At 42.7% G+C, this 144,179-nt stretch overlaps 1 protein-coding gene across 9 annotated transcripts; it reads left to right on the top strand.

The window, feature by feature from the left end:
- Nucleotides 1-34,910: 34,910 nt before the first annotated feature.
- Nucleotides 34,911-121,781, top strand: wars2 (tryptophanyl tRNA synthetase 2, mitochondrial). Of its 9 annotated transcripts, XM_041211769.1 has the most exons (8): nt 35,356-35,474; nt 49,413-49,511; nt 51,221-51,335; nt 104,834-105,085; nt 114,200-114,280; nt 115,422-115,507; nt 117,091-117,209; nt 120,176-121,781. In XM_041211769.1, exons 4-8 carry the CDS (start codon nt 105,020-105,022, stop codon nt 120,622-120,624), a joined length of 801 nt encoding a protein of 266 aa, XP_041067703.1. In that variant the 5' UTR covers nt 35,356-35,474; nt 49,413-49,511; nt 51,221-51,335; nt 104,834-105,019; the 3' UTR covers nt 120,625-121,781. The 9 variants fall into 9 exon arrangements, with proteins under 9 accessions (XP_041067697.1, XP_041067704.1, XP_041067700.1 ...); XM_041211770.1 differs by lacking the exons at nt 35,356-35,474; nt 49,413-49,511 and adding an exon at nt 34,956-35,031; XM_041211766.1 differs by lacking the exon at nt 49,413-49,511 and having other exon boundaries at nt 35,173-35,474.
- Nucleotides 121,782-144,179: the final 22,398 nt, after the last annotated feature.

The raw sequence follows: 144,179 nt of genomic DNA, 5'->3' as shown, positions 1-144,179 counted from the left end.
ATCTGACATGATAGAGGGTTATACTTGGACCTCTGCTTGGGACATGCACTCTGTGTGTAGATTCAGCTCCCATCCAAAAGTGGGCTTAAGGGAATTTCCAAGACTGGTTTCTTGCTGGCTTCGTTACATATACTCACTATCTAGCATAGCCAGTTTTTCTGATAATTTTGTTTCGCTGTTTGATACAATAATTGCATACTTCCTTTGTTGATGGTAGAGTACAGAATAACAACACATGCACTTTGTAAACTACGTAGTACTTTCAGATACATATTCTAAGGAACCGATACAACAATGCAGTTCACATTTGGGTGGGCTGACTAATTGGCAAGGTTTTCCTTTCAGAACATGCATGTTATGCATGAGGAAAAATGATGAAAGATTTGTTGGGTGCTGTGATGGGGGAACACTTATCTGTGAAAGGCAAGTAATTTGTTTGGTGTGATTAATATCGCATTCTGAGGCGGTGCAGATTTGGATGACTGTTATAGACCTTCGGGAAAATCTTGTGATGTTTTACTTGCTCATAAGGTGTAATTAATACATCATCCATTCAGTTTGACAGATGCCCCACACTTTGCTTGTCCTAGTTGTGGAGTTTGGGGCTGTTGGTTTGTGCCAGAGCTGAGGGATGCACTTCCTTGCTGCCGAGAGTTAAAACAGAATGAGCCTTTGAGTGGCAGTTCCTCTGCTCTGCTTGCTGTAGGCTGATTAGACATAGGGTTAGGTCTGGAGGGATAGCGAGGCTTGTCATTCCCTTGTTGACGTCCAAGACCTTCATCTAGAAGGTCACAGATGCTAGCAATCACCTGCCAAGAAATTCTGATCCTCCTGAGGCACTGGGGCTCAGTCATGTCCAGAAAGCTGATCCCCTGTCTGTCCAGCCTGCATTGGGGATATCAATATGTGCAAGCTGGAGCTCTGTGTCCACCACCTCTGTCCTATGGTGAGGCAGGTGGTTGAGGCGAAGGCAGCTGCTGCTCCTGCTGGTATTGCTGCTGCTGATGTTGCAGGTGCTGCTCCTCTTGTTCCTCATTAGAGGTCAAAGGTATAAGCTGATCCCATGCTGATCTGAAAGTTGATGGCTGGGACGTACAGATAAAGGCAAAAATTTCCAAAGTAGCAGAAATGATCTCCAATACCTTGCAAATCACACCAAAGCAATGAAAGCATACTTCAAAACAAGCCCTGTGAGATAAAGCCTTTCACTTAGGCAAAGAAGCAGCTGTCATCGTTCATTGTTTAAAGGCTTCCCAGCCTGTCAATTCCCACTGTTCTCTCGCCTTGTTAAACTTGGGGAGTTTCAGACAGCTTGGGAAATCCACGTGCTGACTGTTAATGCCAGAATGCAAATGTAAATCGCAGATCTACCTGTCCCACAGGGGTTTTGCCTGCACTTGGTAACATGCACTGAATGTAGAAGTTGACGGGTTGCTGGCTGCCTTTCAACATTGTCATTTTTTGTTGTTTTAAGCCCCAGTTAACACTAACACCTGTCCTACCAACCCCCTACCCACCGCCCCCACCCCTTACAAGTTAAAGGTACCCTGCAAAGGTCTCTCTATGGTCAGTGGTCCCTCTGAGCGATAGAGACAATTTAGTATTTGGATTGGACAGACCGGAGTGAACTTTATTTTGGATTTGGCTGTTCTTCTGAATTGTACTAAATGCTGTGATACTGCTGACACTCACTGTCCTAGTCACTTTCTACCACTATCATTATGTTTCTCTTCTTTGGCCATATCACTGCCTAACTGAATGGAGAAGTGCACCCCCTAACTTCTTGGTGCTCCTGAGGTCAGTTAAAGTCTTTTTTTAAGAAGAGAAACTGTCAAAGATCTCTAGACGGATGTTCTTTATTGATTGGAACCTTGGATAACGGAGGATATTGTGAGATTAGTCAAAAAGAAAAGGGAAGCATTTGTAAGGGCTAGAAGGCTGGGAACAGATGAAGCCTGTGGAGAATATAAAGAAAATAGGAAGAAACTTAAGCAAGGAGTCAGGAGGGCTAAAAGGGGTCATGTAAAGTCATTGGCAACCAGGATAAAGGAAAATCTCAAGGCCTTTTATACATATGTAAGATGCAAGAGGGTAGCCAGGGAAAGGGTAGGCCCACTCAGAGACAGAGGTGGGAATCAGTGTGTGGAGCCAGAGAAATGGGAGAGATACTAAATGAGTACTTCTCATCAGTATTCACCAAAGAGAAGGACTTAGCGGTCCATTTGTCTAGAGAAGATTGTGTAGATAGCCTGGATCATATTAAGATCAAAAAAAAGGAGGTATTAGGCGTCTTGAAGAATATTAGGGTGGATAAGTTCCCATGGCCAGATGGGATCTACCCCAGAGTACTGAGGGAGGCAAGGGAGGAGATTGCTGGGCCCTTGACGGAAATCTTTGTATCTTCACTGGCTACGGGTGAGGACTGGAGAATGGCCAATGTTGTTCCATTGTTTAAGAAGGGTAGCAGGGATAATCCAGGAAATTACAGACCAGTAAGCCTTATATCAGTGGTAGGGAAATTATTGAAGAAGATTCTTCATGACAGGATTTACTACCATTTGGAAGCAAATGGGTGTATTAGTGAGAGGCAGCATGGTTTTGTGAAGGGGAGGTCGTGTCTCACTAACTTGATCGAGTTTTTCGAGGAAGTGACAAAGATGATCGATGATGGAAGGGCAGTGGATGTTATCTACATGGATTTCAGTAAGGCCTTTGACAAGGTGCAGAAGGTAAAGTCACAAGGGATCAGAGGTGAGCTGGCAAGATGGATACAGGTTTTCCACCCACGATGGTTGACAGGGCCCTCAACCATGTCCGGCCCATCTCCCGCGCATCTGCCCTCACACCTTCCTCTCCCTCCCAAAACCATGATAGGGTCCCCCTTGTCCTCACTTATTACCCCACCAGCCTCCGCATTCAAAGGATCATCCTCCACCATTTCCGCCAACTCCAGCATGATGCCACCACCAAACACATCTTCCCTTTTCACCAACCCCCCCCAACCACCACCACAGCCAGCATTCTGCAGGGATCGTTCCCTCCGGGTCACCCTGGTCCACTCCTCCATTACCCCGTACACCTCAAACCCATCCCATGGCATCTTCCCACGCAACCGCAGATGGTGCAACACCTGACCCATTACTTCCCCCCTCCTCACCGTCCAAGGGCCCAAACACTCCTTTCAAGTGAAGCAGCATTTCACTTGCACTTCCCTCAATTTAGTCTACTGCATTCACTGCTCCCAGTGCGGTTTCCTCTTTGGAGAGACCAAACGCAGACTGGGTGACCGCTTTGCAGAACACCTTCGGTCTGTCCACAAGCATGACCCAGACCTCCCTGTCGCTTGCCGTTTCAACACATCACCCTGCTCTCATGCCCACATGTCTGTCCTTGGCCTGCTGCATTTTTCCAGTGAAGCTCAACGCAAACTGGAGGAACAGCACCTCATCTTCTGACTAGGCACTTTACAGCCTTCCGAACTGAATATTGAGTTCATTAATTTTAGATCATGAACTCTCTCCTCCATTCCCACCCCCTTTCCGATCCCCCTTTTTTCCAATAATTTATGTAGATTTTTCTTTTCCCACCTATTTCCATTATTTTTAAATATATTTCCATCCGTTGTTTTATCTCTACCTTTTAGCCGATTTCGATCCCTTCCCCCCAGCCCACCCCCGTTAGGGCTATCTGTACCTTGCTTGTACTGCTTTTTACCCTTAATGTCACCTATTAGCACATTTCTTAGCTAATATCACCACCATCAACACCTCTTTGTCCTTTTGTCTATGACATCTTTTGGCAATCACCACCTGTCACTAGCCCTCTATCCAGCTCTACCTGTCCCACCCCCCCCTTAAACCAGTTTATATTTCACCTCTCTTCTATTTTTCCTAGTTCTGTTGAAGAGTCATACGGACTCGAAATGTTAACTGTATTCCTCTCCCGCAGATGCTGTCAGACCTGCTGAGTTTTTCCAGGTATTTTTATTTTCGTTTTTGTTTTGGATTTCCAGCATCCACAGTTTTTTTGCTTTTATCTTAAGATGGATACAGAATTGGTTTAGTCATAGAAGACAGAGGTTAGCAGTGGAAGGGTGCTTTTCTGAATGGAGAGCTGTGACTAGTGGTGTTCCGCAGGGATCAGTGTTGGGAACTTTGCTGTTTGTAGTATACGTAAATGATTTGGAGGAGAATGTAACTGGGCTAATTAGTAAGTTTGCAGATGACACTAAGGTTGGGGGAGTTGCAGATAGTGAAGAAGATTGTCAAAGGATACAACGGGATATAGTTGGAGACTTGGGCGGAGAAATAGCAGATGGAGTTTAATCCGGACAAATACGAGGTAATGCATTTTGAAAGGTCTAATACAGGTAGGAATTATACAGTAAATGGCAGAACCCTTAAGTGCATCGACGGGCAGAGGGATCTGGATGTACAGGTCCACAGGGCACTGAAAGTTGCAGCGCAGGTGGATAAGGTAGTCAGGAAGGCATATGGCATGCTTGCCTTCATCGGCAGGGGTATTGAGTATAAAAGTGGGGAAGTCATGCTGCAGCTGTATAGAACCTTGGTTAGGCCACACTTGGAATATTGTGTGCAATTCTGGTCACCACATTACCAGAAGGATATGGAGGTGTTGGAAAGGGTGCAGAGGAGGTTTACCAGGATGCTGCCTGGTCTGGAGATTATTAGCTATGAGGAGAGGTTGAAGAAACTCGGATTGTTCTCACTAGAGCGACGGAGGTTGAGGGGCAACTTGATAGAAGTTTACAAAATTATGAGTGGCATGGACACTTTGATTCAGAAGCAAATGATCAATTTCCAAATTTAATCCAAGTATGCATTCTCTTTATCAAAAGTAATGCTTGACGAAGCGTCTACTGGCTCAGCGAGATTGTTGCCCCTATCTGGCATGTAAGTCTTACCTTAGAGAGCTGCTAGCCAATCAGATTGCCTAGAAGCGCTGCAGTCCCAGCAGCATCAGGTTCAAGCAGTGGCCACTGCTGGGACTACAGGCAGCTCCTGAAGACGAGGAGGTTATGGAGGCCAGGCTGAAGGTGAGTCCAGCAGTCAGAAGCTTTTTCCCAGGGTGGAAGAGTCAATTACTAGGGGACATAGATTTAAGGTGAGAGGAGAAAACTTTAGAGGAGATGTGCGGGGCAAGTTTTTTACACAGAGGGTAGTGAGTGTCTGGAATTCGCTGCCAGAGGAGATGGTGGAGGCAGGTACGATAGTGGTGTTTAAGAGGCAGCTTGACAAATACATGAATAGGATGGGAATAGAGGGATATGGACCCCAGAAGTGCAAAATGTTTTAGTTTGACAGGCAAAACGATCGGAGCAGGTTTGGAGTGCCGAAGGGCCTGTTCCTATGCTGTACTTTTCTTTGTTCTTTGTTCTTTGATTCTTTGATTCAGAAACAAATGATCAATTTCCAAATTTAATCCAAGTATGCATTCTCTTTATCAAAAGTAATGCTTGACGAAGCGTCTACTGGCTCAGCGAGATTGTTGCCCCTATCTGGCACGTAAGTCTTACCTTAGAGAGCTGCTAGCCAATCAGAATGCCTAGAAGCGCTGCAGTCCCAGCAGCATCAGGTTCAAGCAGTGGCCACTGCTGGGACTACAGGCAGCTCCTGAAGACGAGGAGGTTATGGAGGCCAGGCTGAAGGTGAGTCCAGCAGATCGCCGGTTCCAGGCTCGCAGGCCCCAGAGAAGGGTGAGTGGGGTGAGGAGGCTGGGTTTCAGAGGCCAGGGTTAGAGACGGGCACAGGGGAGTTAGGCCCTTTGAGGAACGGCTGCCTCTGATGGGCACAGGGAACACCGAAAGGAGGTTCTCTCTCCTTGCCCGACACTAGCCCATACAGTTAAAGCTATGGGGCTACCCACTTGGCATGGGCCTCCCTGGCTGCAGATAAAATTGTGGCAAGGGCAGGATGAGGCCCTCAAGTGGCCATTAATTGGCCATTTAGGGGCCTCAATAGGCCCAAGGACAGATGGGCCACCCAATGCCTCCACTACCCCACCCCCTGTAAAATTGGAGACAGATTGGGAGCAGGCAGTTAGATGATGGGCTGGCCATATGCTGCATTTTACAAGCACCCACCTCACCTTCAATTTCACCAGCAGTGACTGTAAAATCCAGCCCAATGTTTCTGAGCACTGAATCTTCAATTCTAAAACATTGGCAAGGTCTCTTATAAATTTCTACAGGCCATTAAGTACTGCTGCATCATGCAATGTCCTGCCCCTCAATCGTTAACTTTCAGGCATGGGCGGTTCTGAGATTGGGAGCCCAACTTGATATTAAAAATAGAAGCATCCCAGAAAATCTAGCAGGTCATTGACTTTACTTCCTCAGTTGTTGAATTGCAATATACCATTTTTTTAGACTGAGCTTTCATTCAAGTGAACACCAATCTGGGTGTTCATAAAGAGAAAAATAAATACCCCGTTTGACATGAATCATGAACTCAGCTCGATGAGCAGATGAAAAACATAAATTTAAAATGATTCAAACTATGTAGCAAGACTCCATGGGTTATTAAAAGCAAAGAACTGCGGATGCTGGAAATCCAAAACAAAAACAGAAACAGAATACCTGGAAAAACTAGTTCTGTTGAAGGGTCATGAGGACTCGAAACGTCATCTGTGCTTTTCTCCGCCGATACTGCCAGACCTGCTGAGTTTTTCCAGGTATTTCTGTTTCTGTTTCTCCACGAGTTATTGCTGAACTTTGAGACAACATGGGCTGAACTCTCAATTGCAGGGTTGCGGGCGCATATTGAAAATTGCATTCCCAGGGGATGTCACTGGATCTCAATGTTTCCGAAAAATGATGCAATTTTCAAAGGGAAGGTATGGGGAACTGGGAACCCGCTTGCCTCCAATTAATTTCTAATTCCCTCCTGGAGGAGCTGGTTAATGGACTGAAGAGGAGCTCCAGGAAATTATTCTTTAATCAGAAATTGCCAAACTCCCATGCATGTTAGTGCACAGCCAATGTGGCGGGGGCTGCAAAGTCTTTTTTTAAAACCAAAAATTTTGTTTGGCTCCAGAGCTTTCTCTGCAAGATCAGGTGCAGTACCATTTGGCTGGCTGTATGTCAAAATCTCTGAGCGCTAAGGCTTCTGGCCCTCTAAATTCCTGCCTCTTCTTTTGTAAAATAGAGTGGCAGTCCCCACCCGCTGGTGGCGGGTCTAGATTGTGATATAGTGCTGCAGCGCAAATATCTATGGCTTCCTTAAGTGGAACATTGAATAGGCTAGCAATGTCAAATGAGCACATGGATGCAACATTGCTATTGGTATGCAATATGGTCTTCGCAAATATGAAGGAATCTTATACCGTGTATCTGGAAAACTTGTTCAAAACTGGTTGTAACAATTTGCCCAATTCATGCTGTACAGACTGATCATAGATAAGATAGTGCATAAAGGGGCATTACTATTGTGTGTCTTGGGCAACTCATACATATGTGGACACAGCGAGATGTGAGGATGAACTTTGTCATATAAATCACACAGCAGCTCATCGCTCTAACACAAGTTCAGAAAGCATTTTTTTTTTAGCTTATTTTCGAGCAGGGCATGTTGAGCGGCAGGTCCAATGGATATGAATTTGAACCTATCATTAAGAATGACACGCATTTTATTGATGTAGTCATGCTTGTTAAGGATAATTATTCCTGTCCCTTTGTCAGGTTTACTGATGTGTATGTCCGGGTTGGTCTTAAGACCTCGCAACGCTGTAAGACATTCATGTTGCAGGATAATGGCTACCCTGACCCAATCATTTCATGCTGTATATCATGTAAACTCAAGAATGGGCCTAAGGCCATCACTTTCAGCCCTCAAAAGTGCTTAGTCTAGCTCAGATTACCCTCGAAGGGCATGGTATCTCAAAACTTTAAGCAACAGGTGAAGCTCGCTTTTTCATGCTGCTACTGTGCAGTAACAATATGAGTGTTTCTCGCCCCTAACAGGATGCTGCCATCAAGCCAAAAAGACGTTTTGCCTATCACACAAATGAGTAATGTGATGTATGAATTTCAGTTCCAGTGTGATGCCATACGTCTCAAAGACTGGCAGATCATATCAAACAGCATGTCCCCTCCACTGTTCGCAATGGGCAAGGTACAGACCATACCCAATCAGCCAGTCTTGCAAAACTCAAAACACAGAGTCCAAAATTAGATGTGATTCCGCAATTGAACAACATTTGCTAATTAATCCTGTGTGCTAAAAATTACGCTGACAACCAATTTAAGATTGTCAGTAGGGCTCGCAGTGTGGTGCATCTGTGTGCATATATATTACTACACAGGGCCCTGTTCTTTGCAGACAGAAAGAACATGTACACACACTGTGCCTGTTCCAGCTAAACAAATTAAGTGATAGCCATTCATTGGTTCATTCCTCAGGATAATGCCTTGACCAATCAGAGCCAAGCCGCCTGGTTTAAATTTTGAACAGTCCTTGGCAGTTAACTGTCAGTCACCATTAACTGTTCATTCTCCATGGTAGCGCCTCTACTAATCAGAATCCACTTTCCAACCAATCAACACTCTTCTTATCAGTATAAAGTTGTTGTTTCCCCTAACATTAGTATTCTTGCAATTGTCCTGATGAGCGCAAGACGATAAACTTTGATAAAATGTCTTTTTTCAGCAATACTCAAGTTCCGAATGACCAAACAAGTCCTTCTATTGTGTTATGAGTTGTAACAATATTAAAACTACATAAAGTATAGGATAAGACTGATCATGTTGGTGCACTGTAAAAGGTACTCAGCAGAAAATATGCTTTTGAGCCACAATAGAATACTGTACTCGGTTTCAAAGATTCTACATAAATATGGAAATAGTAGCCTGCACTTTCTGAGCTGGCACCATTGCAAAGTGGCTCATAGGTCTATTTGCAGTGATTGTCCATTTAATGGATGGAAAACTTGTTGGCAGTGCACCCATGAGGTTCTGATGAGTGCCAGTTGGGTTGAGGAATCTTATTGCCAGCATCAACTCTGAACATTTACCTTTATATATACAGCAGGCATACCTTCTTGCATCTTAATCTATGATATGCTCTGTAAACATTCATTCCTCAACAATTTTTTACTCATTCATCTCATTGCTGTTCGCATCTACAAACAATTATTGTCTGGAAGCACTTTGGGACATACTCAGGATGTGAAATATGCTATAAAATTATAAGCTCTCCTTTATTAATAGTACAAGTGACATCTACTGGCAGAACATGAATTTGGCACATGAATTATTATGACAGCTGCTCAGCGTATACAGTTTCAAACCTCTCTATAGGTCATGAATTTCCTTAGATCTTCTCCTGCTTAGCTGCCACCACTTTCCCAGAAGAATGGAAGCAACCCCACTTACATGCACAAACAGGGTCTTCAATGAACTTCTTATATAGTTGTGACAGCAGAATGAGAATGCCCTTGGGAAAATTCATGGGCCTGAATTTTTCGCTCGTCGGGTGCGCACGATCGGCAGGCCCGAGAGCAGATGGGAAACGGGACCCGACCACGATTTCACACTGGCTGGCTAATTAATGGCGTGAAATGCACGCTGAGAAAGGCTCAGCACTACCGGTGGGGGTGGAAAGAGCGTGGGCACCAATGTCACCGCGGGTGCTGGTGAGCACTTCCAGTGAGTCCCTGAAGGCAGACAGCTGCCTCAGGGATCTGCAGACCTCCACTAAATAAACAAAATAACAAAAATACTGCAAAATACGTCCATGCAGCACAGTCGAGCACCTGAAAGCATACCTCATAAAAAAGCAGTCCCCAGATATCTCTCCTTATTTCATTCCCCCACGGAGATTTCATCCTGCCCTTGATCGAGGTTTGAGCAAACATGTAAAGGCCACCTGGCCGATTGGCCCGTCTGCTAACTGTAAAAGTGGATGAGTCACGAAAAATCGCTTTCAATTAACTCCTTAATGGACTTAATTGCCTGCTTAATTGTCAGCGGGTGCATTTTCAGCTGCTGCATGCGCCCGCTGAGCGAGATATCGCTCAAGTGCGTGATGATGTCAGAATGCTCACCCGACGTCATCTTGTGCTATTTCGCGGCCAGACAGGTCGGGCATGCGTCCGCCTGCAGGACATAAAATTCTGGCCCATGGCCTTAAATGTTAACAGTCCTAGCTGGATGCTGACTGAACCGAACTATAACTAATTAATTCCCTTAGGTAGATTAGTGACATATCTGGATAACAAAAATAGAATCTACTTCCACATAAAATCACACATATTCTTTTTGAAACAGCACACATGCAGGAAAAACTATTACCTTTGAACAAACCATCCCAAAACAAATATGAACAAAAAACAAGGTGCAGCTAGAATGGGTTGTCTTCTATTTTCATTACTATAGCATGAACATTTTACTATTGTAAATGACATGTACATGTGCTATTCTACAAATCCTGAAACATTACAACTTAAGGAAAACTGGTGCCCCATTTTTTAAAAATTCAAATATTGAAATAAAATGTCTAGTCGAGTCAACCCAAATATTAGTAAAGTGCTCTGAAAATATTACAGCTAAGTAAAGGTAGTTAAACGAAATATAGGTATCTCATTAAAATTGAGCAAAAATTTAGCAACAACGCAATATTAAAATGCCTTTCTGAGTGTACTTTCTAAGTATTATATTAAGTTATTAATTTCATTGTTTTTGAATCTTGCAGTGAAGTTTTCCAGCCAATTAGAAACTACTTTTAACTATGTTGAGTTTATGAGCATTTATGAGTGGAGGGAGAATCTCTAGAGAAAATAGAGAAACTTCATAAATGTATGGACAGAATTATTTTTAAATTTGGAGGTCAAACTCCTGGGTTTAGAATTCAACAGCTCAAGTACAGCAAAGGATGAAAAACAATAATTGCTGGAAAAACTCAGCAGGTCTGACAGCATCTGTGAAGAGGAAGACAGAGTTAACGTTTCGAGTCCGTATGTCTCAGTAAAGGAGGACTTAGGGCTACAGAAATCTGACCTAGTTGAATTATAACATGGAAAAATAAAATAACTTTCCCCCACAATACCATTAAACTTATCTGTAATTATACTCAAGATGCAAGACCACTTTTATCGTCCTTCCCTAATTGGCCTGAGGAGCCAGTGAACCCTTCTTGAACCCTTGCAGCCCTTGTGCTGATGGAATGCCTAAGATAGCATTAAGTAGGGGATTCCAGGATTTTGGGCCAGCGTTAGTGTTATGTGATGCAAGTGTTACCTGCCATTTATTAGATCCAAGAGTGAATGTTATTCAGTTGTTGCTGAACCTAGCATGAGTTGTTTCATTCGTATCACACCAGGTCCCACTCACCCATTACCCCAGCGCTTACTGACTTACATTGGCTCCCAATCTGGTCTCAAGTTTAACATTCTAATCTATGCTTTCAAATTGTTCCATGGCCTCACAATTCCCCATCTCTGTAAACTCTAGCAGCCCTACAACCCTTTGAGAACTCTATCCTCCTCCAAGTCTGCTCTTTTGCAGCTCCCTGATTTTCTTTGTCCATGCTTTTCTCCTTCAAGATGCTCCTTAAAACTTACCTCTTTAACCAAGCTTCTGGTCACCTGTGCCTATTTCTCCTTTTGCTGCTCAGTGTCAAATTCTGTTTGTTTAAAGCACTTTATAAATACAAGTTTGTGTCCATTATTAGAAGAACTATGAATGGAGTTGAACCCAGTAAAATCAACAAACAGCCCCAGTTCTCTTCTTACGATGGAGGGGAACCAATTAATGAACTTCATTGGGCCAAGGTTACAGTCCTGAGGAATTCTAGCAGGGATGCCATGGGGCTAACATGATTCGTCTCCATCAAATACAATATACTATTCTATCAGGTATTATTCCCGGTACTTTGTCCTCAGTTTTGCTGGAACTCCTTTATGCTATTCTCCATCAAAAAGGAGGTGCCTTAATAATGAGGGCAACTTATTTTGCCCACCCCCACCATTCAACTCTTATGTCTTTTTGAATCAAGGCAGTGACCAGCTCTGGAGCCAACTGGTTCTGAAGAACAAGCACATTATTCCCAAACTATTGGCTCTTTCTAGAGGCCAATAGTTGTCTCAAGGGCCTGACACTCATTTTAATCTTGCCTGAAGCTTGATTTCTTCACCTGGATTTTGTTATTTGTTTCTTTACCCTTCAGTCACCCCCAATTGTGCATGCCTTTGGCTCTAGTCTTTGCACACGCATGATCTTTGACAGATCTATTTCTTTAAATATTTTCTCATCCCTAATCGATTGTATGTCTTAATATTCTCTGTAATTTTATTGCAATTTTTCATGTGTGATTGAGCCAGACTTTCCACACGTTCCATTCATGTGCATTCTCCTTATTCAAAGACAGTCAGGAAACAAAACTCACAAAGATAAATGTAAGGCTTTATATTCCAAAGCTCCCTCTGCCAGGGTATTAAACAGGAGTGCACTCATAGAGCCTTGTCCCCTCTAGCCGTTGATCACTCCTGCTTCAGGGCAACTCTAATTTCCAGTAGGATTGCCTGCTGGTGGAAATCTGCCCAGCCCAAAGTCTTGCATGTATGCAAATGATAGGATAGTAAGGGTAAAAGCTACTGTAGCAGAAATTCTGCACTTTACACCAGAATTACACTAAAGCTTGTTGAAAAGAGGAATATGTTGCCTGCATGACTTCAAACCAGGAATTGCTTGAGTTCACAAATTTTGAATAGGTGCAGTGTTTGCCCGGAATATGAGCTTTGACTGAACTGATTAGAAAAAATACTTTTCCTGCTAAAAAAGGGATTCTGAAAACTGTCAAGCAGGCAGCTTCAATCTTTTCTCTTCCCCTCCTTCCATACTCATCCTGAGACCTTGCCATGGCCTTCACCTATGACCATTCCCATTTATGCCTTTTTGAGGGAGGCAGGGCAGGAGAGAATGTAAAAGGAAATCATGGAGGCATGTAGAATAAAGCTACACCAAAGGAGAAGACAAGCAGCTGAAGTTGCCCTTTCATCAGTCTCTACAAACCACAGCACTCCCTTGATAATTTCTTTCAAGAAGTCTGCTTTAGGTGGCTTGGAAGAAACTCTGTGCCTACTGTTCTTAAACCTATGCTGCACTGGGCTGTGGAGAGGCAGGGATGTCACTGATACTTGACTGAGCTGTGGTTCAAAATCTCTCTTGGGAACAAGGTGGCCCTCAATGCAAGGGAGACATTTTAGCAGTACACATTGCTACTTCAGCTGTACGGTTGGTTGGGGCCTGCAACCTGCAACATACATGAGCAGGTATCGGGGGGAGCTGGCTAGAAATGTCACATGAGGTGTAATCAGGAGAAAGGATAGCATCATGAAGATAGGTTTGAGCCACACAACTTGTGCTGTGATTTGTAACTGAGCTCTCAATGATCAGCAGTGAGCAGAGCTGATGGTATCAATTGCACGCTGCAGTCCCTAAAAGATGGAGCCAGAAAGGACCTTGGGAACCAGTTAGCACTATTAAGTGTTCCCCACAGCCCAAATGTTAATGGTCAAAGCATACATTTTGAATGTGCTGGTGAGTCTAAGGGTCTCTCTGTCAAGTAGGTCAGATTCAGATGTTAATTTTTTATTTATATTCTTTCATGGGATGTAGGCATTGCTGGCTGGGCCAGTATTTATTGCCCGATCCTAATGGCCTTGAGAAGGTGATGGTGAACTGCCTTCGAGGACCGCTGCAGTCCATGTGGTGTAGGTACATCCACAGTGCTGTTAGGGAGGGAGTTCCAAGATTTTGACCCAGTGAGAGTGAAGGAACGGCGATATATTTCCAAGTCAGAATGGTGAGTGGCTTGGAGGGGAACTTGCAGGTGGTGGTGTTCCCTTGTCCTTTGAGGTAATAGAGGTCACACATTTGGAAGGTGCTGTCGAAGGAGCCTTGGTGAGCTACTATATTGCATCTTGGAGATGGCAAACACTGCTGCCACTGTGTATTGGTGATGGAGGAATGAATGTTTAAGGTGGCAGATGCCAAGTCAAGTGGGCTGCTTTGTCCTGGATGATATTGAGTTTCTTGAGTGTTGTTGGAGCTGTACATATCTAGGTAAGTGGAGAGTTTTCTATCACACTCCTGACTTGAGCCTTGTAAATGACGGACAGGCTTTGGGAAGTCAGGAGGTGAGTTATTTGCCACAAGATTCCCAGCTTCTGACCTTCTTTTGTAGCCACAATATTTATATGGCTGGTCCAGTTCAGTTTCTGGTCAATGGTAACCCCAGGATGTTGATAGTGGGGATTCAGTAATGGTAATGCCATTGAATGTCAATGGGAGATGGTTAGGTTCTCTCTTTTTGGAGGTGGTCATTTCCTGGCACTTGCGCAGCACAACTGTTGCTTGCTACTTATCAGCCCAGGTCTGAATGTTGTCCAGGTCTCGCTGCATATGGACACAGAAGAGTTGCGAATAGTGCTGAACGTTGTGCAATCATCAGCGAACATCCCCACTTCTGACCTTCTGATGGAAGAAAGGTCATTGATGAGTAGTGTGTAGAATTGTACTCCGGATGACTCCTATGATCTGTCTCTCAGATCCCTCAAGGTGTTCTTCACCACTTCCATGAGTGATGCTCATCCAGCAATCATCTAATCTAGCAAGAATCCTGAGACCTGAGTTCACAGGCTTGGAAGCCAGGAAATGATTTCTGTGGAGCCTTTGATCAGTAACGTCAGAAACATTTACATCTTTGTCTCCTTTTTACCTTAGGAGTAATGAATGAAGGAGTGCCACATACATGGAGAAACTGCAAAGAAGAGGCATGGGATGCAGTAGCTTACCATGGTTGGTTTGTTAGTCTGGTTGCAAAGTTCCTACGTGCACTGTAAAGAATTCCTGCTGCTCAAGTAGGTAACAATCGGTGCTACCACTCCATGTATTGCACATCACACTCATGGAGCATCTCTGTCTCCCAACCTATCCCTCTTGCTGTTTATCATTTTTAGATGCACATCCAGAAAAGAGTTCCTGACATTCACTGCTTTTTTCTAGCATCTCACTGCCCAGGTTACCTCTTTCTCCAGTGCTGCCGTAACTCCTTTAACTAGCAGTAGATTTTACATCCTGTTGCTGCAGCAGGTTTCTGTAGGCCCATCAATTATTATCCTCCTTCAGCTAGCAAATATTGAGGCCTATTTCTGGCCGACTTCTTGCCTGGATTTCTGCCAACATGCACCAACCACCCCATGTGATGGCTTCACTGTGTCTTAAAATGAATAGATGGAAATTCCTGTGCTCAACACCAGAATTCCTAAAGCTCACTTGTGATTCGTGACTCTCACTTGTGACGCAAAGGACCGAATTTTCCATCTTTCAAACTAAATGCAGCGGCAGGTGGTTTTCACAGCATGTATCCCGCCGCTCGGAATGGCACGAAATCGCACCCAATTCTGTGCCTGGAAGCTCATTAATTATGCACATGCAAGTATCTCTCTGAATCGCCTGGCAGGTCAGGAGCTGATTCATCCGCCTCGCCACTTTCTAGAGCAGTTGAAGGGCCATGCGACATATTTAAACGCCACTGCAGCATACACATCTCCAGCCCAGCTGTCTCCAGGACACCGTTGGAGATGTCATTGAGCCAAAAAAACAAGGCAGCTCCCTACTTCACCCAACAGGCCCTCAAGACCTTGATCAGAGGGGATTGGGCGCATAAGGATGTCCTGTATCCCGGGGACAGTTCCAGGAGGTATGCTAACCTCATCTCTCCCGCCTGGGAGGCAATCACAAATGAAGTCAGTGAGGCTGGCAACAGTGTCCGAAACAAAGTCCAGCGCAGGAAGAGGATGGATGATCTCAGCTGCTCCGCCAGGGTGAGATGTCATTCAGCTCCCTCCAATATCAAACCCTCATCGTGGCATCATGCACACAAAGGACTACTCTTGTCAGGGATCTCACACAACCCTTAGCAGAGGACAGCATATCACCACTGATTGACTAGCTTTCACATAGTCACCTACCATGGTGTGCGCCTTCCATCCTCAGACCTGCTGGGGAGGGCTCACCACACACAGGGACAAGCATCTTTCCCAATCTATGATCCATCTCTTCTCATCACATGCCTTTCTTTTGTCTTCACCAGGGCAAGCTTGCCCACATCAACTGGGAAAGAGCACAAGTCTAGTTGGAGGTGCTGGTGGGGCAGAGCTGACACCATTGGCCTCAGTGAATTTGAGGAAGCTGTAGCCGAGATCGCAGGGGAGGACAGGGATCACTGCTACGGGGAGGGGGAGATCTGATGGTCTCAGCAACCTAGTACGGATCACACCTCCTTCAGTTCAACACATCCTGACATGCAGTCTTACGTTCCTCATGCTCATCAATTAAAACTCAATTCTCTATCTTACAGGCACCAGCAGATTGAAGCCTACAAGCGTGCCCACTGTAAGTCCCAGGCCCCAGGCCACATCTGAAGAGAAAGCTGAGCAAGAACTATTACAGCACTCACCCGTATCATCCACCAGCACAGAGACACACACCTCAGTGGGGCATAACTCCAGATTAGGCTTGGGCTCAACTACTGGAGAACACCTCCCTGACACGTCCCCGCAGCAGTCAGAGCCAGGGACAGCACAGGTCTCCGGCACTCGGAGGGCTGCTGTAGACCAGCCACCCACCTAGTCCAAGTTAGCAGATGAGCCTCTACATGCAGCCGTCAACTCAATGCTGGAGATGCAACAACAGGCAGAGATTTGGCAATCCCTTCAGCAGTCACTAGAGCAAAAGGTGGAGGAGTCAGTCCATGTTTTGTCTGATGTCGTGGCTCCGATATGCCAGCACCTTGAGGTCATGATGGGAAAGTTGGCAGCCACCATGGATGGCTGGATCCAGCACGTTTTCCCAGATTTGCACTTGGCCCCGGACTCCATTGCCACACACCCTGGTGGGCACCATCAAGATGTAGGCAACAGAGGGACAAGGCAAATTGACCCTCCTCCAGGTTCACCATTTCCTCAAGGATTCAGGGTGGGGCCCTCGGGCATCCATAGGGAAGATGAGAGTTCAGCTGGACACCCTGGGGGCTTCCTCTCAGGTCATTCCAAGGATGTGCAGTCACTTACAATCCCCTCTGCCCAGGACCTCATCCGCTCCAGTTGCCTGGACTGCCAAGGGTGCATCTGCCCATGAGCAGGTGACCCTTAGCAGGCCGAGGCCCTCTAGGCCTTGGGCCACCAGAGATGTCCGCCAAGGTCATTGCAGACATCTGGACGTAGCAGTCAGCAGGCTGCCTCCACCTCTGCTGCGGATGTTGGGGTTGCACCCAGGTGTAGTGGTAGGGTTAAGAAAATTAAGAAATATTGAATTCACTTTTGGGTCATGGGTGTGCTGCCACTGTGAAAACATTGCACTTTTGTAAATACATTTGATATTTCTGTGAATGGTTTGGTCAACTGAAGATGTGATTATGTACATTTGAAAGCTCTTATTTCATAGTTTATCCATCCTCCCACTCAGTGATAGTCTCCCTCTGTGAGGTTCACGTTCATATGATGTTAACCTCACTGGAGATAGTTTCCGCATCCTTGTGTAATGTCAGGGAGATATGTTAAACTCTTTATTTATGCACTTCTAACCCTTATTCCTCATGGAAGACCATTGTGTGAGGGCAGCATACCTGCCTTGGTCGATTAGCGGTAGTTGTGTCTCCTCAATGTTAGTAACAAAAGACAAGACATTGATGGGAGGAGGAGATCTCTAACTAGCCATGTCCTCATCTCACTGTCCACTGTAGTTCATAATTATGTAGTGTAGACTGTTTCAAGTCACTTCATGCATTGCTCATGTTGTTGAGTGGACTCTCATTTCCCAGAGTGAGTACATACAGAGGGCACCGAAACCTTTGTGGAGATCATGGTCTGGTGAATCATGAGGCCAGAAGGTGCAAATATCAAAACTGGACTCGTTCTGGTTGGAAATCCTTTGAGATGAAAGGGAATGGCATTAAGGCCCAGGAGGACTGTGGCCATCTCCCCTTGACCTCTACCTTCCCCATCTAAAGGCTGTGTGCACAGTTACCAACCGAGGTGAACCCCCAACCCCTCCAGGAAAGCTTCCCCCTTTATTATGTGTTCCCAAATACTGGCTGCAGATGCCTCCCATTACAATCACCTTACCATCTGCAGCCCAGTACAGAGACAGACAAGCCCATGGACAGTGACTCTGAGATAGCCCTGCACACCAAGCTGTGCATTATTCCTACTGAGCATACAGCCCTTGCCCCTCCCTGGAATGGGAGTACATTGTGCTCCCAATGATTAGTCCTGCAGCATGCCCGCTGCACCCCATGATAGTCTTCACTCTCTGACTGTTGACTGTGAGGTCTACGGAGCCCCAGGAATGTCTCCACACTCTGACTGCTTTCCATAGAACCCTAGGAGAGCCTCTACTCTCTGACTCCTGACTGCAAGTCCCGGACCAAAGACTTTGACTTTTACAGAGTTTTCCATTGCCCTGATGACTGAAGACTACGCTTCCTTCCTTCCCAACAGCCCCCCACCCCACTTATGAGTCTGCATGTAACCCAGCCCTCTTGTGGTACACAAACAACCCCAAGCCTTTCCTATTCGAGAGTCTGCATGCATCCCCTCCCATTCATACATGTGGTATTCCTTTCAACCCGTTGTTTATCAGCATTTCATGTACCCTTGTCAGCTTCAGATTCTCAACCCTCGACCTACTCTTTGCCTCCCATTGTTCGCCCTCCTCCTCCATCTCTTTGCAAAGTCTTCCTGCCCCTCTGCCTTCCATCGTGTCCCCTTCCTCCCCAACCCCTTACAAAGCCTTCCTTCCCCATTGCCCCTCCCCCCCACCCCGTGTCGCCCTTCCCCACCCCACAACCCCCCACCGCACTCAACCTCTTCCCCAGTCAAAATGCTGGATTCTGAATGCTCAGCCCTGTATGAGTACCACTGCACAATGCTGTCCTTCTGGACAATGGTGGCACTCACTGGAAGCAGACCAGCCCTACATCCCCAGCAGTGTGGCATTCCACTGGCCTCACAACAAGATCGGTGCAGCACTGTGGAAGGTCGGCTATTTGTGTTGCACTCACCTTGAAGCCTCGAGTGAAGTGAGGTCCAACCAGTACACACAAACTTTTTCCAAACAAGATTCAGACTGGTGTGATTTCCCGTTGGTGTGATGCAAGATTGGAAGGCAGCACATGATTCCGGTGAGAAGCTAATTTAATGAGCATTCATGATAAGGTAATGAATGCAAACAGCATTCATACTACTGCTCGGCAGGATAGCCAACCTGCCATTAACCCACCATCGGGAGAATCAAATGCTACTTTTACTCCGGCAGGTTTCCAATTTTTGGCCTCCTGCTAAATTTTTCATTCCTGCCCACCACAAAACCCAAAGACTGTGAATTTGTAACATTTACTCCATAATGAATACTGAAGACACAGAATAAACAAAACAGGCAGCAATGATGAAAACAGAAACTATTGGGTGGGAGCCTTCTCCCCTTGCTGCCCAGTGGCAGGAAATAAGGGAATATTCACAGAAGGCAAGACGCTTTAGCATCCATAAAACAAGCCAAGAGACTATTAACTCTATATAAGAGATTGTTTTAATAAAAGTGTCAGTCCTATAGTTTTTCTCCTACTTCCGATAGGGAAGTGATTGGCCTCCACCCAGCAATTGCTTGGGGTGGTACATTTAAATTCAGGAGCTCACTCTGTGGGAAACCCTGGGCACTGACCCATACTCCATCACTTTGTCATGTAGTGTGTTGAAACATTCCTGAGATAGACCCTCGAGCAAGACACTGCTCAGTACTGCAGATCTTTATACAAACACTGCTGTATGCTCTGTATTATTATGGGACATTTGAGAACTATATGGAATCACTTCTCAATCCACTATATTCTTCTAATATTTTTTAAAGAACTGCAACCTTGACATATTTTTACATTTTGTCTGAAAACACTGCTGCAGACACCCTCTAGAAATGTCACCATGGCTGAATCCATTATGGAAAACCATTGCAATAGAGAAAATAACATTCTTTGTGAGATTTAATCAGACCCTCTTTTATGGCAATCATTACTTAGCTATTATAATCACCCTACTGTAGCAAAGATATTGCACAATACAGTACTCATTATATATAGTTGCTTTATTAGGTAATATATATTTATATGCATTTGGTAATTAGTTTATTGGCTCAAATGCGAATTTTTTTAATGACACTTGCATTTCAACTATGTAAAAGCTACAACTTTTTTTAATCAATGGTTGCCTGTGAGTTTTATATATTTATTTAATGTGTTGAGGTGTCAGCCCTGGCACAGTGGTAGCATTTGTGATTCTGAATCAGAGGGTTGTATGTACCACTCCAAAGATTTGAAAACGTAATTGAGGTTGACAATCCAGTGCAGTGTTGAAAGAATGCTGCTGCACTGTTGGAGTTGCCATCTTTCCATTTCGATGGTAAGTCAAAGCCCTGTGTGTTCAGTTTGGTGGATGTAAAAGATTCAATACCACTATGTGAAGAACAATTGTGAATTATCCCTGGTATCCTGACAAACATTTATCCCTCACCCAACATCACCAATTATCTAGCCCTATCATACTGCTGTTTTTGGGATCTGTTGTCTGCAAAATGCAGCCATGTTTCCTGCAGTAACTACACTTCAGAAGTTCTTCATTGGCTGGAAAGCATTTAGGGATGCCGTGAAATTGCTAAAGGCACTACATAAATGCAAGTCTTTCTTTCTTTCTGTTAGTGACTTATATTTTCCTGTTGCTGGCTGTGATATAATTGAAAGCCCATGTTCAAGTATTGCATCACATTCCTGGCTTATTGTTATTTGCAATAAGATTCCATTGCATTTTTTCCCACTAGCTTAAACCTGTTCTACATGTTCCTCAGGATTCTGTGTTTATAGCTTTTGGTTAACTTAATTTCTTCAGCTCCAGTGCTCCTTAAAGGTTTACAGTAAATTCAGAACCAATAACTTTCTGACTTGGTGTTGCTGACAGGGACCATTGTCCACTGGTACTACATATTGGAAATTTTGGCACATGCTGTGTATAATTTTCCAATCAGTCAAATTAAGGGCCTCTATTTCTATAGTGCCGTTCATGGCCGATTCGCACCCTGCTGAAGTTCAATTGCAACCTCCCCAACTACTGCAACTTGCCTAGCAATGTTTAACATACAGGTAATAAAGGCAACTCCAAAACTCCAAACCCCTTTATGTCGCCATTAGCAATCCACCATGAGATGCAGTAGTAGTAAATTATATGGCAAAGATTTTCATTTGTTTTGTTCCCTTATTGATACCACTCCACAATTAGGTATTATAATGCAACATTGCAAAGGCTGAGTGATTAAAGCAATCTTTATGTAATTTCTTAACTCTTATTGCGCAATAGTTAGGATAAGAATTATTAAAACTTACTCCTGAGTGAGCGCTGAGTTTGATTGGCTGAAATCCGGGGATTGAGAAATTGAGAAGATCCAATTCAAACTCCAGGACTTGGGCATAAAATCTAGGCTGACACTCCAGTGTTGTGCTGAAAGAGTGTTGCACTGTCAGTGGTGATGTCCTTTGGATGAGACGTTAAAGACCCCATGGCACCATTTTGAGTAAAAGTAGGGGTAGCTACCCCAATGTTCTGGCTAATAATAATCCTGCAACCAACATCACTGAAACAGAATATCATTGCTGTATGTGGGATCTTAGTGTACGCAAATTGGTTATTGCATTTCTTATATTACAACAGTGACAGCATTTCTAAAGTACTTAGTTGGCTGTAAGGAACTTTGGGATGCTCTTTGTCCTATGCTGTCTACTCAGAACAATGGTATGAAGAAAAGCAGCTGACATCATAGATAGAATCTTACAGATAGCTATTAAAAATGGTGGAGTGAAGAGGAAGATTTCATGGATTAAATTATTAAATTGGATTTTCATTTAGTAAAAACAAATCACTTAGTGATATTTGGTATAGATGTTTTTGTCAATTTGAAAATCTGTGGGCGGAATTTTCCAGCCCCTCCATGGTGGGCTTAATGGCAGGCAAGAGGGCAGAATGCAGCGGGAGGTGAAAAATTGGTTTCCCGCCAACGTAGAATGAGTTCCCCTCCAGGTCACTCACCATCCTGACTTGGAAATATATTGCTGTTCCTTCACTGTCGCTGGGAAAAATCCTGGAACTCCCTCCCTAACAGCACTGTTCTACATCACATGGACTGTAACAGTTTAAGAAGGCAGCTCACCACCACCTTCTCAAGGGCAACTAGGGATGGGCAATAAATGCTGGCCCAGCCAGCGAAGCCCACATCCTGTGAATGAATATTTTTTTTAAATGATGGTAGAACTTGCTCTCCCACATGCCACAGAGGGTCGCAATTCCTGCCAGAGGCCAGCCTGAAACCATTTTGAATCCCTTTAATGGGATGTAGATGAAGGCCTGAATGGAATTGTCCCCCGCTATCCAATTATCCACACCGTCAGCAGGATATCACGCCGGTCCAAAAGATGTCTGGACCAACACAGAATGGACATGTTAAGACTCACCTGAAGAAGGTCTGGGGCAGCCTCTGAAGTTCAGGATGGAAGATAGATGCCTCCAACAACTGTATCCTGGAACACTACATGCAGCTGTAAGTGGGTGGAGTATCAAATATGTGGATCTTTGAGCTGCAGCAGATTCCAGGAGGTCAATCTTTTCACAGCAGCTTCTTCCAGGAGGTGCATCTTCAAGCAGCAGGTGGACAGCTGTGTGAAGTATTGTTGGGCAGCGATAATCTGTGCTGGTCGGGGGGGATTAGATGGGGAGGAGAGGAATGAAGAAGTGGGGCAGGTTTAGAGGCCTGGGGGGTTGGGGGAGGCAGGGGAAAGAGAGATGCTGCAGGGGTCATGAAATGGGTGAGGTGGTATGGAGCGGGAGGGTGGGAAGGGCCATGCTGGAGTGCTGGTGATGGGGGTGGGGTGCATGGGCATGGGCATAGGGTGGTAAGAGGGGAAAGGGTTTAGAGATAGGGGTCTGTGCTGTCAATAGATGTATCCTGCGGGGGTAAACTCAGGAACTCGGTGATGTGTAAGGATGGTGAGGGTTAAAGGGGGCAGTGGGAGCCGGTAGGGTAGGAGTGTGAGGGTTTTACGATTTCAGGTGAAGGGGCATTGAGGGTTGTTGGAGGGGATATGGAAGAAGAAGTGGATTATGGTAGTTGGCAGAATTCTGGTAGTTGGCGGGGGGGTGGGGGAGGCAATCAACTGAGAAGGTAGGGGACTCCCACATTCACCTGCACGGGATGGAGGGTGATGGGGGAGAGTTGAAGGGTAACCGTGGGGAAGTCAAAAGTGATTCATGGGGTGATGAATGGTTATGGGGAGAGGGTGTGGGTGATGGGAGGGAGGGGAAAAGGTATTAGACTCTACTTCGAAGGTGACGGACACCATGACTGCAAGCAACTATACAGACCTTGTGGTGGAGATCTCCAGATGCTTGCATGGGAGTTGGGTCATCGTGGTTGGGCAGAGCGGCAGTTCAGCTCAACTGGACAACTGAAGGGGAACCACAGTATGTAGCACTGACAATGTTTGGGCCTTGGGACAGATGAGAGCATGAAGAGCAAAGGCTCAGTGTGCGCAGGAGGCTTCTTGCACACAGTTCACAAGGACCCTGGCAAATACCTTTGCCTCCCTGCACATGCATGATCCAGTGGGACATAGACCCAGCTTGGGCTGTCTCTCAGAAGATGGTGGGGGCGGGAGGGAGGACATGGGGGTGGCAGGTGGATTGAGCGGTGTGGGGCACATGGGCTTAGGAGGCTACATCGCAAAGAAACCACATCGGATCTCATTAAAGTGCAAGAGTGCTACATTTACAGAAGATTAACAGTGCACTCGTGAAACCACATGTAAAATCAAAACTTCTTAATTTTTTGTTCCCTACCACGTCTTCTAGGTTCTCCCCGACATCAGCAGCAGGGGTGGAGGCAGCCTACTGACCAGCTTGCCCTGTTGTCTTGGATGAACTTGGCAACCGCCCTCTGGAGACCCAAGGCCTGGAGGATCCCAGTTTACTTTGGCTGTCCTGTTGTGGGGCAGCTGCTCCCTCTGCGGTCACAGAGGATGAGGATAAAGGGCGATTTCGAAGGGGGCCGGACACCCTCCTCCCTTTTGGTGCCTGGGAGCTTCTGCCTGACTCCTTCATGGAATGCAGGTCTGCAAGCATCCCTGGCAAAATCTGCCGGACCAGGTTCTCTATGGCGTTTGCCATCCTCCCCATGGAGACCTCCATGTGTGCACAGGTCAGAATCACTTCATCAGAGGGCAGGCAGATGGACTTCTCTGCCTCATGTGCCACTCTGTGGGAAAAGGCCAGGGACCCTCAGTTTCCGCACTGCCTGCATAGTAAATAGACTGCAGTGGGCTATGCGGCATCACCTTATCACATTGCCACTGAGGCCTTTGTCCCCTCTGCCATTCAGTGAGGTGAGTGTGAGTAGTTGAGGGTTCACTTACCCTAATGGAGTGGATGAGGTCATTCATCCATTTCCTGCACAGCAGGTCAGTCCTCTAGCGGATGCCGTGGGCACTGACTACCCTGGAGACTTCCTTCCATGCTGGGTTCATCTGTCGACTTGGCCTCCTCCTCCCATCTTCTGGATAGAGGACACCTCTCCCGACCTCCACTTTGTTCAGCAGGACTCCCAGGGAGCATTACTGAACTTGGGGTTTGGAGCTCCCTGTGATCTGTGAGCCATCTCCTCCTTTAACTGTGGGCAGGTTGCTGTCCAAGGACCTTTTAGATATGATGCCCGGATATGACGGTGAAGCGTGTGCCATCCAACCCGCCCAGCTGTGCAATATGTCAGGAAACCACCCCCCCCCCGCCACTGCATAATTAATGAGGCCAGCAGGACACGATACGGCATGAATTCCCACCAGCCTCCCCAGTGGGAAACACTCCCCGTTCCCACCCCTGCCATGGGACTTAGTCCCGGAATGGAAAATTCCATCCTAAGTGTCTGTCTGTTGAAGAGTCATACAGACTCGAAACATTAACTGTGTTCCTCTCTGCAGATGCTGTCAGACCTGCAGAGTTTTTCCAGGTATTTTTGTTTTTGTTTTGGATTTCCAGCATCCGCAGTTTTTTGCTTTTATCTTAGATTCCTGTGAGGTTGCTTTTCCTGGTACTTGTACTTTCTTGTGTACATCAATGTGCTGACATAAGAATTAACAGCCACAACATTGTAAAGATAAATAATTGCATAAAACAGTGAAGATGTTTCCATGGAATAAGGTAGTATATAAATGTCAATATAAATAAATACTATTATTTATAACAAAATTAGATGTATGGTATAATATTCCAACACATTTTATTCAGTATATTTTACATTTATTGAACTTTGCACCATTTACAGAACCGCCTCAAGGGTTATGTATTTAACTGGGACTCTACTGTATCAGATCTGTAACAAAGGCTCTCACAAAGTATTTCAAACCACTGATGAGCTCCCAGGGTGGCTTCAGCCTCCCAGTTCCAGCCAGATGTCTGTCAATCAGGCCCACCCTGTCAACCCAACTGCAAAGCTGAAGCTTTTGACGTTGCCTAGCACAAGATGGTGTCGGGTCTGTTGTGCATTAAGCGCATGCACAAGGGTATCAGATGCCTCTATTGGAGTGTCTGACTCTGTTGAATGGTTATGTTTGTGCAGGTGGTCGCTCCCCACCAGATTCTGAATAATTCAGATGGCGAAGAAAGCAAAGTTGAAAAACTGTGCACCAAAGAAGGTCAGATTGGTGAGTGACATGTTTATTTAGATACTAATCCTCTTATCCAGAATTAACCCTTTGGAAACCAAATAACTTCTACAAAACTATCTCTCAAAGCCTTATATCAAATAACATGTGAAAGAAGTGGAAATAGAATTTTTTTTATAAATTAAATTCAATAAATGCATATTCATGCGATTTAAAAATAAATTTGCTGTACCCATCACAATATGTGTAATGTATCGGGGTTGGTGACAAGGGATGAGTGGAACAAAATTATCACTTTTGTATTTTCTGGGCTTTGTATAGTTGAGTACTGCACAGCTGATTTGAACAAGGTGGATATTACATCTTTTGCCTTATTACTAGCTGATTCAAACAAGATGTGCATTGTACAGTGCCATACAAGATCATCTGTCTTAGTAATAGCTTTCATGTCAGCCTCAAGCAGAGACACAGATGGAGGGCAGTGTACCTCCCGACAAAGAGATACATATAAAGGTAAAAATTTGTTTTTTCTTTCTCTCCTTCATGTCCCTCCCCTTTAGAGATTATAAGGAGAGGAATAATAACAATGGATTCAGTTGTAGAATCTTTGTAAAGATACATAAAGCATTAACATGTATTTGTGCTGTAATTTTGAAGCACTAACCTGTAATTTTGTATTTGTGCTGTAATTTTGTTGTACACGATAATATCTTGGTAATATTTTTATTTTCTTTTGCTTCTTCCAATTTTCTACCAAGTAGAGATCCATGAGTACAAGAACCTTGAGTATATCACTAATGTAGTCGTTCAACATGGGGTATCGATAATAAACACTGATTAAATCACCATTGAATTCGATCCTGCTCTCATCAGATGTTCACAAAGATACATTTTCCTGAAGAGATAACCTGGATAGTGATCAGAAATCATGCCAGACTTTATCCCTCTTTAGTCTAGGGATATTGTGGTCTAGTACAGGGCAGTACTAAAAACAACGGACTCAGCACACTCCATAATTGTACCTGAATATTCCTGATTCCACTTGGCTTAGTTAGCACAGCAATTCTGAAAACCTAGTCAAGGAACTTGCTCTCAGATTTCTGTAATTAAAAAAAGAAAATGCTGGAAAAAGATAGAAATGTAATAGGTTTTTAAGCAAGTGAAAACGGCACAGATGAAAAAAAACAAAAGGGAAGGCCTGTGATAAGGTGAAGGACGGGAGAGATTAATTGACAAAAGATTTGGTGTTGCAGAGCCAAAGGAATTGATAATGGCACAAGTGAAGAAACAAAAGAAATGTGTAAGTGAGGTGTGAATGGCAGAATTCCCTAACCCTAATTTCTGTAATTGGTTTAAAAGAACACTGTGTCTCCTGCCAACCCAAGTTGGCTGCCAATAGCAGTCTGCAAAATCTTTGAGTGACCTATAATGATTCACATTTCTATGGAAATCCTGATCTTCACCAACTGTTCTGCTCCTCCAATGGCACAGCTGTAATTAGGAACTCAACCATGTGGAGACTAGAAGCCCTGAACTACAACAACATGTTGGAGTTTCAGGTTATCCCTACCCTGGCACTCTATTATTTTCAAAATAAACATGGAGCTCCTCAACTATCTGCAGAATTGCACAACTAATTTAATTACATGGAAAAAAAATCATTGTAAGATAAGATGCACAACATCACTTTTTTTCCCCTATTTTTGACTTTGGGCACAAAGATTCCTTCCACATGTTTAATTTTGTTCATAATAACTTCCCGTTTGTACTCTAATTTGATTTGACCACCACCTAGTAGGGTTAACCAATTAACTTATTCCAAATCTTCTGCCATTTTAGTATAGTTCACCCTTCTGAAATCTGGCAAGATTTGTAGATTTTCAGTCCTTTTGTTCTATCGGCCACTTGAAACCAGAAAATATTGTGGCCACTTTCGCCCAGGTTTTCTCCCACATGAGGCATGATGCCAGCTTAGCCCTCAAGAGGCAACTGCATGCTTCCAGTGGGCACTTCATCAATCTAAATGAAGTGAGCAGTTAAAACAGAAACCAGGTAGGAAGGTACTGATCAGTTGAGTTGATCAAGTTGGGTTAAAATCAATTCACAAGAGTTTTTACCAAGGCATATATAAAACTTTGTTTTCCTTTTCTCAATGGAAAATTGGTTAGTTCCACATCCCATCAGTTAACAGACAAATCCTTGTGAATGTGGAAATAGCTGAAACCGTATAATGTGTGCAGGCGTTGTGAGTTTGTAAATGTGAGTTAATAGTTGTTAATGACTTAAGAAAGTCTGTATTTTAACAAAGGGCCAGGGAGTATAGAGGACCACAACAGAGCCAACATAAATCACATGGAGCAGAGGAGGAATTTTATTTATTCACTTCCTCTTTGGATCCCCAGGACCATATATCATTCCCTGCCACATAGGGTGGGTAGGTGACCTATTTTACAGGCCTTTGTCAGTCCCATTCTGTAGGCAAGTTTCCAGATGTCTGGAATTTTGCTGACAGTCTAAAGACACCCAACAGTGTTATTGCTATGCAGTTCAACATGGTCATTCACTTAATTAGGGTGAACATTTTGTAATTGCAGTTTCCACTGTTGGTAAGAAGTTAAGGAATCTCTTTCAAAAATCTCAATCCTATTAATTGGGGAGGAATTCCAATTAAAGCTTATGGAGTTTCCATGTTCTTAAGAGCCCTGTAAATCTGTGGCCTATTTCTAACAGTTCACAATTGGCATTGAATGAACCAAGTTGGTGGCAAACGTAGAAAACACAAATCTTTGGGCTGCCATCAAGCTTTCAGATGAGGAGTTGTATGTGTAGAAGGGGTGGGCATACAGCCACCAATGTAAGGAGAGAGAAATGATTGATGAAAGAAGACAAGCTATACAACAAAATATTGATTAGAACCTTTGGAATGGCACTGGAAATTCAAAATGGCTAATCCAACCTGTCCCACATAGGACCATAGCACTGACTGCCATGGTGCTCTGAAAAGCTCCACTTAGTTTGGTCTCAGAACTTAAGCAAAATTAGCATTAATTGGTACTTGTATGGAAGACTGCATGCCTCGGCATGCATGACACTGTAGGTTTATACTGCCCAATAGATTTTCATGTAACGTCATGGACTTCCTGTGCAAACTGTCAGTGACTTTTGCTGCCTGGGTGAGTCCCTATTTCACATTTTTTTTTTCACTGTGGGATGTTGCATCCCCTCTTCCGTTATTAATTGAGGGAGCCATGTCTCAACTTCTGGCCTCATTTCAGTCTCATGCTCCTTAATGTATTCATATGTTATGAACATGTGCAGTGCACAATGATGTCATTAAAGTCGTGAACTGGACGTCTTGGTGTCTTGTCTTTCTTTGTAAGTGTCTCCCAATATGCAACAAGTTTTGACGATGAGATGGAATAAAAGTACACAAATACAGGGCCGTGGTGAAGAAGACCAGCTGGTTCCCAGTGACCTACCTGCTCAGTTGGTGGATTTCCACTGGATTGTTCTGAGCATCATTGTTTCTGACATTGTGTGGCTTCTCTCAGTCGAATGCGCTGCTGCGGGGTCTACAATATTCACCTACCAACTAAACCGACTGTTTTTGGATGACTTTGTTTTGCCTAGGCTAACTTCGATCCTGTATCACTGTTTAAGGCAGTCAGTGTGGGTACAGTGTCACTGTTAGATTTGAAACAAGACAATATGGTTGCTGCGTGAGTTGGAAGGCTAAGGACATAAGAAAGAGCTCAAGAACCATTCAGTTCATATGTTGAAGGTATGGACATGTTTTTCAGAGCTATTAATATTTTAAAACTTGAAGGTGAAAGTGAAGAAGTCCAGACTCAGAATAAGGCACAATTAAAGCAATTTTGCTGATGGAGATTGGCCTGAAAGTGTACGCTAACAAACCTCCATGTTCTTAATAAGGCAAAATATATGGCATTTAAAACAATCATCATCAAGTTGGAGGAATATTTCAACTTTAAGCCACTGGAGAAAGCAGAATGTTACAAATTTGGAAGCAGAAACCACAAAAATAGCAAAACAGTTGGTGAGTACATTGTGGCACTGAACAATTAATCATTGCTTTGCAACTTTGCCACATTCTTAGACCATGTACTACGTGACAGATTTGTGTGTGGATTGGTGGATGAAAGAATCCAATTCAAGTTATGAAACACAAGATCTTACATTGAGCGAGAGTGAGAATTTAAAAACTCCTTTATTACAAACCCCTGAATTCCCTTGCATGAATTGCTATTGTCTGCCCTTAATTAAGCTAAGTCTTTCTAAGTGCTAAGTTCATCGTAACATGGGCTTGATAAGCTTACTTATTGTTGACCTTAGACTAGCTCGTCTATAGTTAATTTACCTCTTCCACCCTCCTTGGGTGGAGGTATAATATTGGCAACCCTCCAATTCTTCAGCAAAAATTCCATATTCAAGGATATTTGAAAAATTACCTTCCATTCCTTCCCTACTCCAGCTGCTGAAACCCTCATCGATGCTGTTGTCACCTCCAGCCTCCCCACTGTTCACCCAAGCTCCAGTCTATGTAAATTCAAAGTCGTTCAGAATTCTGACCGCATCCTATCATACATTGCCTCACTCACATATGTCCTCATTCTTGCCAGTTTACATTGGATATCCATCCATCAGCACATAGATTCAGAGACCTTTTTTTAATGAATCCATCTGTGGTCTTGCTGACCTTGTCTCTGCAGTTGCTTCCAGTCCTATGTTCTTACGTGTGTTCTCCATTCTTCTATCTCTGGTCTACTGCATTTTCCTTCTGCTGTATGGTTAATGATAGTGTTTTGTAAACAGGATCAAAAATCAATAAAAAAAGTCTAATGGAATGTTGGCCTTTATCTCAAAGGATGAAAATTATGCTTCAGTTATCTAGAGTCTTAGTCAGGTCCCATCTGGAGCAGTGTGTTCAGTTTTGGACAGCACACCTCAGGAAAGATATATTGACCTTGGAGGGTTGCAACACGCATTCATCAAAATGATGCTGGCCTTAGAGTGTTTAATCATGGGGACAGATTGCAAAAATGCTTGTATTCCCTCAAGTATAGGAGCTTGAGGAGTCATCTGATCAAAATGTTTAAAATATTCATTTGAAAGATGAAATATAAAGAAACTATTTCCTTTCCTGTGGGAGTTAAGAACACGAGGGCATAATTTTAAAATTAGAGTTAGGAGTGAAATGAGCAAATATTTTTTCCACATGCGCAATAGTACAAATTTAGAACTCTTTCTCTTCTCGCTCCCTGTCCCAACTCACCATTGCCACCCCCAAAAGCTGTGGATGCTCAGGCTCAATTGGAGGTTTTGAGACTGAGATCGATAGCTTTTTGTTAAGTAAAGCTATCAAGGGAAGTGGAGCGAAGATGGGAAAATGGAATCGAGGTGCAGATCAGTCAAGATCTAATTTAGGTGCAGAAATGGCCGAAATGCTGAATTGCCTGTTGCTGATCCTAATTATCCTATGTTTAGTTGTCTCACTGAAATTTCTTCCCTTGCTACATCTCTGAGCTTTCAGAAGCCTCCTTAAAATCTACTTGTTGCCAGCACTTTTGGCCACCTCCTTTAGCCTTTTCACTGCTCAGATCTGAACCATGCCATGATGTAGATTGAGATGTTTTGATGTGTTCAAGATGTGTAATTTGAGCACATTTTGCACCAACCTCAGTAAATTCCAGTATAACTTCCTGATGGTTGATTGATTAAAAGTGTTGAATAACTGAAATATAAAAAATAAGGAGGTCCCAGATCATTTTAGTTAGCTAATCAGAGGTGGAATAGTTGGGCAAATCAAGGAAACCCTGGAGAGCAATGACCTCTGCTGGACTGCACTTTTGTGCAGAAGATTTGGTTTGTCAGTGATACCCATGATTGAAGAACTTGCTCACGCTTGCTAATATATGAAAGATGTTACCCAGATGGCAACCTGGAGTACCACAGGGATCAATGCTGGGACCAAAATTATTTACAATTTATATTAATGACTTGGATGAGGGAAGTGAATGTACTATCGCCAAGTTTGCAGATGACACAAAAATAGGCAGGAAGGCAAGTGATGAGATGGCACCAAGCGTCTACAGAGGGGTATAGACATGTTAAGTGTGTGGGCAAAAACTTGGAACATAATGTGGGAAAATGTGAGGTTATGCACTTTGGCAGGAGGAATCGAAGAGATGAACATTAATTAAATGGAGAAAGACTGCAGAAAGCTGCAGCACAGAGGGATTTGGGGGCCCTCGTGCATGAATCCCAAAAAGCTAACATACAAGTTCGGCTGGTAATAGGGAAGGCAAATGGAATGTTGGCCATTATTTCAAAGGGAATGGAGTATAAAAATAGGGAAGTCTTCCTAAAACTGTACAAGGCACTAGTTAGACCACACCAAGAATACTGTGAACAGTTTTGGTCCCCTTATCTAAGGAAAGATATATCGGCATTGCAGGCAGTCCACAGAAGGTTCACTAGGTTGATCCCAGGTATGGAGGGATTTTCTTCTGAGGAGAGGTTGAGTAGGTTGGGCCTGTACTCATTGGAGTTAAGAAGAATGAGAGGCAACCTTTTTGAGACATATATGATTCTTAGGGGCCTTGACAATGTAGATGCTGAGAGGTTGTTTCCCCTTGTGGGAGAGTCTAGGACCAGAGGGCATAATCCCAGAATAAGGTGTCGCGCATTTAAGACAGAAATGAGGAGGAATTTCTTCTCTGAGGGTGGTGAATCTGTGGAATTCTTTACCGCAGAGAGTTGTTGAGGGTGGGTCATTAAGCATATTCAAGGCGGAGATAGACAGATCTTTAATCAGTAAGGGATTCGAGGATTATAGGGAAAAGGCAGGACAGTGGAGTTGAGGATGATCAGCTCAGCCATGATATTATTGAATGGTGGAGCAGACTCGACAGGCCGAATATCCTACTTCTGCTCCTACATCTTACGGTCTTATGGTCTATAACAGTGATCTTTCTATGGAGATGGCGTCAAATAATGCTCAGGGATTTCATCCTAAACAAGTGAATCAGCTTCTGTCCACAGTCAGAAGATTCTCATCAAGTGTAAAGTGGGGAGACCAGATCAGAATAGTGATAATGATAGCAGCTTAGTGACTTGTTATGACTGTAATAGCCACTATATGGCATGTCAGTACAGAAATGTCAAAGGTTTTAATTGCCAAAAGATAAACCATGTTGCAACTGCTTGGGACAGCCAAAGAAGGAAAAAGAACTCACTCCAGTGGTAATGGAAAACAGCGACGTCATAAAGATTGAGTTCAGAATCTTGAAATGAATCCAGAGTGCCTAAGCAAAGAGGAGCTAAGACTGTACAGCATTTATGCCATTCACAATCACTCAAATGACAGAGACTTTTGTACAAAGGTGTTGGTTAGTCAAAAGCACATCAACATGCACATCGATACAGCTGCAGATTGTTCCATTATGAGTAGAGGCATGAACGATAACAAATTCAGTGATGTACCTCTAATTGAGAGGACAGTTCAATTGAAAACTTACTCTGGTGAGGTGTTATAAATGTGTGGACAAATGGATTGCAATGTCCTATATAAAGGTAAGTTCCGAAAGTTGCCCATTTTTGTGAGATATATCAATAAACCAACATTAATGGATAAGGATTAGCGTTGTAAGCTGAAGAACTGGAAGAATATTTTTCAAGTTGAAATGATCTAGACCCTTAATCAGCTTTTGAACAGATACAGCAGTACTTTTGAGGACAGCTTGAAAGTTATAATCGGTGTGAAAATGGACCTCCAAATCAGGTCTGATGCAGGACCTGTAAATTGCAGGTCTAGGCCAGTTCCTTATGCTCCCAAAACCCAGGTTGAAAAGGAACTAAAGATTCAAATTGTGGGCTGGTGAAAACTGACTACAGTGATTGGGTAACCCCAATCATAGTAGTGCCCAAGTCAGATAAAACTGTGAGATTATGCAGTGATTACAAAGTCACAGTCAACCAGTTAGTGGATGATAAGCAGTATCCATTAATGATCTCCCAAAGTTTGTATGCAAAGTTAACGGGATCCAAGATATTCACAAGATTGGATTTGTCCCATGTTTATATACAGCTCAATGTAGATCAAGAGAATCAACAGCATATCATGATAAACACAAACATGGGGTTATACTCTTACATAAAGTTGCCATATTGTGTGAAGTCTTCTCCAAAAATCTTAGAAGCTACAATTCAATCTTCCAAGGTAATATTTTGCAAGGAGTGCTGCAAGTGTTGGATGAAGTGGTAAAAAGGCAATCACAATATGAAGTTGAAAAGGAGAAAGTGTGCCTTTGTGCAGTCTGAAGTAGTGAATCTTGGCCTGAAAGTCAATGAAAAGCAGCTTTAGACAGTGAAAGAGAAAATAAAGGTTAGTAGTTAATGCCCCAAAACCAAATGATGTGTCTAAGCTTGACCTTTTCTAACTCTAGTCCAATTCTACTCATGATTTCTGCTGAACTTGCCATGGTGTTAGCTCCACTACCTGAGTTGTTGAAGAAAGATGTGAAACGGGAATGGTCTAAAGTAACACCAGATGCTTATGATGCATAAGAGAAGCAAGTGCTGGAACTCACAAAGACTCGGTGTTGAAAAGAATTTACGAATATATATTGAATACGGTTGGACAGAGTTTGACAAGTGTACAGACATTGAGCTGAAACCATTTCACAATTGTCGCAATGAGTAGTCATGTAAGCAGGGTGCCATATCAAGTGGAGTCACAGAGTGGTGGTACCTAGGGTTCTTTGAGAGAGAGGATTCTGACAGAACTTCATGCTGAACACACATGAATACTCAGTATTCTATAGCAAGATAATTTGTTTATTCAAAAAAGTCATATTCAACTTGAAACATTAACTGTGTTTCCACAGATGATGACAGATCTGCTGAGTATTTCCAGCAATTTCTGTTTTTATTTCAGATTTCCAGTATCCATAGTATTTTGATTTTATTTTAACCCCTAATGACCAATAACATTTGCTGGGAGAATTACAATCATTCACTCCTTAAATCAGACATCGGCCCTACTTCAGCTATAACCTGATGCCCAGAACAATTTTTAAACCAATTTAGAACGCAGTGGGAGCCTACGTAATGACTTCAGACGCTCTCACTGCGAACCTTCACCTTTAACCTCAAGATGGCGGCGCCCAGTCTGAGGAGGATTTTAAGATTTCCAGTTTTTAAACTCGGGATGAAACCCTTCAGCGGCGAAGCAAGTCAGGCACCAAAGGTATTTGCACCATCCGAAGCTTCTCGGTGTGAAATAGCGGCGACTCCCACCCAGCCGACCCCGGGGCCGCTGTCCCCAGCTCCTTCTCCCAGAAACCGCGCGGCCTGCGTTGACAGAGCCGGAGAGCTGATGGTTCACTTCATGAGCTGAGGCGTTGCTTTGGGTTCAGCAACTGGCTATTTTCATGTAAAAGTCGCGGGTAGCTGGACCCTTTTTGCCGATGCACGATTATATGTGTTAAGCAAAGCCGGAATGTTGCAGCTACAGTAGTTTATTTTCTCCCTCTGGTCCCCAGCTACAACCACAGGCACAATATAAGTGTTTGCAAAGGGAATGAATACATCTGCTCTATAATCTATCATCTAGTGACAGTTTGGGTGCAGGAAGGAAGATGCATCGCTCCTTTTGTGGTCTCCTGTACCAATGTGGTGTGATTTGGCTTTGTGAGTACTTAATTTTAATATTTAATTCAATATATGCATCGATACTATTAGGTGAAACTGACGCCTGCGCTATTAAAGTGATGGTCTGTTGGGTCCATGTAAATAAAAACCAAGTTGAGGAGATTCCCTTATAACATTGGATCACTATGGTAAGGAATGCTCCAAGAAGGTACGAAGAGGTACTACTTTTTTTAAAAGGAAATGAGCTATCATTAACTCTGTGATGCCGCTATTTTGTGTAACAGCTAAGGCTAATGAATATTTTAAAGAGGAAGTATTACAACCAGTGTGACAAAACGCTGAATTAGTAATCCACAGTGACTTTCATTTGGACTGAATCTGCTAATTCAACTCTAATGGGATCAAGCCAATAATACCTGGTTGTTGTTCTCATCAGTTGTGGAGAAACAGCAATCATTCCCATTTATTTAGCATCTTCCTGTTTCTTTGAGCTATGTCTCAAAGAAATCAGATATAAACTATTGTGTTGAAATGTACGCCCTGCAACGCTTTCCGTTTGTATTGCACCCAAGGCACCTCCTGTACTGGGGAGTGAAGTATAAAGGGGAGAGGGAAAAAGAGAAAAAGATAATAGGTAGAGGGCTGGATGTTGAGCCATGGTGTGACCTTTAGAAGAAATGAAGAAAAACTTAATTGAAAAGGCAGGTTGTGAGATATCTCAAAGCTCTTTACAGCCAACGAAGCACTTTTGAAGTATAGTCACTATTATAATGAGAGAAGTACTGCAGCAAATTTTCACACAGCAAACTCCCATAAACAGCAATGAGATAATGACCAGATGATCTGTTTTTGCGATGTTGATTGAGGGATAAGTACTGGCCAGGAGTATAGGGATAACTCCCATGCTTTTCTTCAAAATAGTGCCGTGGGATCTTTTACATCCACCTGAGAGGGTAGGCGTGATCTTGGTTTTAATTGCATCTGAAAGATGGCACCTCCAGTGATGAAGCACTTCCTAAGTACTGCAATGGAATGTCAGTCTAGATTTTTGTGTTCAATTGCTGGAGTGGGACTTGAATCCAAAACCTTGTGACTCAGTGAAAGTGCTACCAATTGAGCCAAGGCAAGAAGAGGCAGCCAGTGGTTCTACCAACAATAATGGGATGAAAGGTGTTATTACATAACCTTGGCTAATTGCTGTGGTACATATTATAGGGTAATACTTCTAAGGCCACAATTACATCGTCGTGCCTGAATAAGATTGGAACAGTTTTAGATTCAGGACTTAGTCTGTTATGACATCAACATTATAGCATTAATACAAGTTAGTGAGTTGTAGTTTCACCCATGGTCAGCCCAGCCAGTGCATAGCCTGTCTCCCTTTCCTAATAGAACCTGCTTGATCATGGCACCTATAATTAAATTTACTTTTGCATCTCTCCCCTCCTTGGTTCTGAGGAGGAGCCATAATGGCAAATTTCCACACTTCAGTCTCTGGGGTCATAACAACAATAACTTGCATTATGTAGCACTTCTAACAAATTAAAACATGCAAGGGCACTTCACAAGAGCATTATTAAACAAGATTAACGCTAACCCACATAAGAAGGTTTTAGGGAAGATGAACAAAAACAAAGCTTTTGTCATCAAAAGTCATAAGTTTTAAGAAGTATCAGCAGACCTCTGATAAATGGAAGTTTACGGAGGGTAAATACTGTCATTTTTTTTTAATGTGCAACTGGGTCATTTGTTACTGAATGAAGATGTCTGTGTTTATCAAAAAATAGATTCTCTTTTGAGGCAAAATAATTTAAAGATCATCATTTATAAAATGGTTGTAGGATGATATAATTTGTGGCATTTAAATGTTTGTTGCAAACCACCTAATCTTTCAGACCTCAGTAAGATCACTGTCTTATAATCAGACTAAGGCGTTGGTTATTCCTTGCGTTATAGTACTGCTATAATCTTTCAGCATTAATACTGTTAAAACTGTAGCATTTTATCTGACTACTCTCATTCTACACAGAGTAATGCATTTATTGTTTAAAATTGTGTGTGTCAACTTGGCTTAGTGATAGAATGCTCACAGCTGAGTCCGAAAGCTTGCTTTCAAGCCCCACTATAAAGCCTTCAGCAACACAGTCCGGAGAGTGTAGTGCACTGTTGGAGGTGCAGTCTTTCAGATTAGATACAAAACCGTGGCCCTGTATTCTTGTTTAGGTGGACATAATAACTCCCATAGAACTATTCAAAGAAAGCAACACTTATCCCTGAACCAACATCTCCGACACAAGATTAACTCAATTTAAATCACTGCTCTAAATCCTATGTGTATTTTGAATGCTGTGTTTGCCTTCATAACAATGGTTGCACTTCAAAATTGTGAAACATTTTGAAATGCTATTGAAGGTATGAAAGGTGCTATCTGAATGTAAGTTTATTCTTTTCTAATAGTGTACAGCCATTATTTTAAAAAATATTGCTAGGTGAGGCTACATAATTGCATTACTGTCAAATATTTATGTAACCGCTGAAATTTACTAATTTTTAAATAAAAGTACTCAAAGTAATGCAAAGTTTGGTTGTCATCTCCCCTTGAAAGGATAGGCTTTGTTGTATTTTTGAGGCTGGATTGCTGAATCATGACAGTTGTTTCCTTACCCTTTCTCAGTGCAGAAGGCCAACATATGATGGGAGTGAAGGATAAAGAAAAGAATGAGATTTCATTGGCTGCATATGAAAATACTTTTCAGGACGACTGTGCCAGTTGGCAAGACAACCAGCACAATAGTCAAAGTATAATAGAAGATTCACATTTGGCACAAGTTCATGCTATCCATATAATGTGAACAGTGCTGATTGGCTCAAATTCACTTTTTATTAAAGCAACCAAACAAAAATAAGTGGAATTAAAAGATTGGGAATAGGATTTTTTTTAAATGGAACCAGTTGAATCCTTAAATGTCCCTTGAGAGACCATAATGGATCCCCATATATTGCACTGTATACCAATAAAAGTGAACTCACAAATGTGTAAATTGTAAATTTCGGAGGGGGTTGGAAATAATCACAAAATTTATCTGTTATCCTATCCCATTATCTATAAAATGTGAAGAGTGCTGATTGTCTGAAACTCATTTTGCATTAAGTCAATCAAACAATAATTATCCATTATCTCATATGTCCAATGACTCTTCTACCACCCCCCCCCCCACCCCCCCACCAATCCCCAACCACAATCTCAGGCTTATCTTCCTTTTTAATCTTGAACTCAGCTTTTGGTCAGAATATTTTCACCTGATGGGTAAGAACTGAGCTATGGACTGCTTCTTTTCCCTCAATGAAACTATGATATTGTAATGTTTTTCCAGTCCAGTTCTTTGGCCAGATAGGCCAAAAATTAAAGGGACAATAAGAAAAAAGTGAAAAGAGGAAGAAAGAAGGAAACGAGGGATTTAACTACAAAATAAAGCTGAAGGAAAGCATGGTTTTGGGGCGGGCTTGGGGTGGTGTATGGCCATGTGGGTAGTTAGGAAAAAAGCAGAGCGAAGGAAGAGAAGGAGAACCGAGTTAACCTTTTGAAGAGAGATATTTGTACTACCATAAGTATGAGGCAATAGCAACTCTGGCCTTACCCTCTTGATCTTTGATTAGGTCCTCCTCAATCACTGCTTCCCATATTTGTTTACGCTATCACCTTCCCCTTTATTTATGACTTCAATTTGCATGTTTAAAAAATTTATTCTGTAAGTGACAGTATTGCCTGGATGAGCACTGCTCAACAAGATTTGAGAAGCTTGACAGCACCCAGGACAAAGCAGCCTTTGATTGCCAACCCATCTGCAAACACCGACGCACAGTAGCAGCAGTGTGTACCATCTACAAGATGCACTGCAGGAACTCACCAAGGCTCCTTAGATGGCACCTTCCAAACCCACAACCACTACCATCTAGAAGGACAAAGGCAGCAGACACATGGAAACACCACCATCAGCAAGTTCCCCTCCAAGGCACTCACCATCCTGACTTGGAAATATATAGCCGTTCCTTCATTGTCGTTGGGTCAAAATCCTGGAACTCCCTCCTTAACTGCAGAGTGGGTGTACCTACACCATGTGGACTGCAGCGGTTTAAGAAGGCAGCTCACCACCACCACCTCAAGGGAATTGGGGATGGGCAATAAATGCTGGCCATGGATGAATTTTAAAAAATAATAATGCAACACCTACTTTCCCCACAACTGTTGAGACAAAAATATGTTCTGGAGTATTGCTTAATCTCAGGCTGGGAAGATCTCTATGACTCAAAACACTTGAGCTCCACCATTGTAAGCCTACATAGAACTTGCCACAATCTCCTGGCTCTGCGCATTTGAGTTTTATATAAAGTCAGATTTTACAAATTTTGTTTCTGTGTAAATCAAAGTCAGTCAGCACGAGCTTTAATCGGGCAACTTTACAGAAACATTACCAACAATTTAAATTAAATTTGCTACTTAGTCATCTTCCCTTAAATCTAAATGATGAAATTGGCTGTCCTTAGTTGTTTAACTCCATTGTTGGAATCTGTACAAAGTAAACTGATTTGATCCCAACTTTAATACAAAAGCAAAATAGTTGGAAAGCTGGAAATCTGAAAGAAAAACAAAAAGTGCTGGAAATACTCAGCAAGTCAGGCAGCAACTTTGGAGAGAAACATAGTTAATGTTTCAGATCGATGACCTTTCACCAGTTCTGATGAAATGTCATCGACCTGAAACATTAACTCTTCCCTTCTCTACAGATGCTGCCTGACCTGCTGAGTATTTCCAACATTTTTTTTGATTTTGTCCCAGCTCTTGTCTTCGCAAGACTGTGGATAAAAAGCTACAATAACAGATTGAATAAATACTGGAACCAGATTGAATAAACCTTCTCATCTGCCTTGTATTAAGAGGGAAAAAAAAGCTTTATCTTTCCCACCTGTGATTGGAATGAATTGCTTTCCACTGTAAAACAATATTTATTGTTATATGTATTGCTTATAAAAATTGACTAGATGTCTTAAGGGGACATATAGTTAATGCTAATAATTGGGATGAATATGGATAACATGTTATTTTAAACATTTTAACTTTTTTAAGTATTGGAAAATATATATTTTCATTATATATTTTTATATATACTTTGTGTATTGGACTCTGGCTAAACACTGTAATTAGATCAGAGCAGCTCATACTTTGTGCCTGTGGTATTTCCAGCCATATCCTGTGTATGTTTTTCTGGGCCTTTTGTTACTTTTGACTCTGTCTGTAATGTCTTTATTTTCTTTTGTTTTTATTCTCTTCCTGCTCTCTTGGTTGCAAAATAATTCCAAAGTGGCTCTTTCCCCCTCCATCCCTTCCTTTCCCAGGACTATTTTTGTGAACGGTTTAATTACAACTAGAGCTCCAGATAAAAGAGGAAAAGCAGTTGGTTCTCTCCAGTACCTTAACACACTGAATAAAACATTAACTGTAAAATTATCATGCTACAAAGTTGAAAAGCAAATTACTGGTAAATTTGACTTAAGGTTGAAAGAATGTATTTGTTTACTTGTAAGACATAACTGTGCTAGTCACTTAAGCTTTCAGAAACAATATGTGGAACAGATTCTGTTTTTTTTTTGAGGGCACATTCTAGGAGAACCACTGACTATAGTATATCCCACAAACTAGGAACCCCTCACAAGTTACCAGCTATAATGGAGTGAGGATTTTCCTTATGAATTGCAGAAATTGTACATCCAGGATCATGAACTTTGATCAGACATATTGTAAGCTATCTTTTTATTTAAAGCAGGCAATTTTATTTCTAATTCTGTGAGCTGACAAAACACATGCCATTGCTGCAGAGTAGGTGTGTCCCTGTGTCCAAGTTCTCCTGCATTACTTCACATAGCAAAAGCAAGGTTCTTAATGTGATTTCGCTCCCTCCCAATCCAAAAGAGAGGTGAGAGTAAGTATGCAAAATTTAAAATACTTGTATCTAGCATTTTGCTTTCCTTCTGTTAAATTGTTTTGTCTGTGAAAAGTACTGAATTCGCCATGCTTTAGTATCAGTGACCTCCATAAAGTTGTTGCCTCTTACAGTTCAGAGTGTAATAACTATGCAGCTAACAATTATTTTAGTCTTGAGAAAATAATTGATATTTTACTTAAAAAATAATTTTTCCTTAAGCAAATGGCGACTCTCTTTCTTCTGGTAAACCACAACTTATTTGTGACTAGTGTGGAATAATGGAGCAGATATAAATGTATTAAAAATAAACTGGGATTTGGTAAACTGTGTGTGGCAATTGCACAGTGAGGATCTGCAGGATAACTCTGATGGGTGGGAACATGGGATCGCGAAATAATTTGTGTCGCAGATATTAAATCGGAGGACAATGGGAGATGGAACAGTGGCACAGGAGGAGAGAGCATTCAAAGTGGTAAAGTGGCTATGTTGGGAATGAGAGGGTTGGAAACAAGGCAGATTATATCACCATTAAAGATGACAGAAGAGAGGCCATGGAGAAGACATGAGTAAGTGACAGTATGCTAACTGCAGTAATTCAAGACACCACTGGTAATGTTTTCCAGGGCTGTTTCAGTGCAATGGGTGGATTGGAAACCAGATTAGAGTGCTTTGAACAGGGAGTGATCGATGAATTAAGTACAGAGTTGAGTGGTTAACTTGACAAGAAAGGCCATGTAAGAAGAAGTAAAGGAGTCTGGGGTAATTGTTTGAGGGAAGATGTACTGTTGGCCATCTTCTAAACGATACAGACAGTACCAATGGATGGCAAGAGTTTAGTTTTTGAGCGTAGACCTATGAAGGAGAAGTTGGATAGTCATAACAGACAAAATGGGATTGAGGAATCTTGTAGTTGACCACATGAAGGAGATAGGTTTTCCAAAGTCATAATAGGAATTATGTGGGAAAGGACAGTGGGATAGTATACTTGAGGGGTGGGAGGGGGAATGGATTGAGGATTTAGAAGCTGTTAAACTTATGCCTCTTCTTGGAGTTCATGAACTGCACACATTGTCAGTGTATGGATTGAAGGTAGAGGTGGAGGAGATCCAGGAAGTGGATTGTGATGAAGAGAAGAATAAAAGCAAAATACTGCGGATGATGGAAATCTGAAAGAAAAACTGAAAATGCTGGAAATACTCAGCAGGTCTGTGGAGAGAGAAACAATTAATGTTTGAAGAAGGACATTAAAGAAAAATCAAGGATATTCAGAAGTAAATTGATGGAGGTATCAGTGGTGCTGGTAAGTCAGACCAAGTGGATCACAATGTCCTTTTTTGTGTAAGAGGGAATTGGAGAAGGCTTTTTTGTTGTTCTAGTGTGGATTGATGGTTGCAGCATTTGGAACCAGGTCATTGTGGAAAGAAGTTGGCTTTTGTCAAAAACAGAAAGCTGGGAGATAGGCCTCATGCACAATAGAGGAGTTCGGCAGCGCTCATGAATGGAGGCGTTTATATATGAAGGATCAGGCCGAGGGAGAACAGGATAATAGCAGGATGTGTTCTTGTGGAAGTTAAGTGTCAAGGATAAAAAGACACAGCACAGAGTTTGAGTGATGATAGAAAGGAGGAGATTTTGGTCAGGAAAGAGCACTGAGGTTTAGCAGTGGTTCTTCAGAGGTGAAATGGTGTCATTGATGTGGACAAAATCTAGTAAATTCATTTGATACCAAAATAGGATTTCAGCCAATTCTGATTTCACTTAAATTAAGGGTTTCGTTATATAGAATAGTATCATAGAAAGTTTATGGCACAGAAAGAGGCCACTTGGCCGATCGTGTCTGTGCCAACTGAAAAACGAGCCGCTCAGCCTATTCCCACTTTCCAGCATTTGGTCCGGAAGCTCTGCAGGTTACGGCACTTGAGGTGCATCTCTAGACACCTTTTAAGTGAGTTGAGGGTTTCTGCAGTGAGTTCCAGATACCCACAACCCTCTGGGTGAAAAATAACTTAATCTCCCCTTTAATCTTTCTACCAGTGACTTTAAATGTAAGCCCCCTAGTCATTGACCTCTCTGCTAAAGTAAATAGGCCCTTCCCATTCACTCTATCCAGGCCACTCACAATTTTGTACATCTTAATCAAATGTCCCCTCAGCCCCCTCACTTCCAAGGAGAACAACCCCAGCCTATCCAATCTTTCCTCATAGCTGTAACTTTCCAGTCCTTGTAAATCTCCTCTGTATCCTCTCTAATGCAATTATATCCTTTCTGCAACGTGGTGACCAGAACTGCAAACAGACTCAAGTTATGTTTTATATAGTTCTAGCATAACCTACCAGCTCTTATATCCTATGCCTCGACTAATAAATGAAAGGATTCCACATGCTTTCTTAACCACCTTATCAACCTGTCCTGCTACCTTCAGGGATCTGTGGACATTCACTCCAAGGTTGCTCACTTCCTCTACACCTCTCAATATCCTCCAATTTATTGTGTAAACCTTTTGTGTTGTTTGACCTCCCCAAAGGCATCACCTCACACTTCAGTGGATTGAATTCCATTTGCCACTTTTCTGCCCACCTGACCAGTCCATTGATAACTTCCTGCAGTTGACAGTCCTCCTTGCTATCAACTAAGTAGCTAATTTGTGTTGTCTGCAAACTTCTTGATCATCTCCCCCACATTTATGTCCAAATCATTAATATATATCACAAAAAGGAGGGGACCAAGTACTGAGCCCTGTGCAACCACGCTGGAAATAGCCTTCCAGTCACAAAAACATCCTGTCACTGAGCCAGTTTTGTGTCCAGCTTGCTACAGTCACCTGGATCCCATGAGCTTTTATTTTTTAATAACCAGTCTGCCATGTGGGGCCTTGTCAAAAAACTTGCTAAGATCCATGTTGATCACATCAACTGCAGTACCCTCATCAATCCTCCTTGTTACTTCCTCAAAAAAGTCAATCAAGTTAATCAGACATGACCTTCCCTTAACAAATCTGTGCTGACTGTTCTTGATTAATCTGCGCCTTTCTAGGTGACACTTTATCCTGTCCCTCAGAATTGATTCCTATAACTTGCCCAATACCAAGGTCAGACTGACTGGCCTGTAATTATTTGATCTATCCCTCGCTCTCTTTTTAAACAAAGGTACAACGTTGGCAGACCTCCAAACCTCCGGCGCCTCACCTGTATCCAGTTAAGATTGGAAAATGATGGTCAGACCCTCTGCAATTTCTTCCCTGGCTTCATTTAACAGGCTGGGGTACATTTCATCCAGCCCTTGTGATTTATCTACTTTCAAGGATGCTAATCCCCTTAATACTCCATCTTCCTATGTTTATCACATCCAATACTTCACACTCCTCCTCCTTAATTACAACGTCTGCATCGTCCCCTCTTAATGAAGACAGACGCAAAGCGTTCATTATGAACTATACCCACATCCTCTGCCTCCACATGCAGATTACCTTTTTGGTCTTCTATGAGCCTACTCTTTCTTTAGTTATCCTCTTACCCTTAATGTATTGACAAAACATCTTTGGGTTTTCCTTGATTTTGTTTGCATATACACATTTTTTCAATTATGTAAATTTCATATCTATTTTTATGAACTGTGAATGCAGTCAGCCAGAAGGGCCCCTGCAAAGACGTCTTCTGGCACCATGTGTGCTGAATGAAGAGGGAATTCTCAGCAGTCACTCTCGGGTTGCTGTGACAGGACCATAGATTGACTCCTAATTCTTTCTGACATGACTTAGTTGGCCACTCAGCACCAGCAAAGGCCAGGCCAATACTACTTTCTTATGCGAAGATGCAAGGTAGCGGTTATAAATGTGATGTTGGCAGTATTGCCCAAATTCCAAGAACAAATGGCCAAAAATGCCACCTGTGGAAAGGACAGTAATATTACTTTTAGTCGTTTGGTAGTACAGAACTTGAGCATTGCTGAAAAAAAGAGACATCTTTTGTCAAGTCTGGTCCCTTGTGCCATATTGAGTACATCCCAATAGGTACAGACAGTGGTGAAGGGAGAGTCAGTTGATCATCTGGTAATAGGAGATTCACCACCGCCTAGAGAATGAATTACTTTGTTTTTTAAGTATTATGTATGGAATAATTTGAAGACGTATGATGCACCACACCAAGTACTTTGCTGTATTTGACCGTGCGTACACATACAATACAATCTTTACTGCAATAACAACTAACGTTATTAACATGCTCTTCATGAACATGAGACATGCAAAAGTGCTTTACTGCCATGTATAGATTTCATAAAGGCCCAACCCTTGCATTAGCTCATTATTGGATTGCTTAGAAATGGCAGAAATTCATAATTTCCAATCACATCTGTTTTCCCTCCTGTATTTTTCTCTGCGCACCCTAAATGTTACGGACACTTCTTTTGTACCCTATTTGTTTTCTTGCCCATAAAAAAAAAATTCTAGAAGCTTGAATCATGAAGCAATACAGGATCAAACCATGAACTGTAGCTCTATGTAATATTAGAAACACCAGGAGGGCTGTCCCAAGTGTCCTCTCATAATAATGGAAGAAAGTCTTGCAATATGTATCAAATTGTAAGCGCAATAATTGCACCACTTTATCCTTCACAAATCACACAAAATTCACTTTGAAAGGGGAAAAATGTGCTCTGGACTAAGACTTAGAAAAAAGTTACAAATAAATGAGAAACTGATGCAGAGGTATGTTGATTCAATAATGAGAATGGAACTGATGTGGCAGCTTCCAATGGAGGCTTTTAACACTTGGACTATTGATTCCTATTATAAGAACATAAGAACTAGGAGCAGGAGTAGGCAATTCAGTCCCTCGAGCCTGCCCTGCCATTCAATACGATCATGGCTGATATCATTTCGGCTTCAACCCATTACTAATTTAAAATCTGTCTATCTCCTCCTTAAATTTATTCAGCATCCCAGCATCAACTGCACTCTGAGGTAGTGAATTCCACAGATTTACGACCCTTTGAGAAAAATAATTCCTCCTCGTCTCTGATTTAAATCTACCACCCCTTAACCTAAAATTATGGCCTCACATTCTAGAATGCCCCACAAGAGGAAACATCTGCTCCACGTATATTTTGCCTATCCCCTTTAACGTCTTATATACCTCAATTAGATCTCCTCTCGTCCTTCTAAACTCTAGCCAGTGTAGGCCTATACTGCTCAATCTCTCCTCAGTACAAGCCCTGCATCTCTGGGATCAATCTAGTGAACCTCCTCTGAACTGCCTCCAATGCAACTACATCCTTCCTCAAGTAAAGGCACCAAAACTGTGCACAGTACTCCAGGTGCGATCTCACCAATGCCTTGTATGATTGTAACAACACTTCCCAATTTTAATACTCTAATAAGCCTCTTTTATAAGCCTCTTATAATTTAAATTTAATTTTATAATTTAAAAGATGCTTTTGGCTGCTCAGGACCTGGCTTCAGGATTAGCAGAAAAATGAATTAATTGATTCAATTAAATGTAATCTGTTCTCTGGCACTGGACTATTAGGCGAATTTCTGTTCCAGTCCTTAATTATAGTGTGTCCGATGCTTGTGTCCTATACTTAGAAATGTGCCTTAAGCAAAATAGGTGATCCTTCAACAAGTTTCCCGTGGCCTATTAATGTCCAGTCTTAGCAGCTTATAATTTTAAAAAAAAATTCATTTATGGGATGTGGGTGTCGCTGACTAGGCCAGCATTTATTGCTCATCCCCAATCGCATTGCTGTGGGTCTGGAGTCACATGTAGGCCAGACCAGGTAGGGATGGCAGATTTCCTTCTGTAAAGGACATTAGTGAACCAGATGGGTTTTTACAACAATCGACAATGGTTTCATGGTCCTTATTAGACTTTTAATTCCATATTTCTTTTTCATTGAATTCAAATTCCACCATCTGCTATGGCAGGATTTGAACCTGGGTCCCCAGGGCATTGAGTCTGGGTCCCCAGGCATTAACCCTGGGTCTCTGGATTACTAGACCAGTGACAATACCACTCTGCCATTGCCTCCCCCAGACAATGTACAATTTATTTCAATAGCAAACCATTTGCTACATTTATAAAACTTTTCACAACTGGTTTTGGATAAATTGAATATCTTGTTCATTCAATTGAACCATTAGGAACAATGTATGACTTTAAGTTTAATTTATATTTACTTTTGTGCATTAAGATAGGTAGAACATGGTTTCTGTTTCATTTAGGTTTTTTGTGAGCTTGGTACCGGGAAGTCTGGAGGGCCTCATAGCGAAAAGATCAGGTTTTCTGGATTTGTTTGTATATATACATTTTTAATGAGGTTTTACAGCCCTTGAAGTGAAGAGATGGCTTACAAAGGGGTTGTAGTTTAGTGATTTGGGGAAAAAAACACAAAGTAGAAAAAAACTGCTGTGCTGCTTAATGACAGGGGTCCAGTGACACAGAGAAAGTCAAAAGAAATTCAGAGTCTGTATGTCAGTGTGAAGACAGGAGTTCTAAGCTCTCTGATTAAAAAATACTGGAAGGGACTGAGTTTAGGGAACTTGTGTTTGCCCTGTGATTGAAGCAATAGTGAGTTTAGGGTGTGGTGTTGGGTTTCTTAGGGGGAGATATCAGCTGGGGAAAAAGCATCTAGTGAAGGCTCAGAAATCCACCAGAAGACACTAAGATTGGAGGTGTTGTGGACAGTGAAGAAGGCTTTCAGAGCTTGCAGAGAGATCTGGACCAATTGGAAAAATGGGCCAGAAAATGGCAGATGGAACTTAATGTGGAAAACTGTGAGGTGTTACATTTTGGAAGGACAAACCAAGGTAGGACATACACAGTAAACGGTAGGGCACTGAGGAGTGCGGAGGAACAAAGGGATCTGGGAGTTCAGATACATAATTCCCTGAAATTGGCATCACAGGTAGACAAGGTTGTAAAGAAAGCTTTTGGCATACTGGCCTTCATAAATCAAAGTATTGTGCATAGGAGTTGGGATGTTATGGTGAGGTTGTATAGGACATTGGTGAGGCCAACTTTGGAGAATTGTGTGCAGTTCTGGTTGCCTAACTACAAGAAGGATATCAGTAAGATTGAGAGAGTGCAGAGAAGATTTACTAGGATGTTGCCGGGTCTTCAGGAGTTGAGGTACAGGGAAAGATTAAATAGGTTAGGACTTTATTCCTTGGAGCGTAGAAGAATGAGGGGAGATTTGATAGAAGTTTACAAAATTATGAGGGGTATAGACAGAGTAAATGTGAGTAGGCTCTTTCCACTTAGATTAGGAGAGATAAACACGAGAGGACATGGCTTTAGGGTGAAAGGGGAAAGGTTTAGGGGGAACTTCTTCACTTAGAGAGTGATGAGAGTGTGGAACGAGCTGCCATCTGACGTGGTAAATGCGGGCTCACTCTTAAGTTTTAAGAATAAATTGGATAGATACATGGATGGGAGAGGACTGGAGGGTTATGGACTAGGTGCAGGTTAATGGGACTAGCGGAATAATATTTCAGCACAGACTAGAAGGGCCGAATGGCCTGTTTTCTGTGCTGTAGTGTTCTATGGTTCTAAGAAAACCATTTGCAACTGGGCCAGCCCAAGCAAGGTGTTAAGATAGTGGTAAATCTTCATTGGGTTTTGTGTCTGTAAGGATAAAAGGAATTGTATGAGGCTGAATCATTTTCTCGTGTTTGTATTGAGATCTTTACAACCTTTTTTTGCCTGGTGTAACATAGTTCATTTCTCTTTGTTTAATAAACATTTTATTCTTTATGTTAAAAGTTCATGAGTAAACTCCCTGTAAATTTGTTCAGTAGCTTTCCTCCACGGTTTCTAAAAAAAAGGAAGTTAGGATCTATCAAGCCAGGTTTCACTCTGGTAATTGACTTGTCCAATGTTAACATCAGCTGGGTTGGTAACATGAACCAACAGTGGCAACAAGCACAACGTGAATAAAAATAAAGATAATTTGCCTTTCTAATTTTTGAAAATTTGATTTTTTAAAAACTTGAATTCAGGTTAAAAACGCCTTCAAGCTAGTATGTTCAAGGAAGTACGATGTTCATAGTCGGAAAATTAACCAGTGAATTCATTTTGGAAGGAGCAAGTGAAATATTGTAAGTAAATAATTGGCCCAGAATTTGCTTGAGTGGGGCATTGTGTAATATGTCCTGTTAGATGAACCTTTTACCCTCACCTTCAGTTAAAAAACTTTGCCCTGGAAATTGCTGTGTGAGGTGATAAAGGCCTGGTGTGAATCTGTGAGGGGAACGGGATATCTAGGACTTTGGTGAACAATGGGACCAACAGTATCCTTAACCAACTAAATTAAGGATAGAGAGAAAATTAACTTAATGACTGAGAAGGAATGTGGCGAATTAGAGTCATATCAGGTACAGAGGAAAGAAAAAGACAGAACTTAAAGAGAAATAAAATTTTAAAAATCCATAGAGGAATTTGATACTTGCAGGAATGGGGATCCTGTTTCAGTTGCTCCTTTTCTGGGATGGAGATGTTGATCAGAGTTGCAGGAACATAAATCTCATCATTAAAACAGTCCTTTTACTGTTAAGTATCTGTCCTAACTTTCTGCTTATTTACTGCAGGAAAGCAGCATTATCTTGAAAAATTCAGTCATTTGCACCTGTTTTCATGAGGCGAATGGCAGACCAGTGCAAATGTTGCAACAATTTGTGGTAGTTTGCAACTCATAGGGTATCTCTTCCTCCCCACAAATTGATAGATTATTTCATAGGGATAATAACATGTGCAATAAACTCGCCTTTATTTTCCCAGCAATTTTGGGGCCAGTAATTGATTATAACCATTCACTAAGTGAAGATGGGAAGACGGTGGTGCAGTGGTAATGTCACTCAACAAGTAATCCAGAGACCCAGGCTAATGCTGTGGGGACATGGGTTCAAACTCCATCATGGAATGAAATCAATGAATAAATCTGGACTATAAAGCTATGGAACTGTTATTGATTGTCATAAAAAAACTCAGCTGGTTGATTATGTCCTTTAGGGAAGGAAACCTGCCATCCTTACCTGGTCAGGCCTACATGTGACTCCAGGCCGCCCTTTGAAATGACGTGGAAAGGTCAGTTCAGGGGCAATTAGGGTAAGGCAACATCCCATGAAAGAGTAAAGAAAAAAAACTAAGTATAATGCTAAAAGGAGTTTACGTTTATTAATGGCAGCATCTTCAATTTCACTCAGCTGATTGAAGGTCAGTGTCAGTGATGCCATGCCATGGGCCGCATGGAGCAGAATGTGGAACAGTAGCTACAACAAGCTAGGAAATGCGTGTAGTTCTGGTGTAATGTGGACAGACAATGTTGTTATTGACTTTTCCAAGTTTTACCCTAATTTGGAATTCATTTGTGGGATCTTAATTTATCAGGTTTAATTGTAAAATTAGGCTTATTAATAAGTACATGTTCATGTTAATCTATCTCTGCCATATAGTAAATAATATCTTTAATCAGCAAACTTTAAGGATAGAGAAAGAAACAGAGATGATTGAGAAGGAATACCGCAAATTGGGTACAGAAAGAGAAATAGATGAAGTAAAATTGGATTGAGAGAAAAAAATTAAGGTTATTGAGGTGGTTGTAGTTGTCCACTGGCAAATCTATTAGGCATGACCTTGGTTTAGCAAACTTATGTCGGATTAAACTTGATTCCAGTTTCCTTACTGCTTCCCTTATAACCATTGGAGTGAAGCTAGCAGGGGTGTCATTTTCTGGGTCACACTTCAAGCCTTTTTTTAAAAAATAAGATTAGAGCAACATTAATTATTTTCAAATATTTGTGTATTTTAGCCACACATCATAGATACCTACTTTGGTTTCCTCAAAGCAGAAAGGTCGTTTGCACGCAGAACTTAGTGTCAAGTAATTCCCACCACCACTCCATCAATATCATGACAAAAATGAGGTAAGTATTTCTTGCCTTTCAGAAACTGCATTTGTTGCGCTTCAACTGAATTGATCTGCCATTTCAAGTCTCATCTTCCACCAGTAAGCTCTCTTCATTGATATACATTGTCCAATTGATGCATCAGGATTAACATCAGAGAGTATTCCAGAAATGGGACAGGTCAGAAACCTGATCTGGTGAGATGCCCAAGCTGAAATTTAAAAAAGCAGAAAATTCTGGAAGTACATTGCAGGTCTGTCAGCATTTGGAAAGAAAAGGATAGGTTAGTGTTTTTTGATGCGGCTTTTTTCTCCAAATTCTGGGCCAAAATGTTAACCTGTCTTTTCAGACAAACTTGCTGTACACGTAGAGCATTTCTTGTTTTTATTACAAGTTAGTATTGTTTGGTTACCAATGTTGTGACATTGTATGGGAGCGAAATGGGTGTAGGGAAGAAGGCAATAACACTCTATTAAATTTCTTCCTTTCCCCTGTTCTCCTTTCAGTACTTGCACATTTTGTATGGTTGAGAATTTTTAAGTGCCCTTTTTTAATGATCACATTTTTTCTATGTTTTACAGATCATTTTTATATTGTCTGCTCTCCTTAGGGTTAAAAGCTTGTTCTTCAAGGCCTTGGGCCATATTGAAAAAGCTGCAGATACCCAAAAGTAAATCTTGTCAAATACTATTTCTGTTTGATGTGTGTCCAACAACTCAGGAGCAATTACAGTCCTGTAAAATTTGTTCCTCACTAATGACAGTGCCGATAATGTCCTGCAGAGAAACAAGATTGTCTTTGAAGATCTCTGATTCTGGAGGAAATATACCAGTAACTGCCATCTCGGAGCAGTTTTTTTGTCCATTGTTTTATATTTTCCTTGCTCCCTTCACTGCCCAAAAAAGGGTTGGAAGATAAATGAGGAGTTGAATTTGTAGCAGGGTCCATTGGTCAGGTTAGTGGGGGTGCTAACAAACAACAGGTTTAATGCATGCTTAACTTAATGCATGCTGCAGCAGCAACTGACATTTGAATTTATGTTTAAGGTTTTATCCAATATTGCCTGGTTGCTCAAAGGAACATAGTTCTGCAGGAAAGATGTTGCTATGGAGTTGCTGTATTATATCACTTATAAGCACACACCGGAGCAGCAATAAATCCATTTTAGAAAGGTTTGTCTTGGCGCATCCACAGCTACTTCAATGGCACAAAGCCTTGATCAGGAAGCTTGAAACACTGAGGAGAGAAGACAATTTTCATAATCGTAATGGTGTCTCTAACATTGCTCATGTTTATTTACGTGCAATTGCTGCATGCAGTTAGGATAGATGCATGGAAGAACATGGCAATCCAAAATTTTCTGTCAGAATCATGCTATTCTGCCATTAACTTTGTGAAAATATTATTCAGTTGCCTGTTTCACCATTGAATGGTATGAAGTTATTGTACTTGCACAGTAGATACAAACTAAACTCACCACAGAAAAGTCCATTTCAACCCGAGTATTCTTAATGACGTGATAAGTTTGGCACTAGTTCACCATCTGACCGACACTGAAAATTAACAGTTACAAGTGTAGGGTCTCATTACAAATGTAGAGTCTCATTTCTTCAAGTTTCAATTATTGTTAGAAATTTTTTAAAATGTTGAACTTTAAATTAAAAAGTTGTCTCCTTTTTTGTCTCAGTGCAATCTATCTTTCTATTTATTTCTTTTTCTGCACCTGATTTGAAGTTGAATTCACCCACTCAAATTTACACTTCCCTTTCAGTCTTTATGCTTTTAATTTCACAATCTTTCAATCTGGTTAAGGAGGTGTGCAGTTGATAGTCCTGTTCACTCAGGTCCCAGATGCTTGCTTTTTCTCAATGCGACATTATCAGTTTGTGCACTCATCAACTTGCAACACAAAACAGCATCACAATTAAGCAGGCAGGAGCAAGTTTAACTAACAACTGATCTGAGTCATTGCCCTGCTATAGCAAATTATGGCTCATATGAAAATGTCTCAAAGATTATTGTTTAAATTACTGCAAATACATACACTGTTCTGGCCATTGGTTCTCCAATCTCTTAATTTGTGTGTGTAATTTTAGATTGTTATAAAATATTGAGAATATGAATTATTGAGGAACAAGCCCTATGTTCTTAACATGGAGACATCCTACACTGGAAACAAATCATTGTCATTTGAGGAATAATAGTCCAGCCATATCTCTTCAATATTGAGGTGGGAAGAGTGAAAATCCTGGCATGAAATAGGTCTGTGCTGTCCAAATAAATTGCTGACTAACAACAGGTGTAGCTACAGCAACGTCATTTTAGCTACCTGCACTAAATATAGTAGAATTTGCTTCATAATACATTCATGCTATTTTACCAGTGCATGCATCATGTGACAGTAATGAGATCACCTGTCCAACAGGATTATCAATTCATTTTCAATTTTTAATTAGTGATGCAATTAGTCATATCTGGATTCCAAATCAGCCACTTGTGGCTAAAGTTTTAGACAGTGCTGAAAATAGGCCACAGTTGCATTAAATCCAGACTTTTCAGAAGATTCCCACTCCTGATGTCCGCTCTGCAGAACGATAGTTTGATCTTTCCAGAACTGTTGGTAAGTATGCACCATTTCTGCCACATTGAGAAGCTTATTTCTGGCCCCAATAAGTATGATCAAAAATGATGGCCTTCCATTGGCTGATGACTTACACCCCATCTGAAAAGCAGATATGCAAGATATGAATAGGTCTCCCCACACTCCAACTATTAGTGTTCAGCTCATTGGGTGGTAAATGGATCTGATTTACACAGGAGATGTTTTAAATTGGTTAATTTGGGTTTTGTGTATGATTGATGTGGCAGCAAACTTGCTAGTGGGATGCTGGTTGTTTGGCATGTGATTCTTTTTTTCTCTTGGCACGAGATTGACAATTTATCATAATAATACTGGCCAGTAATATGGGAAAAATAAGCTCATTGTTTTATTTCTCAAAGTTCAGGCTTTTGTTTTCCATGCCAAAGTACAGAGACAAGATTAGTGTCAAGCTGGGACAGGACTGCTTAGTAAATATTTTCATTACTTCGGCAACAACTCAGTATTACAACCTGGATTGCTACCCTAATTAGCCTCATTTCAGGGGCTTCCATCCAAGGAGACCTGTCAGCTTTGACACCCTCTCCAACATTGGTATTCATTTTGTAGCAATTAAAAATCTGCAAGAACCTTTAATCTAAGGATTGAAGTGGTATAAAATCCACATTTTAATATTGTACTATTATATATAAGCAATTAAATAGACTAATTCAGATGCTATGGATGTACATTAATGAACCCTGTTATGTATAAAAAAGCACTGAGGCACCATTTTTTCAGAAGAGATGTTAAACTGAGGCCCTGTTTACCCTCTCAAGTAGATGTAAAAGCTCCTGTAGCACTACTTGAAGAAAAGCAGCAGAGTTTTCCTTGGTGTTTCAGGCAATGTTTATTCCTCAACCAACATGATAAAAAGAAACAAATTAACCGACCATCATGACATTGCTGTTTGTGAGGCCTTGCTGTGCACAAATTGGCAGCCATGTTTCCTACATTACAATAAAGACTACACCTCAGAAGTACTTTATTCGCTTTAAAGTACCTGGGAAATCCTGCTCTCATGAAATAAGATTTATAAATGTAAGATTTTGTTTTTTGCAAAAACATTCAAATATTACTTCAGTTTACTGTAATTGTTTTTGTTTAGAATGTTTGTCCGAAATTGTGTTTGTAATGATCCTTTTGACGTGCAAAGTGCAGCAATTGTTATTGTGAAGTTGGATTAGCCAACAATGTCCCTCAAGCTGCCATTTGATGAATCACCAGTTAAGCTGTTTTTCTGTGGTATTAACTTAAAAGAGGAATGTTGGCCAGAAAACCAGGAAAATTCTCTGCATTACCTAAAGCACTAGAACAGAAAGAGGAACCCTGAGTTTAACGTCTCATACAAAGCATGTTGTATCCCATAATGTAGACCCATTGGGAGCCTGGTTTAGAAAGTGGAAATGCATGGGCCCCAGTTATGTCTGTCTCTTTATGGGGTATGTGGAACATTCCTTGTTCCAGTCCTACTCCAGCCCCCTCCCACAACTCTTTCTCCGGTACATCGATGACTGCTTCGGTGCTGCTTCATGCTCTCGTCTGGACCTAGAAAATTTTATTAATTTTGCTTCCAATTTCCACCCGTCCATCATTTTCACATTGTTCATCTCTGACACTTCCCTTCCCTTCCTTGACCTTTGTCTCAATTTCTGGTGATAGACTGTCCACCAATATTCATTACAAGCCTACCGACTCCCACAGTTACCTTGACTACATCTCCTCACACCCCGCTTCCTGTAAGGACTCCATCCCATTCTCAGTTCTTTCGCCTTCGTCACATCTGTTCTGATGATGCCACTTTCGAAAACAGTTCCTCTGACATGTCTTCCTTCTTCCTTAACCAAGGTTTTCCATCCACAGTGGTTGACAGGGCCCTCAACTGTGTTCGGCCCATCTCCCGCGCATCTGCCCTCACACCTTCCTCTCCCTCCCAGAACCATGGTAGGGTCCCCCTTGTCCTCACTTATCACCCCACCAGCCTCTGCATTCAAAGGATCATCCTCTGCCATTTCCGCCAACTCCAGCGTGATACCACCAACAAACACATCTTCCATTCGCCCCCCTGGTGGCATTCCCCAGGGATCGTTCCCTCCGGGACGCCCTGGTCCACTCCTCCATCAGCCCCTACACCTCAACCCCCTCCCACGGCACCTTCCCATGCAACGGCAGAAGGTGCAACACCTGCCCCTTTACTTCCCCCTTCCTCACCGTCCAAGGGCCTAAACACTCCTTTCAAGTGAAGCAGCATTTCATTTGCACTTCCCTCAATTTAGTCTACTCCATTCGTCGCTCCCAATGCGGTTTCCTATACATTGGAGAGACCAAACGCAGACTGGGTGACCGCTTTGCGGAACACCTCAGTCTGTCCGCAAGCATGACCCAGACCTCCCTGTTGCTTGCCATTTCAACACTCCACCCTGCTCTCATGCCCACATGTCCGTCTTTGGCCTGCTGCAGTGTTCCAGTGAAGCTCAACGCAAACTGGAGGAACAGCACCTCATCTTCCGACTAGGCACTTTACAGCCTTCCGGCCTGAATATTGAGTTCAACAACTTTAGATCAAGAACCCTCTCCTCCATCCCCACCCTCTTTCCAATCCCCATTTTTCTAATAATTTTTATACAATTTTCTTTTCCCACCTATTTCCATTAGTTTTAAATGTATTTCAATCCATTGTTTTATCTCTACCTTTTAGCCTATTTCGATCCCTTCCCCCCCCCCCACCCCACCCCCACTAGGGCTATCTACCTTTCTCGTCCTGCTTTCTACCCTTAATGTCACCATTAGCACATTTCTTAGCTAATGTCACCATCTTCAACACCTCTTTGTCCTTTTGTCTTTGACATCTTTTGGCAATTTCCACCTATCACTGGCCCTCTATCCAGTTCTACCTATCCCAAACCCCCCTTAAACCAGCTTATATTTGACCTCTTTTCTATTTTTCCTTAGTTCTGATGAAGAGTCATACGGACTCGAAATGTTAACTGTATTCCTCTCTGCAGATGCTGTCAGACCTGCTGAGTTTTTCCAGGTATTTTTGTTTTTGTTTTAGAAAGTGGAAAACTGGGCGTGTGTTTGTGCAGGTAATATAAATGATGATTCTTCTAGCTGAAACAAAAACATGCTTGTGAGCAAAGGCTGTGTCATTCCGTTGTGCCTGGACTGCTTACATAGTAAATTCGAGTTAAGACTGCAGCACAGTAATGCTGACTATTTGAACCAGTGCACCGGATGTAGCAACCAAAGCACAGATTGATAATTCTGACAGCACTTCTGGCACCCCACAAAAACAGGAATCCGTACTACCGTCAGTTGTACTGAGGGCGGGGAGCTTATATATGGAGGTGCCTTTGATTGCACAAGGCTCGTATGTCAGCAAGCGATAACATTAGAATGTGTTCAGAACACCTTGGGGTCAAATACTGATTGTTAGAAGACTACGACTAATGGTGGGAACAATTTAAGATGATGAGTTTAGAATATTTCACAAGAGATATATCGCACATCATTGAAGTGTATTGGCACACTTGTGATTTTGTTTGCCCTATAACATTGTTAACAATGCACTAAATAAACTGACAACAGTAGTTCATCTTTTGAGTATCTTAAACAGATGGAAGTAACCATTTCTACTAAAGCAGGAAGTTTACTCCTGGCACTAATTACAAAGTAGTTAACATTGTTGATCCCAGCTCATAAGCAGCCTTGATGAAAAAGTATGGGACAGCTCCAGATGTTTTATGTGATTTATTGTTGGCAACATTCCGATGTACCTTTTATCACCCTTTGATTTTTGTAATGTATGCATAATACTTCTGCTTTCCTTTGCTTCCCCCTATTACAGAGATCTGTGTGGCTCTGACTTTAAAGCATTTGACCTCGTGTGATGGCCCCACACATTTTTCCTGTAGTGTTTTTTCACACTTGGCAAATGCAGATGAACAGAAGCGTTCTCCTAAACAGACTTTCTTCAGTAAGAATATACAAGGAATTGAGATAAGAAAAACCCCAACTGACCTGTGTCAGCATCTGAAACAGAACAGTAGGTAAATGTTTTGTCTAGGAGTCTTCATCACATGAAGGATCTCTCCCAAACTACCCAACTATTCTTATGATTTCAGATGCTGATGAACCTGTACAATTCCAACAGTTTTTGAGTAATGTGCAAGTTATTGATCTGCCAATCCTGTCTTTTAGCATTCTTTGCAACAGATTGGAAGTTTCAAAGCTTGTTTTGCTTTTGTTATTCTGGGTTTACAAATGTTGCCCTGTATTTCTCTGAAGGTTAATGCATTCCAGTGACTCTGCCAGATGAGGCATGTGACTCCAGAAATTTATGGAGTGCTAACTCAAATCACAGGTCCCTAGGTATTTATAAAAATGAATGATTTCATTTAAAAAAGCAACATTGCTAATTGTGAATCAGTCTGCTTGTCATAATGTAATTGGGGGTTTCTTCAGTGCACAATGCAGAGTTTCAAGCCATTGTCAGAAATAAGAGAAATTGCAGGTAATGATGGTGTTATTCAGGATTTATTACAGAAACTTAACCATGGGGCTCTTAAACCTCATTAGGAGCTGGTTTGTGAAAATTTTGGGGAAAGTTGTTCTTGTTGGCAGCAGGGTCCCTGGATTGTTGCCAAGCATACACACAGCAGCACTTCATTATCAACGCGAATGACAAACTCCAATTTGTGACTCTTGTTCTAATCTAAAGTATGAATCAAATCTCCGGTTAAGGGTGCCGATTAATTGAAAACTTTACACATAGTAAAACCTCTTTCTCTGCAATTTGGATCAGTGTAAGGTTTTTTGTTTGGGTTGATTATCATGCTATTGATGTCAATGTTCTATTTGAATGCAAGGCTCTGTGCAGATGTAAGATTAATATTTAACCACCAGGTGTTGTTCCTTTTTATGGGCAGGTCAAATGGTTTCAACGAACCCTAAGAGTCAAGTTCAGTTCTGAAATTCACAACAGCAAATTTCAGTATTCTTGACTTTTTATAGAGATAAAAGGACAACTCTCTTAATATTGAATATCTGAAGTAAAAATAAAACATTATATCCTGGAAATTTGCACCAAACAAGATTAACTGATCATTTGCCTCATTGCTCCCTGAGACTTTATGTGCAGATTAGCTGGCACATTGCCCCCAACACATTGAATTTGAAGATAAAAACTGCGGATGCTGGAAATCCAAAACAATTTCAGAATTACCTGGAAAAACTCAGCAGGTCTGGCAGCATCGGCGGAGAAGAAAAGAGTTGACGCTTCGAGTCCGCATGACCCTTCAACAGAACTAGGTGAATCCAAAGAAGGGGTGAAATATAAGTTGGTTTAAGGTGTGGGGTGGGGGAGAGAAGTGGAGGGGGGTGGTGTGGTTGTAGGGACAAGCAAGCAGTGATAGAAGCAGATCATCAAAAGATGTCACAGAAAGGGGGTGGGGATGGAGGCCCCCTTTCTGTTTCTTCCCCCTTCCTTTTGTTTTTTCCAATAAATTATATAGATTTTTCTTTTCCCACCTATTTCCATTATTTTAAAATATTTTTAAATCTTTTATGCTCCCCCCACCCCCACTAGAGCAGTACCTTGAGTGCCCTACCATCCATTCTTAATTAGCACATTCGTTTAGATAATATCACCAACTTCAACACCTATGTGTTCTTTTGTCTGTGACATCTTTTGATGATCTGCTTCTATCACTGCTTGCTTGTCCCTACAACCACACCACCCCCCTCCACTTCTCTCCCCCACCCCACACCTTAAACCAGCTTATATTTCACCCCTTCCTTGGATTCACCTAGTTCTGTTGAAGGGTCATGAGGACTCGAAACGTCAATTCTTTTCTTCTCCGCTGATGCTGCCAGACCTGCTGAGTTTTTCCAGGTAATTCTGTTTTACATTGAATTTGAACTTCTTGTCCCTGTTTTCAAATGCCTCCACAACCTCGTCCCAAACTACCACTGCAACTTCATCAATCTAGATTTCCATACCTGCATCCGTCCATCCTTCAACTTTGTCCTACTGTGCAATGCCCCCTTCCTTCACTGGCAGCACAACCTTAACTGAAGCTCCTCTTCTAAATTCTCCCGTCTTTAAAAGCCTTTTCAAAATCCAAAACAAAAACAGAATTACCTGGAAAAACTCAGCAGGTCTGGCAGCATCGCCAACTGGCAACTGAAAGGAGGTCCGATCTCCTACGTACCACCAGGAGAGACAGAGAAATACCTGGGTGCCAGAATCGACCCATAGGCAGGAGTGACCGAGGAGCAATGGGGATCCAGAATCCATGTTTTCAAAATCCATGTTAACTCTCTCTGCCTATATCTCCGTTTCTCACTTTGTGCTAAGCACTTTGGGATACTTTTGAAGTTAACTAGATGGTAAACTAGTTTGAGCAGAAACTCTATTTAAGACTTATTTAAATGAACACTTAATATAGTAAAACAATAAGGTTGACATTGTTGGAAAGTAATTTTCGTTTGCAACGTATTGCGGAATTAAGGGCTCTGAACTGAATTGGAATGGCATTCCTTCACTCCAGTGTGACAAGATGCTTTGAATACAAGTTCAGGTTTTATTTACACTATAACTGTAGGGTCAATGCCTAGCTAAATTCTGTTTTATCACCATCTCATTTACAGTGTAAATGCTCTTTACAAGAATTTTTAAACATTTAGATAAAAATGCATGAACTGATGACTTACTGAAAAAAAGCGCATATTTTTATCACTAAGAACTGGATTTAAATTATTGCTAAATAGAAGAAAAGTTTTCCTGTTGTTAATGAAGGGCTATTGTCCTTTCCCTATGAAACCTGGATTCAGTTTCAGCCTTGATAGTTATAGTAAAATCAGAAAATGCTGGAAATACTCATCACTTCTAGGAGCATCTGTGGAGAGAGATACGGAGGTAATGGTCAGAATTTTCTGGCTGACGTGTGGACTGACGCCAGCGCGTGCTATCGCGATATTTCGGTGGGCAGGCGCACTCAGTTCACCTGCCATTAATTGGGCTCGTTAAGCCCCTTAACTTGCCAATTGTGTATGATTTTGAGGAGCCCATGCGAACTTCAGGTCGACGCATGAGCCCAATGGGAAGGCGGGTAGGAGATTATTTAAGAAAACCTTTGCAATGTTGGGATATGTGGACTCGGAGGGGTTGTTCATGTTTTTCACGAAGTTATAATTGATGAAAGTGTTTAAAACATACTTGTGTGATTGTTAGTAGTTCTCATCGATGTTCAAGAGGTTTTTGTGTAAAGTGAAAGCATTCTGCAGACAGCCTTCTTTTTCGGCCTTGCAGCTTTCCAGAGGCCTCCATTTAGCCTGGGGCTATGTGTTCTGACCTCTCCAGTAGAGGCAGCTCCCCTGAGGAGGCCAGGACTGGACAATCAGCCTCCAAGGGAGGCACCTATAGATGTCCAGGCGCAGGCACAAGGGATGCAGGGCCAAGAGGTTGTCCAAGGTGCAAATGGCCGCAGACGATGCCACTCTCCTGCTGCCAGGGTATACAGGTGGCGAAGCGGCTACCTCAATATGACTGAGGTGCAGTGCCGAAGGAGGCTCCGACACTCAAGGGAGACAGTCAACTATATCTGTCAGATGTTTGGCCCTGAGATATCCCCTAACTGTGTGAGAGGACACCCCATGCCAGCGGCTCTGAAGCTCACAGTTTCCCTCCACTTCTATGCCTGTGGTTCCTTCCAGGGCTCGGTGGGTGATCTTTTTGGTGTCTCCCAATCACTGTCCACACATGTGTCAAGCAGGTTACAGACGCTCTGTTCAGATGGGTATCTATCTTTATCCACTTTCGCTGTGAACACACAAGTCAGGCACAGCGAACCAGTGGCCATTGCTGGATTCCCCCGCATCCAGGGTGCAATACACTGTACACATGTGGCTATCAAGATGCCAGCAGGTGAGCCCGGTGCCTTTGTCAACAGGAAGGGCTTCCACTCCATGAACGTGCAGATAGTGTGTGATCACAGGATGCTGATTCTGCAAGTCTGTGCAAGGTACCCAGGCAGCTCCCACGACCCCTACATCCTCAGAAACTCTCAGGTGCCGGGGCTCTTCAGTGCTCCAGCTCAGCTGGATGGTTGGCTGCTGGGTGATAAGGGCTATCCCCACTGAAGATGGCTCATGACGCCAGTACACCGTCCAAGAACAGAAGCTGAGCATCGGTACAATAGGAGCCAGGGCACCACAAGGTGGAGAGCGCCATCGGTCTTCTCAAGATGCGCTTCCGTTGCCTGGACCACTTGGGGCGCACTCCAGTACCCCCAGATCGCATCTCTCTGATAGTGGTAGTCTGCTGCGCTCTGCACAATCTTGTGCTGGAAAGGGGGGATACAGTTGATGATGAAGACCTTGATGCCCTGGATGAGGCTGCACATGATGAATCCAGCAGTGCCTCAGAGGATGAGGAAGCACAGGGCGATGATCAGGGGCAGAACGATGACCCGCATTTACACCAAGGAGGCAGGGACACCCGCGACAATTTAATCCAAAGAACCTTCAGCTAGCTCCACACACATGGATCAGCAGGAGCAGCATTGCCTGGGACTTCCACACGTGGCGCTTAGGTGCCACATCTTCCATCTGTTCAGCTGCAAATGAGGCCTTAGTACAGAAAAGTCAATCTCCACTCCAATACTCATGATAATTATGTGAAAATGAAAAAAGCACCACAATGAAAAGACGCTCAGCCATGGTGGACTTTATTCTGTCCACAATTAAAGCCCACATGATTATTCGACAATCTTACAAAAAGGGGTCCCTATTCTAAGGCCAACACAAAATTACCAGTGACATACCCGGGGAGTGCCTAAGGTGCCTTATGTTTTCATTTTCGGATGCTACGTCCAGGTGCTGCCCCATCACTCAGAGTGGCTTGAGAGACAGCCTGCTGACTCTGGTGTCCAATTAGACTCAATGACCTTGACGGGCGTCCTCTGGCCCATGGAGCCTGTGATGGCCCCACCTAGGAGGGAGTGGCCAGCTCCTGAACTGGCACCTTCCCAGTTGTTGCAGCCTCAACGGAAGAAATGTTGACTGGCAGAGGGGCGGAGGAGCTGCTGCCCACATCCGGAGCACCATGAGAGGAGCTCGCAGCGATGTCAGGCAGCTGCTGCACCGACATGAGGTTCAAATCTACCTCCCTGCACACCGCAGATGCATAGGCACTGAGTGCTGGCGCTTAGTGTCCACTACATCTCCCACAATGGAATACACCACCTGTGGCTGGAACTGCTGTGAGGGCTTGCAGGTCAGAGCGTAACCCAATCATATTTGATCCATTTGGTGGAAACCCCTCTCTATGAGAGTTGCCAATCTCTCATTGAAGGAATCCTGATGCTCTGCCCTGAGGGCGGGTTCTTCACGTGCACTCTGCCTAGACTCCTCCGTCACAGAGAGCAACTGAACCATTCCCTCATGCAACCCTGCCAGATGCAAACGCACTTCCTGCTGCCTGTCCTGCAGCTGCTGCAATGGGGACAACTCCAGAGGCTCGTCATCAGTGCCGGACTCAGCACGTGCCTTGTCCCCTGCAGCCCTCCGGCAGCTGGAGCCATCAGCACTCTCTGCCCCTACCATTTCCTCCAGCAATCATGATGTGCCCTCTGCACTGTGACCTGGGACACTAGCCGAACATAAAGTACCCACCAAGGTGTGTGTGTGTCTGCGCTGGTGCCTAGCTGGCTGAAATGATGTGCCGCAAGTTGCACATGTTGGCCCTCAGGTGTGGAGGGGTCGGTGGAGTTGAGGTGCAGGTCGCTCTGGTGGTGATGCTAAAATTAACAGCAAGGACAGTGCATCAGTTAGTGGACAGTCAGTTCAACCTTTCATCCCTTTCCCCCCCAACCTCATAAGTTGCTCACCCTTCAAGACCCCGAGGAGAAGAACATTGGTGAGTTGAAAAAGAGTCAAGACGAGCCCCAAACATTAAACGCAATGCAGACAGGCTGGTCAGATGCCCTCAGGAATGCCACATGGAATGTTATGTACCATTGGAGTGTGGAGAGTGCAGAGGTCCCTAACCTGGATGCATTGTGTCCTGGATAGTTGCGGGGTTGAGGAAACATCACAAACAGTAGCGACATTTGCCGTCAATCACAGGAGATTGAGAGGTCACATTATTGGCCTTCGTTCTGTAAGGAGGGGCATAGACCGGGTGGGCAGAAGGCAGCATTTCCCCTTGGCTCAGGGATGAGTAACATGGTGGCATTCTTCTAAGTTGAGTGCCATGAGGTTCACAGCTGAGGTGCGGAGAACCTTTTGGACAAAGTAATGTGGGACGCACTGGCTGAAAGGGTGGTGGAGGTTCCAACCCCCCTAAGATGCAATAAGTCTTTGGGTATGCAGCGGCAATCTAATGGCATGTGAGACCATGGTGATAGTGGTCACAAATGGGATAAGATGACTTTGGAAGGTGGTGGAGACGCGATTCCTCAAGGGGACGAGGGTCCCTTCTGTATGACCCACACGTCAGAGTTTCTCAGTCAGTGAATAAGCATTGTTTCAACATTAACGGTTGCAGCAACCATCAGTGGTTTGGATGGTGGGCAGACAGAGTGGATGGGACTGTGGACCTCAAATACCTGCCCGCTGGACCTCAGCCTTACCACCCCCAGCCACCTTGGCCTCCTGACTCCTGCCCAGCTCAAAGGCATGCACTTCAAAAGGCATGAGGCGCTGCAGGAGAGCATGCCCACCTCCAGTCCTCTGGCGCTCCTGGGCATTGTGGTGCATTTTTGCCTGCAAAACAGAGAAGAGGATTTATTGGGGCTGCTTGCTCATGTAGTCTGCACGCGCACGCTGCACCCCAACCACCATCTGAGGCCTCCAGTGGCTCCTGTCCACACTACTGGTGATCAGTGCCCAGAAGATAGTACGGCTGCTCCCAACTCCCTCCCCCAGCGGCCACCTTGGACACATTCAGCGTCCATCACTTTGAATAGCACATGGCTCTTAGCGTCCATGGCAAGGAGGCGCAACTAGGTGCGGCACCGAAGCCAGCAGATGGCACTTGCCCAAAATACCTTGGGGCTCCCTTTGGACCATCTCATTACCATCAATATGACGTGTTGGAGTTCTGAGTATGTATCATATGGCTTCCCCTGCAGGTTGCCCCCAGACTACTCAAATGCCACAAAGACCAACATATGCTGCGGGGAGAACCCTTCTTCTCCTCAACCAATAAGGCTGGTATAAGCATGGTCAGTACCCATTTGCCCACCCAGCGTGCGACAGATGCCCTATGCAGTAACAACAGCAAGACATGGGGGAGGGGGTGGGGGGGGGTCAAAGGCTTATGCTGCCTTCTGGGTCAAATGGCCAAGACAGACATGGTACTCACCCTTCCAGAGTGCAGCAAATCATTGAATCGTTTCCTGCACTGGGTGCCAGTGCCCCACACATCATCATGGGCACTTACAGCATAACCCACCTCCTCCCATAGCTGGCTGGTAACTTGAGGAGCCCTCCTCCTCCGGATACAGAAGTTGCTGATGGATGCCCACCTCTTGCAGGAGGACAGCAAGGCATGCATCTGAAAACTGGGGGGCACGGTGACCCCCCCCACTGGCATCTCCTGCAGCCTGCCCCCCACCTCCCTCCAATCCTGCTCATGCTGCTGTCCACTCGGACCTACCTCCCTCTCTCCACAAGTGGCCATGGTGCACTGCCTCAAGCAGGCTGCCTGGCCACTCTTTATGCAGGCTGCTGGCTCCCCATTGGAACCGGCAGTCTGAGGCCACCTGCCCCGCAACTATTTTCCCGTTCTCCACAGGAGTTGCTTACCCACGGGGCGGGCATTAATTTGCCTGCCCGCGGAAAATGGCAACGTGGCTTGTTTCTTCAACAGCAATCGGCCTCCCGCCTGACGCTGAGTTGGTCGGGCTTGCCCGACCAATGAACATAAAATTCTGCCCAATGTTTCAGTGCTGTGACCTTTCATCAGAACTTGGAAAATGGACAAATCTAATAGCTTTAAGTAGGTCAAATGGGGAAGGGTTGAAAAAGAACTAGAGGACAGGTTGTTATAGAATGGATACAGGAAAATTAAATGACAAGAGTTGGTAGGACAAAGCCAAAAGGAGTGGTAACGGAACAAGTAAAGGAACAAAAGATGTGTCTACAGGAGTTGTGAATAGCAGAATAATGAACAGCTGCCACCCGAAAGCAAGAGGAAGACGTGATTAAGACAAATAGGCAAAGAAAAATAAACAAAATGAGATTAGAGATTATAGTCTAAATTCTTAATTCTTGAAATACATCCAGGAGAGCTTTTTAAGCCAGTACTTAGAAGGTCCTACAAGAGACGGGGTGGTCCTGGTCTTAATTTTAGAGAATGAAGCCTGGCAAGTGGTAGAGGTATCCGTGAGGGAGCATTTTGCAGATAGTGATCATAACTCCGATAGATTCAAGGTTGTTATGGAAAAGGACAAGGATGGGCCAGAAATCAAGAGTCCTAAATTGGGGGAAGGCCGATTTTAATAAGATCAGACATGATTTGGCCAGAGTGGACTGGGAGCAGCTACTTTTAGGTAAATCTGCGTCAGAGCAGTGGGACTCATTCAAGAAGGAAATAGGGAGAGTACAGGGCCAACATATTCCAGTAACGACAAAGGGTGGGACCAACAAATCCAGGAAACCCCGAATTTCGAGGGATGTACAGGATTGGGTAAAGGGAAAAAGGGAGGCTTATGGCAGATACCAAGGGCTCAAAACAGCGGAAGCCCTCGAGGAGGGATCTTAAAAAGGAAATTAAGAGAGCAAAAAGGAGACATGAAAAAACAATGGCAGGTAAAATAAAGGAACATCCAAAGTTATTTTACAAGTACTTTAAGGGTAAGAGGATAATTAGGGAAAGAGTAGGGCCCATTAAGGAACATAGTGGTAATTTGTGTGTGGAGCCAGAAGATGTAGGTAGGGTTCTGAATGAATACTTTGTGTCGGTGTTCACAAGTGAGAGGGACGACATGGGTATGGAAATCAGGCAGAAGAACTGTGATATAATTAAGTAAATTAGCATGGAAAGGGAGGAGGTTCTAAGTGGCCTGGCAGGCTTAAAAGTAGATAAATCTCCAGGCCGGGATGAAATGTAACCCAGGCTGTTGAGTGAGGCAAGGGAGGAGATAGCAGGAGTGCTGGCGATAATTTTCAATAACTCTCTGGCCACAGGAAAGGTGCCAGAGGACTGGAGGACAGGCAGAAGGACTGATATAATTAAAGAAATTAGCATAGAAAGGGAGGAGGTTCTGAGTGGCCTGGCAGGCTTAAAAGTAGATAAATCTCCAGGCCCGGATGAAATGTATCTTTTATATAGGCTTTCCGAGTGAAGACAAGATGGCAGGAGCCACCAGGAAACTGCTCTGACGTTGGACGACCCCCTGGGGCTGCTGACTGAGCTGGAGCTAGGGGAGAAAGTGGAACCCCACATTGGAGAAATTGTGAAAAAAATCAAGACCTTAATTGAAGAAAAAAGGGTGAACGATGAGGAACTGAAGAAGTTGCAGGCACACCGAGGAGCAATGGAAAAGGAGCTTGATGAGTTAAATCAGGAAATCTTTCACCTGGAGGGGAACTGCAACACCAGGGAAGCAAATCTGAAGCAGCTGCATTTCCAGTATGAACAGAGTCAAGCTCGACTAAAAGACAGCTGAAAGTGAGCAGAGAGAGCAAGCAAAGAATAGAAGCATTACTACTCAGATAGAGGAAGAGAAGCTGAAGACGAGGAGAGAAAGGAAGGTGTTTGAGCAGCAACTTGAAGAACTCATTGGAAAGCACAAATGGATGGCTGAATTTTATACTCGAGATGCGTAACATCGAAAATTCTAAGCAGCAGCTTCTGACTGAAGAGCACATAATGACAGAGAAATTGAGCACCCTGGATAAGGAACTGGACACACTCCAGCGGCAAGGAACTGCCTCCGACAAAGTTATCTTCCTGCACAGCAAAGAGGCTAAACTCACCCATCAACTGTTTGAGGATGGGAACAAAGCAGCAAAAGAATTGCTCAGAGAGGCATCAGAGTGTCACTTAGATCTTCAGCAGAACCCAAAATTAAACAGGTTTCAGAAGGAATGGGAATCCAGGAGGAATATTGTTGCCCAAGGCAGGGACAATGACGTGGATGAAAGTGAAGACGGAGTGTGCCAAGAAGGTCATTCAAAACGGACCCCAAAAATAAGGAGCAGCAATATCTGAGGCAGGGAAAAGAGGCACACAGACGGATCTGCTCCATTCCGAGTGCCTCGCGGCAAGAAATTGGCTCAACAGAACTGGATCTTAAGCCTTCAAGAGGAGAAGGAGAACAGAGAATGACGGAGGGGAGCTTTCCCACTAATGCAGAAGTGAGGGGACATCACCTCGGTAAGACACAGATGCTCAGCTAATGACAGGATTGATGCTGAAAGGATGTTTCCCCCTGTGGGACAGACTGGAACTAGGGGACGGAGTTTAAAAATAAGGGGTCACCCATTTAAGATGGAGACGAGGAGAAATTTTTCCTCCCAGAGACAGTGTTGTGAGTCTTTGGAACTCTCTTCCCCAGGGGACAGTGGAGGCAGAGACATTGAATATTTTTAAGGCAGAGGTAGATAGATTCTTGACTAACAAGGGAGTCGAAGGTTAACGGTAGGCAGGAATGTGGAGTTGAAGCCACAATCAGATCAGACAGAATTAATCTACGCTTGGAGAGGCAGGGATTAATCAAGAACAGTCAGCATAGTTTTGTTAAGGGGAGGTCATGTCTGACCAATTTGACTGCATTTTTCAAAGAGCTAACCAGGTGTGTAGATGAGGGCAATGCATTTGACGTAGTCTATTTGGACTTCAGCAAGGCTTTTGATAAGGTCCCGCATGGGAGACTGATAACAATTGGGATCCAAGACAATTTGGCAAATTGGATCCAGAATTGGCTGAGTGGCAGGAAGCAGAGGGTGATGGTTATGGGGTGTTTTTGTTACTGGATGTCTGTGTCCAGTGGGGTTCCACAGGGATCAGTGTTGGGACCCTTGCGTTTGTGGTATACATTAACGATTTAGACTTGAATGTAGGAGGGTTGATCAGTAAGTTTGCAGATGACACGAAAATTGGTGGGTGGTAAATAGTGAGGAGGATAGCCTTAGATTACAGGAGGATATAGACAGTCTGGTCAGATGAGCTGATCAGTGGCAAATGGAATTTAATTAGGATAAGTGCGAGGTGATGCACTTGGGCAGGACAAACAAGGCATGGGAATACACGATGAATGGTAGGACTCTGGGAAGTACTGAGGATCAGTGGGACCTTGGTGTACATGTCCACCGGTCCCTTAAGGTAGCAGGACAGGAAGATAAGGTGGTTGAGGAGACATATGGGATACTTGCCTTTATTAGCTGAGGCATAGAATATAAGAGCAGGGAGGTTATGCTGGAACTGTATAAAACGCTGGTTAGGCCACAGCTAGAGCATTGTGTGCAGTTCTGGAATCCGCATTATAGGAAGGATGTGATTGCACTAGAGAGAGTGCAGAGGAGATTTACCAGGATGTTGCCTGGGCTGGAGAGTTTTAGTTATGAGGAGAGATTGGGTAGACTGGGGTTATTTTCCCTGGAGCAGAGGAGATTGAGGGGGTACATGATTGAGGTGTATAAAATTAAGGGGCATAGATAGGGTAGACAGGAAGGAACTTTTCCCCTTGGTGGAGGGATCAATAACCAGGGGGCATAGATTTAAGGTAAGGGGCAAGAGCTTTAGAGGAGATGTGAGGAAGAATGATGGCGTAGGCTTGGAGGGCCGAAGGGCCTGTTCCTGTGCCGTACTTTTCTTTGTTCACCCAGAGGGTGGTGGGAATCTGGAACTCACTGCCTGAAAAGGTGGTAGAGGCAGAAACCCTCATAACATTTAAGAAGCATTTGGATGTGCACTTGCGATGCCATGGCATACAAGGCCATGGGCCGAGTGCTGGAAATTGGTATTAGAATAGTTCAGTACTTGTTTGACTGGCGTGGACTCGATGGGCCAAAGGGTCTTTTTCTGTGCTGTAGACCCTATGACTCTAAATTTTTTAAGTCCGTGTTGAATCCAAAAGGCTGTAATGTGCCTAATTGTAATATAAGGTACAAAACAAAAACAGAATTACCTGGAAAAACTCAGCAGGTCTGGCAGCATCGGCGGAGAAGAAAAGAGTTGACGTTTCGAGTCCTCATGACCCTTCGACAGAACTTGAGTTCGAGTCCAAGAAGAGTTGAAATATAAGCTAGTTTAAGGTGTGTGTGTGGGGGGCAGAGAGATAGAGAGACAGAGAGGTGGAGGGGGGCGCGGGTGTGGTTGTAAGGACAAACAAGCAGTGAAAGAAGCAGATCATCAAAAGATGTCAATGACAATAGTACAATAGAACACATAGGTGTTAGAGTTAAAGTTGGTGATATTATCTAAACGAATGTGCTAATTAAGAATGGATGGTAGGGCACTCAAGGTATAGCTCTAGTGGGGTTTTTTTTTTATTATATAATGGAAATAGGTGGGAAAAGGAAAATCTTTATAATTTATTGGAAAAAAAAAGGGAAGGGGGAAACAGAAAGGGGGTGGGGATGGGGGAGGGAGCTCACGACCTAAAGTTGTTGAATTCAATATTCAATGTTGAATATTGAATTCAACAACTTTAGGTCGTGAGCTCCCTCCCCCATCCCCACCCCCTTTCTGTTTCCCCCTTCCCTTTTTTTTTCTAATAAATTATAAAGATTTTCCTTTTCCCACCTATTTCCATTATATAATAAAAAAAACCCCACTAGAGCTATACCTTGAGTGCCCTACCATCCATTCTTAATTAGCACATTCGTTTAGATAATATCACCAACTTTAACTCTAACACCTATGTGTTCTATTGTACTATTGTCGTTGACATCTTTTGATGATCTGCTTCTATCACTGCTTGTTTGTCCTTACAACCACACCCCCCCCCACCCCCACCTCTCTGTCTCTCTATCTCTCCGCCCCCCACACACACACCTTAAACCAGCTTATATTTCAACTCTTTCTTGGACTCGAACTCAAGTTCTGTCGAAGGGTCATGAGGACTCGAAACGTCAACTCTTTTCTTCTCCGCCGATGCTGCCAGACCTGCTGAGTTTTTCCAGGTAATTCTGTTTTTGTTTTGGATTTCCAGCATCCGCAGTTTTTTTGTTTTTATTTTTGTAATATAAGGTGTTGTTCCTCAAGCTTGTATTGAACTTCATTGGAACACTGCAGTAGGTCAAGGGCAGAGATTTCAGTGTGAGAGCAAAGTGGAGAATTAAAATGACAGGACACCAGAAGTTCGAGGTCATTCTTCCAGACTGAATGGAAGTGTCCCACAAAGCTATCACCCAACCTGTGTTAGGTATTGTTAGATTTAATACTGGTCTTCAGCTTCAGATAATTACAAGGAAAGTGAAATGAAAACTGAAAGTGCTGGAACTTTGAGTTCAGACGAAGTCATTCTGGACTTGAAACGTTAACTCTGTTTCCTTCTGCACAGATGCTGCCAGATCTGCTGAATTTTTCCATCATTTTCTGTTTTTATTTCAGATCTCCAGTATCTGCAGGACTTTGCTTTATCCAAGGAAAGTGAATTTGGTTTGTTGTTGGAAGGTATTGTTACCAGTGTCTACTGAGGAATCCTGCAGCTCATCGAAAATGCTTTTAGTCTGATTGACTGGAATGTTTTTCAATTAACGTTAAAGTGTGAAAGAATGTATTTGTATAGTGCCTTTCACTTCCCTCAAGGCACCTCAAAATGATTTTCACGCAATTAAATAATTGTGAGCCTTGCCTCCATCAGGTGACTAGACAGTTGCTGCAGGAAAAAATGAGAATCGGAGGGAAGGTTGTCCTTTCCAACTCTGTCAGGTCATAATGGGCAAAAGCTTGTACTGGTCTATCATTTGGGAAGAATAGTAAAAGGTTAAAACATAAAATGCTCATTTGTCAACTCATCGCCCCAATAATTTGTATGGCAGTAAATACAATAATAAATTTAAATATCAGTTTTTATACAGATGGTAGAGCACTGCTTGTCCACTGAAGGTGATGTGCACTCAGCCTAAATTGTTCTATGAAGACTTTTCTTTGTAGAAACTTTTACACAACAATTGCAGCATAAGCACTAAACAGTTTTGTTGCAGAAGTCCCGAAGTTCCATTAAGAAAGCGTATCAGTAATTTTAGCTCTGGAGCATTTGATTTCCATTCACTGAGGGTAAGAGTTTGGTTTGGGTAGTTCCCAGTTGCACTGCTATCTCAGAGTGAAAACTGCCTCATTCAGCAAAGCAATCCTTGATTTAGCTGATCCTGGAATTGTATCACAGGCAGCCGCAGAATCCTTGTGACTCACACAGCCACAACCTCTTCGCTACCAAGGAGGACAGCAGCAAAGTGCTGAAGAAGAAAATTTGGGAACTTTTTTTAACAGTTGTCATTGATTTGGATGGTAGTTATAAAATTCTATTGAGCCAAAACTCCAGAATAGTAATGTGTAGGCACAAGATTAACCAGCTCATCTTCTCTTTAAAAAATGATTCAGTCATCAAGAGAAATATCCAGACATTCTGTGAAGTGTCTGTAAGTCATATTGAAGTTTGGTCTGAAGTAAATTTGTGTAGGCTCATTGTGTACTGTTCCATTCCTAATCCTGATTGCCTGTTTTTATGTGTCTCCATATAAAAAAATATAGAAATAGACCAATTTAAAGCTTGTTAAAACTTTGTTAGTAAGAATTGTTGAAGAGTTGTCCATTAATATTTAATGAGGCACCTTGCTCATTCTATTGTCAAATTGAATAATTTACCTTCATAAAACAATTTAGGTAATTTAATGTAACTACTCTGGGTCAACACAGAAAAATAAGTAGAAAATATTCATATTGATTCCCATTATTTTGATGGAGCTCATAAGTAGTTAATGGGTATTTTGCACCCAATATCTTTTCTGCATTTTTAAAAAGAAAAATCACACACTTTATGCTTTTTGTGCTGAATACGGAGAAAATGTGTATTTAAAAGTTAAATTATCTTATTGTCACTTGTATGATGAAATATATAGTCTGGATTTCGGCTGGACACAGGAAAGATTTTATCTGAAAACAGTTTATCTCAGTCAATCCATAATTGCCATTTGGATTGGTTCATTTCTTGAATTGTGCATTTCTTCAGCATTGCAATTTAGAGAGCATTGCACTGTACAGGTGTTATATGAAGAAAACTTTATATCTGTTGAAATCTAAAAAGATCTTCCAATGCTCCTCAGGTCAAGTCCAAGCAGGCAGTTTAAGTGTTAATGCTTTCTATACTAGAACCCCATGGTGTCTAGTTCCCCAAAACACTCTAGCTCTTACAAGAGGTCTCTGTGTTTGTTCCGCCCTTCTCAGTGGGAACTTTGGAGGAAAGCATCAATCTTACCTGTCTTGACCACGGACCGCAAATTTAATGAACAGATCCTTTCTTTTGCCACATGAGCATTACTCAAACCAACAGCTTGTTTGTGAAGGACAAAAAAATTATGGCATGTAACTTAATGTGCTTCATAACAATGCCACTGCTCACCATTTACTAGGATTTTCCTCCTATAAATTTACTAAAATGTGGTTTTACCATGTAGTACATTTTAAAAAGTCATGTAAGTGCCTCCTTGCAATCGGTTGAATGACATTTATTGAATATGAGGAGTTTCCTGAAGCCCTGAAATGGCGCAATTGAGAGTTACAATAGCATGTGCATGTTTCCAACATCCAGCTCTGTCGGGGTCTGCTTAGCTTTCAGACAAGTGAGTACCTGTCTGAGGGGTGGAAAAGTTTTTTTAAAATGTCCCAATTGTTCTGTTGTCAGTGGGTTGTAAGGGCATAAATGGAATGCAGGGCAAGCCACCCTGTAATGCATAGAATATACCAGAATGAAGCAGCAATCGCTTTTCCCGGTTGAATATTTTTTGGAATATCAAAAATATACTCATTTATCTCCTGTAGCATTACACATGGAGTGAAGTTGAAGCGTGGTCTTCGGATAAATTGGGATGCAAAGGTAGGGAATAATAAGGCATATACTTTCTGATGAAGAGTCATTCGGACCCGAAACTTTAACTGTATCCCTTTCCTCAGATGCTGTCAGACCTGCTGAGTTTTTCCAGTTATTTTTGTTTTTGTATACGTTCTGCCCTTAGTTTTATATTTTCGTTAGTTAATCTCCCCTGGAGTTAAAGAGAAAATCTAGCTCTCAGGCCAAGAAGGTTTGGAAGTATTGGGATTAATGAACCTGGATCTGAGCTGGGGAGTGGGGGCTAAGGGAAGGTATGTTATGAAACCATCCGAAAACACTTTAGGTTCAGAAGTGCACTGATGACACCCAGCTTTACCTCACCAATACCTCTCACTGCCCAACCACTCTCTAAATTGATTAAGGAAAAGAGATTTGCATTTATATTTCACAATTTTACAACGTCTAACAGGGTTTAATGGCCAACAAAATACTTTCAAAGTATAGTCACTGTTGCACTAAATGTGGTAGTCAATCTGTGCACAGCAAGCTCCCTTAAGCAGCAATGTGATAATGACCAGATGTGTTTATTTTAATGATATTGATACAGGGATGTGTAGAGATGTACTACCGAGAGACTACTTTAGCTGAACAATGAACTTTATTTACAGAGCTGTTGAATTAGCTGCAGCCTCCAGCAAGACTACAGTACACTCCCCCAGGCTAGAAAACTCCACCCCTTATAAGCTTCCCCGCTCTTGGTGCTGATTGGCTGTTCTGACCACACAGTAAGTCTGGCCTTAAAGCAACAATCACCACACCCCTCCACCTTTAATTCTTTGTTTTACATTGTTTAGTTACACTAATTACTTTATACAGGTGAATAGAAAACAATATCAAAAATCATAGAAATAATCACATTGACACTTTGTCATGAATTCAGATTATACACTTATATACATAGGTCCGGTAATGACAAATCAAGTCGTTGAGGGGTTTTTCTGTTCCAGGTAGAACAGCGTAATTCTGTAGTCTGAGGCTCTCCTACAGGATCGACATTAACTGGAACTGCGAGAACTGGTACCTCTTTTGGCACAGGCAGTTCATTATTATTTGATTCAATGGAGACATCAGTTATGTCTATGACAGGTTGATCAGGTACCTCGGTGCTTATGGGTTTGATAACATTGCTTGGTGGCAACACAGACTGCGGAAGCATCTCCATGTTCCTCAGGTGATCCACGTGTTTTTGAATGATCCAGCCTTTCACGTCTACTTGGTATGGAAGGGGTCCAGTCTCGCAGACAATAATCCCTGGCATCCAACTTGGACCACTAACGACGTTTCTTATATATACGGCTTCATCTACCATAAATTTCCAGGCTCTACTATGTAAATCGTGGCTTGTTTTCTGATTACCTTGGTTCTTCTCTACCCTCCCTGGCAAATTTGGAAATACGAGGCTCAGTCTCATTCTGAGACGATACTTCATAGCAGTTCTGTTGGTGGAACTCCCGTTGTCGCACATGGAGTCGTGCGGTAGCTAAGAAGGAAGCGTGAGATTTTTGTTTCCAAGGTTCCTCCCAACAATTTTTTTAGTACTGACTTAAAAGTTTGGATGGCCCTCTCGGCTAGTCGTTTGATGCTGGATGGTAAGGCACAGTTGGGATGTGTTTAATGCCATTTAGACTGGTGAAGTTCTGAAATTTGACACATGTAAATACTGCTCCATTGTCTGGTACAATGACTTCGGGCAATGAGCTGGAAAGTATTGACATAACCTTTCGATGGTAGCATGTGACATAGGTGATTCCACCTCAACAATCTCTACCCACTTTGCACATCAGTTATGAGCACAAGCATTATGCCAAGGAATGGACCCACTGAGTCTATATGGATCCCTATATGGCCAACCCGTGGCTGGCCAGGCCATTCCCAAGGGTCCTGTAGGGCTGTGGCTGGCAATTTTTGTTGCAGTTGGCACTGTTGACTTCTCAATATCTGCATCTATACCAGGCCACCACATGTAAGTTCTGGCGAGCAGTTTCATTTTAGAAATGGCAGGATGAGTGCTGTGTAATTCGGTTAGGAGCAGTACCCTGCCGGGTACAGGAGTGACTACTCGTGTTCCCTAGAGTATGATGCCATCCTGGCAACTCAATTTGTATTTGCGGGTAAAAAATTGTCTCATTTTCTCGAGACTGGCTCATTTAAACATCCTGTAAGTATCTGGTCTCTAACTTTGGACAAAAGCAGACCTCAATTGATCCTGTTCCTGATCAGCTTTGCGCAGATGGGTGATGTGTCTAAAAGAATTAATTGCAGGGATGATTTCTTGGGGTACAGGAGTACGTGAGATGCTTTCTTGCGAGGGTAGGTGGCTAAACTGTGTTTGCTATGTGTATCCCAGGTCGGTGCTTGAAAGTGTATTTGTAGGCGGACAGAATTAATGTCCATTGCTGAATTCTTGCCGAGGCTATGGGAGGATAACAGTGGCTAAAATGAGCATGAGACCCTTGGAGGGTGCGACTGGAGAATTGATAAGGAGGAACAGGGAAGTGGCAGATAATTTAAACCAATATTTTGTATTTGTCTTCACGGTGGAGGGCACTATAAACATCCCAAAGTTATCAGATAAGCAAGGAGCTAATGGGAGGAAAGATCTTGTAACAAGTCTCTATCACGAGGAACAAAGTATTTGACAAACTAATGGGACTAAAGGCAGACAAGTTGCCAGGACCTGATGGCCTGCATCCAAGGGTTTTAAAGGAAGTGACTATAGAGATGATGGAGGCACTGGTCAAAATATTCCAGAATTCACTGGATTCTGGGAGGGTCCCAGCGGATTGGAAAACCACTAATGTGATGCCCCTGTTCAAGACAAGAAGGGAGGGAGACAAAAAGCAAGAAACTATAGGCCAGTCAGTCTGTTGTTGGGAAAATGCTAGAGTCCATTATTAAGGAAGAAATAGCAGGACATTTAGAAAAGCTTAACGCAATCAAACAGAGTCAACATGGTTTTGTGAAAGGGAAATCATGTTCGACAAATTTGCTAGAGTTCTTTGAGGATATAACAAGCAGAGTTGATAAAGGGGAACCGGTAGATGTAGTGTACTTGGATTTCCAGAAGTCATTAGAAAAGATGCCACACAAAAGGTTATTGCACAAGACAGGAGCTCACGGTATTGGGGGTAATGTATTAGCATGGATTGAGGATTGGTTAACACATGGAAGACAAAGTCGGGATTATTGGATCTTTTTCAGGTTGGAAAGACGTAACTAGTAGAGTGCCACAAGGATCAGTCCTAAGGCCTCAATTATTTACTATCTATATTAATGACTTGGAGGAGGGGGCATAGTGTAATGTATCCAAATGTGCTGGTGATACAAAAATAGGTGGGAAGGGAGGTTATGATAAGGACATAAGGAATCTGCAAGGGGATATAGATAGGTTAAGTGAGTCGGCAAAAACTTGACAGATGAAGTTTAATGTCGGCAAGTGTGATGTCATCACTTTGGTAGGAAAAATCAAAAGGCAGACTATTATTTAAATGGAGAGAGACTCCAAAAAAGTGCAGCAAGAGGAATCTGGTGTATAGGGTGTTGGTGAGGCTGCACCTAGAGCACTGTGTACAGTTTTGGTCCCCATGTTTAAGAAAGAATATACTGGCATTGGAGGCAGTTCAAAAGAGATTCATTAGGCTGATTCCTGGGATGAAGGGGCTAACTTATCAAGAACAACTAAACAGGTTAGGCCTCTATGCATTAGAGTTTAGAAGAATGAGGGGCGATCTTATTGAAATATACAAGATCCTGAGGGGGCTTGACAGGGTAGATGTTGAGGAGATGTTTCCACTAGTGGGGGAATCTCGAATTAGGGAACATAATTACAGAATAAGGAGCCACTCATTTAAAACTGAGATGTGAAGGAATTTCTTCTCTCGGAGGGTAGTGAATATCTGGAATTCTCTACCACAGAGGGTTGTGGAGGCTAAATCACTGAAAGTATTTAAAGAGGAGGTAGATAGACTTTTGAAATATCGGGGAATTGAGGACTATGAGGAACTGGCATGAAAGTGGGGTTGAGGCCTGGGGCAGATCAGCAATGATTTTATTGAATGGCGGGGCAGGCTTGAGGGGCCAAATGGCCTACTCTTGCTCCTATTTCTTATGTTCTAATGAATCCACCTCCTTAACTAGAATAAAAGCAAAGAACTGTGGATGCTGGAAATCCAAAACAAATATAAAAATACCTGGAAAAACTCAGCAGGTCTGGCAGCATCTGCGGAGAGGAACACAGTTAACATTTCAAGTCCGTATGACTCTTCAACAGAACTAAGTAAAAATAGAAAAGAGGTGAAATATAAGCTGGTTTTAAGGGGGGGAGGTTAGAACTGGAAAGAGGGCCAGTGATAGGTGGAGATAGACAAAAGATGTCATAGACAAAAGGATGAAGAGGTGTTGAAGGTGGTGATATTATCTAAGGAATGTGCTAATTAAGGGCACGCAAGGTACAGATAGCCTTACTATGGGTGGAGTGGGGTGAAGGGAAGGGATCGAAATAGGCTAAAAGGTAGAGATAAAACAATGGATGGAAATACATTTAAAAATAATGGAAATAGGTGGGAAAAGAAAAATATATATAAATTATTGGAAAAGATAGGGGGTGGGGATGGAGGAGAGAGTTTATGATCTAAAATTGTTGAATTCAATATTCAGTCCGGAAGGCTGTAAAGTGCTTAGTCGGAAGATGAGGTGTTGTTCCTCCAGTTTGCGTTGAGCTTCACGGAACAATGCAGCAGGCCAAGGACAGACATGTGGGCATGAGCAGGATGGTGTGTTGAAATGGCAAGCGACAGGAAGGTCTGGGTCATGCTTGCAGACAGACCGAAGGTGTTCTGCAAAGCGGTCACCCAGTCTGTGTTTAGTCTCTCCAATGTAGAGGAAACCGCATTGGGAGTAACAAATGCAGTAGACTAAATTGAGGGAAGTGCAAGTGAAATGCTGCTTCACTTGAAAGGAGTGTTTGGGCCCTTGGACGGTGAAGAGAGGGGAAGTAAAGGGGCAGGTGTTGCACCTTCTGCGGTTGCATGGGAAGGTGCCGTCGGAGGGGGTTGAGGTGTAGGGGGTGATGGAGGAGTGGACCAGGGTGTCCCGGAGGGAACAATCCCTGCGGAATGCCACTGGGGGGGTGAAGGGAAGATGTGTTTGGTGGTGGCATCATGCTGGAGTTGGCGGAAATGGCGGAGGATGATCCTTTGAATGTGGAGACTGGTGGGGTGATAAGTGAGGACATGGGGGACCCTATCATGGTTCTGGGAGGGAGAGGAAGGTGTGAGGGCGGATGCGGGGGAGATGTGGACACGGTTGAGGGCCCTGTCAACCACCGTGGGTGGAAAACCTCGGTTAAGGAAGAAGGAAGACATTTCAGAGGAACTGTTTTTGAAAGTGGCATCATCAGAACAGACTCGACGAAGGCGAAGGAACTGAGAGAATGGGATGGAGTCCTTACCGGAAGTGGGGTGTGAGGAGCTGTAGTCGAGGTAGCTGTGGGAGTCGGTAGACTTGTAATGAATATTGGTGGACAGTCTATCACCAGAAATTGAGTCAGAGAGGTCAAGGAAGGGAAGGGAAGTGTTAGAGATGGACCATGTGAAAATGATGGAGAGGTGGAAATTGGAAGCAAAATTAATAAATTTTTCCAGGTCCAGACGAGAGCATGAAGCAGCACTGAAGCAGTCATCGATGTACTGGAGAAAGAGTTGTGGGAGGGGGCCGGAGTAGGACTGGAACAAGGAATAACTGGAGGCGTCCGTTTACGTGGAGTGGGACAGTGATAGGGTTTGCCTTGACTGCTTTAAGATTAAAAAGAGAGTGAATATCAGAATCAGTTACTTTAGGCTCTTTTACATTATGCACTTCTAACATCTTTGCTGTCTGGTTACTTGGCAGTCTGGACATAGCTTTGCACTGCTCTATCAAATGTCCTCTTTTGCGACAGTAATAGCACTTGGCCTCCTTAAATCTACATGTTTTGGGAGTGTGGTTACCCCCACAAGGGTAACATTTTAATTTAAGGATCACTGTCTGATTGCCTCTAATATTACTTTTTTTACTTCTGGGTGATTGGGAATGATTGCCGCTTCACATTTGCTTCTGAGGTTTTGGCATACACCTGGTCGTAGGTTCCCGCCCTAACTGGTAAATGGAGCCATTTTGCAAGCTCTTTAGCTCCTGTGAATCTTTTTCAGCACTTTCCATGGCCAGTGCTATCTCTATTATTCGTTTAAAATTTATGTCAGCTTCTGCCAGCAATCGACGCTGAATGTCATTGCGCACGCCACAAACTAAACGATCCTGTAGCATGTCATTCAAGGGCATTCCGAAATCACAATGCTCTGACAATTGCTCCAACTTAGCGATGTAAGTCGTGATCAATTCACCTGGGGCCTCACCCTCATATTAAATTTGAAGTTTTGCATAATGACTGATGGTTTGGCCTGAAAATGGCCAAATGACTTGAAATATTGCTGTGGGATCTTTCACACCCACCTGAAACAGCTGATTTAAGGTCGTATCCAAAAATGTCAAACTATTTGTATGATATTCAGTATTGGATGATCAAGAAGTTCCCTCCAACTAAATATTTTGAAGCCTGAAGCCATTGTTTTCATTCCCTGCCTCAAGCACTGTTTCCTAGTCACTGACTCCATCCCTCTAGCTGGCAACTGCCTGAGGTGGGACCAGACTGCTCGCAACCTTGGTGTCATATTTAATCCCAAGATAGCCTTCTGACCACATACCTGTTCCATCACCAAGACCACCTGCTTGCACCCCTTTGACATTGGCTGGCTCCACCCTGTCTCAGCTCAACTGCAGCCCGTATCCTAACTCTCACAAACACCCAATCATCCATCACCTGTGCGCACTGTGGCCCGACAATGTTTCAATTTTAGAATTCTCATCCTTGTTTTCAAAACTCTTCATGGCTTTATTCTTCTCTGTCTCTGTCACCTCCTCCAGCCATACTGCTCCCTACATGGCAATCAGGAATTTGCCATGCAAGCAACAAGCTAGCTTACACAGCAAACAGAAGTCAGATGGAGTACCTCCGAGATCTCTGTGCTCCTCCAACTTTGGCCTCTTGTGCATCCCTTTTTTTAATCACTCCGTCATTGATGGCCTTGCTTTCAGCTGCCTAGGCTCGGAACTCAGAAATTCCCTTCCTAAAGCTCTCCGCATCTCTACCTCTCTTTCAAGACCTTTCTTAAGACTCCTCTTGAAACCTCCTTCTTTGACCAAGCTTTTGGTCATCCTCCTGTGGTTCAGTGTCAAATTTTGTTTGATAACATACCAGTGAAGTGCCGTGGTGCATTTGACTACATATAAATACGCCTTGATGATGATGAGCAGGAGAGGGAGAATTGGAAGACAGTGGAATGCACAGCAATAGGACACGACCAATTTCTTCAGAGAAATGAGACAAGCTGGGGAGAGGGATAGCGGAGGGGCGATACTGTGCAGGAAGTGGATAAAAGTAGATAAATGGCACATGGGGAAGGGTTGGATGACACTGGGTCAGGTCAGTTATCCTCTCAGTTGAAGGATGGAGCACCATCTGGGTGCAACTGCACGGCATTACATATCAATTCCATCTCTGAGGGCAACATCATTTTCTCAGCGTTGAGGGGAGTTAGCTTTCAGTTCATGGTGAGGATGTAGTGCTGAAATGCTTCAGTGAGGGGCTAGAAGGTGTATGAATCTTTGTTTTAGCAGTTGATGGGGAGTGAATTTGCTTCACATTGGATGTGGGGGACACTAGAATGTGCCCAAATTTGTTATAAATTTGTATTTGCTCATTGGAAGATGTTCACCAGGTTCAGGTATTCTGGTATGCTATGGATTCTTGCAAAATGGCAACTGGGGGAGAATGTGGGGTGTTTTGGTTCACTTTATTCAGGCTTAGGTCAGATGTCTTTTTCTTCTGTTTTGCCATTCCTTTTGCTCTCAGTTTTTCAGGTGGCTGTTGGATTTGAGAAGTACAGAGCCACAGTTGATGATGAACTCTCTCTCTCTCTCTCTTATTTTGAAATACAACCCCTGGCTTCTTTTCTCTACTGCAAAACCATCCCCTTCACTCTCACCTGCAACAATAAGTGTAAGAAGTGCATGGACTTCTTTGTCACTATGATTGAGACCATCTGCTCAGCACCAGCTGCTGTGCCGTCTCTTCCACTAGTTCAACTAGCAAAGCTTCCTATAATACCGACCCGCCCCCGCCCCGGCCCTTGCCCTGAACTTGCATCTTTCTCTGGATTTTCTCATTTTTCCCCTCGTGCCCTTTCTGAACTCACCTTGTCCATGAGGCTCACCTCCTGCTCCCTTGATCCTCTTCCCACTAAACTGCTGATTGCCCAACTCCTCCTGACCCCTATGTTAGACTACATTGTAAATGGTTCTCTTTCTTCAGGTGTTGTCCCTCTCTCCTTTAAATCTGCAATAAACGCCCCTCTCATCAAAAAAAAAACGCTTGACCTCTCCATTCTTGCAAACTACCATCCAGTCTTCAACCTCCCTTTCCTCTCCAAATTCATTGAACATGTTGTCGCCTCCCAAATCCATTCCCATCTTTTCCAGAACTCCATGATTGAAATGCCCCAGTCAAGTTTCTGCCCCTTCCATTGTATCAAAACAGCTCTTTTCAAAGTCACACATGACATCCTATGTGACTGCGACAAAGTAAACTTTCTCTCACCTTTCTCAACCTGTCTGCAGCTTTTGACATGGTTGATCATACCATCCTCCTCCAACGCTTCTCCACTGTTGTTCAGCTGGATGGGACTGCTCTCATCTAATCCCATTCTTATCTAGCTAATCATAGCTAAAGAATCACTTTCAATGGTTTCTCTTCCAGCTCCCGCAGCACTATCTCTGGTGACCCCCCAAGGATCTAGGGGGCCCTGGATTTCTCATCCAAATGCTGCAGTTTGAGACACAGTGTTAGCTTTCACATGTGCACTGATGGCAGCCAGCTCTTTCTCACCACCGCCTCTCTCAACCCCTCCACAGATGCAAAATTATAAGACTACTTACCTGACAACCCGAAATTTCTTCCAGTTAAATATTGAGAAGACTGAAAGCATTAGGCGGAATCATCCCAGATTTGCACCAAGTGCAATAGAGTGGGAGGGGGGGAGGGGACAACACTTTACCCTCCGGCCACAATGGCGGCTTTTCATACCGTATCGACCCAGAATCACAGAATTTTAATGGCATAGAAGGAGGCCATTCGGTCCATCGTGTCTGCATCGGCTCTCCAAATGAGCACTGTGACCTAGTGCCATCGCCCTGCCTTTTCCATGTATCCCTGCACATTGTTTCTATTCAAATAATCATCTAATACTCTCTTGAATGCCTCGATTGAACCTGCCTCCACCACACTTCCAGAAATGCATTCAAACCATTCATTGTGTGAAAAAGCTTTTTCTCACCTCACATTTACTTCTTTTGCAAATCACTTTAAACCTGTGCCTTCTCGTTTTTGAACCTTTTACGAGCGGGAACAGCTTCTCCCTACCTACTCTGTCCAGGCCCCTCATGATTTGGAACATCTCTATTAAATCTCCTCTTAGCTGCCTTTTCTCCAAGGAGAACAGTCACAACCTCTCCAATCTATCTTCATAACTGAAGTTTTTCGTCCTTGGTACCATTCTTTTGAACCTCTTCTGCTCTCTTTATTGTGTTCATATCCTTCTCATAATGTGTCACCCAGAACTCTACACAATACTCCAGCTGAGGTCTAACAAATGTCTTTTATAAATTCAGCACAACCTCCTTGTTCTTGTATTCTATGCTCCTATGAATAAAGCCCTGAATACTGTATGCTTTATTAGCTGCTCTCTCCACCTGTCCTGCCACCTTTAGTGATCTATGCACATTTGCACCCAGGTCTTTCTGCTACTACACCCCCTTCAAAATTTCACCCCTTATTTTATATTGTCTTTCCATGTTCTTCCTACCAAAATGCATCACCTCACACTTCTCTGCATCGAACTTCACCTGCCACCTATCTGCCCACTGCACCAACTTGTCCCAAGCCCACCGCATTAATTATGCATTCCCAGGATACACGCTGTTTCGATGGTGGGCAGGCTCCAATTCACCTGCCGTCTCCTCACCACTTCATCACGCTAGGCAGCACATTTGAAATACAGCTGTGCTTAGTGCTTCCAGCCCAGGACTGCAGCAAAGAAGACATGGTCCAGAAAGGCAAGAAGACCTCAAGCGCCGTTTGGTTGCCATGGAGACCCACTGTGATGTCCTCTACTCCCATTCTGGCTGCAGGAGAGGCAGCTACATTACCACTCCAGCTTGGTAGGCAACCAAGTGGTGATCAGTGCCAATGCTGCACAGAAGAGGTTGGCCATCCAATGCAGATTGAGGATCCATTCAGCCAGGGTAAGGCAACTATCTCACACATTCAAGCCCATCACACATTCACTGGCATCTCACTCACTGCCAGCTCAAGGGACATCACCATCTCACACATACCCTCACATGTCCATCTGGCCTCATTTCCTCTGGAGACTGCCTCCTCAGACCTTACCATCTTGAGGGCCACTTGCACAGATCAACACGTGCCCCATACGCCCTGATCTTGAAGTCTCTTCCCTTGCCTGAGGCCACCTCTCCCCTTTCCCCAAACAAGCCCTAGGCCTACAAACATTGAAAAGCCATCCACATATGCTTGATCTGGTAGATAGAAACCTGCCTGTGAGCTCCCCCTAAAAGTGATGTGGTGCTGCCTGTGAACCCTGGCACTGAAGACTGCAAGTGCTGACTGAAGCAAGATAGGCAAACAAACCTTGAAGTCCTGAGCGAAATACAGCCGCCAAGTGCATGCCTTATGTACGCTGCTGTGAAACACATCGGCGTGTTTTCTCACTGATGTGGGCGGATGATCCAGTGGGTGGGTGGGGAAGTAGAACGATTCTGGCAGGCTGGCCTTTATAATGATATGCAGATATATCACAATGAGATTCCCGACATCCGATGGTGGGAAACATGGCCTGCTATCGGCTGCTGAGCGGAAGATCGCAAATGTGCCATATTGTCTGCTCATGCCACTGAACACACCCAACGCCAGCAGGCACGGAAAATCTCGGCCATTGTTTTTGGACCCTAGGGAGCACCATTCCCTAGATACTAACTGCCCCCCTCTTCCAGGCAACAGTCTGCAAATAAGTCAGTCTGTTCAAACCTTGGTATCACATTTGACGGGATGAGCTTCCAACCTCCATATTTATGCCATCACTAATCCTGCCTATTTCCACCTCTGTACCATTGCCTGACGTTGTTCCTATCTTTTCTCATCTGCTGCTGAAACCCTCATTTAACGTAACCTGTTAGAGGTACCTCTAAACTTGATTTTTCCAACACACTCCTGCTGGTCTCCCACATTCTACCCTCCATGAATTTGAGGCCACCCTGGGTTGCCCGTGTCTTAACCCACAGCAAGTCCCAGTTCCCTATCACTCCTGTATTTGCATTTGCTCTCGGTCAAGCAATGCCTTGATTCCTTGCCCCTTCCTAACTCTGTAATACCCCCCCAGCTCCACAGCCCTCCAAGATATCTGCATTTCTCTAACTCTAGCTTCTAGTGCATCTCCAATTTTAATCACTGCACCATTGGTGGCCACGCCCTCAGTTGCCTAGCCCCCATGCGCTGAAACCCCCTCCCTAAGCATCTCTATCTTGCTTTCCTCGATTAAGACACTTGTAAAACCTAACTCTTTGAGCAAGCTTTGGCCATCTGATGTATGTCCTTATATAGCTCGATGTCATGCTTTGTTTTATAATTCTCCTGTGAAGTTCCTTGGTATGTCTTTATATTAAAGGCTCTATATAAATATAAGTTGTTGTTATACCATTCTCTTCCTCAACACCATGTCAATTTAGTTGCGAATTTAGTCACTTCCAATCCCTGCTCATACCTCTTCTCGTTCCATCCCCATTATTCCTGCATTCGTCAGGATAGAGATGGTGAAAGTTGTATAAGTCTACTGAAGTCAGTGATATTTTGAAATAAAATTAGTTATGTTGAATCATGTTTGCTTCACAGATGGCTCAAAGTTCAATGTAACAATACTTCACAAATATCAGCTGCTGAGATGTACTCGTTTTATATTTTTTTATTAAAAATACTTTATTCATAAACAGAACGAAGAAAGGTATGCTGTTTATAAATTTTATGTTTTATGTTTTGCTGTTGTACTTCCCCTTCAGTGAGAAGGTGGAACAATACAGGTGAGTTATTAATATGGCAGACCTTAGTCTAGCAGTAGGCTACCATTCTTTCTGGGAGACCCTCTTCCCTTTCCCCTTTCTCTGAGCGAATTTAAATATTATATCTTAGAAAGTGCAACCAACTGGTTGTTTAACTGAAACAAAAACAGAAAATGCTGGAAAAATTCAGCAGGTCTGGCAGCATCTGTGGAGAGAGAAACAGAGTTAACACTTTGAGTCCATATGACCCTTTTTCAGAACCTTTTTATGGTTGTTTAACTGAATGTTTAAAAATTGTACTGATTGGCATTTCACAACTTCCAGCGATGTATCATTTTATTTTTGGATCATATGCCACATTGCTCTGCTTCTTAATTAGATTTCTAATATATGTCTGTTTTTGTAAAAAGAATATAACCTGCCATTTGCTGCTGGGGTCAAACATGCGGACAGAATGTTGGGAGTATGCACAAACTGTACACAGAAACCTGTATTTTCCTTTAGTCAAGATCACTGGACATCAGGCTTAACACACAGCTGATTCCAGCAAATTTCCCAGGATCAGTAAAATTTCGAGCAAGTTTCCAACAGGATGTCTATCTGCACCTTGGTGCTGATCACTATGTGTTGAGGGAGAGGGGTTGTGAGACTGGGTTACTGCTTGTACTTTATCATTTGCAGCAGCTTAAAAGGTGCAGGCAGCCTCATTTAGAAGAAAATAAACATTGTCCTGGTGTAGAGTAGCTTTGCCATTTTGTTGTGCTGCAATCATCCAGTTATCCTTGCCTCCTTGTATTTAACCTTTTGGAGCTGTATTCCAGTCCCTAGTAATTCTGGACATCATTTGAATGCAGGTGCTCTTTATGTGCAGCCATAGTGGTAACGAAGGGTAATGACAATGAGGTTAGACTCTACTCTCATTATCACTTAATTTTGTAAGGGTTTCTATCAATTTTTTGTACGAAATGTAAGACAGACAAAAATGCTAAGGCTCAATGTAATAATGAGTTCCCAGCTAACGTATACTGTCCTGTGACAATACCAGAAGAGGAAAACCTTGCTCTCCGCATACCTTTTTTTTTAAGGTAATATGAAAATTCAGCAATATTGCTCTTCATATGCTTACATCTAGATCCAAGTTATCACCCTCTCCCATTGGCCTCTCTCTTACAGTGCTGTTTTCCTCATGGCTACGGTTAACCTGGGCATGACTCCTTTGTGATAAGTGCTCTTATCATTGGCCTCTGCAATTAGGGTTCGGTCCACAGACAACTTTGTTGCTGCTGATATTCAGAAGTCCTGTCACAAACTGTTGATTCTACTTTCCTTGGGCTGTCACTTTCTCTCAGCAACCAACCAATTGTGTTATCAGCTTCCCTTAGCCATTGTTTTAATTTGCTCCTCTAACCCATTCCTGTTGCCCTCAGATGAGGGGTGATTGTGTGCTGTACTGTTGCTATCTTCAGATGGATCCAGTGTAATTTCATTGTGCACCCCTGGTGTAGATCATAGGTTTTTTTTTATCAGTTAGTGATGAGGATAGATCCATAACTGACTGACTGAGTAGCGTGAGTTATGGAACAGGATTGATCCTGATTTATGTAGCAGTGGCATACCAATACACCAGGTGTAGTATTACAGTACATTTCTTCAAAATGTTGGCCGTGGCTCACTGGATAACACTAGCACCTGAATCAGAAGGTTGTTAGTTCAAGTCCCACTCCAGAGACTTGAGCACAAATCTAGGCTGATACTCCAATGCAGTACCGAGAGAGAGCTGCACTGTTAGAGGTGCTGTTTTCCAGATGACTTTTTAAACCCCAGCCCAGTTGACACTCTGAAGTGGACAGAAAAAATCCCATGGCACTGTTTTGAGCAGTGCAGTTTTTTTCCCCAGCATCCTGGTCAATATCTGTCCCTCAATCATAATCTGGTTGTGCTCACAACATTGTTAATGGGTGCTTACCGTGTGCAAATTGGATGCTGTTTCCTACATTACAGCAGTGACTTAAATTCCTGTAAAGCGCTTTGGGATGTCCTTAGATTATGGAAAGATGCTATATAAATATCAGTCTTTCTTTAATCCAGCAAGTGAGACAGTGGCCGGGATTTTCTATGCCTGCTGACGCCGGGCATGTTCGGTGGCGTGAGCGGACAAAATGGCACCATCGGTTTCACAACCACAGCTTGCGATCATCCACTCAGCCACATTCCCAGCCATCAGACGTCGCGGACCTTATTGTAATACATCAGTGTATCATTATAAGGCCAGCCCACCGGACTCATTTCCCAGCCCCCCACCTTTGCTGGATCATCCACCCACGGCAGGAAAACGCCAACATGTTTCATAACAATACATAAGCGGAGTGCACTTGGCAGGTTGCACTTTACTCGGGACTTTGAGGTTTGTTTGCCTACCTTGCTTCGGTCAGCACTCACAGTCATCAGCGCCAGGCTTCATAGACAGCACCACATCAATTTTAGGGGGGGCTCACGGGCAGGTCTCTACCTACCAGATCAGCCAGATGCGGGTGGCCTTTCAATGGTTGCAAGTCTAGGCCTTGCTTGGGGAAGGGGGAGAAGTGGCCTCAGGCAAGGAAAAAAGCTTTAGGGCGAGAGCTGTACTGGGGAAGGAGGGTATCTTAGGGTGTGTATGGGGGCACGTGTTGACCTGTGCAAGTGGCCACGAGATGGTGAGAGCTGAGGAGGCAGTCTCTAAAGGAGATGAGGCTGGATGGACATGTGAGGGTATGTATGTGAGAATGGGTGGTGATGTCCCTTGAGCTGGCAGTGAGTGAGATGCCAGCGAATGTGCGATGGGCTTGAGTGTGTGAGTTTAGAGTGATGAGATGGCTGCCATACCCTGGCGGCATGGATGAGATCATTTGCTAGAGTGTTGAATGAATACTTCACGTCCGTCTTCACCCAAGAGAATGAGGATGAAGGTATGGAACTCGGAGAGAGAGACTGCGAGGTTCTTAAGTAAGTTGATATAGGGAATGACAAGGTATTGGAAATGTTGGCAGGCTCAAAAGTGGACAAATCTCCAGGTCCGGATTATTTGAGTCCCAGACTGCTGAGGGAGGCAAGAAAGGAGATCGCAGGGGCTCTGACCCAAATTTTTAATTCCTCTCTGGCCACAGGGGAGGTGTCAGAGGACTGGAGAACAGCTAATATGGTTCTGCTATTTAAGAAGGGTTGTAGAGGTAAGCCAGTGAGTCTCATGTCAGTGGTAGGGAAACTATTGGAGAAAATTCTGAAGGAGAGTATCTATTTCCACTTGGAGAAACAAGGTTTGATCAGGGATAGTCAGCATGGCTTTGTCAGAGGGAGGTTATGCCTAACAAATTTGATTGAATTTTTTGAGGAGGTGACCAGGTGTGTAGATGAGGTTAGTGCAGTTGATGTAGTTTATATGGATTTCAGCAAAGCCTTTGACAAGGTCCCACATGGGAGACTTTCAAAGAAGGCAAATGCACATGGGATACAGAGTAATTTGATAAGGTGGATTCAAAATTGACATAGTTGTAGGAAGCAGAGGGTGATGACAAAAGGATGTTTTAGTGACTGGAAGCCAGTGTCCAGTGGCATACCACAGGGATCTGTGCTTGGTCCCCTATTATTTGTCATTTATATAAATGACATAGATGACAATGTCAGGGGTAGGATTAGTAAGTTTGCGGATGACATAAAGATTGGCCGGGTGGTTAACATTGAGGTTGAGTGTCTTGGGCTACAGGAAGATATAGATGGGATGGTCAAATGGGCAAATAAGTGGCAGATGGAATTTAACCCTGAAAAGTGTGAGGTGATGCACTTTGGAAGGAGTAATTTGACAAGGAAGTATTCAATGAACGGCATGGCACTAAGAAGTTCTGAGGAACAAAGGGACCTTGGTGTATGTGTCCATAGATCTCTGAAGGCAGAGGGGCATGTTAGTGGGGTGGTGAAAAAGGCATATGGGACACTTGCCTTTATCAATTGAGGCATAGATTACAAAAGTAGAGAGGTCATGTTGGAATTGTATAGAACCTTGGTGAGGCCACAGCTGGAGTACTGTGTGCAGTTCTGGTCACCACATTATAGCACTGGAGTGAGATTCGCCAGGATGTTGCCTGGGATGAAACATTTAAGTTAGGTTGGATAGTTAAGAGAGGTTGGATAGACTCGCATTGTTTTTGTTGGAGCAGAGAAGACTGAGGGGCGACCTGATCGAGGTGTATAAGATTATGAGGGGCATGGACAGAGAGGATAGGGAGCAGCTGTTCCCCTTAGTTGAAGGGTCAGTCACAAGGGGTTATAAGTTCAAGGTGAGGGGTAGGAGGTTTAGGGGGGATGTAAGGAAAAACATTTTTACCCAGAAGGTGGTGACGGTCTGGAATGCACTGCCTGGGAGGGTGGTGGAGGCGTGTTGCCTCACATCCTTTAAAAAGTACCTGGATGAGCACTTGGCACATCATAACATTCAAGGCTATGAGCCAAGTGCTGGTAAATGGGATTAAGTAGGTAGCTCAGGCGTTTCTCACGTGTCGGTGCAGACTCGATGGGCCTCTTCTGCACTGTGATTCATTCTCGATCTGCATTGGATGGCCAACCTCTTCTGTGCAGCATTGGCACTGACCACCACTGCCACCCCCTGCCATGCTGGATTGGTGAAGCTGCTGCCCGTCCTGTGGCCAGAGTGGGGATAGAGGACATCATGGCGGCCTCCACGGCACCTAAATGGTATTCCAGTAATGCATCATTAAACCTGGCGGCTGCAGTCTTTTTGCCTTTCGTCAGGACATCGTCCCTGCAGTAGTCATGGGCTGGAAGCACTGAGATGTGCGCGCACACCTAGACTTTAAATATGGCGCCTGGTAATTAAGAGCCCGCCCGCCATCAAGACAGCATGTTTCCTTGGAATGCATAAATAACATGGCGGTTTCGGGATGATACAGCATGAAAACCCGCCATCACGGCGGGCACATAAAACATCATTTTACCCACCCGCTTCTGCACTTAATGCAAATCTGGGACGATTCCACCCAGTGATTGTGAAATTCCTCCTCCATTCCCTCGGAGAGGAATGCCATTCATGGCTCAGAGTGAAATTCACTTCTTTGACCAAGCTTTTGGTCATCCTTTCCAATCTCCCTATCTTTTGGTTTGGCATCTTTTTTTATTCCTTATGCCTCAGTGCAATATTTTTGTGACGCTTTCCTACATTAGAGGTGCTAAATAAATACATCTTGTTAAAGTCTCTGATAGGAAGTCTAGGGCTTTATAGCTATGTTCTATGAACCAATATCAGCACTTAAGTGTTAATTTCTGATATTTTAAATATTAAGGCAGGTGGGTTACAGAAGTCACGTTAAGCAATGTGTGTATAAATCAGCTACACCAACGAAAAGAATGCGACTTATATTTCCAGCAATTTCTGCTTTTATTACAAAGGGATATTTGTCCCCTCTCACTCTGCTTTGATATCATGCATATCTGATTTTATTGCTGGGGGAACCTCACAGAATCCTATGCTTGACCCCTCAGGAGCTGCAGCTTGTCATAGTGTCCTTCAGTTGAATTAGCATCTGGCCTCATTCATCAGCTGTATCAGGAATGATGATTTGAAAGATCTTTGACAAATGGGGATGCATGGAAACAGTAATGCTTCGGAGCAAGGAGCAGCAAAGTATTTGCTGCATGATTCCAGGATTGCACAGTGGCCCTTGACAGCCCACTAAGACCTGTGAGGGGAAGTTCCTTTCTTAGCATTAATCCTTCACAAAATTTGGATAGAAGAGACAATAAACATTCGCATAATCACTTACTGGTCAAGGAACCCCTGGCCGTCAGATGTATTATTGTCCATGTTTATTGGCAATTAGAATTCCAAAAGGGCAAAATTGTCTCCGGTTGGTGGTCCACATTTGGGTTTTAACTGTTGACATTGCTCTTGAGAGAGGGAATCTAGTGGAACACAATTTCCGCCAATATTTGGTCCTTACAACATGTCTAGGATCCAACAAAGTTTTCCACTTGGAGGTTATAAGTTTCATTTACATGTTGATTAAATTATTTATCATAGCATTAGCTATGAATTATTAGCAGTTGCTCAGTGATGGGTTAAATTATAGCCCTAGGGCTGAATTTTACACTTTGCTGGCAGATCGGGTGTAAAATAGCACGAGGTGACATCAGCGTCCCAATGTCATCCTGTGCTCGTGCGACACTTCGGTCAGTGGGCGCGTGCAAAAGTTGGATGCGCGCCTGCTGACAATTAAGAGGACAATTAAGCCCATTAACAGTGTAATTGACTCTGATTTTTCATCGCCCATCCAACCTTACGGGCGAATCAGCCAGGCAGCCTTTGCATTTTTCATCAAACTTCATTCACGGGCGGAATGAGATTTCTGTGATGAAATAAAATAAAAATAAATTTCTGTGGACAGCATTTTCATCAGCTAAATTTTCAGCTGATTGATTATGATGCATGGACACTCTTTTTTTCAGCTTTTTCAGAACTTCAGCTCCCTGAGGCAGCTTTCTGCCTCCAGGGCACTTTCTGTCATCACTGGCCCGCGCCCACATTGACATAATCGCCCACCCTCGTCGTGCGCTCACCCCAGCAACGCTGAGCATTTCAGCGCGCATTTCATGCTGGCTGGCCATTAATTGGATAGCCAGCATGAAATCGCGGTTGGCCTCGGTAGTCCATTTCCAGGCCAATCCCGGGCCTGCCATTTGCACCCTCCCACTGAGCTGAAAATTTGGGCCCTGGTATACATTCAATGTGTTCGATCACTCATACTGAAGGTTTTAACTGTGCCATGATTGACTAATGTTTGTTGTTTTCCTCACCTCATCCTGGCTGCCTAACGCACTAACCCCACCTGACATTCCAGTCCTAAGAACTAATCGCATCACATGATGTCAAGCCTGGATTGATTCCAATGTTGTGCCCATTGATTCTTTGAAGATACAGCCACCAACCAGAGACAATTTTGCCCTTTTGGAATTCTAATTGCCAATAAACATGACAATAATACATCTGAGGGCCATGGGTTCCTTGACCAGTAAGTGATTATGTGAATGTTTATTGTCTCTTCTATCTAAATTTTGTGAAGGATTAATGCTAAGAAAGGAACTTCCCCTCACAGGTCTTAGTGGGCTGTCAAGGGCCACTGTGCAATCCTGGAATCATGCAGCAAATACTTTGCTGCTCCTTGCTCCAAAGGTACTGAGAAAAAGGGGAAGAAAGAAGAACCAAGCCAAAATATTTTTTCATTCTGATTTCCAAAAGTAAGGATTTGATATCTTTTGTAATTGCTGAATAACATAAGCCTTTAGAAGGTTTAAGAAATAAGTGAGGGGATCCAACAAATCTGCATGATAATTTTGTGTTTTAAAAAAAAACCTGGGTTTATCTAGCAACTTTCACAACCACCAAAACACTTTACAGCCAAAGTACTTTTTGAAGTATAGTAACTATAAGGTTGGAGACAGTAAATATTTTCCCCCTCAACTTTTTTGAAACAGTTTCAAAAATTGTAGCATAATGATTCTATAAGAATTGGCTATTTGTCTAATAATGGTAAATTTAAATAGAAAATGTTCAATAGTTATAAAATCATAGCGTGTGGTAACTCAGTGGGACAGATAAACAAGTTTCAACAAAATCGTAACTTTTTATAAACTGGTTTTATAATATTTATAAAATATGTATCATTGTATAATATGATCTTACTACACAAGGTGTGGCGAGAAAATCCTTTCCCTACCAAGTTTAAGCAGTTAATAGCTGAGCGTTCAGACCCACAGAGTTTGATCTCTAACTGTGTGCCGGTCTCAGCCGATGTTGTAGTAGATCATGTGTCCTGTGCCAGAGAAAGGGTAAACAGGGAAATGAGAACGAGATGTAAATCCATGGGTGGGATTCTCTGGTCCCTCCCACCACCGGGATTGTCCGGTCCAACTGAAAGTTAATGGGCTTGTGGCTGAGCCGCCAAATCTCCCGCAGCGGGTCCTGACATGACGGTGCCGGAAATTCCTGATGCATAATTAAGGAACCATTTAAAAAGTTGTTTGTAGATATGATTGATCCCCTAGCAATCTCACAAACCACTGAATTGACAATGCCAAACTATGCATCAAGGTGTCCATAGTGCCATAGAACTCAAGTCCGCTGAGGCATGTAGTTGAATATGTTCTCAAGTTAATAGAGAACAGATTACTTTGGCAGAACACACTTTGAGGAATCTGGAGCAGAACCAATTGAAGGTCTGGTACAACTGCAGTACAAAAAGCTACCCATACAATCAGCCTCAGAAGTGCTAGAGTTACTGCCAGTGGGGTGAAATGAGTTCCAGACACCTTTATGAAAAAATGCAGATGAAAAGCAGGTGATCATGTTACCATCCTGACATTATAAGCAGCAGGTATGTGATGTGAAAACGTTGAAACTTTCTCTTAATCATGATAAGTTGGTTATGTAGCCTTTTAGCCGAGAGGAAGTTCAGAATGATGGCACAATCGATTTCAATCACCAAAACGAAGAGGAAGATTGCTTTGGCTGTCACATTATCACCTGTTCAGGAACAACAGACTGAGGGATCTAGTCTTTGTTTTCAGCCAAGGCAGCTGATAGGTGCCAATCTAGCCCTGTACAGTATACGAGAGTGCATAAAGAAGAGAATGTGGCAGAAATTAAATCAAGTTTTGGGTGAAAGATGTAATGGCTTGACAGTACCTAATGTATATCCAATGCATCATATGGAACAATTTTTTTGTGAACTTAGGAGATGGTAAGCAGCTGACAATGTTTGGTCTGACCAGAGGTTATGAGTCAAACCATAGACTGGCACAAACTCCATTCCTGGCTCCATCCTTTTCCTGGCACTCTGATGCTGAACCAGACCATTCGCAACCTTGACTCTGAGCTGAACTTCGGACCCCATTTTCTGTCCCTTCTCAAAGAAGCCTACATCCATCTCTGTAAGATCATCCGTCTCCACCCCGTCTCAGCTAATCTACTAAAATCCACATTCATGTCTTTGTTACCTTTAGGCTTGACGATACCAATTCTTTCCTGGCCAGCCTCTGTAACGTGAGCTCATCTGCTGACGTCACCTATCCTAACTCTTACCTATTCCTAACTTCATTATCATTTGGTCCAGCAATGCTTCAACTATAAAATTCTCATCCTTGTTCTCAAATTGTTCAATCTGCTTGCTGCCAGCTCCTTCACCCACTCACCCCTTCCCTGCCACACTAGCCCCTTTTTACTCCATAACGTCCTTCGGTCCCAATACACTGAGTTCACTGCGCTGCTCCAATTCTGGCCTTGAGTGCATCCCTGATATTAGTCGCTGCACCGTTGTCAGCTGCCTAGGCCCTAAGCTCTGGCTTCCCTCCTCTAAATCTCTCTGCATCTCAAACTCTCTCCTCCTTCAAAACCTATCTTTTTGGTCATCAGGTCTTTGCTCATCTGCCCCAAGATCATCTTATGTGGCTCAGTGCCAAATTCTGTTTGATAATACTCCTGTGAAACGCCTTGGAATATTTTAGTAAATTAACAACTTGCATGAAAATGAAACCTTCAATGTTGTTCAGCATGGTTGCGTTTGCAGTCATGAGTTTTAGGATAAAAAAATGCACAAACTTTATTCCTAAGAGTTGAACATTGTTTCAAAAGGCTTGGTAATTTAGCACATTGTATTTTTTTTGTCATTTAGTAGAAATGTAACTTTAACTTTCATCACCCACTTGCATGTTGTAACAGAATAAACAATGCATTAGTAAAAATGCATATTAAAAATAAGTGTACAGGATAAGCAGTGAATTGCATAATTGATATTGAACTTTATAAACGAAAACTTATTTTTTCTGCTTCCAAGTCCTCAACCCCGACTCCCCCCTCCCGCGCACCCGCACACTCTATCTCTCTCTCTCTCTCACTCTCTCCATCTCTTCATTGGGAACCACTCCTGCCTATGAAAATAAGCAGACTACCTCTGCTTTTGTGATTCTATAGCCTGTATGAGAGCGACTTGTGTTAGTTTGCCATTTGGTGGGTGATTTACCTTTTGGCCCCATATGTGAAGATGCACCTTGTCTCAACTTGGCATCTGTCTAGTGACATAGTGACGACCAAGTCTCCCTGTGAAGGGAACTGAGACCACAACCTTTGTCTCAGCATTGCAAAACACAGGGTATTAGATAAGTAGAATTTTATTCTGCCAGACATATGGGCAAGGATGTTTTATTAAACATCAGTGTGGATTTACATTTTCTTACAGCAAAATTGCTGCAAAAAAGTACATTCAAATATTACATAAGAGTCAATGCATTTGTCACAGTGAGTTTAAATGTTTTTATAAATGCAGTGGTGAACACATTCTGTTATATTAGGGAAGCAGTTGGACTGTTGGAATTTTTTTTATTGAAAGCTGGCATTGAATCTGTGGTGCAGTCAAATTTCTTCATTAATTCAGTGAGCTGGCAAAGGGTTATTTGTGGGGGTGTATTATTAAAGTTTGAACTTTACTGACTACAGGAAACCACTTTGGGGACCTGCAAGACGGCTTGTTGTAAGACGAGAATTGTAATAGAATTTGTTATAATTATATTTGACTGTATCTGAAACAAAAGGAACTGTGTTTCAGTTATATGCCATTAAACTTCCTTCAGCCCTGGTTCAGCATTTGCCCTTCGCTCTTTCAACTCTGGTCCCTTCTGTACGGCTCCTTCCTCTGCTTCATGTTCAGTGTAGAAGCATCAGCCATCTCAACCCCACTCTATGGAACACTCTCCCTAAATGTCTCCATCTTGCTATCTCCCCTCCTGAAACCAACTGTTTCATTTTGCTTCTGGCCACCATCCCTAACCCTTCTACCATTCTTTTCAATGACTGGTCATTTTTGCCTCTGTAAAGCACTCAGGACCTTTTCATTCACCTTAAGCTGCAAAGGAGGCCATTCAGCCCATCATGGCTGTGTTGTCTCCTTTATAGAGCTATTTGATCAGTTTAACTTCTCTGCTCTTTTCCCATAGCTCTGTCATATTTTTCCACTTCATTCCATATTTAAATTTAACTAATCAACCTGCTTCCACCACCCTTTCAAGCAATGCAATCCAGATCGTAACAACTTGCCCTACCATATTTTTTCCTTGTATCGCCTCTGCTTCTTTTGACAATTAGTTCAAATCTGTGTACCCATCTGCCACTGGAACCAGTTTCTCTTTATTTACTCTGTCAAAACATTCATGATTTTTAACACCTCCAATTGAATCTCCTCTGTTCGAAGGGAAACAAATCCAACTTTTCCAGCCTCTCAACATAACTGAAGATCTTCATCCCTAGCACCATTCTAGTAAATCTCTTCTGCATCCTATCTAAGGCCTTGACATATTGCCTAAAGTTTGGTATCTAGGATTGAATGCAATATTCCAGCTGTGGCCTAACCAGTGTTTTATAAAATTTAACATAACTTCCTAGCTTTTGTACTCTGTCTGTATTATATAATCTGTTTATATAAAGTAACGGATCCCACTTGCTTTTAAAGGCCTTCTCAACTTGTCCTGCTATATTCAAAGATATATGTACATGCGTTTTGTTGCAATAAGGACATGTAAGTGCAAATTATTGTAAAACTGTCATTCAGGTGAAACGTTAAGCCAAGACTCCTGCTGCCCTCTCAAAAAGTAAAAGATCCCATGAAAAACAAGCAGAAAATGCTAGAAATACACAGCAGGACAGGGAGCATCTATGAAAAGGAACAGAGTAAATGTTTCAGGTTGTGACCTTTCACCCTGAAGGCCCATCAACCTGAAGCATTGGCCTGAATCTTTTGATATGGGAAGCTGATGCGCCTTGGGACCTTGAGGAAGGCCCGATGCATGCACATGCAGTGGGTGTACTTACACAGGAAGTTCAAACTACCAATTGCTGGTTTTACCTTGCCTGGATTGCTGCACGATTCCTCACAACAGTGAGATCAGATGGCCAGAACCATGGAGACTTGGGCTGTTTATACTATACTTGTGCCTAGTTTTTACAGATTCATTTAGAGCTTTACCTAGCAGGTGTAAAGTCTGCTCAGGAGCACAGCTCTATGTAAATCAGCTGGAATGCCAAAGCACTTCAGCAGCCACAGCAACCTCTATACAGCTAAACAACACCCCGACAATGTTCCCCTCCCGACAATGCTCACCGCCCACTCCCAACAAGATTCACTCCCCCTCCCAACAAGGTTCAGTCCCCCCGAAAAGATTCACCATGCCCTCCAGACAAGATTTGCCCTCACCCCCCCCAACAATGCTCACCTCCCCCTCCTGACTCCCATTCCACTATCCCTGTCTCCTATCCAGCTGATGTTGGGAGAGTCATCATTGTTGGGATTTGCACGGTGAGTGGGAATGAGCATTGTGAGGGATGGAGGGTGCACCTGGGTGGGAGGGGCCGACGTTATCGGTGAGTGAGGGAAGGAGTGAACAATTGTATTCAAGTGCAATATATAGCCATGTGGCCTGACATATCTCTCACTCTACCGTTAACATCAAGCCAAGAGATCAACTCTGGTTCAAGGAAGTGATAGGAGAGCATGGCCAGGCATACCTAAAAATGAGGTCTCAATTTTTTGAAGCCAGAGCACAGAACTACTTTTGCATGCCAAACAGTGAAGCAGCTTACAATAAACAGAGCTAAGCAATCCCACAACCAGCAGATCAGATCAAAGCCCTGCAGTCGTGACACAGCATTTGCAATCAACTTCAGCCAGAAATGTCAAATGGATGATCCATCTTCGCCTGAGGTCCCCAGCATAACAGAAACCAATCTTCAGCCAATTTGATACACTCCACATGATGTCAAGAAACGGCTGAAGGCACTGGATACTGCAAAGGCTATGAGCCCTTACAACATCCCAGCAGTAGTACTGAAGACTTGTGCTCCAGAACTAGCTGTCCCCCTAGCCAAGTTGTTCCAGTACAGCTACTGACATCTATCTGACTGTGCAAAATTTCCCAGCTTTCCACAAAAAGCAGGACAAATCCAATCCAGCCAATTATCCCCCTATGAGCTTCCTCTTGATCATCAGCAAAGTATTGGAAGCTGTCATTGACAGTGCAATCAAACAGCACTTAACAATAACCTGTTCTCTGATGCTCAGTTTGGGTACAAAAAGTATCAACCTTTTGAAGCTACTTTCTGGCCACTCGGCACCTGACCTTATTATGGCCTTAGTCCAAACATGGGAAAAAACAGTGGAATTTCATAGGCGAGGTTAGAGTGACTGTCCTTGACATCATGGCAGTATTTGACCAAGTTTGGCATCAAGGAGCCTTGGCAAGATTGAAGTTAATGGGAATCATTGCGAAAACTCCACTTTTTAGAGTCATACCTAGCACAAAGGAAGATGTTTGTGGTTGTTGGAAGCCAATCATCTCAGGACCAGGGCATTAATGCAGGTGTTTCTCATGTAGTGTCCTAGGTCCAACCACCTTCAGCTGCTTCATCAATGACCTTCCCTCCACCAGAAGGTCAGAAGTGGGAATATGTGCCAATGATTGCACAATGTTCAGTACAATTCGCAAATCCTCAGATACTGATGGAGTCTGTGTCCAAGTGCAGCAAGACCTGGGGCGGAATTGACCCTGATTCGCACTAGGTGCGGTAGCGGGCTGGTAAGACGAAGTTTTAGCCGCCGGCCGCAATGGTGGATTTTCACGCCATATTGTCCCAAACCCACCACGTTACTTGTACATTCCTAGGAAACATGCCGTTTCCATGGCAGGCAGGCTTTGATTCACCTGCCACGCCATCACCTTGCCACTTCATCACACCAGGTACCACATTTCAATTACAGCCGCGGTCAGTGCTTCCAGCTCAGGACTGCAGCATGGAAGACATGGCCCCAAAAAGCATGAAGACTGAAGCCCTTGAGCGCCTTTTGGACACAATGGAGGCCCGTTGTGATGTTCTCCACTAACTCTCATCACTCTAAACCATCTCATCACTCTAAACTCACACACTCAAGCCCATCACACATTCACTGGCATCTCACTCACTGCCAACTCAAGGGACAGCACCAGCTATTCTCATACACGTACCCTCGCATTCTCACACACATACCCTCGCATGTCTATCTGGCATCATCTCCTCTGGAGACTGCCTCCTCAGCCCTCATCATCTCGAGGCCACTTGCACAGATCAACATGTGCCCCCCACCCCACACACACACACACACACACACACACACACACCCACCCACCCACCCTGGGATACCCCCCTTCCCAGTACACCCCTCGCCCTGCAGCCTCTTTCCTTGCCTGAGGCTACTTCTCCCCCTTCCCCAAGCAAGACCTTGCCCTACAGCCATAGAACCATAGATCACTGCAGCACAGAAAACAGGCCATTCGGCCCTTTTGGTCTGTGCCGAAATATTATTCCGCTAATCCCATTGACCTGCACCCAGTCCATAACCTTCCAGGCCTCTCCCATCCATGTATCTATCCAATTTATTCTTAAAACCTAAGAGTGAGACCACATTTACACGTCAGATGGCAGCTCGTTCCACGCTCTTACCACTCTGAGTGAAGAAGTTCCCCCTAATGTTCCCCCTAAACCTTTCCCCTTTCACCCTTAAGCCACCCACATACGGCTGATCTGGTAGGTAGAGACCTGCCATGAGCCCCACTAAAAGTGATGTGGTGCTGTCTGTGAAGCCTGGCACTGATGACTGCAAGTGCTGACCGAAGCAAGAGAGGCAAACAAACCTCGAAGTCCTGGGCGAAGTGCAGCCCACCAAGTGCACGCATCGGCGTGTTTTCCCACCGGCTTGGTCCAGCACAGGGGGATGAGTCCAGTGGGCTGGCCTTATAATATGCTGATGTATTACAATGAGGTTCCTGACCTCCAATGGCTCGACCATCCAGGACAAAGCAGCCTGCTTGATCGCAAACTGGTTTCATGATGTCGTGAATCCAATTTTTGGCCTTCTCGCCATATTGTCCACATGCTAGCAAACATGCCCGAAGCCAACGGGAACAGAAAATCCCAGCCCTGGACAACATTAAGGCTTGGGCTGATAAGTGGAAAATTACTTTCACACCACACTAGTGCCAGGCAATGACTGCTTCCAAGAGGAGAGAATCTAACCATCTCCCCTTGACATTCAGTGGCATTACCATTGCTGAAACTCCCACTATCAACATCCTGGAGAGTACCAGTGACCAGAAATTGAACTGGACCAGCCATATAAATACTGTGGCTACAAAAGCAGGTCAGAGGCTGGGAATTCTGAGGCGAGTAACTCACCTCCTGTCCATCACCTATAAGGCGCAAGTCAGGTGTGTAATGGAATATTCTCCAGTTGCTTGGATGAGTGTGGCTGCAAAAACACTCCAAGCTCAACATCATCCAGCATAAAGCAGCTTGCTTGATCAGCACCCCATCCACCACTTAAAACATTCACTCCCTCCATCACCGGCACACAGTGGTAGCAGCATATACCACATACAAGATGCACTGCAGAAACTCATCAAGGCTTCTTCGAAAGCACCTTCCAAACCCGGGACCTCTACCACCTAGGAGGACAAGGGCAGCAGATAAATACGAACATAGGAGATAGGAGAAGAAGTAGGCCATTCGGATTCTTGAGCCTGCTCTGTCATTCAATAAGACCATAGCTGATCTGTTTGTGTTTCAGATTTTGCATTCCCATCTGCCCCCAATAACCTTTGATTCCCTTGCCAAACAAGAATCTATCTACCTCTGCCTTAAAAATATTCAATAACCCTGCCTTCTGAGGCAGAGAGTTCCAAAGACACACAACCTTCTGAGAGAAAAAATTTCTCCTCATCTCCATCCTAAAACGGTGAGTCCTAATTTTAAAACAGTGCCCCCTGGTTTTGGAGTCACCCACAAGAGGAAACATCCTTTCCACTTCCACCTTGTCGAGACGGTTCAGGATCTTTTATACTTCAATCAAGTTACCCTTCTAAACTCCAGTGGAAACAAGCCCAGTCTGTCTAACCTTTCCTCGTGAGACAACCCGCTCAGTCCAGTTATCAATCTAGTAAACCTCCTCTGAACCACCTCCAACACATTTACATTCCTCCTTAAATAAGGAGACCAAAACTGCACACAGTATGCAAGATGCACTCTCACCAATGCCCTGTATAACTGAAGCATAACTTCCTTACTTTTATGTTCAATTCCTCTCTTAATAAAGGATAGCATTCCATTAGCCTTCTTAATTGCTTGCTGTACCTGCATGTTCTGCATAAAGCCACATGCCATCCTGACTTGGAACCATATTGCCATTCCTTCACTATTGCTGGATTAAAATCCTGGAACTTCCATCACTAACATCACTGTGAGTGTACTTGCACCACATGGACTACAATGGTCCAAGAAGGCGATCATCTTCTCAAAAGCAATTAGGGATGGGCAACAAAGACTGACCTTGCCGGAATTTAAAAAAACACAATGATGGGAGGTGAGGGAGGGGATGCGCATTGTTCGGGTGGGAGTTTGAACATTGTTGGATTGTGAAGGAGGCAAACATTGTCAGGTGCAGGAAGTTACAGTTTCAGGGTTGACTGGACCATTTAGAAACAGTGCAAGTTAGTGAATTGAAGACAGATCTTAAGGGGCATGCCTTCAGGTCATGAAGAAAAAGGAGGCGTGGTTTCACTGGATCAGGCCCGCCACTTGGATTCCCAACTCTACCCATCACTGAATTCAAACTGGAGCTGGGACCAGAAGGTGCAAAGGCTCCAGTGTAAAATGGTAAGTGGGCAGTTTAAATCAGTCAGTGCCAGGTACACCCGCTTCGCTGCTGACTGGATGATCTGGACCATTAACTCTGTTTCTCTCCACAGGTTCTGCCTGACCTTGTATTGAACAGGCAGCTTAGTAAAATTCTCCTGTTTGAATGGCCTACATATGGCACATAGCCGTAAAACTACTGTTACTTTATTTTTAAACTAACTTTATGTCTTCTGCATGCAGGCTCGAAGGAGCGGTGTCAGCCCATTTTTACCTGGATGAAATTCTGGCATTCCAGAAACACATTAGTACTCCATTAGCATTTATTTGGCGTGAAAAGAAAAGGCTGTACAATGTTGCTATTAATATTATAGGAACTTTATTGCACTGGAACATTGAATTGCATAACTTGATGCAAATTTTAAAAATGCACCATACCAAACTAGAAGTCAGCTTCTGTGGCAGGTGTATATCTTAATGCGTTTGCACCTATTTCATTTGCCTGAGACATCAGTCTGTCCTTCAGCATTTAGCCCTTTTCTGCCGCATACAGTAACGCTTCCTGGATGCATTAATGTAAAGAAATGCAAACTGATTTTCTACTTCAGTTTTGTGACTTGCTGACCCAAATGTTGATGGTTAAAATATTGAAAGGGAAGCTCAGGTGTAATCTGGAACATGTGATTTAGTACTTCACTATTTTGATTTGTCTGACCCTTGGATCTCAGAAGCTAAACCAGCTTAAAAGTTTTTTAGATGCAATTCCTGAGGATAACTGGAATGACGGGCACATTTGCTCCAGTATTTGTTTGTCAGGACTAAACGGAATCACTTTTAAAAATAGTCCCATTTTGATGAGGTGTGGAAAAGTCTTATGGTTTTATATGGTCCTGTACCATATAAAGTACCATAGAAATCAGCTTTCTATTGCGCCCATCCTCCACCTCATGTTTACATGTACTCACAACAAGCAGTTCACTAAGCAATCCCAAAACCAACTGCCAACGTTCAAATTAAAACCTCAGCATCCTCCCTGCAGCAAATGTTTCCAAATAGTGGCTGAGCTAATCACACAAATTTCTCCACCATTCTTCTTAAAAAAAATTCCTTTTTGAGCCAATCCATAGTTTCAGTTTTTAAGTTGTACATTCAGGTATGTCTTTTTCATCACCTACAGGTCTTGGGGAAGGAGGAACTTTTGACCCTCTGCTATTATTTTTGCACTGGTGCAATGCACGAAATTGTTTTTATTTGAATAAAATGTGCTGGGTTTAAAACAAAAGTTCAGAGCAGACGGATAGTTCATTTGAAGTGTGCAGTCTCCATTATGGTGCTAAGGTGTACAGAGCAGAACAGTACCAGATTTCAGTTGGTTGACCTCCATTGGAGTGATAGAATAATTGAACCTGGATCCTTGGACCAGCGTTCCAGTTCCTTATTGATACTTGTTGACTCCACCTGGGAAGTGGGTTTTGAGCGAGGACCAGAGTGGGTTTGGCTGTGATGGATGTACCCTGTAGTCAACTAGCCTGAAAATATGCCATGTCTAGACCCAATCATGAAAAATGGCCCCAATTGTGTGACTTCTGAGGGGTAGCCATTATCTGTGGAACTATATACCAATGTGAGTCAGTGCTTTTTGAGGGAGAAAGAGTAATTTGAGAACAAAATGTCTAATGGAAAAATAACCCATATCTGGATCATTATACAATCACTACATAGGTTTGTTCAAGGTGTTGATATAATCGAACCAGTTTGGGAATAGTCTACTGTATACTCTTAAAACTGATGTTTAGGAAGTTGTACACTATTAGGAAATGATATTTACTTTTAAATGCAGGTTGCTAACCGAGTCTTCTCTGGAATCCAGCCAACTGGGGTCCCTCATCTAGGAAACTACCTCGGAGCTATAGAAAGCTGGGTGAGGCTGCAAGATGAATACAACTCCATTCTGTATAGTATTGTGGACCTGCACTCCATCACTATTCCTCAGGACGCTGGCACACTCAGGCAAAACATTCTCGACATGACAGCCAGTCTCTTGGCATGTGGTATTAACCCTGAGCAATCAGCCCTATTTCAACAATCGAAGGTCAGTTCCAGCTAACTTTCTAAATCATTTTATTTCCCGCTCCCCCTTAACTTTGGCAGAGCTGGAGACCTCCTGAAGATTATTGAACATTTTGCATTCCACATGTACAAATAACACATTCATCCAAAGAAAATACTTGACTTAACTGGGCTTTAAGATCCAAACAGACCCAGCAGCACTGAACCAGCTTTTTGCAGTTGGACACACAGGTGGTTGTTACAATGTGTCTTGAATTGTGAAAATAACTTCATGCCATTAATTGGATGTTTTTATAGGGATTGCTGCAAAGTTTTGTGGCTGATTTTTAATTTTTTTTTTCCTCTTTCTGCTTCAGAACATTTTATTACTTAAATCTGCTTTCTCCAACTCCTGATCATGCCCTCTCTGGTCTTGATTGAGGCCTTATGCTGTGGCACTTGAAGCCTCAGCTTCCCAGTATGGGATTGTTTCAAAGTACTTTAGTGAAGTCGTTTTTATTACATTACAAAGCTTGGGAGCTTTATTATAATGGTAAATTATACTTTTTTTCAACCTGGTTCATGTTATGAATTTCTGTTCATTCGCGTCATTCTGAAAATTCACACAGTGCATGTTACTTTAGTGAAGAATCATGTTCCCTTGTTCTAAGAATATTAGATTCGAGATCATTTGAAATGTATCAGATATTGGTTTTCTAAAGCAAGTTTTGTTTTTATGATATGTTTATAAAAATTCTGCTAAATAGTTTCTTATTACCTTTTTCAATCATTCATGCAATGTGGCCATCTCTGGCAAGGTCAACAATTATTACCCATCTCTAATTTCCCTTGAGAAGGTGATGGTAAGCCACCTTCTTGAATTACTGCTGTCCTTGTGGTTTAGGTCAACCCACAGTGGTGTTAGGAAAGGAGTTCCAGGATTTTGACCCAGTGACTATAAAGGAATGGTTGATAGATTTCCAAGTCAGGGTGGTGTGTGACTGGAGGGGAATTAGAGTTGGAGGTCTGCTCTTCATTTTCTAGCTAGTAGAGGTTACAGTTTTGGGAAATTCTGTCAGAGAAGCCTTGGCAAGTTGTTGCTGCGCATGATGCAGATGGCACACGTTTTGCCACAGTGCACTGGTGGTGGACGGAGTGAATGTTTAAATTGTTGGATGGATTGCTAATCAAGCAGGTTGCTTTGTCATGGATGGTACTGGGGCTACACTGAGCCAGTCGAATGGAGAATATTCTATCACACTCCTGACTTGTGCCTTGTAGATGGTGAACAGGTTTTGGGGAGTTAGGAGGTGAGTCACTGGCCACAGAATACCCAGCTTATGACCTGTTCTTGTAACCGCAATTTTTATATGACTGGTCCAGTTAAATTTCTGGTCAGTGGTGACCCCCAGGATATTTATAGTGGGAGATACATTGATGGTAATGTGATTGAATATCAACGGAAGGTGGTTAGACTCTCCCTTTTTGGAGATAGTCATTACCTAGCAATTGTATAGCATGAATATTACTTGCCACTTATCAGCTCAAAAGTAAACAGTGTCCTGGTCTCAAACTGTTTGATTATCTAGGTTTCTACTCTTTTATTCATGTTTGATTTATGGCTGTATTGTGGCTCTGGTGGACTCCAAACTGTGCATCAATGATCGGGTTATTGGTGAGTAAGTACCACTTGATTAGCACTGTTATGACTTCTTCCATCACTTTGCCAATAATTGAGGGTAGAATGATGGGGTGGAAATTGGCTGGATTGGATTTGTCCTGTTTTTTTGTGGACAGAACATACTGAACAATTTCCCACTTTGTTCAGTAGATTCACTCTATGAATAAATCTAATCCAAGTAAAGACTGGCTCTGGTTTCTTCTTTTACCAGCTGGCTATCCAGAGTGTAACAACCTTTGCTGTAACCAGTGCACTCAGTCGTCTCAATATAATGTTGAAGTGAATCAAATTGGTTGAAGACTGCCATCTGTGAATGTGGGGCTCAGCAGAAGGCCAATATGGATTATTCATCTGGCTGAAGATAGTTGTAAAGTTTCAGCATTGTCATTTGCACTTAAGTGTTAGACTTGGGTGCCATGAAGTTTCCCATCAATTGTTTAATTGTCCACCACCATTCACGACTGGACTTGGCAGGACTGATGAGCTTTGATCTGGTCCATTGGTTGTGAGATTCCTTAGCTTTGTCTATAGCCTGTTTCTTCTGCTGTTTAGCATGCATGTATTCCTGTGTAGTAGCTTCGACAGGTTGGCATCTCATTTTCAGATCTGCCTGGTACCACTGCTGGTATGTTCTTCTACACTCCCAATTGAATCAGGGTTGATCCCCAAGCTCCATGATGATGGTTGAGTGAGGAGATCTGCCTGTCCATGAGGTTAGGGAGTGTGGTGTCATACCGTTTCTGCTGCCCAGTTTTGAGCTGCCAGATCCATTCTGAATTTATCCCATTTAGCATGGTGGTAGTGTGCACGACATGATGGAAGGCTGCACTCAGCATCGAGATGGAACTTTGTCTCCACAATGTTGTGCAGTTGTCACTCTTTCCAATGCTGTCATGGACAAATGAATCTGCAAAAGGTAGATTGTGATGACGAGCTTGGTTCTCACAAGCCAGTGTGACAGATATGTTCTAAAGGGCTCGTTTATCCAATAGTGATGCCGCTGAGCCAACTTGGTGAAAGGCATTGAAGTTCCCCAACCAGAATACTTTCTACCTGAAAAGCCCTGCCTATGTGTCTCCTACTCATGACATGCTTGCTTAGAATGAGGGCTTGACTCACTAATTGTTACCAAGCTTAGTTAGTGTCATTAGCAGGAGAGAGCAGGATCCAGGGGTTTCATTGAGATTTGGTGGTGAGAACCTGGAAAATAGATAGGTAGAAATTTTCCAGGTAGATTTTGAGGGGAGAATGTGTACAGAGGAACAATTGTACATTTTTTGGTGCTTTATTCATATTGGAACAGTTAGACAACTGTATGAAAGCTATATGAACCAGGAGCCTGGTTGTTGTTTGTTGACTAAATATAAGATTAGCAACTATTCAGAATAACTAGAAGAAATGCTGGTTTTAACCTGTTAGCCCTCAGGTTACAAAGTCAACCAGTTGATTTGTATGTTATATGAAATACACAGAAAGTGGGTCAGGTTAATCATTCTTCACAAAAATATAGCCTCTTCCCCCAAAGTAACGTGGATACTGCATGAAAGATCTGTGAAATCAAGGTTGCAATACTAAGCCATCGCTTTGTATTAATAATACAAAATCTTCTTTCTAATTTGTTAGTATTTTGTTTCTTAAAATTAGCTCTCCTCTCAGTCTTCTAGATATAAAGGCCAACATTCCATTAACCTTTTTGATTATTTTCTGCACCTGTCCATGATGTTTTGATGATCTATGTACCTGGACCCCCAAATCTCTTTTGACCTCCACTGTTTTTAGCGTTTCATAATTTGGAAAGTATCCTGTTCTATCCTTTTTAGATCCAAAGTGGATGACCTCACGTTTGCCAACATTGAAATCTATTTGCCATAGTTTTGCTCATTCACTTAATCTATCAATATCTCTTTGGAAGCATCAAACTACATCTACTCTGCTTACAATGCAACCCATCTCTATGCCATCAGCAAATTTGGATATGTGACTCTCTATTCCATCATCTAAACTGTTAATAAATATGGGGAATAGTTAAGGCCCCAACATAGATCCTTGTGGAAACCACTGGCATCCTGCCAATTGGATCCTCTGTACATTATCCCTACTCTCTGTCTTATGCAGCTCAACCAATTTCCTAACTAGGTGGATAACTTGCCTTCAATTCCATAGCCTCTGACTTTGGCTAACAGTTTCTTGTGAGGGACTTTATTACATGCATGATCAAAACAAATTTAGGATCATCTCATTTTGTTCCATGAAACCCTTGAGGACTAAAAGATCTGATGGATGGAAAACTATGTTTTGGTGGTATCTCTGGATCGAGAATATGAAAATAAGCTATCAGGAGACTTAAAAACAATTGTTAACATTTCTATAGATATGTAAATAGGAAGCGATTAGTGACAGTAAACCTGGGCCCATTAAAGGCAGAGACAGGTGAAATTATAATGAGGAATAAAGAAATGGCAGACACATAAACCAGATACTTTTGTCTTCACAGTAGAAGTCGCCAAAAAAACATTCTGAACATAAAGGGAAACCAAGCATCTAACGAGAACGAGGAACTTAAAAAAGCAGTAGAATAAAGAAATAGTACTCCAGAAATTCATGGTATTCATGGGGACAAATTTCCTGGCCCTGATGACCTGCATCCTAGGTGTTTAAAAGAAGTAGCTACAGAAGTAGTGGGTGCATTGATTTGATCTTCCAGAATTCCTTTGATTCTGGAAGGGTTCCCAAGATTTGGAAGGTAGCAAGCATAACCCCACTATTTAAGAAAGAAGGGAAACAAAAATGGGCTTCCCAAGCCAATTAGCCGAATATCAGTAGTAGGCAAAATGCCAGAATCTATTATTAAGGACATGATTAGGGCACTTTGCTTAATCATGGTATGATTTTCTAAGTCAACACAACACAAATTTAAGAGAAGGAAATCATGTTTGACAAATCTGTTAGAGGTATTTGAGAATTTTTTTAAGCTAGTAAGTTGGATAAGGGGGCACCAGTGAATGTAGTTTCAGATTTTCAAAAAGCATTGGATAAGGCACTTACGCAAGAGATTATTACACAAACATTAGGAATCATAGGATAAAAGCAAAAAACTGCAGATGCTGGAAATCCAAAACAAAAACAAAAACACCTGGAAAAACTCAGCAGGTCTGGCAGCATCTGTGGAGAGGAACACAGTTAACGTTTCGAGACTGAATGACCCTTCAACAGAACTAAGTAAAAATAGAAAGGAGGTGAAATGTAAGTTGGTTTAAGGGGGTGGGGGATGGGGGGGAGGGGTGGGACAAGAAGAGCTGGATAGAGGGCCAGTGATAGGTGGAGATAACCAAAAGATGTCACAGACAAAAGGACAAAGAGGTGTTGAAGGTGGTGATATTATCTAAAAGGAATGTGCTAATTAAGCGTGGAAAGCAGGACGAGCAAGGTGCAGATAGCCCTAGTGGGGGTGGGGTGGGGGGACGGGATCGAAAATAGGCTAAAAGGTAGAGATGGAAATACATTTAAAAATAATGGAAGTAGGTGGGAAAAGAAAAATCTATATAAATTATTGGAATAAACAAAAAGGAAGGGGAAAATCGGAAAGGGGGTGGAAATGGAGGAGAGAGTTCATGATCTAAAATTGTTGAAATCATAGGATTGGGAATAATCCATTAGGAAGGACTGAGGATTGGTCAATGGACAGAAATCAGAAGGTAAGAATAAATGGGGCATTTTTGGGTTGCAAGCTGTAATGAGCAGCCAACCACAAGGTCTGTACATGATCCACATGCAGCAAGACTTGGACAACATTCAGGCTTGAGCTGATAAATGGCAAGTAACATACGTGCCACACAAGTGCCAGGCAATGACCACCTCCAAAAAGAGAGAATCTAACAATCTCCCCTTGACGTTCAATGGCATTACCATTGCTGAATCCCCTACCATCATAATCCTGGGGTTACTACTGACCAGGAGGTTAACTGGACCAGCCATATAAATAGTGTGGCTACAAGAGCAGATCAGAATTTGGGATATCTGTGGGGATTAACTAGTCCCTTAACTCTCCAAAGCCTGTCCACCGTTTACAATTTGCAAGTCAAGAGTGTGATGAAATACTCTTCATTTACCTGGATGAGTGCAGCTCCAAAAACACTCAAGAAGCACGACACCATCCAGGACAAAGCAGCCCTCTTTTTTGGCACTCCTTCCACCACCTTAAACATTCACTCCCTCCACCACCAGCTGACAGTAGCAACAGTATGTACCATATACAAGGTGCACTGCAGCAAATTACCAAGGCTCCTTTGACAGCACCTTCTGAATCCACAACCACTGCCACCTAGAAAAAGGACAAGGGCAGCAGATGCATGGGAACACCATCACCTGCAAGTTCCCCTCCAAGTCAAACACCATCCTGACTTGGAACTATATTGTCATTCCTTCACTATTGTTGGGTCAAAAACCTCAACTCCCTAGCAGCACCATGGGCATAGCTTTACTGCAACAGTTCATCAATGTTCAGCATGAAATAATTCAAAGGAGAACTTGGGCCTCAGCTACTTACAATCTATATTAATGAGAGGACTGAGTATAGTGTATCCAAGTTTGCTACAAGGTTAGATGGGGAGGCAGTGACTAGTATTCCAGAGACCCAGGTTAATGCTCTGGGGAGCCGGGTTCGAATCCCACCACGGCAGATGGTGAAATTTGAATTCAATAAAAATCTGGAATTGAAAGTCTGCTGATGACCATAGAACCATTTTCTCCTGCCATTACTAAATTGTTGTAAAAACCCATGTGGTTCACTAATGTCCTGGTCTGGCCTACATGTGACTCAAGACCCACAGCAATGTAGTTGACTCCTAAATGCCATCTGAACAAGGGCAATTAGGCCTAGATAGCGAATCCCACATTCCATGAACAAATAAAATTGAAAAAATAAGTAAAGTGAAGAATCAGGATGTGGGTGTTGATGGCCAGGCCAGGATTTAATTCCCATCCCTAATTGCCCTTGAGAAGATGGTGGTGAGCCACCTAGTTGAACTGCTGCATGCCATGTGCTGTACATACATCCACATTGGTTATGGGATTGCTTAGTTCTGCCTATTGTGTGCTGCTTCCAGTGTTTGGCATGCAAGTAGTCCTGTGTTGTAGCTTCACCAGGCTGACACCTCATTTTTAGGTATGCCTGGTGCTGCTCCTGGCATGCCCTCCTGCACTCCTCATTGAATCAGCATTGATCCCCTGGCTTGGTGGTAATGCTAGAGTAGGGGATGTATCAGGTCATGAGGTTACAGATTGTGAATGAGTATAATTCTGCTGCTGCCGATGGCCCACAGTGCCTCATGGATGTCCAGTCTTGAATTGCTAGATATGTTTGAAATCTATCCCATTTAGCACAGTGGTAGTGTCACACATCACGATGGAGGATACCCTCAACGTGAAGACAGAACTTTGTCTCCACAAGGACTGTGCAGTGGTCGTTGTTACCAATACTGTCCTGGACAGATGCATCTACAACTGGTAGATTTGTGAGGACAAGGTCAAGTAGTTATTTCCCTTGTGTTGGTTTCCTCACCACCTTTCGCAGACCCAGTCTAATAACTATGTTCTTCAGGACTTAGCCAGCTTGGTCAACAGTGGTGCTAGCGAGCCATTCTTGGTGATAGACATTGAAGTCCCCACCCAGAGCACATTCGGTGTCCTTGTACGTGAATCACAGAAAGTTAACATGCAGGTACAGCAAGTAATTAGGGAGACAAATAGCTAGCTGTTAAAAAGGGATTGGAGTGTAAGAGTAAATAAGATTTACTCCAATTTTACAGGGTATTGGTGAGGCCACACCTGGAGTACAATGTGCTCTTTTGACCTTGTTATGTAAGCAAGGGCATACTTGCTTTAGAGAGAGTCCAACAAAAGTTCACTGGACTCATCCTGGGATGAGGGGGCTCTCCTATGAGGAGAGGTTGCATAACGTAGCCTATATTCTTTGGAGTTTAGAAGAATGAGAGGTGATCTAATTGAAATATATAAAATCCTTAAAGAGGTGACAAAATGTTCACCCTGACTGGGTAATCGAGAACACAGGGTCATAGTCTCAGAATTTAGGCATTTAGGACTGAGATGGGGAGAAATTTCTTCACTCAAAGGGTTATGAATCTTTGGAATTTTCTCCCACCATCGTTGAACATTAACGGAAGTCAATAGATTTTTGAGTAGAAGAGGAATTGAGGATAGTTCAGGAAGGAGTTGAGGAAGAAGATCAGCCATGGTCTTCAATGCTCCAGCAGACTCGAAGGGTCAAATGGCCTACTCCTGCTATTCCTTTACGTTCTTATTTGTCACTGTAAGCATGAATTGTAAGTGGAAATGCCATCAGTCAGACTTCACTGTCCCAGTAACCACTATATAGTAAGAATGTCTACTCAAATGCTCGGATGCAGCAGTCAGCAACCTTTCAGAAGTGGGGTGCTAAGTCTTTTTTTATTTACTCTAATTTAAAGTTTTACATGCCAGTAATGCATTTTAATGTTTATAAGGTCTCTATATATAATTAAACTATTCTTGTATGTGAAGTAAACAAGGTTTTTAAAATGCTTAATTTAAAATTAAATTAAAACGCAGATTGTACCAGTTTAGCATGATCCTTGCCCTTGCTTTTCCTTGCTGAGATTTCTAATGTATTTGGATACTTTAAGCTGCACACAGGCTTCTGAGTGATCAGGTGTTAACAGGTTCAAATAGGGTCAGCGGAACTGAGTTCTTGTGTGAAAATACCCATTAACACAGGTATGTGGATCCAAATGCTGAAAGCATTGCAAACGCAATTTTCTTCAAGCAGTTAAATTTCACTGGCAGGGACATCCAGCAGGTCAGAATGGAGGCCCCATGATCTCTCTCAGTAGCTTCAATTGCACTCTGCAGATCTTTAAACTTTGATGCCCAGAATTCACTTCATCAAGGAAGATTTTCTCATGCTTCATTTCAAAATATCATTGAACACTTGGTGAGCGACAGGCAATACTTTCACAACAGAAAGCATAGACAGCACAGTCCTTCTTTTGAATGAATCCAAATTTGTCTGTCCAAGAAGTCAGAAATGAATGGACATCTAACTTTGCTTTCTTAGGAGCTGACATTTGTCAAATGTATCCCTTAATTTACAGTGCGCTGTTCTGCATTACATGATACTGATGTAAGCAGCAAATCGGGACTTAAAAGTATTTCAATAATGAATAAAACACAGGCATTTACTATTTAAATTTGATACGTCTTTTATCCATGTAACTAAATACCTTCTCGGGATAAATAAATTACAAAATATTAGATTTAAAACTTATGGTATTGTTAATTGGACTAGCAGTGCAAGTGCTACTCAAAGTCATATCGGATGTGTGCCGTAGATTGCCAACCCCTGCTCTAATCTCTGGGACCTTCCCAAACTCATTATGCATTTCCTAATCCACCAACCTGTTCATATGTATTATCTTGCAGATCTCCGAACATACAGAATTAGCTTGGATCCTGTGTTGTCTGACGAGTATGCCACGATTACGTCATTTACCTCAGTGGAAGGTACTCTCTTTCTTGTTGAACCATTGATAGTGAAGCCTGTGGGAACTCATTACTTCAAACAGCTGCCATTTTTCTCTGGTGATATAGGTAGTGATATTGGAAAATGTCAAAGGCAGATGGGCAACACCAACGACACCAACATCCTGTGAAAGGAGAAGAAAGTGCAGATTGCAGTTGTACGCATCTCACCTCCATGCATTAAATTTAAACTTTTTTTTCAAATATGTTAAATATTAGTATTTCAGACTTAGTCGATGGCAACCAGGAGCCTAACGAACATAAATTGTTTAGCAAGGGAGATTAATAATGTAAGTAATCAATGGAACAAATAGCATTTATTTTATTGTTTCAAGAACCCATTGACCATGTTTCAAGTTTGTTTTCTTGCTGTAGTGCAAGAAGAATGTTACACAACTGGTGCAACTCATTTCATACTCTCACTCTCAAAGATTACATGCAAGACTCTACCAAGTTTGGCAGTGTAAAGTGTGCATTAACTCTTAATGTGTCAGCTTGGCTACGAGTCAAAGCCATGAGTTTAAGCCCTACTCTAAGACTTGAGCAACAAATTTGACACTTCAGTGTAGTACTGAGAGTGCCATGTTGCTGAGGATGCATTTCTTCAGATAGAATGTTAAACTGATGTCCTGTTTGCCTATTCAGGTGGATGTAAAAGATCCCATAATTGGAGAAAAGCAGTGGAATTCGCCTCATGTCCTGCCCAATACATTCCCTCAACCAAAACTAGCAGAAGCAGATTTTGTTGCGGTTTGTGGGATCTTGCTATGTAAAACTTAGCTGCTGTGTTTGCCTGACAAGAATAATTACTCTTCAAAAGTAAATCATTGGCTGTAAAGCATTTTAGGGTATCCTGAGGATGTGAAGGGTGTTTTCTGAAATGTGTTCTTTTTTCATCTTACGCATTGATTCAGCATTGATAGTTATAAGCATTTTGTTTTTGTTGGGAGGAAAGCAATGGGCAGCTTCAAAACATCCTTGTATTCAAGACTCTAGTTTTCTGAACAAAGTCTGCATTAGGATTCCAGCTGTAGTAAAACAATTGATAGTAGCAAACTGCTTTAACTTAAAAACAAATTGCTGAATCCTTGTAATGATTATTATTTTTACTATCTTTTTGCAGATGAAAAGCTCTGGTCAGAAGGATGAAGGAAGTTTGGGACTGTTCACTTACCCAGTCCTGCAGTCCGCAGATATTCTGTTATACAAGTAAGAGATGTTAATCAGCATACCAGTAGTTCTAATTAGATTTGTGAATTTGCTCATCAATCTCTTGGTAAATACCTAATTTACGCTGCTGAGATAGAACTCCAATTATCCTGCATAGGAGAGACTTCTGCGCACCTGCATACTGAGAGGTTCACCTTCAATGATAGATAATTGAATGTTTAGGGAGTTCAAGGTAGCAGTGTCTGCACACTGTCAATATTAAGTTAACAAAAGATAAGTTTCAACACAGTCCAGAAGGCCCAGGAGATCACATGGGTACTTTGTAAGTCATGTTTTCCTCCACACTGGAATTGCAATTCATTTGCTGTCAAATTGAACTGGTGTGAGACTACTCATTCTAGGCAATATCACACCACTTTCCACCCGAGATTCAGGGCAGACTCATAATCTGAATATAGTCTGCAACTTTAACTTACTGCTTTGCAGCCTCAAAACCTTTTGCACCACTGTGGCATAAGTAATCATTCAGGGCTCTTCATAAGAGCAATTTTAGACTTCTACCTGGAGAGCGCCTGCACTACCAGCCTAAAGTTACTATTAAGAGGTTCAAAACATTTTGGGGTTTGGGCCTCATTTCAGTGCTCCAGGCACAAAGTGACCGTGTCCCTGAAGTTTGCCATTTGTTGGAGGGCAGGAATTCTGGAGGAACCTGATTTGCATGTTAAACAGCCTCCCCAAGGAGGTCCTGAGCTTCAGGCATGCATTTTTTTTATTCATTCACGGGATGTGGGCTGCTCTGGCTGGGCCAGCATTTATTGCTCATCCCTAGTTGCCCCTGAGAAAGTGGTGGTGAGCTGCCTTCTTGTACCGCTGTAGTCCATGTGGTGTAGGTACACCCACAGTGCTGTTAGGAAGGGGGTTCCAGGATTTTGACCCAGCAACAGTGAAGGAATGGCGATATATTTTCAAGTCAGGATGGTGAGTGACTTGCAGGGGAACTTCTAGGTGGTGGTGTTCCCATCTATCTGCTGCCCTTTTCCTTCTAGATGGTAGTGGTCGTGGGTTTGGAAGGTGCTGTCAAAGGTGCCTTGGTGAATTCCTGCAGTACATCTAGTAGATGGTACACACTACTGCTACTGTGCGTTGGGTGTTGGAGGGAGTGAATGTTTGTGGAAGTGGTGCCAATCAAGGAGGCTACTTTGTCCTGGATGGTGTCAAGCTTCTTGAGTGTTGTGGGAGCTGCACTCATCCAGGCAAGTGAAGAATACTCCATCACATTCCTGACTTGTGCCTTGTAGATGGTGGACAGGCTTTGGGGAGTCTGGAGGTGAGTTACTCATCGCAGGATTCCTAGCCTCTGATCTGCTCTTGTGCTACAGTATTTATGTGACTGGTCCAGTTCAGTTTCTGGTCAATGGTAGCTCCCAGGATATTGATAGTGTGGGATTCAGTGATGATAATGCCATTGAACATCAAGGGACGATGGTTGAATTTTCTCTTGTTGGAGGATTTGTGGATCATGGGATAGTAAAGTGCTTGTTATTAATCCTTCTTTGAACTGTTAGCTATTTTATTCTTTTGGAAGGATCTCATTGTAATTGATTTTTCTTGTGTCCTATGAGGTCAACCCATGTACCTGTTGGAGAGGATCAGATACAACACCTGGAGTTGGCGCAGGATATAGCTCGAATCTTCAACAACCAATATGGCTATTTTTTTCCTATACCAAAAGCTATTCTAAGTGAGTACCATACTAATATATATATAGTGCCTTTCATGTAACACATGGCCAAATTGTTTCACAGGACATTGGAATAAACCAAGTAGGAAGTGGAGAAAGCAGCCACAGGAGAATTTTTTTTTAAATTTATTCATTCACAGGATATCCGCATCGCTGGCTAGGCCAGCATTTATTGCCCATCCCTAATTGCCCTTGAGAATTTGATGATGAGCTGCCTTCTTGAACCGTTGCAGTTCATGTGGTGTAGGAACACCCATGGTGGTGTTAGAAAGGGAGTTGCAGGATTTTGATCCAGCGACTCTGAAGGAATGATGATATATTTCCAAGTCAGGATGGTCACACACTTGGATGGGAACTTGTAGATGGTAATGTTCCCATGCATCTGCTGCCCTGCCTTTCTAGGTAGTTGATGCCGTGGGCTTGGAAGGTATCAAAGAAGCCTTGGTGAGTTGCTGCAGTGCATCTTGTAGATGGTACACACTGCTACCACTGTTCCCTTGTGGTGGAGGGAGTGAGTGAATATTTAAGGTTGTGGATGGGACCAATCAAGCGGCTGCTTCGTCCTGGATGGTGTCAAGCTTCTTGAGTGTTGTTGGAGCTGCACTAATCCAGGCAAATAGAGAGCATTCCATCACACTCCTGACTTGTGCCTTTTAGATGGTGGACAGGCTTTGGGGCGTCAGGAAGTGAGTTACTTGTGGTCGAATTCCCAGCCACTGACCCGCTCTTGTAGTCAGAGTATTTATCTGACTGGTCCAGTTCAGTTTCTGGTCAATGGTAACTTCTAGGACGTTGATAGTGTAGAATTCAGTGATGGTAATGCCATTGAACATCAAGGGGCGATGGTTGGATTCTCTCTTGTGTTATGAATACATATATCCAAGAACTATATGTTTTTTTAAAAATTAGAAGGACATTGAATTATTTAGACACTTTCTTGGAACTGACCTGGATTTCTTTTTTAAAGGGTTATAAGTTCACTTTGGACTGTGAGCAAACTGCCTTTTCTAAGAAGTCACATGACTCCAGCTAAATTACCAGCAAGGCACTTGAGGAAATAGGAACTATTTGTTTCTGTGAACTTTAATTGCCAGAGAAGAAAACACTTTTTCAGAGGCTGTGAGGACCTGGTGATTTTCTAGAAACCACCTAACTGAGATGAATTTCTCTTTTGAAGTTGTCTTTTGGACTCAGTTTAGGAATAAACCAAAAGGGAAAAGGTTGCCCAACTTGTTTTCTCCCTGACTTGTCGTAAATTCAGGGTAGTTACCAATATCTAGCTAGAAATCCTCATCTCAGTATAACTCATCTGTATTTGGAAACTTGAGAAACTGAGACAAGGGAGTGATCCCAAGGACATTGATTTTGCTCTGTTCTCCTCCACACCGAAGTACCTTTGGAAAGAACTTCCAGAAAACTACTGTGACCAGCGATCAGTCTTCACACGCAGGAGCACCAGATTGACAGTGTCAAAACTCTTCAAACTTTATCCTATTTCATAAAGTTCCCATTGACCAAAAGGTGTTTTTTTAAACACCAACCTCTGCAGAGCCCCTATTTACTTTGTCCTTTGTGTGTGTGTGTATAGATTTAAAGGGGTATTTAGTTACACTTCTGGATTTCAAACTGTAAGTTAACCAGTTTTTGCAACTTTTAAAATAAATTTTGTTTAATAATAAATCAATTATTCTGAACTTATTGAAAGTTACATGTCTCTTTTTTATTCTGGGTCTAACAGTAGCAAAAGTAAACAATCGGCCATTTTGGTGAGAGAGTGAAGCACTACACTTATGGTGTGACCTGTTGTGTAGTGGGGGTAGAGAAACTGCGCGCTCCTCCCATCCTGGTCGTAACACTTGTTAGAGATGGTCATTGCCTGGCACTTGTGTGGTGCGAATGTTACTTGCCACTTTTCAGTCCAAACCTGAATGTTGTCCAGGTCTTGCTACATATGGATATGGTCTGTTTCAGTATCTGAGGAGTCACAAATGGTACTGAACATTATTCCACCATCAGCGAACATCCCTACTTCTGATCTTATGATGAATGGAAGATCATTGATGAAACAGCTGAAGATGGTTGTGCCTAGGGCACTACCCTGAGGCACTCCTGCATCGATGTCCTGGGATTTAGATGATTGACCTCCAACAACCGCAACCATCTTCCTTTGTGCTAGATATGACTCCCACCAATGGAGAGTTTTCCCCTTGATTCCCATTGACTCTGGTTTTGCTTTGATGCCAAATGTGCTCAAATGCTGCCTTGATGTAAAGGGCAGTCACTCTCACCTCACCTCAGGAGATGATCAGAGGCAAATTTTGAGAACACATTAGAAGGTGAGGCGAAATTAGCAAGGCAGAAAAGTTCAGGTGGGGAGTTTGAGAACAGATCTGTAACAGTTGGTGACTCTGGCAATGACTGTAGAATAGAGGGAGAAACACAGAAAATGAGAACAAAAGCTGGAAGATGGGAAGCCATTGGAGGTGAGCAAGAATGAAGTTGCTGGACTTAGTGTAGTATCAGACAAGGTTATAAAAGAGACTAATGGAAAAAGCAAACTTTTAAGGTGGTGAAACAATGAATGAAGGTTTCAGGAGCAACAGAATTGAAGTGGAGGTGTAAGCAAGGCAGCATTAGGCCAGGTAAAGGAGGCCGTCTTGATGACAGGCCAGATGTGATGTTTGTAGTTTGGTTCAGAGTGGCACAGAGCACTGAGATTTCACACTTTAATTCAGTCCAAGAAAGCAGTCAGAAAAAGGGATGGAATCAAAGCCTGGAGCATGAAGCTATTGATGTGAAGTGAATAGAATTATTTTTATCTGGCCTGTGTTGAAGCGGAGCAAGTTCAGATCCAGCGACTGTTAGACTGAATTTGCACAAAAGATTGCAATATTGAATATTAACATAATGTTTGACTATTACTTTGCTAATAAGCATTTTTCCATTATTCCCTCCTCTCATTGCAGGTGAAACTAAAAAAATTAAATCATTGAGAAACCCTGTTGCAAAGATGTCAAAGTCCGATCCTCAAAAGTTGGCGACTGTAAATATCACTGATTCACCCGAGGAGATATTATTGAAGTTTCGCAAAGCAGTAACAGACTTCACCTCTGAAGTAACGTATGACCCAGAGACACGTCCAGGGGTATCAAACCTAGTAGCAGTGCACACAGCAGTGACTGGAATGACTGTCAGGGAGATTTTGCGTCTAAGCAAAGGGCTGGACACTGCACGCTACAAGTATGTGGTGGCTGAGGCAGTCATTGAGAAATTTGCACCAATAAAGAATGAAATTGAAAAACTAAGAGTTGAGGAAGGCTTCCTGGAGCAAGTCTTAAACCGTGGAGCTGAAAAAGCAAAAGAATTGGCGGGCCTCGTATACCATGATATCCGAAAGCTGGTTGGCTTTAGCTAACCGTCTATCAATTATGAAATCTAGCTTCTGGTTTATGTAGCATGATGGCAAAATGTGTTTGAAGCAATAACCTTGTGGATGAGTTAATCATGGTGTATTTAAAATGTGGTCAGTGATTACTTAAGATATAAACATATTTAGGATCTGCACTGGTTATCATTTACTGAGTATAGAGTTTGTTGATCATAGTTGGTATAATTCTGAGATCTTAAATGATATGTACCATTTTTAAAAGAATGAATCTAGTAGAATCTGTTGGTTGGCTGGGAAATGGGCTATGCCCAAAATCACATGACTTAGGAATAAAAATAAGATTTTTAACACGCCTGTCAAAACCAAACTGGATTCAATCTAGTTTCCAGTGAAGGTGTAAGTATGCAATCGCACTGCATTATAAGAAATTGGAGCAGGAGTTTTGGCACCAACTGCTCTCCCCTGCACACCCCTTTCCCCCCAAATTCTCATTTCTCTTGATTCCCTTGGTATCAAAAAATCTATTAATCATGGTCTTAATTATATTTAAGAACCGAGCAATCACACCCTATGGGGTAGAGAATTACATAGATTCACAATTCTCTGAGTGAAGAAATTTCTTATCTCAGTCTTAAATGGCCTTATTCTGAGATGATGACCGCAAATTCTAGACTCTCCAGCCTCTCAGCATCAACTCTGTCAAACCCTCTAAGAATGTTGTATGTTTAAATTAGATCACCTCTCATTCTTCTGAACTCCAGAGAATATAGGCCCATTCCATTCTGTCTCTCCTCTTAAGACAGCCCTCTCATGTCAGGAATCAACTTAGTGAACCTTTTTTATACCCATTCCAAGGCTAGGAGACCAAACAGTACACAGTACATCAGGTATGATCTCTCCAAAGCTTTATATGATAGCAGCAAGACTTCCCTACTCTTATACTGCAACCCCTTGTAATAGAAATATGAATTACCTCCTAATTGTTACATGTTAGCTTTCTATGATTTGTGCCAAATCCCTCTGAATACCATTATTTACTAATTTTTAAAAAATATTCTGCTTCTCCATTTTTCCTATCAAAGTGGATAGTTTTACACATGCCCACCTGTAATCCACACTGTAAAGTGTTCCTCTCTGAATTGGATTAGCACGAATGTTCTAATGAAAACTATGATGGTCCAAAATACTGTCTCTCCTATTTCTGTACCAGAGATGATGAACTTTTTATCTAGGTTGGGTTTGATCTTACATTCCAAGAGAGAGAGGATTTTTCTGGTAGTTTCTTAAGTAATGTCTCTGGACATCTTACATAAGTGTATGCAACCTGTGGTTAACTTTCCTCTTCCTTCCTGGTTTTACTGTGACATTGGGAGGTGATGTAGAATGGAGCCTTGGTGCACAGGGAAAGATGTTTTGAGACATCTACCCTGGATTACTCTTCTACACTTCCTGCTTGCCAACTGAAAACCAACAGGGATCTAGGAATAAATTGCCCGCCCTTAGTTGGAAAGGGAGATGAACCTAAAATAAGCGGAAAATAATCATGGGGCCAGCACTTCCAAGGAGTGGCAGTCACACTCTGATTGCCACTCTGCTTGTTTCAATCTACCCCAGTCAGGAGCTGCACATTTCTCATCCACTCTTCGACCCGGGACTGGTGAGAAATGTGCAGCATACCTGGTTCCCGAGGCCTTCCAGTACAGGGCAGTAGTGTCAGGGGAAGTGAAGCCACATCCTCTTTTTACAGCACTAACTGCCATAATCCAGGTAAGTTTAAAGGTCCCTGTGTTTAAATGCACTTTGAAAGGCCAGGGAGAAGATAAGTGTATAAGGTAAGTGGATAGGGTGGGTCAGGGGTGGGGGGACCTAGGGGAGGGGAAGAATGGATTGTGGGGGAGTAGGATGAGTCAAGGAAGGATGGATGGGGGGGGCCTAGAATAGGTCAGGAGGGATTGGGTGTTCATTTCGAGGGTGGGGATAGCTGGTGGGTGGTGGGTAGTCGGGGGATAGGGGAGTAGTCAGGGTGGTTGGGAGGGAAGTCAGCGGATGGGGGTAGTCGAGGGATCAGGGTTTATTCGGGTGATCTGAAGTAGGGGGGCCTTTGGATAGGGGGTTTGTCAAGTGGACAGGGGGTGTGGGAGTGGTGGTTGGGGCATTGCATACTGGCATACCCTGCAACAAAAGAATGCAAAGGTGAAGCATTCTCAGGCCATAACGACAAAAACAACATTTATCTCATTTTGACAATCCAAACAAATTAACATCACCTTCTCTAGTCTTCATTCCCAGACTAGTAAACAGAAACAAAACATTACACAACAGAGGATCACATGATCAGTCTCTCTTATGCTTATGGTGCATTAAACTTAAGTTTGCGAGCGCTATAATTGGTGCCCCCCGACCTCACCCCTTCGCACACCTCACTGGCAGCGGCATTGGAGACAGCTGCTGATTCTGCTGTCTTGTTGGTTTTGATGATCTTGGTGGTCATCCTCTGGCCAGTGGAGCCTGTACTGGCCCCACCTAGGAGGGAGCTACCAGTGCCACGGTTGCCATCTCCCCAGTCATCGCAGCCTCATCATTTGCCAGTCACTGGCAGAGGAGCTGCAGCCATCATTCAGAGTGCCCTGAGAAGAGCCTGCAATGATGACAAGCAGCTCATCGTTCCCTGCTCACAACTGATGGTCAGGCATCTTCTGCAATACTGGATGTCTCATCCATCTCCCACACTTGCACTGACCACCTGAGGTCAGTGCTTGTGTGAGGGCTTGCAGGTCCAAGTGCAACCCCAGGAACCCCTGATTCTGTCCCCGGAGCTGCCTCTCAGTGGAGCAGGCAGTGCACTCGGCCATGAGGTTCTACACAGTGCTTATGCTCCGCATCGACTCCTCCTCAACAGAGATGCATTTCCTCATGGATCTCTGCCAGATCCTTCCACACATCCCTCTGGAATCCAGCATCTGCTGCCATGGCTCCAGAGGTTCATCATCTGCCTTCAATTCAGCATCGTCCTAGTCTCCAGCAGTCCTCCAACTGTCGGCAGCCTGGGCACACTGTCTCTACCTGCTCCTCAAGCAAGTGTGAAGCACCCTGTGCTCTGACATTCTAGCGAAACAGCTAACACCCACCGAGGTGCTGGTATCTGCGCTGGTGCCTGGTTCAGAGAGCGGGTGTGACGCAGGTGTACACGAAGCCCGGCAATACTCGAGCGTCAGGGTCCTGCGATTGAGTGCCTGCTGGTGAATCTATGGGAGAACAACAACATGTCATTAGTTAAAGTTATCACCCTGTCACTGTGCATGCCAGGCACCCTGGTGAGACAATGGAGATCTGCATTATGGTGCCATCGTCTTTCAATGATCAATGGGGAATGCAGTTTTGAGACTCCCATCAAAGATGACACTACACAAGAATGTTTGCATCATCCGAAACTCTCACCTCTGCACTGCCTCTCCGCAACCAGTTGACCGAGATGTGGCGCCTCTCCAGCTCCAAGGTGTCCTTCTCAAACCTGGTTAGGATTAGGGGGTTTGGGGGACCTCCGCCTGTCCACGACCCTTCAATGTTATGGGGCATTTTCTTCTGAAAGGACAGAGGAGCATGGATTAGTCCACACTCTACCTTACATTGCAGCCTGGCCAACCCCACCTGAGGAACACCTTGCAGGGCACATCCAAGTTGTGGCACTCGAGCCACAAGCAGCCAGGGCTCACCCCCTTGGTCAGTTATGGCATCATTGACAGTTGTAGCACTCAGACTTTAACATCCCTGAGCTCCATGGGGGGGAGCGGCCAGACCTTAACCCTTCAACACACTGATCCAAGCCAACATGGTACTCACCCTTCCCACACACAGCAGGTCATTAAACCTTTTGCAGCACTGCACCTATGTGCGCCACACATCGTGACCGCAGACCTGCGCTGTCATCTCCTTCCAAGCCCTTTTTGTCAGGTGCTGTGGCCGCCTCCTTCCATCTCTGAGGACCAGGGTGTCCCTCCTGGCAGCCACTTCCTCCAGGAGGGCTGCGAGGCACTCATCCGAAAACCGGAGGGCCGAGTGCCCACCTGACCTGACCTTCCAGCCACATTTAAAGCCATAACTTAAGTGTTCACAATGCAGAAGATACGTTCTTCCCTGGCAGCCCTCAAGTAGCTGCCTGTGCTGTTTTTAAAATGCCCGCTGGAAGCCATTGGACTCAGTGCCCAACAGGCCCCGGCCCCTGCCTGGCCCTTCCCGAACATTGGGAAGACCTGTTTCACGCTAGCCGTGCTTTAATTGGCCAGCCAGCATGAAATCATGATCGGAGACTGATGGCCCGTTTCCCAATGGGTCGCGGGCCTGCCGATTGCGCACGCCCACCAAGGGTAAAATTCAGGCCTAGGTAAACCTAACTGATTATTTCCCTCAACTCCCTTCTCCCTGCATCCACTCTTCCCTGCAACCCCCCCCACCCACCATGTCCTTCTCATGGTTATTGGGTGTTGAAGTCAACTGTACCATCCTTACAGCTTTGAAGAGCACAGACCAAGGGTTAGAGCTGTGATTTTCCTGTTCTCTAATATTACATCTCTGCTACACAGTGCATTTAATTTCTGAAGTATTGAATTTGATTGATTTTTTTGGCAATAAATGAAACATTCAATGGCACATAAAATAGTAAAATTATTATAGGGACTTTGGACCTGTGTATCATTAGTCGATAAATTTCAATGAGAAGTTTTATTAGCATCTGGAGCTTTGGATATATGTATATTAATGGGAACATTGATATAATGTTTGTTTGGGTGTATTCCATGTTGAAGTTTCCCACATTACTTTTGAAATGTAGTCATTGTTGTAATTAATTGTGAGCTTTGGGATGTCCTGAGGTTGTGAAAGATGTTATAAAAATGCAAGTCTTTCTTTCTTTTTAATGTTCTGAAGCCAAAAGACTTTGACACCCTGAATCTGACAAATACTGAGAATAACTGCTGTGGTTCTGCTGGAGAATAGTCAATGTTAGACTTTCCTATGTATTAAATATTTATTCCTTCCAGTCACTTACTTTACAGCTTTTAAAGTGAATGAAAACTTACTACCTATCCAAGGGATGTGAGCTTTGTTTGGAATATCATAACACCAAATGGTTCATCGTGTTTGTATCTGTTATTGATCTAGTCTGTCGCATTTTGGAGCAGCTCCTGACTTTGTCTATTTCTGCAGAATTCTTTACATCTAATATTTTCTGTGACTATTTATCCAAGTTGGCTAGTGAATCCCAGTTAAGAAAGTCAACAGGGGACAGATGATTAATTTTGGACTTTAGCTTCTCAACATTAGCCAAGTTGGCTTCACAATACAAGAAGATCTGTGGTATGGTAAATACAATAACTTATTTTATATTTGCACCATATGCCCAGCTCACAAAATAAACAACTTTTTCTACTATAAATTAATAAAATGAAACTATGGAAAAACTGCACATGAACTGCCGCCAGAGTCATTATAATGTCATGTCATTAAGTTCCAACTTTAATATGTACAGATCAGCAAAATGCCACTGCAAAATGTTGAGAAGGAGGATAGCCTACAGTAAGTCTTTGGGACGCATTGCACGTAGAATTAATAAAATATGGTGATTTCTCAAAGCAAACCAGCGCAGTTACATGAGCATCCAGATAACCCACACTGTCCAGTAAAATGTGTGTTGTTTATTATCAGAAATCGCTCGTAGTCCTTTCTCTGACTTGTTCCATTGCTTTATAAGGCTCCAGAGGAAAAAGTACTAAAATTGTATATAATTATCACTTCATGTGATCCAAGTTAAACTGTCGTGATTGAAATCACATCCGATTTAAAAGTAAGTGCAAGTGTAACCACTGATCCAGAAACCACATGTGTGGACACATATGGGTGGCTTGTGATATGTGAAATCTTTTCCATGAATCATCTCTTCCTCATGTGGAGGTCGAACCCATGTGTGAAAAAGCACTTCTACCACAGGCATCCAGTGGTCTGCAGTCTTTATATGACTGCTTTCATTTTATGTGTGCCATTTTAAAGCAATTCACTTTTGTAGGAATTCCAATGTTTGGTTATTTAATGGATCATGGAGTGTTTCAATCATTGTCTTGTGCCATCACTAAGTTTAATTGCTATTGCTTTATAGACCTCACAGAGTGCAATAAAAGCACAATATCCTACCTTGGAGAAATCTAACCACAACTTTTATTGCACATTAGATGTGTGATTTCTTGGGCTAATTCAATTTTCAGTTGTATAATGGCTGCCGTTATCTTATGTACAAAATTGACTAGGAGCTTTGAGAGGAGGCCAAGTGCGATCAGCCACTGGATCCTTATGGCTATATATAATTGTCAGCCTTGCACCCCTTTTCACTCACATGTTGGCTTTACCATGGTAGAGGGGGTGTTTCTTTCTATTAATAGTGTATGGTGACTGGACGTTTCATATAGCCACTAAGATGTTCACTTCAAAAAACAAAGCTCCTTTGAGAATAGTTTTTTCTGTATGCTCAACAATTCATCTGACCTTTGTTTACTTCAGTCTGCATTTACATTGTCTGAAGCACTGGGGTAACCTTCGGCCATACAGCAATCAACACATTCACAGAGAATCACACAATTGTTACAACACAAAAGGAGGCCATTCAGCCTGTTGTGCCTGTGCTGTTAGAGCAGAACTCTTTAGACTTATCACATCTTAATTGAGTGGTGGTGAATAACCAAGAAACTAACAGGGGCTAGAGAGGAACTTGCAGTGGGAGAGGGAGGATCCAGTGGTAATGGTCCATGTAGGTACCACTGACATAGGCAGGATGAAGAAGGAGGCTCTGCATACTCAGTATGATGAGCTAAACACCAAATTAAGAAGCTGAAGCTCAAAGGTAATAATTTCTGGATTATTACCTGAGCCACATGCAAATTGGCATTGGACAAATAAGATTAGAGAAATGAATGCGTGGCTCAAAGACTGATATGGGAGAAGTGGGTTCTGGTTTGTGGGGCACTGGCACCAGGATTGGGGAAAGTGGGACCTGTACTGTTGGGACAGTCTACACCTAAACCGTACTGGGGCTGGTGCTCTTGCGAGCTGCCTAACTAGGGAAGTAGAGAGGGGTTTAAACTGAATACTGTGGGCATGAGATCAAATTTGGGAATATGTGGTAAACCAAAGAGTAGAGACAAGGCAAGAGAGACAAATATTAATATGTGACAGGAAGGAACAGAGAGTACAATTTTAATAGTAAGTCAACAGATGGTACAAAAATAATAAAAGGACAAAACTAAAGGCTCCGTATCTAAACGCACATAGCATTCGAAACAAAACAGATGAACTAATAGCGCAAATAGAAGTAAGTATGATCTGATAGCCATTACAGAGACATGGCTACAGGATGACATAGATTGGGACCTGAATATTAAAGGGTACGTAACTTTTAGGAAGGATACAAAGTTTGGAAAAGGTGGAGGGGTGGCTCTGTAATTAATGATGATATTAGCACATTAGCAAGAGATGACCTAAGTTCAGCAAAGTAGGATGTAGAAGCGGTTTGTGTTGAGATGAGGAATGATAAAGGCAAGAAGTCACTTGTGGGAGTAGTGTACAGGCCTCTTAATTGTAACTCCACAGAAGGACAGAGTATAAAAGAAGATATAATGGGAACTTGCCAGAAAGATACAGCAATATCATGGGGGATCCTAATCTACATATAGACTTGGAAAATCAGATCAGCAAATGTAACATAGATGAGGAGTTCATAGAATGTTTTTGGGCTAGTTTCTTTGAAGAGCATGTTTTGGAGCCAACCAGAGAGCAGGCTATAATAAGATAAAAGCAAAATACTGTGAATGTTGGAAATCTGAAACAAAAACAGAAAATGCTGGTAAAACTCGGCAGGCCTAACAGCATCTGTGGATAGAAAGACAGAGTTAATATTTCGAGTCTGTATGACTCTTCAGAACAAAAGAGAAGTAAAAATGTAATGAAATTTATACCGTTTAAGGGGGGTGGAGCAGGATAGAAGGCCAGCAATAGGTGGAGGCAAAGGAGAGATGTCATGAACAAAAGAATAACATGAACAAGTGACAGATGGCTCTAGGTGAGTTTGGGGGAGGGGATGCTGTTGGGAAAAAATGTCAAAAATAGGATCTTTCCAGAGTGCTTATCCTTGTCCGGCTATTATCACATTTTGCTTTCTATCCTTAATGCCACCATCAGCACATCCTTTAGCCAGTACCACTACCATTAACACCCCTTTATCTATTTGTTCATGACATCTCTCCTTTGCCTCCACCTATCGCTGGCCTTCTATCCAGCTTCACCTGCTCCACTCACCTTTAAACAGTATAAATTTCATCACATTTTTACTTCTCTTTAGCTCTGAAGAAGAGTCATACATACTCGAAACGTTAATTCTGCCTTCCTCTCCACAGATGCTATTGGACCTACTGAGTTTTTCCAGAATTTTCTGTTTTTGTAGCAGGCTATACTTGACCTGGTATTGAGCAATGAGATAGGATTAATTGATAACGTCCTAGTGAAGGCACCCCTAGGTAGCAGTGATCATAATACGATTGAACTTTACATTCATTTTGAGGGAAAAACCCAAGTATGTCCAAGACCAGTATTTTAAACTTAAATAAGGGCAATTATGAAAACAGAGCTAGATAAAATGAACTAATAAATGAGGTTCAGGGGTATGTCAATAGAGGTTCAGTGGAAGACAGTTAAAGGGATATTTCAGAATATACAATATATACATTCCAATGAAAAAGAAAAATTCCAAAGAGAGGGCCCACCATCCGTGGTTAACTAAAAAGGTTAAAAAAAAAGTATCAAACTTAAAGAAAAAGCATATAATTACGTGAAGACAGGTGGCAGGTCATAAGATTGGAAAGAATATAAAGAACAGCAAAGAATGACAAAAAGATTAATGAGGAGGGAAAAATTAGAGTACAAGAGAAAGCTAGCTAGTAGTATGAAGACAGACAGTAAGGGTTTCTATAGATATTTAGATAATAAAAGAATTAAAGTGAACATTGGTCTTATGGAGAGTGTGCCTGGAGAATTGATAGTGGAAAGTAGATGGTGGACGAATTAAACATTTATTTTGCTTTGGTCTGCACTGTAGGGGACACAAGTAACATCCCAGAAATAGCTGAAAATCTGGAAATGGAAGGGAGGGAGGAACTTGGGAAAATTACAATCACCAGGGAAGTGGTATTGAGCAAATTGTTGGAGCTGCAGGCTGACAAATCCCCAGGTCTGGATGGATTTCACCCTAAGGTCTTGAAAGAAGTGACTAATGAGATAGTTGATCCTGGTTTTAATTTTCCAAAATCCCTTCGATTCGGGGAAGATTCCATTGGATTGAAAAATAGCAAATGTAACTCCTTTATTCAAAAAGGGAGGGAGACAGAAGACAGGAAACTATAGGCCAGTTAGCTCAATGTCTGTCATAGGGAAAATGTTGGAAGCTATTATTAAAGATGTTATAGCAGGGCACTTAGAAAAATTCAAGGCAATCAGGCAGTCAACATGGTTTTGTAAAAGGGAAATCATGTTTTAACCAATTTATTGGAGTTATTTGAAGAAGTCACATGTGCTGTGGATAAATGGGAACCAGTGATTTCCAGAAGGCATTTGGTCAAGTGCCACTTTTTTTTATTTATTCATAGGATGCAGGCATTGCTGGCTGGGCCTGCATTTATTGTCCATCCCTAATTGCCCTTGAGAACTGAACAGCTTGCTAGGCCATTTCAGAGTTTATAGGCAGATTTTCTTCCCTAAAGGACATTAATGAACCAGATGGGTTTTTACAACAATCATCGTCATTAGACTTTTAGACCTTTTATTGAATTCAAATTCACCTGTGGTGGGATTTAAACCCGGGTCCCCAAGGCATTACCCTGGGTACCTGGAGTACTAGTCTGGGGACAGTATCACTATGCCACCACCTCCTCTCAGTGGTTATTGCAGAAAATTAAAGCTCATGGTATTGGGGCTAACATTTTTTTTATTAATTTGTGGGATGTGGGTGTCGCTGGCTAGGCCTTCCATTCCCTCCCTCGCTCTCTCTCCCCACCCATCCAATATTGGCATGGATAGAAGATTGGTTGGCTAACAGGAAACAGAGAGCTGGCGTAAATAGGCCCTTTTTTGGTTGGCAGGATGTAACGTGGTGTGCCACAGGGATCAGTGCTGAAGAGGATGAAGAGGATGGAAGGAGGCTACAAAGTGACATAGGGTAGGTGAGTGGGCAAAGATCTGGCAAATGGAGTAAAATGTGGGCAAATGTGAAATTGTTCATTTTGGCAAGAAGGATAAAAAAGCTTATCATCTAGATGGTGAGAGATTGCAGAACTCAGAGATTGAGGGATCTGGATGTCCTAGTGCATGAATCACAAAAGGTTAGTATGCAAGTACAGCAGGAACTTGGGAAAGCTAATAGAATGTGATCATTTATTGTGAGGGGAATTGATTACAAAAGTAGGGAGGTTATGCTTCAGTTGTACAGGGCATTGGTGAAACCACATCTGGAGTATTGTGTACAGTACTGGTCCCCTTATTTAAAGAGAGATGTAAATGCATTAGAAGCAGTTCAGAGAAGGTTTACTAGACTAATACCAGGAATGGGCGGGTTGTCTTATGGGGAAAGGCTGGATAGATTAGGCTTGTATCCACTGGAACTTAGAAGAGTAAGAGGCGACTTAATTGAAACATTTAAGACCCTGAGGAGTCTTGACAGGTTGGATGTGGAGAAGATGTTTCCCCTAGTGGGATAATCTAGAACTAGGGGTCACTGCTTAAAAATATTTAAGACAGAGATGAGGAAAAATTTCTTCTGTCACAGGCCTGTGAGTCTTTGGAACTCTCTTCCTCAAAAGGCAGTGGAAGCAGAGTCTTTGAATATTTTTAAGACATAGCTAGATAGATTCTTGATTAACAAGGGTGTGAAAGGTAATCAGGGATAAGCAGGAATGTGGGGTTGGGGTTGCATTCAGATCAGCCATGATCTTATTGAATGGCAGAGCAGGCTCGAGGGGCAGAGTGGCCACCTGCTCCGAATTCGTATGTTCGTATGTAAATTCCATGAACATTCCCATCAGCTAACATAATAGCATTAACAACATGCTAAAATTTCAGCTTTTTACAAGTACATTTAGCCTAAAGAGCCAAGTGGAAGATACCATTTGTACTATTTGGTCTCCAAGGTCCCTATCTTCATAGATGCCAATGTAAGCCAAAATTGCCCATTCCATAAGTAAGTGCATGAGACCCACCAAAGACTTTTGGCCCTGACAACATCTTGCTATGGTGTAAACACCTGTGCAGCAGAGTTAATCACTCCCCCAACCATGCTAGTCCAGTGATAATCACATCTACCTGACAATGTTGAAAATGTTTCTGCAATTTTTCTAGGAGTTTCTTCAATTTTCCACTTAATTTGTGATGGGGGAATCAGGAGAATTCTGTTGAAATTCCAGATGTGTAAGTCAAATTAAGCAGCCATAGAAAACTTTTAAACACACACAATGTCCCTATCCAGGAAATTTCAAGCTAACTGTCTGTTTCAAGCAGCCACCAGTTGTTTTGGAGATTGAGGGGCGACTTGATAGAAATTTACAAAATTATGAGTGGCATGGACAGAGTAGATGGTCAGAAGCTTTTTCCCAGGGTGGAAGAGTCAATTACTAGGGGACATAAATTTAAGGTGAGAGGAGAAAACTATAGAGGAGATGTGCGGGGCAAGTTTTTTATGCAGAGGGTAGTGAGTGTCTGGAATTCGCTGCCAGAGGAGGTGGTGGAAGCAGGTATGATAGTGGTGTTTAAGAGGCAGCTTGACAAATACATGAATAGGATGGGAATAGAGGGATATGGACCCCGGAAATGCAAAATGTTTTAGTTGATAGGCAATATGATCGGCACAGGCTTGCAGGGCCGAAGAGCCTGTTCCTGTGCTGTACCTTTCTTTGTTCTTTCTTTGTTCTTTCTTGTTTCTTTGAGGTTTTAAAGAACTGTCTTTCTCATTGGAATTTTGCAAATGCCCATAATCGATCTGATTTTTTAATACCCTAGAAAAGAGTTAATTGGATTTAATGAGCCTCATTTTCAATTGGGCACAAATGGAAATGCAGTGGTTGAAAATCAGCCCTATATATCCTGCATGTATTTCCTTTCTGTTAAAATCAGCTTGAGCCCAAAGTAAAAATTCCTCACAATGAATGTTATACTAGTCATTAAAATTCAAATACAATTTGTAACTGGGGTGCAACCTGTCCCAATCTATATGTATTTGAAAACTATGTCTTGGACTTCCTCGCAACCTTGTTACTAGAGAAAGCATAACAATCTTTACAACATTATTTCAGGACAGCCCAATTTTTGACTTTGGTTTTAGCTGGTTGTTAAATTCTATCTGCACATTGAATTGAGTTTAAAGCGGTAGCACCAACCCAAAAGTTATACTGAAATACATGAATTCTGTCACAATAATATTCCAATAAGTTATGGTACTATTACTGTTCTTGAGCTGTGTAAAATACTCTCATATTGCAGAATGTATAGCACAGCAGGGGGTTATTCGGCCCATTGTGCATAGGTTGATCCAAGCTATGCATCTGGAGCTGTCTAATCTAATTTCCTTCCCATTTCACTACCCTTTAATATTCTTCCTTTTCAAGTATTTATCCAATTTCCTTTTAAATGATATAGTTTCTGCCTCAAGGGCTACTTGCCATATAAAGCATTCCATATTCTAACAATCCTCTGTAGAAAAAACATTCTTCTAACTTCCACTTTTGTTCTTCTGGTAACTGTCTCAAACTGAGGTTCCCTTGCTAATAGTTTGCCACCCAGTGGAAACAGTCATTTTTTTTTGTCCTCTCAAAACCTTTTATAATGTTGCAAAGCTTTTTAAGTTTTCCCTTTAACCCTCTCTGTCACAGTGAAAAATGAAATTGTTTTCAAACACTTCTTCACAGTATTAAACCCTCATTTCAGATATTATTCTAATGAATCTTCTCAATGCTCCTCCCTGAACTCTAATATCCTTCCTATACAGTGAGGGTCCCAAAAGTGCTGTAGGCAACATTCCAACTGTGACCCAGCCAACGTCCTGTAAACATTCATTTCTTGCTTTTATATTCAATACCATTTTGTAAATAGTCCAAATAGCATTTTGTCTTTTGAAGGTCTTTTCTCTCTGCACTCCCACCTTTAAAGATCTGCGCACTAGAACTTTTTGTTAAGAGTCTTGCTGTTTACGTGTGTAGTTTCTTTCATTTTTTTCTGAAATTTTATTGTGACAAGTTAAGGCCATGCTCCGAGTCTTTACAATAATGAAATGTATCTGGTAAAATTGTGAAGAAACTAATAAATAGTGAGAATCAGAAATAGAAGAAGAAAATGTTGGACATACACAACAGATGATTCTACAATTCCAATAGAGGGAACACATCTAAAGTTGATGCTGTCAGACTTGCTGTCTTCTGTTGAATATTCTACTTGCCGTATTGTGTGGCATTGTCATATCCTAGAGAGTAACCAAAATTACTAATATTTCATTGTATTGTTACAAATTTTATATACTGAACTGGACTAGCCCAAAAAATACTGTGGCTACAAGAGCAAGTGAGAGGCTAGGAACCCTGCAATAAGTAACTCACCTCCTGACCCTCCAAAGCCTGTCCACCATCTACAAGGCACAAGTCAGGAGTGTGATGGAATGCTCCCCACTTGCCTGGGTAAGTGCAGTCCCCACAACACTCCAAGAAACTTGACACCGTCAAGCACAAAGGAGCCCGCTTGATTGGCGCCACATCCACAAACATTCAATCTCTCCACCACTGATGCACAGAAGCAGCAAGATGCACTGCAGGAATTCACCAAGGCTCCTTCTACAGGACCTTCCAAACCTACGTCCACTACCATGTAGAAGGGCAACAGCAGCAGATAAGTGGGAACACCACCACCTGGAAGTTCCCTTCCAAGTCACTCACCATCCTCACTTGGAAATATATCTTTGTTCCTTCACTGTTGCTGGGTCAAAATCCTAGAACTCCCTTCCTAACAGCACTGTGGGTGTACCTACACCACAGGGACTGCAACAGCTCAAGGAGGCAGCTCACCACCATCACTTCAAGGGCAACTAGGGTTGGGCATAAATGCTGGCCCAACCAGTGAAGCTTACATCCCATGAATGAATAAAAAAAAGTTATAAGATATTTGTCAAGACCATGTTTATCTCCTAGAGAATGGATGGGCTAAGATACTCCTCTAGCAAGAAATATAAAAATGGACAGTAAAAGCTTTATAAGTATATGAAAAGGATAAGAATGAGGAATTATTATTGGGAAATGAGGAAATTACAAAAAATTTGTGCAAGAATAGTAGAAAATCAAAAAGCAAATGGGAGGGAGGAACTTAAAATGATCATGATCACTAGAGAAAAGTACTAGGAAAACTAATGGAACCAAATGGCCAGATGGGATCTACTCCAGAGTACTGAGAGAGTCAAGGTAGGAGATTGCTGGGACCTTGACAGAAATCTTTGTATCCTCACTGGCTCCAGGTGAGGTCCCAGAGGACTGGAGAATGGCCAATGTTGTTCCATTGTTTAAGAAGGGTAGCAGGGATAATCCAGGAAATTACAGGCCGTTGAGCCTTACGTCAGTGGTAGGGAAATTATTGGAGAAGATTCTTCGTGACAGGATTTACTCCCATTTGGAAGCAAATGGGCGTATTAGTGAGAGGCAGCACGGTTTTGTGAAGGGGAGGTTGTGTCTCACTAACTTGATCGAGTTTTTCGAGGAAGTGACAAAGATGATCGACGATGGAAGGGCAGTGGATGTTATATACATGGATTTCAGTAAGGCCTTTGACAAGGTCCCTCATGGCAGACTGGTAGAGAAGGTAAAGTCACACGGGATCAGAGGTGAGCTGGCAAGATGGAAACAGAATTGGCTTGGTCATAGAAGACAGAGGGTAGCAGTGGAAGGGTGCTTTTCTGAATGGAGAGCTGTGACTAGTGGAGTTCTGCAGGGATCAATGCTGGGACCTTTGCTGTTTGTGGTATATATAAATGATTTGGAGGAGAATGTAACTGGGCTAATTAGTAAGTTTGCAGACGACACTAAGGTTGAAGGAGTTGCAGATAGTGAAGAGGATTGTCAAAGGATACAACGGGATATAGATCGGTTGGAGACTTGGGCAGAGAAATGGCAGATGGAGTTTAATCCGGACAAATGCGAGGTAATGCATTTTGGAAGGTCTAATACAGGCAGGAATTATACAGTAAATGGCAGAACCCTTAAGTGCATCGACGGGCAGAGGGATCTGGATGAATAGGTCCACAGGGCACTGAAAGTGGCAACACAGGTGGATAAGGTAGACAGGAATGCATATGGCATGCATGCCTTCATTGGCAGGGGTATTGAGTATAAAATCTGGGAAGTCATGCTGCAGCTGTATAGAACCTTGGTTAGGCCACACTTGGAATATTGCGTGCAATTCTGGTCACCACATTACCAGAAGGATATGGAGGCATTGGAGAGGATGCAGAGGAGATTTACCAGGATGCTGCCTGGTCTGGAGGTTAATAGCTATGAGGAGAGGTTGGAGAAACTCAGATTGTTCTCACTGGAGCAACGGAGACTGAGGGGCGACTTGATAGAAGTTTACAAAATTATGAGTGACATGGACAGAGTAGGTAGTCAGAAGCTTTTTCCCAGGGTGGAAGAGTCAATTACTAGGGGACATAAATTTAAGGTGAGAGGAGAAAACTTTAGAGGAGATGTGCGGAGCAAGTTTTTTATGCAGAGGGTAGTGAGTGTCTGGAATTCGCTGCCAGAGGAGGTGGTGGAAGCAGGTACGATAGTGGTGTTTAAGAGGCAGCTTAGCAAATACATGAATAGGATGAGAATAGAGGGACATGGACCCCAGAAGTGCAAAATGTTTTAGTTGACGGGCAATATGATCGGTGCAGGCTTGGAATGCCAAAGGGCCTGTTCCTGTGCTGTACTTTTCTTTGTTCTCTGTTCAAAGGCTGACCTGAGGGCCTTGCAAGAAGTGGGTGCAGAGATAGTGGATGCATTGGTTGCAATCTTTGGAAATTCCCAAGGTTCTGGATAAGTCCCAGGAGACTGGAAATCTGCAAATGCAACACCACTATACAAGAAAGGAGGGAGGCAGAAAGCAGGAAACTGTAGGCCAGTTGGTCTAATACCTGCCATTGGAAGCATGCTAAATTCCATTATTAAGGTAGTAGTAGGGCATTTAGAAAATCATAATAATATCAGGCAAAGTCAATATGGTTTTGTGAAAGGGAAATTATGTTTGACAAATTTATTAGAGTTCTTTGATGATGTAATAAACAGGGTGGATAAAGGGGAACCAGTGGATGTAGTGTATTTGGATTTCCAAAAGGCTTTTGATAAGGTGCCACAGTTACTGGTGTTGGGGATTGATATATTAGCATGGGTAAAGGATTGGCCAGTGAACAGGAAACCAAATCAGGATAAATGGGCCATTTTCAGCTGGCAAACTGTGACTACTGGAGTGCCACAGAGATCAATGCTGGGGCCTTAATTATTTATGATCTATGTTAATGAATTGGATGAAGGAACAGAGTGTATTGTCGCCAAATTTGCTGATGATACAGAGATAGTTAAGAAAGCAAGTGTGAGGAGGATGGAAAAAGTCAGCAAAGGAATATAGATAGGTTGTGAGTGGGCAAAAAATTGACAGATAAAGTATAACGTGGGGAAATATCATTTTCTATCCTTCGACAGGAAGGATAGAAAAGCAGAAAATTATTTAAATGTAGAGAGACTGCAGACTGCTGCAGTTAAGAGGGACCAGGTTATCCTTACATGAATCACAGAAAACATGCAGGTATAGCAAGTAATTAGGAAGGGAAATGGAATGTTGGTCTTTATTCAAATTCAATTTCACTTTATTGTCCATACAGAAATTCATTTTGGGCAATTGCTTGTTCATTAAAAATTACAAATAAATAATAATAAAGCTAAGGAATATCATCTTGTCATAGAGGTCTAACTTTAATTAAAATATGCATTAAAAACTATTCCAATACATTATAATAATCAGTCAGTGAGCCATACCATGAGTGCAAATCCTCATCCATATATCAAGCTTCTGTGAAAAGTTCTTATAGGGAAGGGTACAAACAAGGTCAGGAACTGATTTATCCTGCATCTACAAGCATACGAACAAATGAATTAGGAGCAAGAGTAGGCCATTTGGCCCCTTGAGCCTGCTCAACCATTTAATAAGATCATGGCTGATCTGACTGTAACCTCAACTCCACATTCCCACCTACCACTGATAACATTTTACCACCCACCCCACACCCCTACCCTCCCCTTGCTTATCAAGAATCTATTTAGCTCTGCCTTAAATATGTTCAAAGACTCTGCTTCCACTGCCTTTTGAGGAAGAGAGTTCCAAAGACTCTCTACCCTCTGAGTGAAAAAAAATCTCCTCATCTCTGTCTTAAATGGGCAACCTCTTATTTTTAAACAGTTACCCCCTTGTTCTAGATTCTCCCTCAAGAGGAAACATCCTTTCCACATAAAACCTGTCAAGACCCCTCAAGGATTGTAGCCTTTTCCTTGAATGCAACCAACAGCAAGGGGTGATTCTCATTGTTCATTATTTACTCTTTACTTTCATAAAAATTCTTCGAGATTAAGTTTCGTCAAGAAAGATCTGCTTTTCAAATAACCATCCTGCCTGGTTCAATAATCTCTCTACCCTCTTAAGTACAACAGTGTGGAAGAGCTTCATGATCGTGGGACCTACTCAAAAGGATTTTAATAATTGCGGAGGGGATGGAATATAAAAGTAGGGATATCTTGCTACAGCTGTACAGGCATTGGTGAGATCGCACCTTGAGGACAGTATACAGTTTTGGTCTCCCTACGTAAGGAGGGATATACTTGCATGGGAAGCAGTTCAGAGAAGCTTCAAGAGGCTGATTCCTGGGAAGAAGGGGCTGTCTTATGAGGAAAGGTTGAGCAGGTTTGGCTTATACTCTTTGGAGTTTGGAAGAATGAGAGGTGATTTAATTGAAACATATAAGATTCTGAGGGGGGCTTGATAGGGTAAATGCTGAGATTATGTTTTCTCTTATGGGGGAATCTGGAGCTTAGAGGCACAATTTAAAATTAAGGCATCACCCATTTAAGATGGAGATGAAGAGGAATTTATTCTCTCAGAGGGTCATTAGTCTTTGGAATTCTCTTCCACAGAGAGCGGTAGAGTTGGATCATTGATTGTATTCAAGGCTGAGTTAGATAGATTTTTGATCAACAAGGAAGTTAGGAGTTATGGGGACAGGCAGGAAAGTGGAGTTAAGGCCATAATCAGATCAGTCATGCTCTTATGTTTTAGTTGACGGGCAATATGATCGGCGCAGGCTTGGAGGGCCAAAGGGCCTGTTCCTGTGCTGTACTTTTCTTTGTTCTTTGTTCTTTGTTCTTATTGAATGGCGGAGCAGGCTCAAATGGCCAAATGACCTACATCTATTCCGAGATCTTACGATCTTCTGTGGTGATCTATTATCGTAGTGATTAGCTTCTGACACCCTTGGCTATCTTCCTTGTATCAGGCTTGACTTCACCACTGGTGATACTCCCATTGAACCCCCACTGACCTCAGCTTTGCTACGGCTATTTGGTGCCATACAAACATGGCAGACAAATAAAGACCAGTTTGTACAGCAAGCTTGTCCCGTATCACCTTGGTGCAACTGAACATTATGACTCCCACTGTCCCTAACTCACCAGTATGCACCCCCTGGAAGAATGGGGGAGAAGCTCCTACAGAGAGAAAGAAAATATGGAAAATTCTTCTCTGATGCCCTGAAGATGAATAGAGCAATTTGCAGGGGACTGATGACCATGAGACAAATTGCTCAATGCCACACCTTTCTTTTGTAAGCTACAATATTGAATATAGCTAGGAACACATCCAGATCCCTTTAAACACTTGCAGTGATTCCAGCTCTCCCAGAGTTCAGTTACCCTTCTCTGAAAAGAAAATCTCCCTGAAGTCTAACCTAGATCTGTGCTTATGTAACTGATTTACGCACCCCTTGGTCAAATGCTGCTTTGATATTGAGAGTAAATGATCTCAATGCATTCCATTCTTGTGTCCTTGTCTGCAACAGGTCAATTTTGGATGGAAGCCAAGCTAAACATGGGCATGCAAATTATTGAGAAGTAGGTTTTGCTTGTTTGCACTATTAAAGACTCCTTCCATCATTTTGCCATTGCTTGGGAGAAGGTTGAAGGGTGGTATTTATTGGTGGAGATAGATTTATTGTGCTTTTTGTGGATGGGACCACCTGGGAAATTTTCCATATTGTCAGACAGATGTGTGTCAGAGCTGTACTGGGATAGCTTTGCTAGTGCACATTTCACACACTGCAGTTGAGGTCTCAAAAGAGCACATACCCTTTGCTGTGTCCGGTGTGCTCAACAACATTAATGTCAGGAACAGTGAATTGAATTTACTGGCCAATGGCTCCTCTAATGATGGAGACTTTAGCAGGATGAATAAGACCACACATAAGAAATTCAGTCCAGCTAGTCCATTCCATTGTTTATGCTCCACTCGAGCCTTCGCCCATCTTTCCTAATCTAAATCGATTATTGTAACCCTCTATTCCCTCCTCCATCATATGCTTGTCTAGCTTCCTCTTAAATGCTTCCAAATTATTTACTTCAACTACTCCCTGTGGTAATGAGTTCCACATTCTTAGTACTCGAGGTAAAGACGTTTCTTCTGAATACACTATTGGATTTTTTTGGTGACTGTCTTATATTGATGACCTCTAGTTATGCTCTTCCCCGCAAGAGGAAACATTCTCTCACTATTGATTCTATCAAAACATTTCATAATTTTAGAAACTTCTATTAGGCCACCCTTCAGTCCTTTTGCAAGGGAAAAGAGATGTGCCTGTCAATCCTTTTCTGACATGTATACCCATGCATTTCTGGTATCACCATCTCCAGTACCTCCACACAGAAGTTTATCACAACTTATCTACTTTTCAATTCTATCCCTATAGAAATAAGTGCATTTTTTTTTATATATGGCTCTGTTAATCTGTGCAATTTTTAGTGATTTTCCCTCTATCCCACCAAGACTGGCACTCTCCAAGTAATAGATGACCTCCCTTTTCTTTCTATCAAAATGTACTATCACGCATTTATCTGTTTTGAGCTTCATTTACTAATTATTTGCCCATTCTTCAAATTTATAAATGTCATCCTGTAATTTGTTGCAGCCCTCCTTAATATTAACTATACCCCCAAGTTTGGTGTGATCCACAAATTGAAACATTGTGTTTTTGATTCTAAAGTCCAAATCGTTAATATAAATTGGAGACAGCAGTGGTCCCAGCACTGCCACTTGAAGCCAGCTAACACTTAGTTGTTTTGCAAACACTCAGAACCCTGATAGCCCTGTGTTGTAGCTTCATGAGTTTGGCACCTCATTCACACATACGCTTCTGCTACTCCTGGCCACACCTTTGTACACTTCCCATTTTCCTTGCATTAGTCTCCTGACTTGATGGAGATGGAGCCATGAGATTACAGATTGTGATATACAACTCTTTTGCTACTGATGACCTCAGCACCTCATTGATGTCTAGTTCGGGCTGCTACACTTCTTTTTAGTCCATTCCCAACAGGTAGTGCCAAAGAAGATAATGAATGACGTACTTACTTTACAAATACTGTGTGATTATCTATTTTCAGCAGTACAACAGGTAGGATAGCAAGGAAGAGGTCAAGTAGTTTACCCCTGTATTAGTTTCTCATCACCTGATGCAGGCCCATTCTGAAGTTATGACTCAGCCAGCTCCATCAGTACTGGTAACACCAAGCAGCACCTTTTCTTCAGAGTGCTCCTTCCAATTGCCATTCCATATGAAGGAATACTGAACCATCAGTGGCTCAGTGGAGGGGAGTGGTAGGTGGTAATCATCAGTAGGCTTCCTTGGCCTTGTTTGGTTGGAAGCCCCAAGACATTATGGGGTTTTGAGTAAAGGTTGAGTATTCTCTATTGGTATAAGATTGTGTCCTAATTTCTGATGGGCCTATCTGCCAGTAGAACAAGACATGCCAAAGAATTGTGATGGGAGAGTCTGATTTTGGCTGTAAGATATGACGCTGTGAACAGAACTATGTCAGGTCTATGCCTGACTAGCCTGTCGGACAGATCTCCAAATTTGGGCATAAGTCCCAGATATTAATGAGGAGAACTTCGCAGGGTCAGTGAGAGTTGGATTGCTTAAGTCTTGACCTGATCAGATGTTGGGGTCATTGCCAGTGCGTTGAATGCGTTCACTTCTTGTTCTGCTTAGTGCTGAGAGAAGGTATTAAACAATCAGCCGAAAATATGGCACTGGGTATAGATAGTAGATTCCTTCCCCTGAAGATATTAGCGCACATTGATGAATCTGTTGGGTTTTACAACAATCTAGCAGCTTTTAGCTCACCAATTACTTATTTACTAAATTTAATTTCATAATCTGAGATTTGAATTCAGGAGCGCGGAGGTTTCTGGACCTATGAAACCTATTGTAATACTTCTTAACAAGTGTTATAGTTTCCGGTAAGGTAGTCAATGTTAGAGCTTGTTAGCATTTCCTTTCAGGCCCTTTTTTTTGAATTACTGCTGCGTGACTCCGTTCTGCCAGTAGAGGACACTACAGTGTCTTTAATATATCAAATGTCTACACACCGGAGAACACGGGGTAAAAAAACAACGGAATAAGGCCTTTCGGAGGACCTGGGACCCACATATCCCCAGAGCTGTGATTAACTGCTCGAATGCATAGCCAGTGGAAATGGAGCCAAATAGCGTTAAATAGACACTTTACTCACACTGCATATGTAAAGTATATTTCCTGGAAGAATTTGAACCGTATCTGTTCATTCGGTTATGTTAAAATAATGAAAGTAATATTTATCTTGCTAATTCAATTATTTATTTCCCCTAATTTATAACAGTATTGCTCTCCTGGGAGTGAACGGGATTTTTACAGGATTCGAACACTCTTATTCTGTTATGAATGTATAAACTCGTTTTTTTTCTGAGACCACCTTTAGGGAATCCAAGAATAATTATGAAAACCGTTCAAGATTAATGTGAATCTCTTAATCCTTACAGCGGTTCTGACAACAATGTTAGATGGATTTACAATCCTGAATGGGTAATGGAAGGCAGTCTGTGATAACTGTAATACTGAAGACTCAGAATACTGTACCTGGGAGTCTAGAGACTGCCCGAGTATATGTTTAACACTGGAGATGTCTGAGTATACCTGCAATCCTGGAGACAGTATGAATATACCTGTAATACTGGAAACTGTCAGAGTATACCTGTAACACTGGTGAACGTCTGTGTCTTTCTGTATTACTAAACACTATATGTGTATACCTTTAATGTTGGAAAGAGTCTGAGTTTGTAACTCGGAATCAAAGGCAGAATGCCTCGCGGGAGGCAGAATGTGGAATTGAAGTGACAATCAAATCAGCCATGATATTATTGAATGGCAGAGCAGGCCAAATGGCTAACTCCTGCTCTTAATTTGTATGTTCATACTTAAGACTGGGGATTGTATGAATACACCTGTAATATTGCTGACTGTGTATAGTGTAACATTGTAGACTGCCTGGGTATACCTGTAATACCATTGTCTGTATCTATATATCTGTAATACTGGAGATTGCCTGTGTACATTTATAATACTGGTTATGCTCTAAACTATAAAACAAGTTCTCAACATAATTTCTGGATTATTTCCCAAACCATATGCAAATTGACATAGGAGCAGAAAGGTCAGGATACTTTGCATGTGACTATAGGGCTGTTGTGGGAAAGAGGGGTTCCTTTTCATGGCCACCAGTTCTGGAACAGGAAAGAACTGTACCAAAGGGACATCCTCCACTTGAACCCAATTGGGACCCCTGTCCCAGCAGTAAAGGTAAATAGGGGTGTGGCAAAGGTTTAAACTAGTAGCAGGAGCCGAAGGATCCACAGGAAACATAAACAGCCTGAATGTAAACAAACAGCGCAGGAGAACATAGAAAAGAATAAAGTAAGGACGGACATTGATGGCAAGCGAATAAATAGAGTTATGGAATAGGATTCAAAAAAGATGGTTAAACATATGGGGAGAGGAAATCCTATTAAAAATGTGTTCAAATGCCTGTACAGCAATGCACACAGTGTCCTTAATAAAACAAAGGAATTGAAGGCATCAAGCTGAGACATGGCTACAGAAAAATCAGGACTGGGAATTAAACATTGCTGGGTGTAATTACTTAGAAAAGATAGAGAGAGAACATGGGAAAGTGTAGTTGTTGTATTTATTCAGGATAGCAATGTCAGTGGAAAAAAGGGTCCAGCTATCAGCAGGACAAAAGTAGAATCCATATAAATAGAGATAAAATACAATCAAAGAGCAATCATAATCATTGTGTAGTCTGCAGATCACCTAATAGTGGAAGAGAGGTGAAGGAAGAAATAAATTGACAAAG

The sequence above is a fragment of the Carcharodon carcharias genome, chromosome 18 (genome assembly GCF_017639515.1).
Source record: "Carcharodon carcharias isolate sCarCar2 chromosome 18, sCarCar2.pri, whole genome shotgun sequence".
In the NCBI taxonomy this organism is placed as follows: Eukaryota; Metazoa; Chordata; class Chondrichthyes; order Lamniformes; family Lamnidae; genus Carcharodon; species Carcharodon carcharias.
The sequence above is the reverse complement of the archived record's forward strand: the minus strand, read 5'-3'. Positions and strand labels throughout refer to the sequence as shown.

Bases quoted from the DNA above. Each gene is read 5' to 3' on its own strand.
- wars2 (XM_041211762.1), top strand. From the start codon at position 61,026: ATGCGAACTTCAGGTCGACGCATGAGCCCAATGGGAAGGCGG. The intron at 105,086-114,199 runs GTCAGTTCCAGC...ATTATCTTGCAG, and splicing joins CCCTATTTCAACAATCGAAG to ATCTCCGAACATACAGAATT. The intron at 115,508-117,090 runs GTAAGAGATGTT...GTGTCCTATGAG, and splicing joins GCAGATATTCTGTTATACAA to GTCAACCCATGTACCTGTTG.